The sequence below is a fragment of the Caretta caretta genome, chromosome 9 (genome assembly GCF_965140235.1).
Source record: "Caretta caretta isolate rCarCar2 chromosome 9, rCarCar1.hap1, whole genome shotgun sequence".
Classification (NCBI taxonomy): domain Eukaryota; kingdom Metazoa; phylum Chordata; order Testudines; family Cheloniidae; genus Caretta; species Caretta caretta.
In genome coordinates, this window is record NC_134214.1 from 63,877,165 (window position 1) to 64,021,343 (window position 144,179).

At 47.6% G+C, this 144,179-nt stretch overlaps 1 protein-coding gene across 4 annotated transcripts; it reads left to right on the top strand.

Annotated features, from left to right (window-relative positions):
• The first annotated feature begins 11,741 nt into the window (after window positions 1-11,741).
• LOC125642642 (gamma-aminobutyric acid receptor subunit gamma-4) lies at window positions 11,742-84,194 on the top strand. 4 transcript variants are annotated; one of them, XM_048864300.2, is made up of 10 exons: window positions 11,745-12,237; window positions 12,312-12,563; window positions 22,068-22,216; window positions 22,736-22,803; window positions 59,419-59,639; window positions 60,314-60,396; window positions 65,082-65,219; window positions 70,233-70,385; window positions 82,213-82,415; window positions 83,535-84,194. In XM_048864300.2, the coding sequence occupies exons 2-10, from the start codon at window positions 12,508-12,510 to the stop codon at window positions 83,823-83,825; spliced, it is 1,362 nt and encodes a 453-aa protein (XP_048720257.1). In that variant the 5' UTR covers window positions 11,745-12,237; window positions 12,312-12,507; the 3' UTR covers window positions 83,826-84,194. The 4 variants fall into 4 exon arrangements, with proteins under 4 accessions (XP_048720260.1, XP_048720257.1, XP_048720258.1 ...); XM_048864301.2 differs by having other exon boundaries at window positions 11,745-12,048; XM_048864299.2 differs by having other exon boundaries at window positions 11,745-12,563.
• Window positions 84,195-144,179: the final 59,985 nt, after the last annotated feature.

Genomic DNA, 144,179 nt, shown 5'->3' on the forward strand with positions numbered 1-144,179 from the left:
CAGGTCTCTATGCTCCCTGCCATCTCATCCAACACCACTAGTGAACCATACTTGTTTACTTTCTTATCTGTTGATTGATTGAGGTTCCCCCCCACCCCGATTATTATGGTTTTCACCCTCTCAGTGGGATTTGTCTGATGCAAGGCCTCTGCCCTCTGTAGGGCTGCTCACAAAGGAACGAAGATCCCTGTTCTGGCGATGCTATCTTGCTAGTTGCATGTGATGATTCAGGACATTTGCATCTCTTTGTCCCTAATGAAAAGGCACCTCACCGTTGCCTCCGAAAGGCAGAGTTCTCTTGATCTGCACTTTTTTTGTTTTCGGCTCTATCTGCATAGGTGTTTGAGAGCATGGGATGGCGAGCCTTGCGGACTGTGGAGAGTTGCATGGGATTTAATTATGGCTTGCTTAGTTGCTTGGTTTGGAGTTTTTAAGTGACTTTCACTGCTGTTGGATGGCATCGGCCTGACAGCCCTGGAGAGTGAAGTCCTCTGTCCCCAGAACTGTTACAAGGTCAGCAATGGCAGGACAAGAGTTCCCACAATTCTCTGCTGCTGTGCCTCAACCCTACCTCTGGAGGCCCCACCTCTAGGGATTCCAGAGGGATTCAGACTTCCTGACTAGAACTGGGCAGGAGATGTTCCTGAACCACAATAGCCTTCCCATTCTGCACTGGGACAAACATTTTTCATGAAAAACAAGAGCGAGTCACCAGCATGGCCAATAGCCCAGTGTCCAGGCTGTGTACCTGGGATGTCAGGTCTCTGCTCTGCCTGATTCAGAGAAGGCTTTGAATCTTAGTGGAGTGCCCCACCCCCCCAGGCTATTGTGGGATGGGGCTTCCTGGTTTTGATCAGAAATTCCATCCTGGATTTGAGGAAGCTCTCGGTGGTAACCATACAGCAGTCCCTTGGAAAGTGTTGCGGTCATCAACAGTTCCCAAGCAGCTTCATTCCTGCCTTCTCTCCTGGGACAGCCGGTAAGAAGGCCAAAGAGCATCAATGGACATGCAGACCCTAGACCACTAGGAACTGGGCTCAGACTGTCCGCTCATTTCTCAGAGGCTACTAGCAGCCATCAGAGGACAACCACTGGGGTTTGCTGTTAGCCTGGGCCAGGTTTGAACCAGAAGCCTCTGTATTCTGCTACTGATCTCTCCTGAGCCCTCTGGGGTTGGGGTGTTCCCTTGGGCTAGCGGGGTGCCTGGGCATGAGCATGCGGGTATTGTGTAAGTGCCACGTGACATCTTAGGAGATGTGGTGTGGTGGAGAAACTGGTCCGTGCCTGGCGTGGGGGTGGGTGGACCCTGTTGGCAGAATGGAAGGTGCCGAGAGCGGCTGTGGAGTGCAAGCGAGGAGCCTGCAGTGCGTACCCAGGCCAGGTTGCTTGATTGACAGCCCACAGGTTAATCTCGAGGCAGGTCAGCCCAGAAACCCGGAGAGGAGGGAAGCACAAACCTGCTGATGTCAGCTGCCTCCCCCACTTTGCACTCGCCCGCGGGGGCAGACAGCCTCTGTCAGAATCGATGCATCCAGCGGGCGGATGGGGGTACCCAGCAGCCTCGGCTTCCTCCAAGTGGCAGCTGTCACCACAGAACGGCATGACCAATCAGAGCAAATGTGTAATACTGGCAGGCAGGTCCGCTCAGCTGCGCTCCAAAACCTACTCAGAGCCCGTTAACCGTATGGGTGTCGCTGTCCTAGTGCTGCCATCCGCAAAAGGGAACTAGGTGCCAGGGGAGAGCTGGGACCCAACTTTACCTTGAAGTTTCTGCATGTCTCTGCTAATCTGACTCTAAATCCAAAGCAGGGTCCAGCATAAACCTGAGCCAGATGCTTGCATCCACCCATCCGTCTGTCTGTTTATACCGACAGCTCTGCATTGGTGCTTTCATTGGGCCAGGGGGCTCCATTGCAGGGCATGGGGGGGGGAGGGGAGACGGAATGGGGGTAGGGGAAGGCCGAGGGGAAAGGTAGCTAAGAGGGCAGCCACCTCTTTCCTTTGTGCACAAATGCAGCTCCAGCACCGTGCTCTGGCCAGCCAGGGGCAGGCATCATTGAACAGCCATTCTACATGACATAGTCTATCAGGGCAGAGTACCCAGCAATGTGATATTTGCATACTCCTGAGAAGGAACAAGTCCCCTTCCACAGCCTTTCTTCACCAAGGACATGAGAGTGCAGCAGCCAGGGTCCAGCTGAGTGGTCCATGCTGCCAGGACTGGGGAGGGGCAGTTGGGGCATGGAGCCATGAGGGCAGGTGATCTGACATTCTCCGGGGCTGCAAACTCCACGGATCTTCGGCCCGTGTGCTCTCTCTGCGCCAGCGCCCTAGCTTGGCTAGCAGCTCTTCAGCACTCCCTTCTGGGGATGACATAGCAGCTGGGAGGGGGACGAGACCCCCCTCTGATCTGCAATGTGTCCTTTCCTGTTCAAGGTAGGTGAACGCTCCTGTTCTCCCTCACACACGCACACAGCCTTTTTCTGTTTCAGGCTTCTGATCTCTCATTTGTTCTCTATCTCTCCCGGCCCCTTGTGTCTCTCTGTGTCACTCTTGCCCTGCAGGGCCTGCTCTCCTGCCTGGGGATACTCCTGCTGAAGTCATGGGGGATTTACTCCTATATTGTGGGCAGGATGAGGCCCTTATTGGGCGTAGGACAAGCACGTGGGTGTGGGAACTGCATAGAATCCGGCGGCATTCAAGGATGGGGCAGGGTCTCTGAGCTGGGGGGATTCACCACCACCAAAGAGAGGACAACATGCCATGTTGTATCCCCTGCACCACGGTCCCCTAGATTCTCTTCTGTCTTCTCCCCCAAAGGAATGGAGGGAGCCCCCTACCCATGGCTTGTCAGACAGTGTGCTGGGGTCCGAAGCCCCCACACCAAAACCAGGGTCTAATCCCACCCTGCTGGAAGCTTACACCACAATGCCCTGGGAATTCCTTTCTTTCTCAAAGGGGCTCCGCCCCCACACCCCATGTACCTACACCCCCTCATTCAGTCCAAACATCCTTCTCGCCAGTAAGAGCTGGGCACAAGTCACCTGGGCAGTGACACCAGAGTGTAATATGAGGGGCTCCTTCTCCTTTCCAGGAACCAAGCACTGTGTCCACAGGTCTCCCAGCCTCTGCTGGACCAGGAACAAGGGACCACTCTTGGGATCTGCACTGGGCTCACCCATGTGGCAGCTTTCCTGAGAACAACGTGCTAATCTCTGGGATTTTCAGAAGAGCCCAACAGTTAGGTGCCCCGGGTGCCTAACTCCCTTAGGTGCCTTTGAAAATCTTTCCCTCTTCTTCCCGCTCCCTGCCAGTGATTGAAAGAGGCAAATAATGGGAGGATCTAACCACCACGCTCCTTGTTACTCATTCAGTTCTGCCAGGCTCAGGCAGGCTGGTTTGTGGAGCCTTTGAAGATTATTCCCCTTCAGTTTCCTGAAGAGACTTCAGCCTCCTCTTGAATCGTTTTCATTTCACCTCCTTTAAACGTATCAGCCTGATTTTCCCTCAGACTTAATAGCGACGAACAAGATTAAGATTGGAGCTTAGTGAGCATTAGGGGAAGATCTCACTTTGCTGGTGAGGGCAATTACCAGATCCCAGCAACGCGATCTCTGTTTCATTAGGGGAGGGTGCCGGAGGGAGGGGCACTTTGGCACCTCTTATTTTCTGAGTGTGAAAGCCAGAGGGCACGGAGTGTGGAAGAAATGCAGCTCACACCATCAGCTCCTTCAAACGCAGGCTGGCAGCTTTGAGCAACTGCTGGTGGAGGTGGGCGGGGGGAAAGAAAAGTGAGAGTGAAGGGCCAGCTGTGTAGGAAGGAGGCCACTGTGTACACTCCTGCCACCCATGAAATGGGCTGGTTGGGAGCAATGATCTCAACCTGTCGAGCTCTGGAGACCCACCTGGGGACAAACACAGGGACATCAGACCATGGCAGCTTACAGTGGCATGCAGCTAGACTAGCTTGGCCTGGGAGCTCATGCTCTAAGCAGGGTCAGTCTAGGTCAGTATTTCATGGGAGACCTCTAAGCTGTAGCAGGAAACAGGTTTGGCATTTCCTCCCCTAAATCTATGGTGCGGCGTGGTATTGGGAGACTACCTGGGATCTTTAAAGCATCCTGCCAAATCCCAGGCTGGGCTATGGGTAAAGCAGAGCTCTCATCACACCGGCCAAGGAGGGCTGTGTGGGAGCCCTGCTCCCCCGGGTCTGTGAGTGGAGGAGGGCGCTGTGATTCCCTCCCCCTTATTTAAACCCTGAGCGTGGCTCATTTCATTCACTCCCCTTGCAGGTTCAGCTGAGTGGGATGCTCTGTACTCCCTGCCCAAAAGCATTGTGCTGAGCACCCTAACAGCCGGGTTGCAGTGGGTGGGGATAGAATGCATCTCTCCACCTAAGGCTGGGCAAAGCTGGGTCACTTGCTTTTGCAAAACCCCACCGCAAAGCAGGAGCGGTGGGGGTGGGGCTTCAGAGCCCGTTCTCACAGGCCCCCACTTTGGCAGTGGGAGTTCAGATTCATGGCACAGTTCTGGCATACCCTAAGAGAGTCTGCTCCCAAGGTAAGCCCTGGGGGGGTGGGGACTGTCTTTTTGTTCTGTGTTTGTCCAGCACCTAGCACAATGGGTCCTGCTCCATGACTGCTCCTAGAGCCACCACAAGTCCTACCAATCATGTTGAAGTATTAAGGCCCTCCCCCCAACTTCTGTCACTTCTTTGAAGAGAAGAAAAATCCCCTTCTCTGAACCAAAGCAAGCCTGGGTCTCTTCAGAGGGAGCAAACTAAAATGAAGAGGTGCTGAAAAGACACAGCAAATATTCAAATAAATAATACCCCAGGGGAAAAGGCTTCATGGAATACTGGGAAGAATTTGGCCCAAAAGGTTAAATGAAAATCAGAGCCAATCCCTCACCACGTGCAGAGGGGCATCTCTTGGTTTTGAACAGTGGCACGATGTGGGGTGGCTCACTTTGGGGGGCTGTGCAGCGCGGCTCTACTGAGAGAGGCTCGAGCTAGGAAAAACCAGATCCCTGGTCACAGCTGTATTTTCAACCCCTGCTTTTGTGTCATAGTAGTACACTGGCAACCCAAACAAAAGGCTTTCTGGAAGCTAGGAAAGCAGGGAGTTTCTATCGTCACTGGAATGATACTGATTGACACCACCTGAAGGTCTAAGCCCAACTAATTAACCCACACCACACCACACCCCTGTGAAGCAGACGGGTACGTCATATTATCCCCATTTTACAGATGGGAAGTTGAGATGGAAAGGCAAAGCGATTTGGCCTCACCGTGCTATAAGCCAGGATTAGAATTTGGGACTATTGGATTTCCCAGGTTCCTCCAGACCTCTGTAGCTGGAACAGGAAGCGTGTCCCGCCTGCACTAAGGTGAGCAGAACTACCTTATGGTTTCTCCTTACACAGAGCTCCTTGAGTTAAACCTTTGGTTGCTACATTAAAACCCCATAGCTCTTGAGGCTTGCGAATATGCTGTGGCCAAAGACCCAGTCCAGGACCGAGAGCAGTGCTCAGTACCCAGATATGAACGCCAGAGCAGGTAGCTGGTAATCACACTGTGAAAGCAAGAGCTAACCTAGGGTGACCAGCTGTCCCAATATTAGGGGCTTTGTCTTATATAGGCAACTAGTATACCCCCCCCCCGTCCTGATTTTTCACGCTTGCTTTCTGGTCACCCTAAGCTGAAGTCAGACACACATGAGCAGTAAGGTTGCTTACTACTGAATAAACATTACAGAGCACGTACATAAAGAAGTCATTGAAATCCTCAAGTCTCAGGACAGAAATGCCTCTGGGGATTAATAATGAGAGAGAAGCAATGCCTCACTAGCTCGCGATGTCAAATCCTGCCCAGGTCAGTAGCAATAGAGTGCCTGGAGCCCAGAGCCTGTTACATCTCACAAGCTAAACAGGCTCTGGCTGGGTTAGCGCTTAGATAGGAGACACGCAAGGAAGTTGTGCTGGTGAATCGGGTCTCTGCTCTCTGAGTCAGTGCCGAACTACTGCACCAACATGGGGACAGGGAGCTTATTCTGCTGCTGGCAGGGACAATGGAAGCTCCCTAAAAGTGCGGGGGCCAACAGCCCCAGAACTGTGGCCCCGCACCACCTCTTCCCCGAGGCCCCACTCCCATGCTGCCTCTTCCCCCGCCCCATGACCCCACCCCCGTTCACTCCTCTCTCTCCTCTTTACCCCCCCATCCCCGTCGCTCATCCTTACAGCCAGTAAAAAGTGGGATGCCGTAGCCCTCCCGCTTTTAAAAGTGTTGGGGCTATGGCCTCCTGGTTGCAGGTGCCTGTTCCAGTGCTCCTGGTTGCAGGTGCCTTCGTCTGAAAGATCTAGATCCTGAACTTTCATAGTCATTAAAGAACCCTCATAAGAGGTGCCGTGGTGACCCCAAATCCTAGCCGAATGCCAGGTTTTTCAACTGAGACAAGGCAGGTGAGGTAATATCTTTTATTGGACCAACTTCTGTTGGTGAGAGAGACAAGCTTTTGACCTCATTTCCCCCTGAAGGTTCAGTTTGACTTAGGCTGTATGCAGCTACAAAGTGGAAGTGTTTCACCCCAGAGAGAGCTGCATTTCAGTGACAGCTGAAGGGCTCGCTCTCTCCACTGCAGCTTGTATATCCAAAGCGGTGCTTTGGAATTCTTCAGGGGCTAAAGCTACTACATGAATGTTCTGTAGCATTATTAATATAGTTTCAGCATCTAATGGCTGTTCAACGGCCTGTATGATATAATAAGAGAGAGACCGAGAAACGAGCTAGTATTCTTCGACCCGCTAGTACGCAAATGTCCACAGCATAAAATCACTAGCACAACTGGCCGCAGCTGGCAGCAGTCTTGTTAGCAGCCTCAGCAGAAGAGCCAGACTGAATGGGCCATGGAAACGGCACTTCCTTCTCAGCCTAAGAAAGGACCCCTCTGGAGCAAGGCAGAGGCACGCTGGCAGGGCCCTCAGAAGGATGCTTACTCTGCCTTTGGCTGCACTGGGTGGGTTAATGAGGTGAGTAGAGAGGGGATGGAGGAGAACAAATCAAAAGGATAGGACAAAAGGAGCAAAGAGGAAGGAGAGGTGCTCCCATGATGAGTTAAATGCCCTGCCGTGTACAGGCCCTCGCTTCATGTCCGTCCAGATTTTGGTGGGTTGTTCTATCCTTAATATAGATCACAGGTTTCCCTTTAGTTAGAAAAACACATTGCGTGTGTGGGTGTGGATGCATGTGTTTTTCTATAGTGTGTATATTTACAATATTTTCCAGATAAGCTATTATATCTGCCATCACGGGTCCCTTCCTTTAACACATTGACCCCATCAGAGGTTTAACCCCTTAAAATCTGAGCAGGGGAGGAGTCAGAAAAGCAAATCTGCAAACAACGGTGCCTTGCTGTCCTGTCCCTCTCCATTCTCCTGCAAGTGACTTTTTCCTGTCACATTTGTTCAGCTTACAAATCAAAACAAAATCTTTGTACCTGTCAGCACAGCAAGCTCAACCTGGCACCTGAATATCAAACTGTGTCCTCTTTGCTTCCTTCATCATTGCCACAATAGTGACTGTGGAGCCGGAGCCCAGCTGGAGGGGTTATTGATGATGCGTAAGCCAGGATGCAGCATCTGCCACCATGCAGGGGCTTTCTAGTGAGTGTGAGAGGTACAAACACCCTGCGATGGTGAACAAATGTCCTGATGGGGTGAACAGAACAGGCCACTTTGCACTGTAGAGAAGAGGTTGGTGCTTGAGGAGAGTACCCTGCTCAGTGTCTCCCAGAGGGCTTTACAAGGAGACACTGGAAGCCTGATTCACCTCTGGTTTACACCATCTTTACCCCAGTCAGTTGAATGGGCTTGGCCCCAATTTGCACTGGTGTGAGAGGAGGCTTGGGGGCTGAAAGTGCAGCGGTTACCCTAGGAACCACTGCAGCTTTGCAGCATACGGACCTAGGCCGTTAGAACCTGGTTTGCTCCAACAGGGAGCACAGGCCAGGATGCCAGAACTGTCCCCAGTTCTTTGACAAATGTGCCAGAGGCCACTTAGCTTCCTAGGCTGCCAACCAAAGCCAGAGACCCTAAGCGCCCCTAGTCGTGCTGCTAGATTGATAACACAGAGCAGCACCAGAGAGAGGTGGGCAGGCCCGGTGCCAGCCTTCCCCAAGCAGCACTGCAAATTCACCTCAATCCAGAACATCGGCACCCTCTGCCATTCCACTTCTGGGACACAACCCTGCTCTGCCGCTGCCCCGCCATCCTGACCTACAGACATCCCCAGTCATTCTAGTCCCAGAATCCCCACTCTGCTCTGTGATGCATCCGAGTCCCACCCTGCTCTTCAGGGCCTGGCAGCCTCTATACAGCTCTCCCAGTGCACTTCAACCCTGACTTGCAACATCCACTGATATTCCACCTGTGGGCTTCCACACCTCACAAATCTGCCAATGCCAGGGGCCTGCTCTCTCCTGGAGAGTAGGCACCTAAGGTCTAGGCCCTCTCTCACACCAGGTTTCCCCCCCTTGAATTAGCAGAGTTACTTCTGATTAATATTAGCATAAGCTCAGACTCCATTCAGACCCTTTGCAGGCAAGAGAACAATCAGCTGAGTTTTACTGACGAGCTAGAGAAGGAAGCCACTGCATGAGTGACCAGGGCGCCAGCTCTCCACCACCCCTTAGTGCGAGCGATAGGCAGATAAGAGTCGAAGGTGTATTAACCTCAGCCTTCACCTTCTGCACTAGCCTGCTATTATAAATGTGGAAGAGGGGGCATCATTCACCATCACCTCAGCCAAGTGTAAGAACCAGCACCATGCATTTAAAATGGTTGTGCACATGGATGGGAGGCTGTAAGCCTATCACTGGATAACCTTGTTCTGTCTGGAGGGCCCTAGTACCCATGCCCAATGACATTGCCTGTTACTGGCCTGGATGAGAACTGAGCAGCATGGAAGGTGAAGCAAGAGGTACCTTCTGGTTTAATGTAAAGAATACAGGACACAAGAGGCTGGCTAGGAAACTTCTCCCAGGAGACCTGGTGGAGCAATACACTAATAATGCTTTGTCCTTCCCTAGTCCCTTCCAGCCAGGGATGTCAAAACACTTTGCAGACATTCATGAATGCGGCTGTGAACAGCCCTGTGAAGGGGAAATGTGGAGCAGAGACTTGCCCATGCCGTCAGACCCTGGGCTGGGCTGGGAGTCAGGCTATGGGGTTCCTGGGGCCTAGCCAGGAATAGTAGCCAAGGGCCAGATCCTGCACTCTTACTCCAGCAAAATTCCCCTGGCAGGCAATGGGGGTCTGTGTCTGAGCAAGCTCTGTGAGATTAAAGCCCAGATCTCTGATAGTCAGCTGGACGCCAGGGTACAGTGCTTCTTACATACACTGAAAACAAGCCTTCCTGTTCGCCTGCTTGCTGGGATTATTCCCGGGCTGTTTTGGCCAAGCAGGAGGCTCAGTACCACTCGTAATGGAGGCCAGACTGAATGAAGGAGCCAATGTTCCCAGCATGTTTCAGCCCCAAGACCTTCTCTGGAGTGTGAAGAGCCCTTTTTACCCCCCACTCCCTGAAGCTTTGATCTGCATTATTTACTCTTTCTGACATTACCTTCCTGGAGGCCTCACTAGCTCATCGCAGGCTGCTGTGAATATAACAACCATGTACACAGCCACTTAATATAAGGACATTCCATCTTGGAGCTTCTGTGAGACAGGCTGCGCTTCTGTGGTATATGATGGGTAGCCAAATATCACGCTTCACAGCATAAGGTGATCGTGGAAAGAGTCAGCGATAGTTGCCTTGCTACTGACCAGCCTTGCAAAATTGGCCAGGTGTGTTACTATTATTTATTGTTTGTGTTATGGTAGCACACTGAAGTCCCATCTGAGATTAAGGCCCCATTGGGCCAGGGGCTGCACTGAGATGTAAGACTCTCCTCCTTGCAAGCTAAACAAAGGAAGCGTTATCGGCACTTAACAGAGGGGGGAGTGATTCACTGAGAAATGAAGTGATGTGGCGAGGGTCACCCAGTGAATCGGTGGCAGAGCCAGGAATTAAGCCCAGAACTCCTGAGGCCTACACCAGTGTCCTAGCCACACGACCAACTTCCCTTTCCCCATACAAGCTGTGTTATGGCCTTTTCACCTTTGGCTCGGCAGAACGAACCACTCCCAGAGACAGGATGTGATGACTGCTCTTGAATAATCCTCTCAGTGTCTCTCAGTGAAAGATCTCAAAGCGCTTTGAAAGGTGAACAGGTATTATCCCCTTTTAAGAGATGGGGCCACCGAGCACAGAGTGAAATGGCTTGCCCAAGGTCTCACGGTGAATCAGTGGCAAAGCTGGGATCAGCCCACAGGTCTCCTGATGCCTGCACGAAGCAGCACTATCTCCCTGTATGGCAACAGAACAGCATTGGCAATAGTGTACAAGTCAGTTATTATTTATTATTAATTATTAATTATTATTATTATTATTATCCTAGCGCCTAGGACCCCCTGCCATGGACAGGACCCCACTGTGCTAGGCACTGGACAAACAGAGAACAAAAGATGATCCCTGCCCCAGAGAGTTTACAATCTAAGGGTACATCTCTGCTAGCTCTGATTGAGCTCGTGTGTTAAAAATAGAAGCGCAGCCATGGTGGCATGAGCAGTGGGAGAGGCTAACCACCCCGAGTACATACCTTGGGTCTTGGACGGGATCGTACTCAGAGCAGCTAGCCCCGGCTGCTTGCAGAGCAGCGGCTACATCTGTAGTTTTAACACACTGGGAAACAGCTCTAAGTGGAGACAGACCTTAATTATAAGAAAAGAGACCACAGACACATGCAGAAAAACAGCCGGGGGAGAGAGGTGTATAGGGAAACAATGAGACAGCATTGGTCAGCATGCAAGGCAGTGGTCTCAGCACACCAGCCGTCTAATCGTGGTCAAGTTTTTGTTAGCATCCTGGCAAAGGAGAGTTTTGAGGAGGGATGTGATATGATGCCCAGTTGCCTGGTCTGCTCTGGGATGCACAGGGCAAAAAGCTGCGTTTCAGAATGTCCTTTAGAGTGAAGGATCCCAATTCTGCAAGAGAAGCCCACTGCGCACAGTGTGAATCCCATGAATGAGCACTTGTGAGTTGAGGCCCTGGCTATTTTGTGATGGGCCGACACTAGACCTGGACATAACCCAGGAGCAAGGCTGTGCACAGAGAGCTTCGCCTCATGGGCGGGGGGGTGGGGAGGGCAGCGAGTGATTATGCTTTCTCGTGCATTAGCACCCACAATGCACTGGGTGCGCAGCGTTGCTGGCATTTGCTTCTGGCACATTTTTGCTAGCAACAGCCTCGCTCCCCAGCTTTTAACAAAACGTTGCACGTGGGTTTACACTACACTGTGACTAACGAGCGACGACCTTGTCATGTCTCGTTAGGTGAAAGAGGAGAGCGAGAGCTTTACACAAGTTAATGAATTCCGGTTTTCTCCTTCCCAAAAGCTTCCGTTTGGGAACTCGGTGACGCACAAATAGGCATTTCCCTTTGATTTCTGGATACAGCCTTTGTCAGCCTGGCAACTGAACTTTTTTTGCTTTTGCTTTTGCTTTTCCCGTTAAGAAAGGCTCAAGAAGCAGCTGTTAACCCTTGCCCTGCCGGGAAGGAGGAGGCCCTCCTCCACCCCTTGCACTAAATCGGGGGGAGCTAGGACCCTGAGTGAGTCCTCTGAGCATCTCTCTTCCTCTTCCCTGCCAGTCTCCCTCTCACTCGCTCTGCTCCTCTCCTGCCAAGGAGCAGGATAAGAAATGCCCAACTTTGACCCTTCTTTCCAAAAGGATCGGAAAGGAAGGATTAAAAGCCGGAGGGAGGGTGGGCGAGTTTGGGAGGGCTGGGGAGAGAAGCACAGAAGGAAGAAATAGAGAGAGAAGGGCAGAGAAAAGGAGGGGGACAGAGAGAAGAGGATTTCAGTATTCTAGGCTGCAATAGCAACCGGTGGGGCTTGTGCTGTGCGCACACACACAGCTCTCACTGCACCTGTCTGCTGGGCACAGGCACAGCTGGTGAGCTGGGAGAAGAGGGGAAACCCTTCTATAAAGAGATTGGGCATTGGGAATTCAACAATAAAGCCACAGAGACAGTGCCCACACAGGCAGGAATGGAAGAAAAGCCCCTAAACTTGCTGGAGGGCAAGGAGACACAAAGGCACCAGGCTTGGTTTTCCTCCTCTTTCTGAACTTGGATTTTCCTGGGTGGGTTTCCCCTGCCACCGCCACCTTTAGTTTTTTGTTTGGTTGCTACAAGTGTTTTCTTTCCTGGTCCCCAGAGACTCCAGCTGCAGCACACCTGGACTGAGCTGGCCATCCCTTGGGGCAGACTGGCGAAGGAGAGAGGGGAGCCCCTGGGCCCCCCTGTAAACTGGATAGGAAGGAATCTGTCAAACTGTAGCCACGCCAGCCCGAGCTGCCTCTCTTTATGTGGACACTGCGCTTCCCTGGGATCGCCTGGCTCGTGCGTTTAAGATGTCTGGGAAAGTTTTCCTGATGTACCTGACAATCTATCCCGCCCTACAGATAAGGTGAGAACTCTGCTTTCTGCTAATGTACCTACCCCAACCCCAAAGAGATTCTGGGATTGACAGCAGCCCCCTCACCCTGTCCCTAGCATCCACTCGCCTGCCTGCTCCTAATGAGCCCGGCTGTATTTTGTAGGCTGTGTTGCTTGTCTGGTCCAAGCTGGACCCTTCTGCCTTCATTTCGCATGCCAGGTGGGGTTGGAGTCATGGAAAGGAAAGAAGCCTTATGGGACCTTTGGGGCTGAGCCACCAGTTCTGCTCCCTGCAGGGAAGGGACTAAAAGCATGTTAAGCATAGTACAAAGAGGAAGATAGGTGCTTGGAGTGATGAGCAATTAACTAGGGATGCTCCCTTCCCCTATACATCTGGCACGGGAGTCAGGAACCCTGCGTTCTCTTTGTGCCCTGTCACCTGCTGGGTGACCTTGGATAAGTCCCTTCTTTTCTCAGCACCTCACCACTCTCCCCTGTAGAATGGGGCATGACAGCTCGCAGAGACGCTGCCTGTCTTTATTAACAGCTGTTCTCCACTTTGGGAGGCTCAGGTGAAAGGCGCCAAGTATTGTTTTTGCGTGAGGTATAGTGTGTCTCCCTTGCTCGGTTCAAGAGTCAGATGAGAGGGCCTGGAAGTGCAGTGGGGAGAGAGGAGATGGTCCCGGAGGTGGCTCTGTCAGACAATGGTTAGCACGAATCTCCACATGGTGGGCTTTCTCATCTGTTTTCTGGCATTGGCTTCCAGCCGGGGTGGAAATTGCTTCTCTGGCCAGACGTGGCATTTCAGGCTCCCCCGTTCCCCGCAACCCCACGTGCTGTGCCCGCTCTGCCCATCTGCCATTACCATTCACTCAGCACCATGCCATGTGTGCCTCCGTGAACTTGCCACTGCTCTGAATGCCAGGCAAGCAGAGAACTCCCACCCTCCCATCAGCATCCCCTCAATCCCCTGCAGCTAGTACGCTGCCGAAAGGGATGATTTCTGAAGAAAAGACCATTGCCTTGGTCCCATATTCAATGCAGAGGATTGGGAGTCAGGAGATCTGGGCTAGGGCATCAAAATGGCAGATGAAATTCAATGCTGATGAATGCAAAGTAATGCACATTGGAAAACATAATCCCAACTACACTTACAAAATGATAGGGTCTCAATTAGCAGTTATCACTTAAGAAAGAGATCTTGGAGTCAGGGTGGATAGTTCTCTGAAAACATCTGCTCAGTGCAGTACCAGTTGAAAAAGCTAACAGAATATTAGGAATCGTGAGGAAAGGGATAGAAAATAAGACAGAAAATATCATGATGCTTTTATATAAATCCGTGGAATGCCCACACTTTGAATACTACATACAGTTCTAGTCAACCCATCTCCAGAACCATATATTAGAATTGGAAAAGTTACAGAGAAGGGCAAGAAAAATTCTTAGGGGTCTGGAACAGCTTCCGTACAAAGAGAGATTTAAAAGACTGGGACTGTTCAGCTTAGAAAACTGACAACAGAGGGGGATCTGATCGAGGTCTATAAAACCATGACTGGTGCAGAGAAGGGAATAAGAAACTGTTGTTTACCCCTTCACACAATACAAGAACCAGGGGTCACCCAATGAAATTTAATGGGTAGCAGATTTAAAACACACAAAGGGAAGTACTTCTTCACCCAACGCACAGTCAACCTGTGGAACTCATTGCCAGAGGATGTTGTGAAGGCCAGAAGTATAACTGGGTTCAAAAATGAATTAGGTAAGTTCATGGAGGATAGGCCTATCAATGGCTATTAGTCAAGGTGGTCAGGGACACATCCCCATAATCTGGGTGTCCCTAAACCTCTGACTGCCAGAAGGTGGGCGACAGGGGATGGATCACTCTGTAAATTGCCCTGATCTGTTCCTTCCCTCTGAAGCATCTGGCACTGGCCTCTGTTCTGTCAGAAGACAGGGTGCTGAGCTACATAGACCAGGGGTCTGACCCAGTGTGACCATTCTTATGCTCCGTTCCCAGGACAACTGACTCACTACGTGACCTTGGACAAGTCACTTCTCTTTGTGCATCAGTTTCCACACCTGTGAAATGGGGATAATAATGATACTTTCACCCCACGCTACAGCGCCTTGAGAGCCTTAGGCAAAAGATACTGCAGTGCACAAGCACAGAGCAGACACACATTTCCTAACGGTGTCAGTATTGTTACATTTTCCTTTTTGTCTTAATTTCCTCTTTCTCTCTCTTCTGGTTTGTTTTGGAACCCAGCTGATGCTTCTAGCTACTGGCCAGGCTCCTCAGTTGGTGTAAATCCCTTTGACTTCAAAGGACTCTTTCCATGCAGAGAGAGAAAAACGTTAGCCTTAGGTTCTTTTTGCACCTTTGTAACTCAAATCTCCTGCAGATGTGTCTCATCTCTGGCTGTGAGTGCCAGCCGTTCCCACTGACTGCAATGGGAAGGAGGGGACGCTCAGTGTCTTGTAGGACCCAGCCACTAATGCACATGGGTCAAGGAGGCTGTGCATTTCTGCCTGCCCCTTTTCAGCAGATCAGGGTCTACTCCCAGGAGAGCACGGTTTGCCAGTGTGGCTGGAGGGAGCGCATGTATCCAGCATGCAAGATGGCCAGCCATGATCAGAAAGGACCCAGGGCATCCCAGGATGAGCACCCCATTGTTGCAGAACAGAGCCAGGAAGGAGGGTGGGAGCGTTCATCTCTGACAAACTCTACAGGTTGGCAGGTCCCTGTTGTTTCCTGGGCCCTTGATGCCCATTTCAATGGGACGCTCCAGTGGTATTGTGTGGGGCAATTAGGACTCTGTCCCACAGCCAACAGCTTGTAAAGCTTTTCTGTAGACAGCGCTGAAAGCCCCAAGCAAGGGTGTTCACGTTTTTACTATTCCTAACCCTGCTGGTGAGCTTAACGGCCGGATCGGGAAAAGAACATGTTGTCAGCGGATCATTACCCCCTCGGGCTCAGGGGAAGAGGGATTTTACTGGCTGACGCTAATTTGCAGAATAAGCCAACGTAAAGCTGATCAAATCCCATTACAAATACAGTCTGGGGTGGGGAGCATGAATCTTGATACCAGTATGCTGGTGTGCCAATCCTCCGGACCGCCAAGGCTGGGAACATGAACCCCAGTGTATTTGCACTAGTGTGTGGATCTTCATGAACCCCAGTGCAATTGTACTAATGTGCAGATCCTAGTGAACTCTGAGGCTGGGAGCATGAAAGCTCTAAGCTAAGCATGGAGCTTGTGGGGTGGGAGAGGATGGCTGCTGGGGGGGAGTGCGGGAGGGGAATGAGTGTCACCAGATTCCCAGCCCATATTCCGCTGGATTTTCACAGCTACGGCTTGTGATATGTGACTCTGTCACACTTAGCGCCCGTGGCTCAATCCAAGTGGGGTTCAGCCTGGATGTGACCAGTTGCTGGAGCTCAAACTGATTCATGCCATCTCTCCGCCCAGCATGAGCTGCAATGACAAGTCTCCTGGCACCAGCTGGATCCTGTGTTCAGCTAACTCTGCACGCCCCAGACTACCCACCCAGCAAAGGGGTGGAGGTGTCTTACGTGTCATCATTTCCTAGGGCAGATCCCCAGCAGTGTGAATGGGCACAGCTCCTGCCACTGAAGGCAACGCAGCTACGCCACATGGCACCAGCTGAGGACCTGTTTAGTTTAGTGCGGCAGAGAATTGACCTCTGGGACAATGGGGCCCTGCAGCTGGGCCTTAGGCACTGAAGGCAATAAATGTGCAGTGGGCTGAGTCACAGATTCTGCTTTGGGATGCTGCAGGTTGGAGCCCATCCCAAGCCAGATCAGAACCTGAACTTACCCAAAGTGCTAAGCTGTGTGAATCCAGGGGTCTGTGTTGGGCCCATCTTTAGGAGAGATCCATGTCGATAGCAGTTAAGGAGCTTCTGCTTCTCCTGAAGGGCTGGTTAGGTTGTGTGGTATCTGAGATGCCCACCCATGATGCCACCTCAGAGAATGTGCCCCTGGGTGAGGTCCCCTTCTCTGAGGGATTCCCCACTGCCTGCACGTCAGAGCCCACGCAGATACATTCAAGACCCTGCTCTGCCTGCCCCTTTAATTTGGGGGCGAGGCATGTAGTTGTGGCAGGGGTTTCTAGATCCCCACCAAAGGGCAACCCACACCTGGGTAACATCATGCAGAGGGTTCTTTATCAGGTCCTGATTCGAGGTGTCCCCTCTGGGTTGGGCTCACCCTGGCCAGACTGCTTATTTCCTCCTCTCTGCCCATATCTGAATGTACAGAGACTTTTATCCTACCTAGCACAGATACTCAGTGGCACTGTTACATGTGGCAGGAAGGAGAGCTCGGTGCATGATATTTTCATTACATGGGAAGCCCCCCACAAGCAGATCCCTCAAGAAGTAAATATGCAACAGTATGGGATAATAATCACCCATGGACACCTAGGGTATGTCCACATTGCAGAGTAAGCCCAGGGTATGAACTCAGTCTCAAGCCTCACCCCCTTTAGTCTACACCCAAATCACACTAACCTGGGACTCTGACCTAGGATCCTACAGGGGTGGCGGATCCAAGCCTAAGTCAAGCCGGGAACCATGGTGCAAGCCCTATTGCTAGACACAGCCCCACTGGACTTGTGCTCTGGGAGCCTGCCAAAAGTATCCCACAATCCCATGGGCTGACTTCCTTTCTCCTCTGGACAGTTCAGTTTTCCCACACTGCACCATGAACAAAGGACCAGAGTGGCTACATTTGGGGAGGGGGCGAGGAAGTCTGGGGTATGGGTGATTGGATTCAGGCCCACATGATGCAGTGTAGACCCAGGGTTCAACAATTCCTAATCTAGGGTTACGAATAAGTGTAGACTCTCAAGCCCCAGGATAACAAACCTAGGGCCTGCTACTTGACTTCTACTAACCTTGGGCTTACACTTAGAGAGAGCTGAGTGAATCACAGCCTTTTCTGTTTATTTCATTGGATTTTGGAGCAAACAAAACACTGCATGCAACCCGAAAAAGAATATTTTGTTTTTGTGTTTTCATTTTGTTTCATTTGTGGGTGGTTTATTTTAACCCATTCATTTGCTTGCTTGCTCATTTAAATGACTCTAACTAAATTTCTAAATGAAAAGTAGAAATGAAACATTTTGACTTTTGGGTGGGAAAAATCTTTGGTTTTTTGGCCGAAACTATTTGCTGAATTTGACCCAAATTCACAACCCAGAACTGCATTTTGCGGCGAATAAACAGTTTGCCTAAAAAAAGTTTGCCCAAAAAAAGTTTGCCCAGCTGTGCACCTGTAGTTTAGGTTTGAAAGTAAAAACTACTGGCCATAAAAGCATGTGAAAGGGACTGGCCAGCTCAGGGGGTTGAGTCTTACACCTTCCCGTTGACAGCTTAAATCCAGTGACAGTTGTTCGGTACGATGTATCTACAGCACCAGGCTGCTTCCCGGAGGACAGCTGTCCACATCGCAAAAATATCCTCATTTGTATCTGATGCTAAATTCTAATTGCAGCAGCACTGATTGGCCAATGAGTACAGAATTATCCCAGGGTTGGGGCACACTGGCTGTCAGGGTGCAGAGAAGCTTGCTCTGTCACTTCCCATGATAAAAACAATACAGAGCGCATATCTAGTGCTATGAATTCATAGATCTCAAGACACTTCATAAAGATGTGGAAGTAACATCGTCCATCTTTTGCGAGTGGGGAAACTGAGGCACGGGGGAGTGGTTAAATGACTGTGGCAGTGATAGGAACAGAATGGAGATCTCCTGACTCCCAGTCACCTCTTTGCTGGACTGCACCACATGGCATAACTGCTAGGGCTAGAATTTTTGGAGAGGCGCAGCTCCTCTAATTGAGGCCAGATTTGAAGAAGAGAGCAGTTCGTTGGGAGCTAAGCCCTTGAAAATCTGGCCCTGAGCTCTTTGGGTTAGCTGGCCCCACAGACTGAAATAGAGGCTCTGATTGTTCGGCAGCTATCAGTCCCCTTTGTGCCTGTTGTCTTCCACACAGCAAGTGGCTGCTTGAGAAAAGCAACACTCGAGATCACAGACACAAAGTAAAAACACTGTGTTCTTGTGCAATAATGTCACACGTTGCCCAAGAAGGGGATGTCTGACTTCATCCGTAAACAAGAGTGCATCTGATCGCTATCACACATGCCGCATGGGCCCGGGTCGCAGGGCAGGGAGCGATTGTGTCACTCACAGCGTTTGCCATACCGGGGGGTTTCCTCGCCTGGTGTCTGACAGCCCCACTGCCCGCCCAGCTCCTCACTGAGCTCTGACTGCTTCACTCTGCTCACCCGCTTCTCAGCTGCGTTGCTATGCTGAAAGGTGAGTGGTTTGACATTTCGATGAGCTGATGTGAGGAGCAGGGATCCAGCTTCCCCCTGCATCTGCAGGAGACATATGGGGGCTGGATTGTACCTGTCAGAAGTTGCCAGTCAGAATTGCTTGGGCACAAGGAGACACATACTCCAATCTTGGGAACAGCCACGGCATGTGCTTGACTGCTAACTATTTGCTATGTGACATTTCCATTGGCAGCTGTGCGTGTGGCTTGGTGCACAGACGTGGCCTTCTATCTCCCTGTTTGCTCTGTCTTTGCAGTAGCTGCTGGGCATCAGTTAGTACATCTTCCCAGCCTGACATGGTAGGATTTGGGATGGCGGAGCTTGGAAACAGGGAGCTGGGAAAGGGTGTCATTAGAGCCACACCCTTTCCTAACCCAAACACGCACACAAACGCCCTCCTTCCAGATATTTTTGTCACAACCTGGCAATGGTGCGTAGCAACAGAAAAGGACCATTTCACCTGGAACTGAACTATATCCTTCCCATGGATCTAATAACAAGATGCTTTACCTCTTAACAGGGGATAAGGCCAGGTCTGTACTAGAAAAGGGTTGCTGGAATAGCTATGCTGGAAAACCTTAGTGCAGATGCAGTTTATACCAACAAAAATGTGCTTTCTCTGGTGTAGCTTATAGCAAACCAGGGAGCAAAATAAGTACTGGCAAAAGCTCTTTTACACTGGTATAAATGGGCCTGCTCTAGGGCTTTTGCCAATATGGAAATGCCACACACAAAATCGTCCAAATCACACAAGAAACCCCACTCTCCTATTGATGTTACTGTGCCAGCCTGAGAGTAGAGTAACCCACCCTGACATAGCATATAGGAGCTCTGGTGGCAGCATCTGGTATAGAGTTTGGTGGGTCTGCTACTGCCTTGCCATTGTGGGACTTGGGTCTTTAGATCAGGTGTAGCAGTGTGTCATCTTTCAAGTCAGAGGTCCTGGGGTCAATCCCTGCATGTGACCTGTTCAGGGATCCCTTACAAGAGGGTCTAAAGAACATTAAGTTGAGGTCTAGATGTAACCCAGGGTTACTCTGTTTTTTGCTGGTCTAATTCCTCTATTACAGGGCTTGTTGTGAACCACCACCACACAAAGGATAGGTGGCAGTAGCTGGAGAGGCATGATGCCAAGGTTGCCTACTCTCTATTGAGTTATTCTACCCTGAGCTGGGCCAGGCTAGTGGAAGGAAGTGTGTAATTTACTCCAGCCTGTGCCTGTGGGGCTGCCTCTAGCCCAAGACCTTTAGTCCCAACTAAATAGGTAGGTGGCTCATTGCCAGCAGGTGATCCCTTCTTTCTCATTGCAACAATCTCCACTCTTTGCTTCTTCCTACCAGGCATGTTAAAAAGGCAAACAGCAGCATAATATACAACCTAGTCCAATCACTGCCTCCGCTTGGATAGGGAAGTGAATCCCAGCAAACTTGCAGACAACTCCTTTCGCATAATCAAAAGGGATAATGAGCAGTTAGACAGGAAGCGATGACACAATGTGTAAATATCTAAAACACAGAGGCAGGCAGACAGCTAAATGGGTCTGATCCTCTGATAACAGAAACACCTCCACCTCTGAGTACACGGGAAAGGCAGAAAGTTTCAGACAGGTCATGGAACAAGTTTTATATGGGTTTTAACACTAGGAACCCCTGATTAATTAACTGCAACTTTGGAAAGGAATAGTGTTTCCATTCAAGCTTTCGGCCAGCCTTTGCCTCCTTGCGTATTAAAAGGAGGTCTGCACTCCCAGGGCCTGCTTCCATGTCAGCGTTGCAGGACCATCGCTGGGATATATCAGCACAATGGCAGCTCCTGTGGAGAAGCCCTCTCCAGCACTGGAGAGAATGACAACTGACATGTACAGCTAGGAGACATTCTTAAAAGTCATAGCAAATGTAGATGTGGAATTGCTCTGTAGTAATCGATCGGTACTGCGAGGTACTGATGGAATGAATAGTGTGGCCAGTTATTTGTTTATTGTTGTAGTTCTTCAGCAGGGAGTTGAGGATTTGGGGGTTATTGGAACTTCCTGGATGACTGTATTGATCTGACTTAGTAGGGATCTGTGGGAAAAGCAAACAGCAAAGCAACCCAGGAGCTCTAGATAAAGGCAGCCTAGCACTCACTTGAAAAGAGAGTGGGGCAAACTGTTAGCTTCAAGGAAGAGGCAAGCTTGTCTTGCCAGGCCTGGAAGTGAACACTTTTCAAGGGGACTCTCTCTGAAGCAGGGAGAAATGGTTGGTGAGTTAAGGGACCAGACTATGACAGCCAGTCTTGGAGATTATGGGGGGATCTCTGGGAATCTGAGACCTGCCAGGATCCCCGTGTGAAAGATGATTAGACACCTGGTACGCTAGACATGCATACAGGCTGCTTTATTCCCTTAAGACCTGTTGTCTCTTAAATGATTTTGTTCTGAGTAAATAAGGCTTGGCTTTGAGAAGGCTGTCTGGTCAGTGTAATAACCACTGTCAGGGCTCTTGTGGGGAACAGAGCCTGTATCAGTCCTGCTAAGGTAATCTCAGCTAGTACTAGGGGATGCCATCCAGGGCCTGCCCTGACAGCGTGTGAATCGTGTGGTTCCATTTGGGGCCAGGGGCTTAAAGCCTGAGCTCTGGTTATGGAGGGACTTGATGAGACAGGAGGGGTCTGAGGTGCAGTTCTCCTTGTGGCTAGGACACCATGTTCTCACTGAGGGCAGGACTGTGCTTTGCTAGGCACAGGCCGGTTGTAGGGATACAAATGTGCAACATGGCTCCAGAGGGAGCTCCAGGAGAGTGCAGGGAGCTTCCCCTCCATGGATAGCCAGCTCCCCTGAGTGGTTCAAAGGAAGGAATGGAGCCCTCCTGACCCTAGTAGCAAGGAAAGCTCCAGTCTCTCTCTCCTTGAGCACCTTATAAATGCCTCAAGCTGACCTTGGAGTGGGGAAAAGAAAAAGGGCAATGGTAGGAAATCCAGCTCCCCTTCCCACTCCAGTTTGATCTACCCATTGCCCCAGGACATAGTGACAATGCTGGGCAAGTGTCTGAGGTAGACCTGGAGAACCTTAGACACAGAGAAACTCCCAAGGGCGGTGTATTCCTCTGAGGCGTAGTACTACTCTATCCCTGTGATGGTGGGTAGCCTTGGTGCCATGGGGGCAGCTCACTCATTCTTTGCCTATTTACTCCAGGACAGAAAGCATGGAGGAGTATGACTACGATTACCTCAGCATCAATAAAACCTGGGTCCTGACCCCCAAGGCGCAGGAGACGGATGCCACACAAATCCTCAACTCACTGCTGAAGAACTACGACAACAAACTGAGGCCCGACATCGGCAGTAAGTGCCCCCCTCCGAGCCTTAGCCTTTGCTGGGTCTCCAGGCCCATTGGTGTGTGGGGCGGGAGGACATTTTTAATGGTCGCTTCCAGGAAATTCTTGGTTTGTTCCAGACCTTTTGAGTTTCTTCGCAGCAGTGCCTGTCAGCACCAGCTAGGGGGGAATCCAGTGCTGTGATCTTCCTCCCAGTGGTGCCCTGTCAGCACCAGCTAGGGGGGAATCCAGTGCTGTGAGCTTCTTCCCAGCAGTGTCCACTAGTACCTGCAAAGGGGACTCCAGCCATGTGAGTTCTTCCCTGCAGTCCCCATTCCATAACAGAAATAGCCTCAAGCTATTGTTCTAGAACACCCTGATCTATGCGCCCACATTCCAGGTCTAGAGCTGATAGTTCTCTTGGTGTCTCCCAGCCCTCAATTCAGGGGCTTTCAGCTTGTGCCTGCCTGTTCCCCCCTTACTCCCATGTTCCTCCCTGTACACCCCTGCCCCTGGCTCACCCACATCCTTTTCACTCTCTTTCCAGTCAAGCCCACATTCATCGATGTGGATATCTATGTGAACAGCATCGGGCCGGTCTCTGTCATCCAGATGGTGAGTGTTAAAGGCTACTAGGGCGAAGGGAGATTGTAGGGAGTGAGAATTTGGGCTCTTGACTGAGCCTCCCACCCCTGGAAATGCCTCCAAGTCATTCCCATCCCTGTGTCATCTGTCATGGCTAAGGTGGCACGTCTACAGAGGGATCCAGATTTCCTTCTCCTTCCCTGGGGGAGAGATGCCAGGAGCCCTGGGAGAGCACAGCTAATTGCTGCTGGAGACAGGCAAGGCTGGGGCTTTGAAATCTTTGCCTGTCGGGTTCTGGTTTTGCAGGCCAAAGAGAAGGCTAGTTTGGATCCAGGTGTGATGGGGTGTGATGGGGTGTTCACCCTCCCCTCACACATACACACACCAGCCCTGAAGGGGTTAAGGTGGCTCAGATGAGGATCAATTAACCTTATAAACTGTACCTGGGGGAGAAGCAGGGCTGCTAAGGTCTAAGGGATGATGAAGCCCAGCTGGGCAGGAGCAGGCTGGGCTTGTATAATGCCAGAAAGTTGAGAGCAGAGTGGGGTTGCAGGGAAAGTGCTGGCAGTCTCTCTCTGGGCACAGAGTGGTGGGTAGAAGGAGATCCAGCAGGGACCACAAGCCCTGGAATCCTGACCCTGATGGAAGGGGTTTACCCAGAGGAGTTGTGGGGAAGAAAGCCTATGCAAGGAAGAAGCCCAAAGAATGAGCAGTGAGGGTTGAGATTGTACAGACTTTGGCTGCCACTGAGTCCCTGGGCTGGAACCTGGAGTAGCAGGTGGGCCCAGATTCCCGTACCAGCCACTGGGGAAGTGGGACAGACGGGGAATTGGCATGGAGGACTGCCTGAGATGGTACATGGGCAGATTCTCTGGTGGGATTGTCTGGCAACCCTGCAAGGAGAAAATGATACAGTGACCTGGCCGGAGGGCTGAGTCAAGAAGAGAGAGCACCCCAAGTCCTGGAGAGTGAGAGGGACCATGGGGCGAGTGAGTGATGGAAGGGGGGGGGTCTAGACTGAACAAGAGCTGTTCCCCAGACCCAGTGGTGAGTGAACCCCATTACTCCAGGACCCCCTTCTCCAAATGCCCCAGGTGCCTGCGCTTTGGATAAATGATCCTGCACCACCAAGTGACAGAGGATGTTCTGACAGTGATGGATGCTGTTGTCTTGCTGGTCTTTGATGCATGAACAGGCATCTTTGGGTGACCGCTTCCCCCAGCCTGGTGGGAAGGAAGGAGATTGCTCTCATTCTCAGGCAACCTTCATACTAGTGAACTGCACTGATGCTCCTGGGTTGACAGTGTGTCACGATGAGATGTTAGGCTGTGTGAGAGAGCAGTGTAATTCACTGAGAGATAGGAATATACCCACTGGAGATAGTTGCTATGGTAATGGAATCATAGTGTGAAACATGGGTGCATGAGCTTGTAGGTTGCCATGTATGAGTTCTGGATGGAACCAGCCATAATTAATGTTCATATTTTAATTGCAGTAGTATGTACAGGCCCCACACAAGAACCAGGACCCATTGCGCTAGGCCCTGTAAAAACACACAACAGAAAGAGCGTCTCTGCCCCAACGGGTTAACTCTAGGTGATTGGAAAATGCCAATTTATTTTTTTGGAGAAATTTTTAAAAAGTTCCTTTTCCCCAAAAAACTTTTCATGAAATCCATTCATGTGTTCAGTAAAGAAACAAACTGAAAGGTTTTGAAGATAGTTATCAGTAAAATTTTGGCTGGGGAAGGGAGGGAGTTTCCTGGAAACCAAAAATAGATTTTATTTTATTTTTTATTTTTTTGGCCAAAAAACAAATTGAAGCTGAAAGTTTGTAGTGGAAATGTTTCAGTTTCCTTTTTTTTTTCCATTGGAAAACTGGACAATTTCAGCCAAAACAAAGATGTTCTGCAAATGGGTTCATTTTGGTTGAGCCACCATTTTGTGGCTGTGAGGTGAAGGTTGTGGGGTTTTTTTGTTTTTTTTAAGTTTTGATGAAAACTTTTGAACTGTCTCTAAATCTAAGCCATAAGGTGTAGCAGTGTTTGCCCCTGGGAAGTATATACTGCAGATGGCAGCATGCAAGCTAGCCAGATGGGGACCTGGCTGTGCACTGCTTGAATAATGAAGATATTATCAGGAGGCTTAGGGAATGACTCCCTCGTCTTATATTCAGAGGGCCTCTTCCATTGCTTCCCCTTGCCCAGTGCTTTTCAGGGAGGTGGCTCAAGGCTGGTGAAAGTTACACACCTAAGTGATGAGAACACCCCTCTCCCCAAGAAGGAGAAGGGGCGGGGTGCAGCAGGGTGGCTGCCATGTTGAATTTCTTAGCTGCATTCCAGGTAGCCCCGTGGGTAAGGCAGACAACCAAGCCAGCACTGTCCAGTGCTGCTAGCTGCACTATACGTGCTGGAACGTAGGCATCAGCTGAGAGGGACTTAGAGGGATGCAAGAGATATGAGGTGGGATGAGCCCATATGATTGCTCCATACTGCTGCCACTATCTCAGGCGTGAGACAGAGTCCGCTGCTCACCGCATGCAGCCATCAGATCTTAATGTGCTGTTCAGAGCCAGTGAGAGGACATGGTAAGGTCTGAGAAAATCAGCAAATAAAAATCCCTGATTTTAAAAATTATCAGGACCGGTCACTCTGATTCTCTGTATTCTGCCCATTCCTGCTCCATGTCCATTCCTCCTGTCTGTTCCCTGTCTGGTTCTGGTTATCCCACCTGTTACAGGAGAGCTCTCTGCTTGTATATACATGTAATAGTTAGTTAATAGATAAGTGCCAGTAGATGACACTCAAGAACAGGTAGAGTTTGTAGGACTAATAACATCCTTTGTGCACTGCAGCTGCCTTTGTCAGCGCAGCACTTTACATCAGTTCTTAACATGCTGTGAGCAGTGGGATTTGTGAGCTCTTAATGCTGCCCATGTTTCCATGAGTTCCATTATATTTCCCTTAACAAAGCAGACTACATGCTGTCTGTCTAAATGGCTTTCATTTTACCAAGGAGAAAACAACAATAAGACAGACCCAAAGTAAAGTCTCCATAGGAGAGCATAGTGTGTGCATCTCCTATGTAGGCAGCAGCGACTCATGGAACAAAATGAGTCCTCAGAAATGTAAAGGTGCGGGACACCTAAAACAAAAGGCCTCAGAGTGAAGCTACAGACAGCTGCTACAGCTCCATTACCATGTGTCACCTCCGCCTCCTCCATCTCACTGTGTCCCAGCAACTCTCCCTCTGTTTCATCTGCTAACTCTTTTAAGGCAGAAAGTTCCTTGGAGCTCCTGGGCAGCCCCTTCATGCCAGAACATGGTTTGTTGTGAAGGTGTTCTCTAGCTGATGTGGCTTCCTTCCACCCTCAGTGCCTTGTTTGGAGTGAGGGAGAGGCAGATACAGAGGCACAGACCTTGTGTCTTTATTCACAAAAGCTGCACATTAATTTGCTCTCTGCACACCACTTTCTGCCACAATCACAATGTTCCAGATCATGGATTTTGTGTATTGTGTGCAGTTCTGGTCTCCCATGTGGAAGAAAGATGAATGCAAACTGGAACAGGTGCAGAGAAGGGCTACTAGGATGATCAAAGGAATGGAGAATCCACCTTATGAGAGGAGTCACAAGCAGCTTGGCTTGTTTAGCCTAGCCAAGCGAAGGCTGAGGGGAGATATGATTGCTCTCAATAAATACAGCAGAGGGATAAATACCAGGGAGGAAAGAGGAGTTATTTATATCAACTGCCAATGCTGGCACATGAACAAATGGATATAAACTGGCCAGCAACAAGTTTAGGCTTGAAATTAGATGATGTCTAACCCTCAGAGGAGTGAAGATTTGGAACAAGCTTCCAAGGGGAGCAGTGGGGGCAAAAAAACCTAACTGGCTTCAAGACTGAGCTTGATAAATGTATGGATGGTATGGTATGAGGAGACTGTCTACAATGGTGTGTGGCCCATTGGTGACTGCTAGTACAAATATCCCCAATGCCCACAGATGGCACACTAGAAGGGGAGGGCTCTGAGTTACTACAGAGAATTCTTTCCCAGGTATCTGCCTGGTGTGTCTTGCACATGTGCTCAGGATCTAACTGATCACCATATCTGGGGTTGGGAAGGAATTTTCCCCCAGGTCCGATCAGCAGAGACCCTGGGGGTTTTCGCCTTCCTCTGCAGCCTGGGGCACAGGTCACTTGCAGGTTTAAACTAGTGTAAATCATGGATTCTCTGTAATTTAGTCTTTAAATTGTGATTTGAGGACTTCAGTAACTCAGCTAGAGATTAGGGGTCTATGATAGGAGTGGGTGGGTGAGGTTCTGTGGCCTGCAATGTGCAGGGGGTCAGACTAGATGATCAGGATGGTCTCTTCTAGCCTTACAGTCTATGAGTAACGCTCAGGGAATATCCTTCCAGATTCCTGGACAGGCTTTGGTAAGAATCAAAGGAGATTGTTCCCATCCCATATCTTACACTCAGCCCAGCAAATGCTGAGGGAACTTGGGGAGTTCATGCCATGTAGACATGGGGCCAGATACTCAGGTAGTGTAAACGAGCATGCCTCCATTGAGGTCATTGTTGATTTACACCATTTGAGGACCTGGCCTGTGATCCACAGAGCTGATCACTATATGTACCAATAGCATTGACATGTGAGAGTGATCCATTTCTGTCTGACCTCCACTTACAAAAATCCCCTTCTCCTGCAAAGCTCTACCCTTTCCCCAAGCAAAGAAACATAAGTCAGAAGATGGGAGATGCAACCAGGAGTTTAGAGCATGAGCTCGGGGGCAGGGGGGAGGTGTTTTTAAGTATTAGTGCAAGTTTTTAATCCTTTTCTAAATTGGGATCCAGGAATGTGCAGAGTCTCTGGTGCAGGCACTGTGCACTCACTGTGCATAAGGAGCATTAAGGCATGGCTGGCTCTGGGAAATGACCCACATCTGCAGGGCTCCAGCAGAGAAGTTGCTTTTGCTGGGCCGATTCACACAGCTGCAGCCTCTGACAAGCAGAACTTTCTGTGCACTAAATAATCACTGCAGCTAGGACTTCCATTCCGATGAACCATTCAGGGCGAAGCAGCAGGGCCTGGGAAGCGTGATGCCGCCGGCTCCGCAAGACAGCTGTGTGTCAGAGTCACAGCTGGCCCCGTTGGATTTTTTTATAGTACATGCACATGCTGCTAACATGGCTTCTGGTCAGAGGGAAGGAGGAGGAGCTGGGAATCCAACTTAGATCTGCCAAGAGTTTCAAAAGTGAGCCTAATATTGTTGGCTGAGAATGCTCCCACTTCCTGACATCTCAGGCTGGAACCCCCACAACTGTGGCCCCCAAGAACTCGAATCACTTTTGAAAAGCTCCGAGACTGCAGGGTAGGTTTGCAAAGGCACATGTGGCAGGTAGGTGCCTAACTCTCACTGACCTCCAATAGGAGTCAGGTGCCAAAGTGCCACTTGTGTCATTGCAACTCTACCCGTGTGTCAGATGAGCAGTAGCTCCTTCTTAGGAGTGATGAAAGGAAGTGAGACCGAACTTGTCCTGGCCTAAGGAGACTGCTTTGACTCTGTATGGTTCTTAGCTCTCCAGACTCCAGCAAATGCAGACTGCTTTTCACTAGGACTTTCTGTTGGTACTGCCTTCAGTGGCATTGACAGAAATACACCACCCAAGCCTCTGAACATATGATCCAAATTCTTCTGCCGTCTGGTTTTAATAGAAACCGTTCACATCTGATCTTTTACCTTTTCTGTGCTGCTGCTTTTTAACCAAGGAACCTCTTCACTTCTCCCCCAAACTCTGAGCTCTTCCTGGTTGCCTGATCGCTCTCTGATGTTTTCCCATATGCAAAGAACAAACCATGTACTTTCAGTCAAGATGACCTGCATTTCAAAGTAAGGAAATCAACAACTAGACTAAGAACAAGAGTATGCCTGCGAGAGCATAGTGTGTGAGACTCACTTTGTGACCTTCTGCATTTGAGCTGGAAAACAGCTCTGCTAGCAGCAGACACTCCTCTAAATGTAAAGGTGCAGTACACAGGGACCACAATGCTAACATCTTTCAGTTACATCACTATTTATAGCACCTTGGCTAAGCGTGTCAGTACCCCTTCTAAGTGGCTGGGCCACCTGGAATATAAGAGCCTACTACTGCTACTGGCTGATGAATCTATTCCTTTAGCTCAAGTAGTAGTGGTCTGTGCTTTTGGTGCTCTAGCTTACAGGTTCAGTCTCTCACCATACTGTAATAGTTAACTACCTAGCCCAATGGGATCCTGATCCATGAGTAGGGTGCTATGGAAATGCAAATTAATTATAATATCCCCTTCATCCATCAATGTGGCACTATTTTATCAGTGGTGGGAGCTGTCATCTTATTCATCTCTGGTTCAACCTTCAAATGATAAATTACATCAGGGCAGAAAACTTATTTTGTTCCTTAAAAATGAAAAGGGGATTTGAAAGGCCCTGCTTTAGGTGTGAATTTAGGATCCTTCTCATCAATCATCCAGTGTGAACAGTGTTATTAATCAGGAGCTAGCTGAAGGCAGACAGGCTGAAAAAATGCAAACAAGCTTTACAGTATCCTGTACAGACTGAAACGACCATCTATCTCATCTCTGTGTGTTGATTATTGGCTCATACTTAGAGTTATTTATTAACAATGGACAAACCTCTCAATCCCTGTACAAAAGAAAGAAGGATCTCTCTGAAATTTCACACTCTACACATCAACCCAGGGGAGAGCTTTTCTGCTGAGCTGGTAAAAATCAGAAAAGGTATGGTAAAGATTTGGGGGCTGATTTTTTCCCCTCCTGCCTTTCAGCGGGTAGAGTCACTTTCCCCTGTGTAAAGCAGATGTAAAACACTCTCAAGTCAGCATGGGACAGCCTGGTGTACCTCACGGCGTGCTGGAGTGAGAGTCAGGATGCCTGGGATCTAACTCTGCCACTGACCTGCTGGGTGACCGTGGCAAATCACTTCCCCACCTTCTGTATGCAGATAGTAAGCTCCCCGCGGCCAGCAGCATCTCTGACAGTGTCTGTGCAGGACTAGCACAATGGGTCTTGACCTCAACTGGGGCTTCTAGCCACTGCTGAAGCATCAATAAGCACTGGTAGCATGTTGCATCACTTTGAACAGGCATGGCCCCAGGGGGAAGGCAGTGGAGAATCTTGCCTATGGGTGTGTTCTGAAAACGGCCCTTGCCCTTTTCTTGCCTCATCTTGTTTCCAAAACCTAAACACCCCATTCTGGAGTCTGACTGAGCTGGGTTTGGCTCAGGAGCTGAGTGGGGAAGGTTTCTGTGGGAGCTAAGGGGCACAGTCAGGGTTGGGTGGGCAGTGTAAATCAGGAGGGGGTGACGATGAATGAGGAAGTAGTGTATGGTAGTTGGGAACCAGTAGATCCCTTCCCTGTTCATTTCCAGATGGTCATCTTGTGGCTTGGATGTTAACTGGACTCCACTGAAAACACTTTCATCCTTAACTCTTCTTTAGCAAAGGGCTTTGTTAGGTGTCTTTAGGAGTCATTATTACAGCACATTTCTTTGCAAGGGGTGGCTTCAGGGCCTGGGACACAGTGGGGTTGCTGATTTGATTGGTTTAATTCTGGGTCTTCCCACGATCCACCAGGTGTGTGAGATTAAACACCCTTCCTAGGACAGGCACAGATTACATAGGGAAGGAATGAGGGGTCTCGCACCCGCTCAGGAGCATGGGGGAAGAGTCTGTAATGTACTTGCCCAGCAGAAATGAGCTATTGTTTTAAGCTGTGTTGTTTGGTATGTCCCTTCTCTGGGGCATGCTGTTGATTTGATCTGACCTACACTCAAAGCCCCTGGGTGCACTGACTAACCAGTGTGATGAAATACAGCCTTACAGCAGGGCAAGATACCCCATGGGGTCATTTTCACCCCATAGGGTCATTTCAAACATTTCATTTGTTTGAACATCACCAGGGAGTCATCAGTGCAGGTGAGATCACAGGCAGGCTGAAGATAGAGTGGAAATGGCTGATAGTGAGCTCCCTGAGGGAATGGCCAGGATGGGCATGGCAGTCTGAATAAGAATATGCGCTAAATCCTAATCAGATTGACTCCCATTGACTTCTATGGACCCAGTGTGTGGGCCCTAGGGAGGAAAGGGCAGAGGGAAAGGGGTAAGGGGCACTTCAGCAAAGACAATGAAGCCCCCAGTGATGATGAGGATGGAGGAGAGGCCAATCAAGGAGAGGCAGTCAGAGAACTTGGAGATGAAGGAGGGGTCTGACCTGGGAGCTGGAGGTAAGCTGGTAAGGAGAAGTTCGAGGAGAGAGGCTTGAAGGAAGAGAAGGGCCTTGTCACAATGTGACTGGTCCCTTTAAGAGGAAGGAGGCAAGTGCAGCTGTGCCTGGTCAGCTGTCTCCCAGCTGGCCCTAGAAGACGGGAGGGTGCCAGGGAAAGGTGCCTGGAAACAGGTGAAAGGCAGAAGGAGCCCCGGGGGTTGCCAAGGAAAGGAGCTGTCAGAAGATTGAAGGTGAGCTGTCACGGTGAGCTGCTGGGGGGTGAGTTTGGGGGAAAGCTGTTGGGCGGACTGGTTAGAGCTGGGGAGCCCTGCTGAGTGGCAGGGAGGCTTGTGCAGAGGCCCCTAGGAAGGCAAAGAAGAACCAGTGTGGTCAGCGTAAGCTGGGCCCAGAAGCAAGGTGTTGACTTGGAAGAGAGGTCCCCAGGAGCAGGGGTGAGACTCAGATGAGGAGGCCTGGGCAGTGAAACACTGAGGGGAGCCTCTTGCAGGAGACCTGATGTGGGGCTATAGGAGAAGGTTCCTGGGAGAGAAGCAGGCCTGGGAGCTCGCAGGCAGATGGCCAGGGGAGTGGGGCTAAAGGAACTGGGATCACATGCTTAATGACTTTTGAGTGGGTGACCTGGGAATGGGATTGAAGAGCTGCTGCCTTGTCACCTTGTTCTCCTTTGGGGGTATGGGAGAACTTCTTTTTACCATGAGGGATCTGTGGACTGTGGCTTTTTATATGAATAAAAGAGTTGAATTTGCTGTTGACAATAGGTCTTTGCAATAGGTCTTTGGAGGAGGAAACTGAGGCAGGTCATGCCTGTGCTGCCAAGCTCAGCTCCTGGAGGGCACCCATGTCAGGGTCACCCTGTAACATTTGGCCCCAGAAGTGGGAGTCCAAGACCCCTCCCATCCAGGAGGGAGGACTGGCAGAGGATGAGGCCACCCTCACCACCAGGGGTACGTTTAGAGGCCACCCGAGGACAGGCCTGGACGAGAGAGTGGAGAGGCTGATGCTACTGTTAGGAGTTCAGGTAACATTGACAAAGCTGAGTCTCCGAGCTAACCACACAGCTAGGCCAGGGTTTCTAAAGGGCCCAAAGGAAGCTGAACACCTAGCTCCCATCATCTCTCAGTGGGATTTGGCCACCTGACTCACCTCAGAAATCCCAGCCTCCAACTGCATCTGATGGGGCAAGTGTAAAAACGTCCTGATTCATTATTCAAGGGCACAGCTCTGACACAGACACTTACAGAGGCTGTGCGCTGAGATGCTTGGACGGGGGCCAGGAACATGGCTGGCCAAATGAGCTGTCACAAACAATGCTGCTATTTTCAAAGCCGGCTAGGGGATTTGGATGCCCAGTTAGAGTCCCATTAATCTTGATGGCATTTGGGTGCCCGATTCCCCTTGGCAGCAGCTTTGCAAATCTCAGTATTATCTCTTTGGTCTCATTGTGAATCATTTGCAAAACTATAGTTGTTCTCTTTGATGGTGTTTGTGAGAACAGGCATTTGGGGATGGCAGGGGGAGGAGGCTGTGGCCATGCGGGGAGGGGTGATGCTTTCTGTTGGAGACCTGAGGGACCAGGAAGTTCTGCTTTTTAATTAATTTTTGCTGATGGTGGCTGTTTGCTGGAGGGATTTACAGCTCTTTTGTTGTGTGATGGGTTTATCACTATAGATTACAGTGTTAACTGGTGTCAAAGGCACTTAGAGTCTTCCTTCCGGGGTGTTTAAAGCTAAAGAAATAACTCGGTAAAAATAAGAGTTCACTAAATAATGTGAGTGAACAAATTTCAACCCCTGGGGAGTCTGCAAACTGTCTATGAGAGTTGGCGTGGATGGGAGGGGAGCAGTACGTTTCCTACTGGCTTAGGAGGAGAGCATGAGATAGAGAACTTCCTGGGCCATGGAATGCTGTGTCCTCACAGAAGGCTCTGGCTCAGACCTCTCCCCTCTCTGGATCCTTGAGATACAACACTTCATTCCCCTGCAAAGCAAAGCACAAAACTCAACCACACAAGCACAGAGACAATCACACAATTATTGAATAAACACGGCAATAATAAACTTAAGCACGGCACCTCCCTGAGTGCGCAAAAGTGATGGTGCTCCTCGTTGTAAGCCCCAGGACATGAGTCAACACCGCAGTGACTCATTGGAGGCTGGTGGCTCTTCACCATGGTATTTGCAAGGACAATGGAAAAAGGGAATGGAACAAGCCAAAAACCCAAACAGGTGGCATTAGACCATACGCCCTGGAGAGCTGTTCTGGGCGTGGTGGGATAGGCGCAGTGCTCCACACCAGAGCTGATTGAAACGCTGGAAACATTGCCATTCTGAGTAGGTAGGTAGCTTCTTGTACCCACTTTGCATTGGCACAAATGATCACACAAGATGCACAAGGGAGAAGCAGGCCTGTGAAATTCATCTAGGGCCAAATCCGGCTCACTTAAGTGCCTGCGACTTCAATGGAAGTTGGACTGCTTCCTCATACATTATTCATAGCAGATTATTCGTGCAGCTCTCTGCATAAATGGTTGGATAGACCCCCACAGCAGTTAAATCTCCAAATGTGTGCTTTTTATAATCCTTCCATATTTCTTTAGCAAATAGTAGTGCCTCTATTACATCTATAATGCTGCACCTACTTGCAGTAGTTACTATGCAGCATGCAAACTAAATTGACTATGAAGAACATATTTTCCAAGATTTGAACTGCTGCAGAATAGATCTGCATCTATGGCGCACTTGTTAAAACACCGAGAGGGGGGGAAAGGCCCATGTTTGTTCATGATCAGCTGATGCGTAATTAACTTACAAACGTTGTCTTGTAAAATATAAATTAAATCCTCATTGGACACACTTTATCATGTAAAGTATAAGCGCAGCTTGAGTGAAGAAAACTCCCCACCAACTGCTTTCATATATATCTCAAGTAGTCAGGGAAGGAGAGTTTCAGAGTTAAAACTGACAAAAGGGACTGCTACGAAGGAAGGTCTGGTTCCACAAAGCTGACTTGAGAGGGATCCCTTGTTACGACCTCCAGGTGAAAAGAGAGATGGAAACAAACTCTTGGGTTATTTAGTCTGTCATTTCTGTATCGGAGCAATAGCTTGCTTTGAAGACAGTGAGTGTAGTGGTTAGAGCAGGGGTGGGCAAACTTTTTAGCCCGAGGGCCAGATCTGGGAATAGAAATGGTACGGCGGGCCATGAATGCTCATGAAATTGGGGTTGGGGCGCAGGAGGGGGTGAGGGCGCTGGCTGGGGGTGCTGGGGCTGAGGTGGGGCTCGAGATGAGAGGTTTCGGGTACAGAAGGGTGCTCCAGGCTGGGATCAAGGGGTTTGGAGGGCAGGAGGGTAATCAGGGCTGGGGCAGGGGGTTGGGGCGTGGGGAGAAGCTCAGGGGTGCAGGGTCCCAGCGGCGCTTACCTCAAGCAGCTCCTGGAAGCAGCGGCATGTCCCTTCTCCGGTTCCTACGCGGAAGCGCAGCCAGGCAGCTCTGCATGCTGCCCCGTCTGCAGGCACAGCCCCTGAAGCTCCCATTGGAGCGCTGGAGGGGGCCATTGGAGCATGTAGGAGCCAGAGCGGGGCCATGCCGCAGCTTCTGGGAGCCGCGTGGTGCAGTCCTCGACCCTGCTCCCTGGCTGGAGCGCCGGAGCAGGGCAAACCCCGGACCACAGCAGGAGCTCGCGGGCCAGCTTAAAATGGCCCGTGGCCGTAGTTTGCCCACCCCTGGGTTAGAGCATGAAATGGGACTCAGACTTCCTCCTGGGTTCTAGCCAGGGTGTTGCCACTAAATCAATGTGTGCAAATCACAGGTCAGTTGCTTTATGACTCTTTTTCCTCTCCTGTTTAAAAAAAACTGCCAGGCTAAAAGGAATATTTACATCATGACTGTATTAGCTTGACTGCCCTGGAGTAAGTAGGGAGGAAACTAGACTGCAGTCCTGAAATGGGTGTAATACACCTTTTGGGGAGGTGGGTTTTAAGGTGCTCAGATACTGTGGTGCTCAGCACAATATAATTCTATAGATAGTGATGGGTTTTCCCCAATAATATTAAAATCCTACATTTACATTATGCTTCTCTTCCTGAAAGATCTCAGAGTGCTTCACAAACAAACAATCTAGACAGGAATCACTTAGCTCAGCACTCATCTGTTCAAATATTCCACCTCTGGGGTGGAAAATGATGTCTGTGTAACAGCACACAGCAACATTACAGAACTGCATAATTCCGAAAGGTCCAGATTCTCATCCCGGACACACCAACATAATGCCATTGATTTCAGAGCCATTGCTCTGGATTCATGCCAGTGTAACTGGGTCAGTATCTGACTGAAAATGAAGAAGAATACGGTCTGCATTTGAAGTAGATGTACTGAGTACTATCCTATCCAGTCTGAAAATGTGTACTGCTTATTTGGAGCTCCATTCACTTCAGAGAGCTTTGGATTAAGCCCTTGGCTTCTAAGCATGGCTCATCATTCTGTCCTGGTTCGTTGTTAGAGCTGTTTGAATCTTCAAAAATGTTTGCAGCTATTCGTTCAGGTTTTCAAACAGCCCTTTGCTTCAACCCCTTATTAATGGATATTCAGGAATGTTCACGTGAACCCGTTCTTGTTCACACAAATGTTTGGGGAATGGCTGTTCTTCATACCAGTCCTGGTATCTCCGTACACAGAGAAGCGTGCCCAGGATACAGTTGTTCTCGAAAAAACAAAACAACAAAACCACCACAATGCTTGATCAATCCGGGACCAGGAACAATATCATGTGCCTGAGATGACCAATCACATACCATGACAAACAAATGTCCAGTTGAACAGTTACTGACCATGGCACATAAAACACATTCACAGAAATCAGGATCAGCCCCCCAAGAGGAAAAGGGCTGATTTATTCACAATGGATAATGCAGCCCGCTCCATTTATTAGCAGAACATACACTAATCCCCCTCCAGCTATCTCCTTTCAGTGACATCCATGTCAGTAACTTATTTATAAGCAGTTTATTGTGTAGAAAACATACAGAGTCAGTTAGCAATGGAAGAAAAGTTGGGTTTTTGTCACTTTAAGAAGAGAGCTCAATAAAAAATGAAAATCTGATCTGTTGCCTCCTGGGGAAAGTGTTTGCTTTGGGATGTATTTCTGGAGAACAAAGCCCCGAGGTTAATGAACATCTGTGCTCCCCAATCAAATGCTGAAACAGGAAAGTTGGTTGTACTCAATCAAGAGTCTTAAATCCACCACTGGAATTTCAATGCAGGGAGGCAGGTGACTTTACTTGTGTAACAAGTAACTTAGACAAGGGCCTCAGGACTTTGAGCAACATAGAAGACAACATTCATAATTAAGTGACCATCTCTGGTAAATTCCAGATGTTCCTCCTGGCAAGAACATCTCTACTCTGAATTCATTTCATGGCAGCACTGGGAGAAAGCATATATCCTTTAGCTGATCTTGCTGTTGATTTTTTTCTGTCTGGCCAAGCTATTTTTAACACTTGCCCTGAAATCAATAGGGACCCTCCATGAAGGACATTGACTGAAGGTTTTTCCTGTCATTTCACACTCACTCCTGGCCTGGTCTGCAAGTGACTGCATAATTCTCGATTCTCCATCCTTCACTCAACCAGCAAGGATACCCACCCATTTCTTAACACCTTCCCTGCTGCTGCCAATTAAGCAAAATCACACCGTCATGCATCTTCAACTTTCCATTTCTTTCATTAGAACATTGACTAGTGACACAGTCTTAAAAGTTCACCCATTGGTTAATGCTCTGCCTGCAACTACATAGCAGCTACACCTGTCTCTCTCATTCCAGAGGCCTAGGATGGCATGTGATTGTCTATCTGTAATTAAGTCATAACACTGTTTTGCTGTGGCAGCAGGGCCTTCTATAACACGCCTATGCCAACAGGTTGGTCAGTCCTCCTTCCTCCCGGCACTATGTAAGGGAGGATATTGCTCCACAGTCTGCTGGTGCTACTGTTTCTGAATGTCCTCCAGGAGCACTATCCTCTGCTGAGACACAGAGAGAGAGCTGCCCAAATTTACCCCTAGCGCACGGACACAGACATGTTTGGGAGCATGGTAAGTGTGGACTCACACATGTAGGTGACACAAAGCTGTATTGTGAACAAAGTCACAGCATGGACACAACCATGTTCATTGTAAATGGAACAGATAAGGGAGTCTCAACCTGGTTACCAAAATACCATGGTATGTAGAGTGTATATGGGCCATTAATGGCTGCTTCAAGTAATCCAGGTCTGATTCCTGATTCTGGTCCATTCATCCCCAAGAAACCGTGACTTGATTCGTCCAAATACCGGGAAAAGAACCACAGTGGCAATTTTGAAAGAAATGGCCTTTGAGAAGCACTAATAGTTGCCACATGAAGAATGGAGATATTTTCAGAGTGGGGTTAATTTATCTGAGTTGATAGCTTCTGATCTTTTCTGGGGAGAGTTATGTGTATTAAGAGCTCAGCTCTTTGGAGCTAAGATCAAGCATAGTATCGGTTCTTATCAGTTTAATCTCTTTTGATGAACACTTACAACACCTGCTCTGAAGATGGATTCTCCTGCTGCTGTTTCTGAAAAAAATCGATGCTGCTCTGAAGATCTGCTGCTGCGACTTTGGAAGAAGATCCTCCCTCTGCTCCTGAGACATCCCCAGCTGCAACGTGTACTCCACGGAAGGTCTCTCGAACAATGACTACAAAGAAGATCCTAGGTGCCTCCAGGACATTACAGATCAGCAGCACAAAGGGGAAGAACGGTGCCTCCTCGAAGGACCCTCTCCGAGATGCTGCTCCAGAAAGATCCTGCATCCAGAGGCTGGCCTGTCGGGACATCACAACCAGAAGGAACATCCCCCCCCCGCTCCCCAACAGCATCAGCCACCGAGGGATAGTCCTCCCGCTTTCCAGCAGCCGCCAACGGAGAGCCCCCCGCCCCCCCCCCCCCCCCGCTCTCCAGCTACAAATTGCCTGAGGCGACCTCAGGTCCTGACGCTGGTGGTACTCTCACTGCTCTACACACCATCAAGGGAGGAATCTCCACAGCATCTCTCCAGAGACCACCCAGAGGGTCACCAGCACCTCTCTGGATGCCTGCCCAGCCTCAGAAACCACCCAGAGGGATCTTGCTGGATGCCCGCCCAGCTGGATCTCTCGACCCCACCCGCCCACACCAGGAAGAACCAGCCAGCGATACCACCGATGCTGCTGGAACCCCCCCTGCTGCAAGGTAATGAGGACATCATGTACCTACAGTACCCCCTCGCTGCAGACATGTTCATCTGCCCCATCTGCTCTCCACCCCGAAGCTTCCACCTCCTTGGTGGCGTCACCAGGCACCTGAAGAGATGCCACAACAAGCAGGTCGCCTTCAGTTGTGCCCTCTGCAGCCTGCCCTTCGAGACGCAGAAGCAATGCAAGATGCACCAAGTTGCCCGCAGGAAATGCCTCAAGGGAACAACACAGTCTCCTGCCCCGGCTCCCAGCCCTCCTGCTGCGCGCCGGCCCGCTGCTCCTGAGCCTCAACAAAGAAAACTGACCTTGCAAGCTGCCGTCAAGAAGCCTGCCCCCATCGCCAGGCCAGCGGAACGGGATGCTGCAATCGAGAAGGTACCTGCTTCCTCGGGGAACATCACCCAGGTCCTCGCCAGCAGGAGGCCCGTCTCACCCTTGCATGTCGCCAAACAGATCTCTATGCTGAGATGACTCAGTGCTACCTCACCACCTGTCCAGTACGTCCCCGTCCCCAGAAGGATCAGCGCCCCAACGCGCATAGCTGCTCAAGATCCTGTAGCCGGAAGAGCCAGCGCCACCCCTCAGACCTCCCTGTGAACTCCAACCACCGGAGGAGCCAGAGCTACGCCTCAGACCACCCTATGAGCTCCAGAAGCCAGAGGAGCCAGTGCCAAGCCCCAGACTACCCTACCAGCTCCAACCGTCAGAGGAGCCAGTGCAACGCCCCAGATCGCCCTACAAACTCCAGATGTCACTGGAGGAACCAGCCCCAGCCACACCAAAGCACCAGGCCTTCATCGCCAGATGGACCATTCTGCGGGACACTGCCTACGGGAGATCTCACGCTCCAGCAGCAACCGCCCAGGCAGCAGCCACTCATAGAAGAATCGGCAATGTCCCAGCAACCCCCGAGTTGGACCGTGTCTCTCCGACCACTAGCAATGCCAGCATCCTGCCAGAGATCCCAACTGAAGGGAATCCTGACTCACAAGATACGGCAGGCTGACCAAGCAGCAGGCTCAAAGCCTGCACCAGACGAGGTCGAGGGCCCTGAGGGCCAGTGGCCGATGGTGAGGGCTGCCACTCCATGGCAGACCGCCTGGACCGAGGAGCTACAAGCAGCAGCTACCTTTGATGATTTTGACCTCCTCGTTGTCTGTGGAAATCGCTCCCAGGAGGAGTTCGAACCAGGAGAATGCCCCTTCTGCCCACAGAACGCCTGCTCTGAACCACACCACCACCACCAGGGGAGCCAGAAGTAGAGACGCCAGCCGCCGCAATGATCCAGCAGCGGCTTCAAGGATCCAAAACTGTACCGGGCGAACCGCTCCAAGGTCATGAAGGAGATCCTAGACGGGCCCTCACCCTACTGCATGATCCCATCTGAGCATCTCTATAGCTACTTCAAGGTTGTATTCGACCTCACAGCCTGGAATAACACGCAGCACCCAGAGTGCCTCCGCTCCCTGCCCCGTGTCGACGAAGCAGGTGTCCTGGAGACTGACTATACGCCCAAGGAAGCGATGGCCAGACTCTCAAAAACAAAAAACACAGCGCGTGGGAAAGACAGCATCCCCTACATCCTCCTGAAAAAGCGAGATCCCGGCCGCTTGGTCCTTGCCACGCTCTTCAACCAATGCAAGCGATTCTGCCGGACTCCCAGCTCCTGGAAGCAGGCCATGATGACATGATGATGCTGGTGTACAAGAAGGGATGGGGGATGACCCCAGTAACTGGAGGCCCATCTCCCTCTGCTCCCCAATGTACAAGCTCTATGCCAGCTGCCTGGCGTAGAGGGTCACAGAGTGGTCGGTGAGCGGGGGAGCCATCAGCTCCATCCAGAAAGGTTTCATGTCCTGTGAGGGCTGCTACAAACACAACTTTGTCCTCCAAACCACCATCGAAATGGCCAGAAGGGGGCGGAGGCAGTGCGCGGTAGCGTGGCTTGACCTGGCTAACGCCTTTGGGTCCATGCCCCACCACCACATCTTTGCCACGCTCCAGGAGTTTGGGATGCCAGAGAACTTCCTTCGTGTGATCCGAGAGGTGTACGAGGGAGGCAGCACCATCATTCGCTCAGTCGAAGGGAGACCGCCGAGATCCCGATCCAGAGCGGAGATAAGCAGGGCTGTCCCCTCAGCCCCATCACCTTTAACCTCGCCATGGAGTCGTTGCGGCGAGCGATCTCCAATGGCACAGATGGCTTCAACCTCCACGGTGAGAGGTGAGTGCCCTGGCTCATGCGGACGACCTGGTCCTGACCGCGGACGACCCGGAGAGCCTCCAGCGTACGCTAGACGCCACCAGTCGAGCTGCCGACCGGACGGGGCTCCACTTCAGTGCAAAGAAGTGCGCAACTCTCCACATCGACAGCAGCAAAAGGGACTCGGTGCAGACGACGGGGTTCCAGACCCAGGGCGAGCCCGTCATGCCCCTGGCAGAGGGGCAGGCGTACCAGCACCTCGGCACGCCGACGGGTTTCTGTGTCCGGCAGACACCCGAGGACACCATCCAGGAGATCTTGCAGTACGCCGCCAAGATCGACCCCTCCCTGCTAGCACCGTGGCAGAAGATAAACGTCCTGAACACCTTCCTGATCCCCCGCATCTCATTCATCCGAAGGGGATCTGCCGTGGCGAAGGTGCCCCTCAACAAGGCAGACAAGATCGTCCGGCAGCTGGTGAAGAAGTGGCCGTTCCTTCCCCAGAGAGCCAAGCTGGTCCACATCGCCCACAGGCAGTGCCAATGTCCCCTGCATGGGCGACCTGTGTGACATCGCGGTGATCACCCACACCTTCCGCCTGCTGACACGTCCCGACGCCATGGTAAGGAACATCGCGGCAAACGCCCTCCATGACGCGACAAAGAAGCAGATCGGCAGAGCCCTCTCCAACCAAGACATCGCCACCTTCCTGAGCGGTTCCCTGGATGGCGAATTCGGACGGGACGGGCGCGACATCGCTTCACTGTGGTCCTGCACTCGCAACGCCACGCATCACCTGGGGAAGCGCATTGGCTGCCGCTGGGAGTGGTGCGAGGAGCACCAGGAGCTGGGAGTCCTTGTGCCACAGATCAGGTCTGATGACAACACCATCGTCACCTCAAGCGCCAGCGGCATGCTGGAGAGGACCCTGAAGGCAGCCATCTACTCACTGTACATGGAAACCCTGAAGCGTAAACCGGATCAGGGTAAAGCCTTCGAACTGACCAGCAAGTGGGACACCAACAACCACTTCCTCGCCGGGGGCAGCTTCATCCGTTTTGCTGACTGGCGGTTCATCCACCGTGCCTGGCTCAACTGCGTCCCGCTCAACGGGGCCGTCCGCCACGGGAACCGAGATAAGCATTGCAGGAAGTGCGGCTACTCCAACGAGACCCTGCCCCACATCCTGTGCAGCTGCAAGCCCCGCTCCAGAGCCTGGCAGCTGCACCACAATGCCATCCAGAACCGCCTGGTGAAAGCCATCGCACCGCGCCTGGGGGAGGTCACTGTGAACTGCGCCATCCCCAGTACGGACAGCCAGTTGCGACCTGACGTGGTAGTCACCGATGACGCCCAGAAAAAGATCATCTGCGTCGACATCACGGTCTCCTTTGAGAACAGGACTCCGGGCTTCTGTGAAGCCTGAGCTCATAAGCTGGAAAAATACGCCCCCCTGGCAGACACCCTGAGAGCGAAGGGCTACGAGGTGCAGATGGATGCCCTGATCGTCGGAGCCCTGGGCGCTTGGGACCCCTGCAACGAGCGTGTGCTGCGGACCTGTGGGATCGGTCGACACTACGCATGGCTCATGCGGCGCCTCATGGTCTCGGCCACCATCCGATGGTCCAGGGACATCTACATCGAACACATCACCAGCCACCGACAGTACCAGGAGGTGTGAGCCGGAACGACATCGTGCATCAACTATGGGAAAGGGACTGAGAGACTTTTTCCATTGAACCTTATGAACTGGAACCATAAACTCACTGAACAATCCATCCTCATCATCGTATCCACTCATTATACTCCACACCTGAACATAGCCATTACATGAACAACATACCCCCATATCTCAGTGTCTGTACTTTGACCCGTTAACCTTTTACCCCCAATTGGGGATATTACGGATTATGTATTCCTTACACCACCCGTTCCTAAACTGAACTTCGCACCCTTTGATAATCCGTACCTTATTCCCTGATAACCAGAAATTTCTATGCTTAAACTCTGTACCGTTTTCTTTTTATTTTAACATCATCTTAATAAAATTATTAAATCTCCTAAGGCTGGTCAGAACCCAGAATTTCCATTCCCTGGAAAATTACAGTTTGAATTTCTTTTCATGCTGAATCAGAAAAAAAACTTGACATATGAAAATTCCCCAAAATTTCAATTTGAGACAATCAAAACATTTTGTTTCCATAATGTGGAGTAGTTTGGTTTCAATGTCATAATTTCATTTAGACTTTACGTTATATTTAGTATTTTATATAAATGTCAAAATGAAATTAATCAAAATGAGAGTCAAATCAAAACATTTTTGTCTTATGGAAATGAAATGGGAAAGCTGAAATGATTCTTTTCAACTTTTTCCCACAGGAAGTGTTGTCTAAATCACTTTCCCACAAAACATTTTGATTTCAACAAAACTTAATTTTTTGGCAGACTGTTCCATTTAATATTTTTGGACCAGCTCTAATATCTCCATTAAAGTTTATTGGTTAAAAGTGCATGATCTATCAGCCAAAATGTGTACGTTTATAACTATTAATTGAAGAACATTACCTGGAATTCAATGGCTATGGGTGGTCACTGGCAGGCCTGGCTTGGGGTCCCACTGGTGGGGTAGTGTGCAGGATGTTCAGGTTGCACATGCATGGAGAGTGAATTCCCCTGAGTGTAAAAGAATGACAGCCCCCTTCCTGAAAGGAATGAATGGAAGCAGAGAAACATCTGTGAGAGAATCCTCTTCTTGCCTCACTTAGCACTCATGAGCAGTTCAATAACTGGACAGAGCAATGTAGATCTGAAATGGAATTTGCATCCTGTCAAAACTGTGTCAGTCCCACCTGCTGAACGATGCATTAATCAGACTCTAGAATGCCTTCTGTGTGAGCCTACAAGGGTCTGGCTTTTAATCACCAAAGGCATAAATTACACATGAACAGCAGTGGCTTGGTGACACAGCCAGTCTGAGAGCCAGCAAGGAATCTCTCTACCTCTTTTTATCTGCCACTCTTAACTCTCCCCTGCGTGCACACCTTCCCCGCATCTCCCAGCCATTGTTAATTGCTTTTTCTCCCCTCCTGATTTGTATACATTTGGATTAGTGCTCACCGGAGAGGTTTATTGCATTTGCTAGTTCCAGACCTGACTACGGCACAGGCTGTGCAAACTTCCCTTGCACTTTCTGCCAAAGCACCTCCGTTCCGATCTGCAGCAGCCCCAGCTATCTGGGCCACCACGCAGACGAGGAAACCCATGCTCCGTCTGCAGAACATCTTGTGACTCCCTCCCAGCAGCTCAGCTGATGCTCTAACGCCACCCCGGCAAAACGCTTTGCAACCTCTGCACAAGTGTCATCCAAATCCCAACCAGGCCTGACCAGAATAATCTGAATCCAGCTCTACAGATGGTCGGCCACTCTAACTTCTAGATAAACATTGTCTACACTCTCCCTTGCTTGGCACCATGCTGGATGCGGAAGCTACAGAGTGAAACAAACTGCTGATGCATTTAATCTGCAGGGAAGATTGTGCCATGGGGCGTGCAGGCATTTCATAGTTGGTTGGGCCCTGTATCCTCAATACAGACTGCCTGAAGGAAAATGGTTGGACAGGAGATTTCTGCTGGCAGATGCACCATTGGTGTTGCAATGTGGGCAGAGAGATGGCACCGATGGGAGGCTGGCATGTTCAACATGCACCACAGCGTGGCCAACCTGGGTTTTGTTCACGACTCTGGAGATTGCTGGCATCAAGGCGGCAGGTGTCTTCTCTCAAGTAAGCATTGCTCCTACGTACCACAGAAATGCTGTGTGATAAGAAAGGCTTTGCTAAGTAAGTAGGGGGCTGTGGAGTGAGTGAATGTCTCCTTGATTGTTCTTTGACCTGTGTCAAGGTTGATTCCGCACTCCGGCACTTCGAGTGCAGAAGGTGGGGGCCCACAAGGATTCTAAAAATTAATACTGGCTACTGCAGGCTTGTATTAAACTCCCAAGGTTACAGCTTCTCTCTGACCTTGGGTTGGTAGATGCTGCCGCCACCCAATTGCAAACCCCTTGAAACCCATGAAGGCGCACTTGGGTATTCCTCTCTGTGGGGTACCCTCAAGCCTTTTTACCCTCCGTCCGGAGAAGATCTGAGAAAGAAAACAAAGGAAATCAGCTGTTGCCCCCAGCTAATTAAACAACATGCACAAACCTCTTAGGGACACAGAAATCTAATCCTGTTCTTAAAAAAAGAATACATTTGGAACTTAGGCTTTTTGCTAGATCTAAAAAGAAACAATTACAAAAATGAAGCATCAAGATAGCTCTCTTGAGGTTCAGCTTAAAGGTTACAAGCAAAACAAAAGCACCTGGGGTTAGCACAGAGGAGTCCACAAGCCTTACAAAATAAAAGAAATAAAACTAATCACATCTTTCTAGACATTTCTGATCTACTTACATAGCTGGGTTTCAGATCAGGAGATTTGAGGTATGAACTGATGCTTTTCCCTACCTGGTTTAAAGCTGCTTACAGCATTGCTGCTCTGTGTCTCCTCTCTCCAAAGAACAACAACAAAAGACAAAGTTTTCTTTTTTCCCCATTTTAAAAAGTTCTAGCCCTCCCATTGGCTCTTTTGGTCAGGTGCCCACTCCTTTCCTTTTACCTGTGGGCTTGTTAACCCTTTACAGGTAAAGCAAGTAGAGAACAGCACCAAGAGGGATTTTGTAGCTAACGGGCTGGCTGGGTGTCCACAAAAGGGAGCTCCCCCCGCCCCGCATTTATCACAACCTGCAATTGGCTGGATGTGCTTTAATTGTTTGCCTGACCAGTTCCCTCGAATAAGGGAATTGCTGCCAGAGCAAGGATGGGGATTTACCTGCAAAGGCGCCTGCTGGATTTGTGAATGAACTTGATGCTTGTGAATGTGGGGCTGTGTTTGTGCTGCCTGATAACAGCAGAGAATGGGCCAGAGCTGTGCGCTTCAGTCCAACACTTCCACGCTCTTGCACTGCTACCCTCCACCAGCTCTGGCAATGCATCTGGACTCCCCCTGGTATTCCAGACCTGGGCCCCCCTCAGATCTCCCAGTGCTCCTCCATCCTGACCTGAAACAACCGCAGCTATTTCATGATCCAGTCCTGCAAAGTGCGTGCCTATCTGTCACTGCGGCCTGAATTCAGCCCCTCCCTTCTACCTGCTTTCAAGGTGGTATAGAGACAAAAATGTGTGTGTTGGAGGAGGAAACAAGAACTAGGAGCCTAAACCTGAGTGATTTAGCTGTAGAAATGCAATAAGTGGCCCAGGTAGCACCAAATACCAGCATGAAATCAGGTGGCCCCAAGCTACCTAGGCAGCCCTGATATGTCCCCAGAAAATCCAGAAACCTGATCCACTAGGTACATGGGGAAACTAGCAGGTCAGGTATTACACACTCAAAGTAATTCCCTGGTAGTGTTGTCTGGGCTTGCACCTATTGTTGTGGCCTCGGTAGCCATCCCAACTGCCAAACATAATGGGGAGGACCTGCAAGGACAGTCAGGAGTAGACAGGCTTCTCTGTTTTTCTCCGCTACAGAGAGCCAGGACTCTGTGCTGCAAGTTCTTCAGCACTCCTTGTCCTCTGCCTAGGGGTTCTTGGGCTTATCACCATTGCCTCCCTAGAGAGGAGAGGATTTGGAGGAATGTTGTCACTGGTTTCCTTGGACTGGCAGCCAAGGGTGGACTGGTGAGCCTGCCAAGAGCCTCCAGCCCTGCTCCGTGTGGTGGATCTGTGGTTTTGCACTCAGTGCACCTTGTGCAAAGCCGCAGATCCTTCACACAAAGTAGAGACTCAAACTGTTGGCAGGGCTACAATCAGCCTAGCTTATTAACGCACCACCGGCCGCCAATCTGAGCAGCCCCATGATAACACAGGAACTTTATTGGCAATAATCAGCTGACAGCCCTGCGGCTGCTCCTGGGGCTTATTTCTCACAGTCCAGAGTTCTAGCACCATTGCTCTGTGTGACGGGGGCACGTAGAGACCCTTCCAGAGATTGGCCAGGGAAAGAGGTAGAGGTAGGACAACATAGTTAACTGCCCTGAGTGCACTGATTTGCAGCACGGCAGCGCTTGACCCACTGTTGCATATGTCTCAGCTCCTGACTGCCATGGAGATGGTCTGCAGGGAGCAGGGGGGCTGAGTCTGGCAGGGACAGTCTTGGAGAGGAAGGAGCTTGAGGCAGAGGCCTGGAGCCGAGAGGAGAACTGGGGAAGCCTCCTCTTCCTCTTTGGAACTTGGCTCTGTTTGGATTCTGGCTGTTGGCTCAGGCCCATTTCTTACTGTGTGGGCAAACCAGGGAATTAAAATTTCAGTGGAATTTGAGCCCCTAAAGCAATGAGGCTCCTTTGAAACTCCCAGCCTACACTCTTGGCACAGCTCCATGTATACTATGCAGCCCTTACAACGAAGCAGTTAGGAAAGGAAGACTTGGGCAAACAGCTGAGATTCTGGGGAATAAATGGTCCGGGGAGAGAGGGATGTCACTTCCTAGGTAGATCTCTTCCATTGCTTTTGTCTATGAAAGGAGCATAAATGTGACTTGTACTTCCGTTTTGTCACCACATTACAGGTTGCTTTGAGCTCAGCAAAGAAACTGACTGGTCAGGGCTAAGCCTGAGCCTGTCCCTAGAGGGAGGCTGCAGTGAAAGGGTAGGGATCCCCACAGTTCCTTTTCTGTACTCTGGTATCTTTCTCCCAGTTGCCTGTTTCGGGTTTATCCTGCTCCCTGAAGCCCCATTAAGAGGACAGATCTGAATTAACAGAGGCAGAAAAAGAGGGAAAGCGAGGGATTGGGGATGAGAAGAGAGAAGCGGAGGGAGAAAAGAAGAGATGAGCAAGCGGAGCTGGTGGGGGAGGAAGTGAGAGAATGAAACCGCTTTCATGTGGAGCACCACCGGAGCAGATTGCTCCCCACTCCTCTCTGGGCTAGGAGATAGCTGTGTCAGGAGTGTGTATTTCTGCAGCATCCTCCCTTTTGTGAGATGAACTTTCTCTGCATTGATTTTTCCCAGAGAGCCAGAACGGGGTGGGATAAACCACAAACACTGAAGTTCCTCTGGGCCTGGGAATCTCAGCACTATGGACAGCAGCTTGTAAACATGATCATGAGCAGCAGAGCATCCCTGAAGCTCAATGGGCCTGAATCTTGTGGGCGACGGAGCAGAGAGGGATGTTTGTATGGGCATAGGTCCCAGTGCCTTCTGCACTGCTCCTTCCGGTCTCTAGTGTGGCTTTTTAGACGTGGATTGAACCAAAACTCATGGACCTGGTTTCCTGCCAATCTTTGCTTTTGCATGCCCCTCCCCACCTGTGGGGTCTCCCTGTCCCTCTGTGCTTGGCTTGAGTCTCATGCCTCCAGTCTTCCCCCTGCTGTGAGAACATTGTATTTCAATAGCCCCACTTTGTGGCCCATCAACGCCACCCTTTGCTTGACTACTGTTCCTGTTGAATTGTTACTGCCCTCTCTTCTCTTCCCTGGGAGCTCAGCATGCCACCTCCCCAACGTGGGAACATGCTCCTGGATCTACCTTGGGGCCCTCTGTTTCCATTTCACTCTTTCACTGCGGCCACCACCATGGTGGAGTCACTCTATCCCCCTCCCCATCCCCTCAGAAGAAGGGGCCTGCTATAGCAGCAGTCACATCTGAGTGCCACCTCGAGGCGAGACCTGGCATCGCTGCAGCCAAGCAGGACTGGGAGTGTAACGTTTTGACCCAGTGACTCCAGCATCTGATTAGAATCTCGATGAGACAGCCAGGCTGGAGTTTTCAGGAGGGCTCAGCACCCATAGCTTGGATCTGTTTCCTCTTTGTACAGTGGCTCGAACCAGCACCTCCACTCTCAACACCCCCAAAACTTTGGTGATGTTCAGCTCCAGGTCTTGACTTTGCATCACAGGCCCATCACTCCTGGTTATTATTTATTGATCAAAGGGAAGGGAAGCACTAAAGCTGAGTTGTTTGTTGGGGGAGGAAAGATACCCAGAGGGTTTGTACTGCAGCGATCATCTCTGTAGTTGGCTCCTCAGCACAGCACAGAGACGCTCCCCACAGACTCAAACTCCAGAATTTTTAAAAAGCCAAGCTGTAGTGAAAAACCCGATGGGTAAACACAGGCAAATTGCCCTAGAAGTCACAACACTGGATTGTTTTTTCATCAGCTGAATAGTGATGGCCTTTGATTTCAGTGTCATTTTGAGCTGCATTCTTTTCTCAACAGTCTTATGCCTCCACCTGAGGGATTGGACATTGGGCCCTTCCCCTGTGAATTCAGGATAATCATGATAGGGAACACCTAACCTTCCTGCCCCCGCACGGGAGAGGGAACAAGCCGTAGGAGCTGGAGTGCTCAGACGTGCTGCTTTTAATAATAGAGCCAAGAACACTGATGCTTGGAGAGGTTTTCAGACCAGAACCAGAAGCCAGGTGGATGCTTAGAAATAGGATGGACAAAGGGAAATGAAGGACATGGAGAAACTGAGGTGGAGGCATGATAGGTTCAGAGAAGCACGGCAAGAAACTGGCCAGGTGCATGGAAACCCACATGCCCTTATGTCCGCTGTAGTGGACAAGCGGTCTAACCCAGTCTCCTGTTTCCAACAGTGCGTAGAGCTGGATGCTTCTGAAATAGTCCTGTGACCTCCAGTGTTACAGTAAGTACTAGATAGGGGATATTTCTGCCTGACCTCACCTGCTGAGCAGCATATACTCTGAAACTTGCTAATTGGTAGCCCTTGAATTTTTTTATCCTGGTGAGTGTCACTGCAGATGCTAGTCTTATTTATAGAAGCTGCAGCTTCTTGCTTGAGTCTCATCGGGCTGTCCTGTAGGAGCAGTCCTGACAGGTTGATTGCACGCTGTGTGGAAAGGTATTTCCTTTCATCCCTTCTGATTTCATTGAGTGCCCCCTTTTTGGTGTTAATAATAAAATAAAATAAACAAGAGCACCTGCCTGGTCTGCTCTATGCTACTCGTGATTCTCTCCTCATTATTGCCCATGATATTCCCCTCTCACCGCTCCCCCTCCCCCAGACCTTGTGAGCTATCATTCTAACCCTGACATCCAAAGTAGCCCGCCCAGGAGCTCACACAATGCAACACTTTTGGTATCTTTGGTTTGGCTTTGCTAAGGGTTTGAGTGCTTTCTGGAGGTCAGCCTCGCTGGAGGATGTCCTTGTTTGCTTACACATGGCTTTACAGCCTGCACTGGGGGAAGAAAACAGCTAATGAGACTGAAAGGAGGCTGTTTCTCTCCTGCAGTGCCTTGCATAAGATTTCACTGAGATCGTCTGACTCCACCACGTTAATTATGCCGTCTCATCTGCTTTTAACATCCCGTGTCCACGCCTGTGCCTTTTTAATAATAATCTCGTCAGTGAGCATGCGGACAGGCTGTGCTTTTACTAGCCAGAGTCTGGCTGATGTCATGTCTCAACTCAAGAATTTTCCTGATTCCCCTTGGGAGATGGCTGCTAATCGGAAGCTAAAATATACACTTCTGGGTCATGTGCTCTGGAGCCAAGGGTGAGTGAATTGGCACACCAGGCTTCACTGCTGTGCAGAGACAACAACCTGCCAAGGTAATAACATCCTGCCTTAGCGTTCCAAGAGGAAATGACATCACTAGAGGCCAGGAAATTGCATCATGAGGAATGGCTCAGTGTAAAGATATATGGGGAAGCCTCAGAGCAGTGGAAATGTCTGATTACTCTGACTGGACAATGACCGCGATGAGCAGATCTTGGCGTTTGCCAAAAGGGAAACATCACAAAGCCAAGGGGAGAGGATGAGAAGGCAGCAGGAGATCAAAGCACTGTAGTCATTAGCCAGTTAATCCCCCAAACATCCACGTGAGACTCTGTCTCTGATTGGGGAAATGGGAGGTTAAATGATTTGCTCTAGGTCAGTGGTTTTCAAACTTATTTCATCACGCTCCTGTCAGGCAGTAACTGCAGACTATTGAACACTCTCCATTCTCCCAGGGAATGACTGCAGACTACTTCCCCTGCAGCCCCTTTCTGCTGCCAATTTCCTGGCTTTATACCAGCCCCACCTATTCCTTCATAGCTGGGCTCTAAACTTCAATCGGCCTTTCAGTCCCAGGCTCTCCCTCAGGGGCAGACTATCAAGTTAACTGACCTCACTTCACCTGGTCTGCCTTGAGTGGGGGTGGACACCGCATCACAGGGCCCCCTTGTACCAGGTGCTGTACAAACACATAGTGAGAGATCACCCCCTCCCCAAAGAGCTTACAGTCTTAATACACACAATGGATGAAGAAGGGGAGGGGAAATAGTGGCAGAGAGCAGTAAAGTGGCTTGCCCAAGGTCACAGAGTAGGTCAGTGGCTGAGCTAGGATTAGAACCCAGCTCACCTCGCTCCCAGTCCACTGCCGCAGTGTGAAGTGGGAAATGCGTGTTGTCTGGACTTCACAGCCTTTCCATTCAACTTCGTCTGATTATTCATAGCAGCATTAACATTTTCAGTATGTTTCATTTGCAGAAAATACTGGCAAATAATACTGGCCGCAATAATAATTCCAAATCTCCAAGGATGTTAACCAAAGACTATTCAATAAAGTAGATCAAGGGTCTGCTTTATATTGACTCTGAGCTCAAGTCCCATTAAGGGTGCACTTTTATTTAAACTATTTACTTTTCCCCAACAATACAATTTATAGGTTGAATTAATTCTTACCACCATTCTAGAGCAAGCAAAGGGGCAATAAAAAGAAAGCCAATCCTAAGTATTTAACTGGTAAACAAGAAATTAGAAAAAGAATAGTTCAGTCATACTCCAAAGCCCCCTGAGGTCAGTGGAAAGATTCCCACTGATGTCCAGGGATTCTGGTTGAGGTCCGTGAAGACGTGGGGACACATCCTCAGCCATTGTGAATTGTCATAGCCCCACTGAAGTCAACAGAGCTATGACAGTTGACACCGGTGGAGGATGTGCCCCATAGAGTGTGATTTTTCCACAACTCCCAGCGTTGATGTCAATGAGTGTGTCTACACAGGGATAAAAGGCCTGCAGCATGGACACAGCTGGCCCAGGTTCCTAGGGCTCAAGCTAAGGGACTAATAATTGCTGTGTAGCCATTCTTACAGGGTCCCAGAGCTCAGGCTCCAGCCTAAGCCCAGACATCTCCACAGCAATTTTCCAGCCTCTGAGCCCAAGTCTGCTGACCCAGGCCAGCAGTGGGGTTTTTTTACTCCCTGTGTAGACGTACCTAATTTGTCTTCAACAGGATCAGAATCAGGCCAATGCTGAGTGGTTTGGAAAAAAAACCCATAAAGGGGTCAGATGCACAGCTGGTGTAAATCAGCAGAGCTCCACTGAATTAAAAGCCAGCCACAGCAGAAAAGGGATGATCGCTGAAGACTCGTCACAATAGGAGAACAAGGGTTAGATTGGTTTCCTGACCCAGTGCCAGTTCAGAGCCCCGTGGGCAATGCTAGCTCTTGTTTAACTGGACCATGTGCACAGGTAACTACCCCTTTTCTACAGGCAGTTTGAGTTGCTCCCTAAGGATACGTGCTGTTTTTTATGTGTGAGTGAATTTATGGGCTGCTGAAAGTCAGAGATGAATCCCACTGACTTGACCCAGACATAGTGCAGACTGGAGCTGCATAAACTTCCCCCATGGACAGCTGTGCCAATGCAAGATCTGTACTGACCGGCAGCACATCTGGCTACCCCAGTCCTGGAATCTCTGCCAGTTCACCTCCATCTTGGCCTGCTACTTCCCCCTTTTATTCCAGCTCTGCACAGGAAAACCCTAGCATGGCTAATGTGGTTGTGAAGAAGAAACAAGTGGAGCAACGGCTTATGCATTTAATAGGCCTCAAGTGTGCTGCTGATTTTAAAGAGTTTGCTGAAGTGTCATGCCAGCTCCCATGGTTGGAGGTATGGCATGCATCAGGTTTGAAGATTTCAAACAATGTCATTCATTTTATTTTAGTCCAAAAAGCATCTTTAGTGCTTATTGCTACTTAATAAGTAGGTTATGATTGTCTCATACTCCCCTATCAGGATCAGGGCCCCCTTGTACTGGGTCTGGACAGCATCCTTCCCTGGAAAACTTACAGTGTAGAGAATTGTACAATGCAACTTTATGTTCTAATAAAAGTACTTAACTACATAGTGCTTTAAAGCACTCTTGGAAGATTAACTAACTAATCCTCAGCACAGCCCTGGGGAGTGGGGAAGCATTTCTGCGGAAAGGACTTGACACAAAGGGAGGATTCCTGACTTTCCAAGGGCTACACAGCAATGCAGGACTGAATTCAGAGAGGCATCCAAGGCCCTAGCTACATGGTAAAGTTGCAGCAGTTTAACTTAAATTGGTTTTAAACCCATTTAGTTAAAACAGTGTAAATCCCTGTGTGGATGCTCTTATTCCAGTTTATTTTGACTCAGCTTAAATATGTTCCCAATCAATTTAAAATAATCTGAAATAACCCATTTCAAATCAAATTAAGAATGTCTACACAGGTTTGCACTGGTTTAACTAAATGCGTTAAAACACTGATTTAACATCTCTGCTTTGGAAGTGAATTAAGCTAAATCAAATTAAGGTCACTTTAATTCTGAAGGAGAGTGTCTACACAATGGTTTAATATAGTTTAACTAATCCACTTTCAATTTCAATAGTTAATTTGGATGAATTTTCTTGAGTGTCCCCATGTAGATAAGCCCGAAATTAAGATGGTGCAACTTTCCCATGTCGACAAGGCCTAAGTGAGTTGAGGAGAATCAAAACTGCTGTAATCCATCATTTCTTCTGGCCAGGTCATCACACCTACTTGGCTGCTCTTAGACTCCTATAGGCTCATACCTGCTAATTGATGTGTAATTCATGCCCCACCTATGTATTGCCCTGAACCCAGCCCAGAGTCTAACGCAGTCTGAACCTGTGTAACGGACATAATCAGGGCCAGCAGAGAGGCATAGCATGAAAAGCGACTACGGGAAAGTCCACACTAGAGTGCTACATCAGCGCAGCTGCACGGATGCAGCTGTGCCGGTGTAGCACGTCTGGTGAAGATACGTGATGCTGACAAGAGAGCGCTCTCCTGTCAGCATAATTACAGAAGCAGAAGCTATGTTGGCAGGAGAGCATCTCCTGGCAACACAGCACAGGTGTGGACAGCGCTTAGGTCGCTGTAACTTGCATCACGCATGGGGGATGGTCTTTTTTACACCGCTGAGTGACGTAAGTTACATCGACTTAAGCAGTAGTGTAGATCTTCCCTAAGAGAAGGTGTCAGTAGATTACATTACAGTAGAATAACTTCTACCCTACTTTACTTACAGCTTCTTCTAGCTCCTTAACGTAGAGTCCTGCACGCACCTGGGCAGTGCGTATAAGTAGGTCTAAGGTAAGAGCACTTAACAGTGTGAGTTTAAGCTAGTAGAAGGAGGGTGGGGGTGGTCTGAACTTGGCCTGCAGTCTGTAAATTACAACATTTTAGACTCCTCTGCATTCGCAAGGTCAGATTCCAAGTGATCTGCAAGAAAAGATGTAAGGTAGAGACTGTAGGGTATGAGTCTTAGCAGAGTAATTTACAAAAGAACCAGGAGAAGGTGTAAATTACACCAGTTTAGAATTCTTTAGAGTCTCCTCTGAATTTGGCCCCCATTGTCACAGCTGGGATTAAAATTCCTGGCTCCCAGTCCCACACTCAACCCCCCTGCTGCCTGCCTTGCATATAGTACCTTCAGAAATACATTCCCTAATGCTCTGCAGACATTAGCAGCGGGAGAGCTGATGGTGGCAGCGGATGAGAGGGAAAAGAGGTTGGCAGTCAGTGAGGAGCAAAGATGGAGGGAGGTTTCTGCAGAGGAGAAGGCTCTCTCTCCTACAGCGGGGGTGGGGAGTTGTGAACGGGGACAGGAAATAGGCAAAGTAATGGAAGATGTATTATTTTCACCTTCAGATAACTAGCTGAATGAATTGCTTTTGGAATTATCTATCTACATATACACATTCACTTCTGGGCTGAGACTGTGCGTATGAAATTTTGGCTGGCAGGGTAATTTGGGGGAAAAGAAGTCATTTTAGAAGGAAAATGCCACCTCCACTAGAAGTAAAACACTGCCAGCCTGAGTCTCTAATGTACGGCAAGGCTGCTTGAGGACAACCTTTTCTCTCCCCCTCTGCGTTTCCTGCTTGTTATGTGTTTCAGAGAGATGCTCCGTAGCGTTGGGTAATGTGTATAGTTTTGCTTGAGCAGTGAATACAGACCACACCATATGGATCTCAGATGACATGATAATAATTCCGAATGCAGCTTAGCAGCCTGAAATAAAATTGGTCACTGAGCTCAATTACCATTTCATGCATATGCAATGAGGAGACATGTTCTGTGCAGCACAAAGGAAACTGTAGATTGAATGCCGTCCGCCCACATGTTAATTGCATCACTTAACACTGTGTAGGCAGCCCTGATCCCCTCCATTCTCTACTTCTGCTCTTCCCAAATATCCTGCCTCAGCTACACGAGTAAAACCGGCATGGGCAGCCTTCTCGGAGCAGGCCTCCGCTAGTGTCGACACAAGAAAAGAATAATGAATGGCAGATGAAATGGAGCAGAGTGGCATAAAATCAGCTCCCGGTGATGGGATTGATTGAGTGTAGATGGCAGAGCGATGGGGAAGCGCTGAATGGCCAAATCAGATCTGAGTCCACAGGACTCCCAAATAAAGAATGTCACATCGCCCCATCTGGGCTTTGGATAACTACACGTTGTTACAGCTGGAGTTTTGGTGGCCTTCAGGCAGCCAGTCTTTGCAGTGACTGGTGGTTCTCGTTAATAGTCTCTGGCTGTTCCTTTTGCACCTGGTGTCATACTGAAGCATGTGTATGTATGTTGCACCAAATATTGCCCAAATGGCTGGAGTGATACTTAGCTCTTAGAAGATGTTCCACTTCTTTAGCATCTTTCATCAAGTGATCCAAAAACATATTTCACACCATCAGTTAATCCTCACAATGGCCTCTGCAATATTGTCAAAGGAATGTTTTGCAATAATCATTTTCCAGGTGGGGAAACTGAGGCACAGAGAAGTCTTGCTCAAAGTCACAGAGTGACCCAGTGGCAGACAAGGAATCTGGAAATCCTGGCTCCTGGATCATGGCAGGAGAGACCCCTTAAGTTAATTGTATACGACCAGAATTCAGAGCGCAGATTTGTGCTGTGTCAGGCAGCACCTGAATTTAAGATGGCTACAATACCACATTGTACTGCAAGAGGGGTACAACTAGGGCTTGAAATCTAGGCGATCTAGATGATTTCACGAGCTTTCCATCATGTAAGATGGCAAAAATCCCACAGGCAGATTCTGCAAAAAATATATTTGCAAGCAATTTTTCCAGTAAAATCCACACCTTTGCTTTGCTAGTATTTGTGAAGCTTTCCAGGAACAGTTGTGCATGGGGAAAGGGAAATTTTTATGAATAATTGCGTGACTAGATTGTTATATGAGTATTCACATCATTCACGAGCACCTTGAAAGTTTCTTGGGGGACTGGGAGTCAGTCGCTGTGGAAGCACAAGATCATGTGACTTAGATGACCAAACACGCAGCGCAAATAGGACGTTATGAATAGCAATAGTCACAGAGTGCAGTGGGTCAGGTGTCACCTGCAGGCTAAAATGTGTTTGCATAAATCATGCTTTGGCTAATTTTAAATAACAAACACATTCATAAATATCAACATCTACCCGTAGAGCATTCACCAAGGGACAAAGGGGACAAACTCAGCCAGTAATTTCTTCCCTGCAAATTGTTCACCCAGCTTTGCTCACAATATCAGCTGCAATTAGATGCAAAGCTGCAGTTCCCAGGAAGGCTCTACACTCACAGTCTGAATTCTTCCCATGCCATCAGAGTGCATTTAGGGCATAAATGAGGCTGTCGTCCCTGTCTGTCATGATGTTTGCTGGAATGGCAAATGGAATGGTTATGTTTCCATAACTGTTTTACAAAGATCCATTGTTGGCTGTAGTTCAACCCCCAACTTGGAGGGTCAGTGGACTGCTTTTCATCTGGCTCCTACCCTTTGATGCGTCTGTCTCAGGTGACCCTCCCAAGTTAAAACTCCACCCGCACTGGCATAGCATTGCACCGCGTCCAGGTACAGACCCCAGGGAAGGGTTCACAAAAGAAGGCCAGATTTTCAGAAAAGCTCAACATCTTTCACACTGCGCTCTTTTAAAAATCTGCCAGTGTCACAAGGGGATCTGCGGGGCACTGGCCACTTCTAAAAATCTGGCTCTGATTTTGGGTACTTAGAAAATCTGGCCCTGAACGCTTCAGAAAACCTTGCCACCAATGCAGCTTGAGCCCAGACGTGAATGCTGAACCCTAGCCTAAACCTGATCCAGATCAGCAGCCTCCTCCGCCCATCTCTCATTGAGACCAGGTTCCCAGGAGCCAGCACACACGATGAATCTACCATCCCTCGGCATTGCTGTTCTGCCATGATCTCATTCTCACACGCGGGGCACATTCAACACCAAGGACATTCATCGCTGGTCAGTTGACAGCAGAAGGACAACATTTCAAAGTGGGGAAGATGAAGCAGGGTGTCTAGCGCTCTGCTCCCCTCCCCACGTGGGGAGGACACATTTTTCAAGGCCATGTTTCTATTTTAATAGCCAATTTTCAGAAGTTGGTTCTAAACCAGTGGCAAGGGCAGCAGGGGGAGGACACGATGCAGTCATGAAAACTTGCACTGAGATAAATCAAGAGAGGGAGGGAGAGAGGTGGCAGAGTCAGACGTTGTTCATCGCCGTTCAGGAAGGAGGAGAGCCAGACACTGCCTGAGTGCAACAAGGATTTTACTGGAGTGGAGGAAATCAGGAAGGAACGGGATAGTAGTGGCTAGAGGCTATTGCAATCTCATGGCTAGTGTGAAATGAGTTTGGTGGTCTCAGCCCAGTTCCTAGTGGACATAAGTCCCCATCTCAGACAGGCATATTCCTGGCTGTCACTAAGCTTGACTGGGCCCTGGGCTCCAGAGGTCTACAGGCATACTGATGGGTGAAGTATGTCCCACCCTTGTTCCAGGAAGAGCCAGCATTTAGTCTCCAGAGCTAGCAAACCCTTTCACGTGCATTGAGTTTGCTTCAGTGGAATGGGAATGTAGACTAGACCCAAAGCACCTCAAAGGTGTGAACGGTCAGCTTGGCTCCTGCCAGCTGGGCCTGAGGGGCATTCTCTTTTGGCTCATCTGCTAGAATAGCTGCCTGTGAGCCATGAGGTTTCTGGTTCCTATCCCACTGGAGGGAGCATGCGGCTAGGATAACACACACCAGTGAACTGAAGCACTATGCTGGTCAAGATGAAGTAACTCCCGCATTTCACTACTGTGAGGCAACAATCCAGGTCATGCACTGACCCCGAATAAACTGCCTTTCTAGCAGGTTTCCAGTTTCCAAGCACTCAAGAGGTCCCTCCATGGGAAGCTGCTCAGTCACCCTGGCTGATAAAATTCAGGAGCACAGATAGTCTTGTCACTAAGGCACTGGCCTGGCACTCAGAGCAGAGCTGGGCGCAGAACAGAAATTCCCTTTCTAAACGTTTCATCCAGAGAACGTCAACCGGGGATGTGTCACCAATGTCGGAACTTTTTCCCCTTTTGTTCTCAAAATCAGAATTTGGCAGAATCAACCTGATTGTGTGATGCCTTTTGATTTTGACAGAACTGCATTTTCTGATGGAAAACTGTTCCATCAAAGCTTTTTCCACAGACTATTCATGTGACCCTCGGCCAGTCAGTTAATCGCTCCGTGCTTCAGTGTCCCAGCTGTAAAATGGGGATAATAATGTATCCCTGCTCCCACTCATTGTCCGTCTTGTCCATTTAGAATGTAAACACTTCATGGTAGGGGCTGTCTCTTACTAAGCGTATATTTTAGAGGGCTTTCCCTTTACCCTCTCCCCGGTTCTTGTCACACAGACAGAAAGCAGACGACCAGAAGTCCGAAGTGCAGGCAATGCGATGTTTATTGGGGTTAGTTCCAAGCAAGCATATCCATAGCTCTACAAGCCAGCAGAGTCCGTTTCCCAGTGTTCTGTTCCAAGCTCTGACGCTGCATAGCATTTACCCCGATGTCCCCCTTCCCAGCTCTGACGCCGCAGAGCCTTGACTGTGTCCCCATTCCCTATTTCCCCCCTTCTCCTCCTTAGCAGGCCCAAATATACCTGCAATGCACGCCTACAGTCCCACCCCCTTTGTACCCCATGGGAGGGGTAAGGAGTGAGGTTATGCTACAGTCAGAGTCAGGCATTTCTTTGGTCTTTTAGGGTTTTATACCTTCTCCCCAGTCCTCCCTTGTCCCTCCCAACTGGTTGCTTCACCTTGCCTTGAGATAGGGGTTGAGGCAATCGTACCGAGTAACACTTTAACCGCTTTTATCTGTTCCATTTGTACTAACAAATCCATCTGACTAGGCAGAAGCAACTTACACGGTCTTTGTCCTTTGTTTACACATATTATAAATATAAGAGTATCAAAAAGTCAAACCCAAAATTCTATCTCAGGCTGACAAACAAACCAATATACTAATAGTATGCACAATGCCTATACTACTGTACCCACATACTCTGCCTCCCTGGCACCTCAACTGGTGCTGGTAGGTGCTAGGTGTAATAAATAACAGTAGCATGGGCAACCTGCCCATCTTCCCCTGCTCAGTCCACCCAGATGCCTTTTTCACCTTCTGTTTCCCAGGAGTTCTGGGTGTGAATCTGACTCAGCGGCCCCAAGACCCTGCACTCTGGGCTTTGGCAGCAGAGCGCTGTGTGTCTGTTCCAGGCTAGATAATTCCTCATAATAGGACATGCTGTCTTGTCTCTTTTGGCAGGAATATACCATTGATATCTTCTTTGCTCAGACCTGGTATGACCGGCGCCTTCGCTTTAACAGTACCCTCAAAGCCCTCACTCTGAACACTAACATGGTGAGCCGCATCTGGATCCCAGATACCTTTTTCAGGAACTCCAAGCGGGCCGACTCGCACTGGATAACCACGCCCAACCAGCTGCTCAGGATCTGGAATGATGGCAAGGTGCTCTACACGCTCCGGTACGTCTCGGGCATCAGCCACAAACGCAAAGTAACTAAATAACCCCTGCAGCTTTGTGCTGCTGTGCTGGAGCACAGAGATGATGATGCAGTCAAGTCACAGTGCAAGAGGTTCCCAGGTGCTGTGCTACCATACAGAAAAGATGATGCAATGGTATCTCAGAGCTGGGGGTCACTGGGGGCTGTGCTGTGATCTAGCAGAGGGGATGCAGTGGTATCTCAGTGCTGGGGGTTCCTGGTGCTAGTGGAGGTTACACAGATAGACAGAGAGATCAAAGAATGTTACCATCCCAAATCAGGATGAAAAGTCAAAATCATGGACATTTTTGTGAACCAAAAATCCGTTGAAATGTTTTATTTCAATTTTGACCCTGTTTTTTTTACCTTAATTAGCTTAAATTTCTGCATGAGCAGTCATTTTGAACTGGAATTTTTTGTTTCAAAAATGTCAAAATGAACCATTTCAACAATTTCTTAAAAAAAAAAATCCAAAACCTTTTTGAGTAAAAAAGTGTGGTGAACCTGACCCTTTCTTATGGGACCCTTTCTGTTTTGACAACTCAGCATTTTTTGACAACTGCTCTGTCAGAAAATCCCCACGTGGGTTTATTACACAGCTGTGTCTGAGGTCAGACTAAGCTGCATTGAGGCTGAGTCTTTTGTCTCACTTCCAGGCTGACCATAGAGGCGGAATGTCTACTCCAGCTGCAGAATTTCCCAATGGACACGCACTCCTGCCCACTGGTTTTCTCCAGTTGTGAGTATCAGTGCCTTAAATACGGTTTAAGGAAGAAATTCAACAGGGCCAAACCCTTGTACCAGGGAGAACAGACTCTGTTAGGTGGGTGTTAATTCAGAACCCATGTTCCTGTACCGCTGGGCTTCTCCCAAACAGCACCAGCAACATACCTCAACCATGTCCTGGGGCCTCCTCCTGTTTCTGGGACAAGATTCCTTGCTGCATTAAATTTCTGCTCAGTGCAATAGAGGGGGACTGGGGAAATGGGGATATTGGTTATGCTCCCTGATTATCTGTCCAGCCTTGGGGCAGGTTAGAATAGCCTGGAGGTCATTTTAACTTACACCAGTTGGCAGTGGTCCCCATGGGATCATCTACCAGTTGAAGGTAGCTGGAGCACAGTGCACGCCAGCCAGGAGCTGTGGGGAGGATGGTGTAGGGGCCAGCTATGATGACCCAATGGGGATTACCCCAAGCCAAGGGCAATAAAATATATCCCATGCCCTTTGGCCACCAGAGTGGTACAAAGGCACATAGCAGGGCAGAGATTCTGGAGCTCATGCTCCAGGAGTCTCAGAACCCGGGTCTACAGACATGGGGTTGCTGGGCTCATGCGACAGCATTAAAAATAGCCACGTAGCTATTCTGGCTCGGGCTGGAGCTCGGGCTGTGACTCCCTGGGCTTCAGCTGGAGCAAGAATGTCTGCATGGCTATTTGCAGCACTGTAGAGCAAGCCAAGTCTGTTGTCCCAAGCTCTGAGGCTAGCCGCCACGGGGTGTTTTTTTTTCCTGTGTAGATGTACCCTATGGGGATGTCTACATTTACTCTAACCCTGGTTCTGTGGGACCCTGGTTAGTGGACCCAGTGTTTCCAAACCTGTGCCTTAGCATCCTCACTGCATTATAAAACTGGGTTTATAATCGCTGGACCAGGCCTCACAGCCATGCCAATGGCTCCGTACTGCACTATGCCGAGCTTCTGACTCATGTCTGTGGCTTGAGCTGCGTCCACACTTGGCTTGGACCCAGGTCACAGCGGGACTTGGGCTCTGACCCATCCCCCTATCAGGGCCCAAGGACTGGGTCCTGTGTGCTTGCTGGCCTGACCCTGCGTCAGACTGATTTGTGTGTGGACAGAAGCAGGGCTTGCACTCAAACCTGAGTCAGAGCCCAGGCTCAGCATGTAATGTAGACATACTCCGTGCTTGGAGCAGGCAGCGCTGATGGTGCCTGCTATCTACTGGGCTCCACCAGTAACTTAGCTTGGAGCCTGTCATCCCATTTCATGTCTTCGCAAGAGCATCAGGAGATGGCAAAGCAGATGTGAGCTTCATAACCTCCAGCAGCTCCCTCCCCACCTCCCTGCCCCATCACCCTGCCACTGACGAGATTCAGACCGCACGGCTGTGAGCTGCTTATGAGGAAAACAAAATGCGGAGGAGATACGGTCCCCTCATCCCCTCCCACCTCTTGCCCCTCCCTCATTCTTTGCTAATTAACAGTACATTCCATGCATGCTCGACAATTAATTAGAAACACAGTTTAGTTATGCTGTCAGGCTCTCCCTGTCTCCCCTCCCCCAAGGAACTATCATAGAGGTGTCAAGATCCCTGCTTCAAAACAAAGTTTGACATTTCATTTTACAAATGAAGCCAGGAAGCAGCCACTGCTGCAAGGTGCAGCTGCTGGGGAACCGGAGAGATGCTCAGGCTGGGAGGTGGGTGGAGAGGCAAGGAGAAGCACCAGAGTAGAGCTTTGGCCTGGGTGCAGCCATTGCTGTAGCTGCACCGGTACTAGCCCTAGTGTAGCCAGGCAAAGCCGCTACGTGCACTGGGGCAAGCAACATCGGTGCTAATAGCAGCTTCGGCTGCCGACGCTGGGATTGCAGCAGTACCGGTCACTGGCCACTGATGGCTGAAATTGGGGCTTGCCCAGTGTAGACACGGCCTTAGGGCGTTTTGTTCACTAGCAAAATATCTCCATGTGGTGCCAGTGAAGTTCTACCATCACCCGTTTCCCAGCGGGCTGCAGACACCCCAGGAGCGGCTCTGCATGGGCAGCTAAGCTCCCCTTTAAAAGCAACCTGATTTGAGGAGGTGGGGTTTGAGCTTCCCCAGTCCCACCTGGGAAATCCCATGCAATAGCACAGCATTACTTCTGGGGCACGTCCCAAGCTCCTTGAGGGTGGGGGGAGGGGGCTGCAAGTGGCACCGATGAGGAATGAGGGGAATGGAATGAGGTCACCCCGCTGCTCCCACTGTCAGTATTTTGAGTCACCTATAACAAAGGGTCTGGCTGTAGGGCCGGGTTATCCCCTTTGGGTACAGGCTGGAACCCAGGAGGCAGCCCTCCGGATAGATTGTTATCAGATGTAAGCAGAGGAACCCATCTCACGCTTTGGGGTCACATCAGCCTTTGGTTCCCGTTCAGCTCGGACTGAACCAACAGCCTATAGGTCTTACAGTAAATACAACGCTTCTCCTGCACCGCTGCTCTGGCCTCTGAGGGGTATCGTCTGTCAGGGGCTCTCCAGGGACTGTTTGCTGAAACGCAATGGAAGAGAGAGCGCATACGAGCCCCAGGGACATGTGTAGGGCGAGCACTGAGCTCCAGTGTGGCATGGAGCCAAGAGACAGAAGAGCTTTGACAGCAGTCCCTTAAGCCAGCCGCTGGTCATTAATTACAGCCCAGCCTCTCTCTCTGATCCAGCTAACTGACTGCTGAGGTGCTGCTCATTAGGGGAGTCTGTCTGATGCTGTTGCCTACCATCTGCGATGCTGAAGCCATGCCTGGCCCAAAGCAGCCGCAGCCCCCCTCAGATCACACAGGAATGGCTGATCTGGGGGCAGCAAGCAGTGAACCTGAAGACTGAGCCCATGCCCTAGGCTGCCCAGGAAAGAAGGGCAAAGGGGAACCCCATGCCCTCCAGCCCAGTATGCAGCTTCTCAGCACATCTCCCAAGGGTTTGAGTGGCAGTTACTTTCTTAACTGAATTTAAGTATGAATGAAAGTGATTGATAATTCCTCTGGCCTAGAGCCCTGAGCGAGTGTCTCCCAGGCAAGGCTGCCATTGCGCCCCACTGCTGACATGTCCTATCCCCTTCCTTCCCATCTTAGACCAGCTTAGCTCTGCTCCACCTCTGTGCCCCCTGTTAGTCCCTGCCTGTTCCTTCACACCAGTTCTTCAAATACCTCACTCCAGACCCAACACACCCGCTGTTCCACCCAGTCCTTCCTGTGCATCTCGACCCTGATCTGCAGCACCCCATTATTCCAATCCAGGGGCCACCCCCACCGCTGACCTATAGCATCTAATCCACTTCTAGTACTTATCTGTTTTCAGCCACAGAGCTCAGCATGCTTTATGGAAGAGGTCAGTAATATTATCCCCATTCTACAGATGGGGAAACGAAGGCACAGAGAGAGGAACTGACTCACCTACGGTTAACCAGTAAAGCGGTGGCAGCGCTAGGAATTGAATGCAGGTCTCCTGAGTTGTAGTCCAGTGCCCTATCCCCTAGGCCACACTGCCTCCCCGCACTAAATTTTTCATTCCAATCCTGCAGCCCCCCTCTGCTATGCCATAGCCATGATCTCCCATGCAGCAGCACCAGTGCACCACAATCCCGACCAGCAAACCCACTGTTCTCCCAATTGGGGGCTTCCACACCAGGTAACTGAACTGGAGTCAGGGCTTGGATCCCACTCCTTAGTGCTGGATTTGACCCCTTACTCCTTTTGGCCTATTGGGACACAGACCAAGGAGAGCCAATTTACAACACAGAGAGGGAACCCCCTGCTCTAGTGAGCTACCTGCTCTATGGTCTCCTCTCACAGAGAATGGTAGTCGCTTACCACGTCAGCCTGCAGGGATCAGACATGGGGGGAGAGGGGGGAGGGCGGGTGAGGGACAAAGCTGTCAGAATAGCTCAGTAGAAGTTTGCAATGTACAAATGGGAGTTGATGGGGGGCTGAAATAATCACAGCAGAGAAGAGTGAGCCAACGCACAAGCGTTAAACTAGAAACAACAGTCGTAGTCATGGGAAGGGCTAAAACCAGGTGGTCTGTAGCATGGCCAGGGTGGATGAAGGATTGTTGGCTCAGACACCTGGATCGAGGGATGGGGAGGCGGCAGTGTTAAAGGACTGGAACTACAGAAGACAGGGATCTTTGGACATGTTAATGGGCTCTTAGATCCTCAGTAGCAGTAGAGCAACCTAGTTCTCTTGACTTCTGAGGAGCCATACTGATGTACACTGGCTCAGGACCCAAGCCCATGCTTCTCTGTCATCTGTGTACTACTGCTTGCCTGTCTTGCTTCTTTAGGCTGTAAGTTCTTTGGGGACCATAGTTTGGTTTTGGAAGGTGCCTATGAGTTAGGTGCCCAACTCCCTTTGGAAGCTAGGCCCTGCCTTATGCCTGAGGTCAGACTCATTACTCATAATGGCCTTTGAATCAATGAGAATCCTAGCCCACCTCTTCTTGTGTGTTTGCAAAGTGTCTAGAACAACAGGGTCCCAATCATGAGCAGGGCCTTTAGGTACGACCACACTAGAAATACGAAATAGCAACAATAATATATCACAGTGGTCCAAATTGTCTCCAGAGCAAATGGCATCAAAGAGACATGCAAGGTTCTTATTTCTGCACAAGGTGTCATGGCAATTCACCCATTGTCCTTGTGTCCTTGTCCCGTCCCCAGATGGCTACCCGCGAGAGGAGATTATCTACCGCTGGAGGCGTTACTCCATTGAAGTCTCAGACCAGCGCACCTGGAGACTTTATCAGTTTGACTTCACAGGCCTGAGGAACACATCAGAAGTTCTCAGGACAGGGGCTGGTAAGGCATCCTGGCCTGATAGAAACACTGCTGTGTTACAAGGGGGCTCTCCCCAGTTTCAGAGAGCATGTGCACATAGTAGAAGAGGGCAGAGTGCTTAGGGCAGAGGGGATTGGTGGGAAGCACCAGGAAGCCATAAAGCCAAAGATAGAGTCATTAAAAGAAGGGTCCAGCTACAGGCAACCTGTAGGGTGATGTGCTCGCTGTAGCCCATGGAGAAGGGCAGCAAACACAGCATGTAGCTAGGCACAGTATGGGGTAGGACAGAGGCACAGGATATCCCCCCACAGCCTGAGGATGGGACAGAGCAGAGAAAGGACCTAGATAGTGACAGCAAGGGTCAGGAAGGAAGGGGAATGGGGATAAAGAGTGTTGTTGGGGACATCATGAGGGCCAGGCAGAATGGGAGTCAATGGCTGAGACGTGGAGGAGTAAATGAGACGTAGGGCCTTGTCTCAGGACAGCGCCCATGTCTGCGCCATTGCAGAATGTAAATGTCCTGGCTGAAGCCATAGCTGTAGTATGCTGCTAGCCCATCTTCAGGAGTCTCCAGGACAGGCCAGCTGATGGAACGTTATGCAGACATTGCTGTTAGTTGTGGCTGCAGTTGGGGGACATACTCAGTCTGAACTCAGGGTCCATTGAACGGCCAGCCTGCCACGTGCTAACTGTCCTGGATGTGTTGTAATGGAGCTAAGCAAACCCTCGGAGGTGAAGACAACAGTGGTGTCTAACGGCAGGAGTAAGTGGAGGGATGTCAGGACTCCTTGGTTTTACTCCTTGCCCTGCTATGAATTTGCTGTGTGACTTTGGGCAAGTCATCGAAGCCTTCTGGCCCACTGCGTACCTCTCTGTAAACTGAGGGTGAGAATAGGTGTGAGGGTGACTGAACTAACATTTGCATTGTGCTATGAGAGCCTCTCTTGAAAGATGCTGCTGAAGTGCAAAGATCTGTAAATTAATGTCTCAGGAAGGACAACAGGACAGGGGAGAATGACAGGAGGGGAGTGAAAACTTATAACCCACACGGGCAAGCTCAGTCGCAACACATCCCTTTGGCTAGCAGAGCTGGGCCTGATGCACGACAGCCCATGTTCCCATGTGCAGCCTCTCACTGCAGAAACCTGCACGAATGTAAACCAGCCTTGCAATGCCAATATCACCAGGGAATGGAGAATCTTCAATCCCCAGCCCTTCCCCGTCAGCAGTGGTTTTACTGATATCATCAGGGAACCCTGCCCCAATCCCAATCATCAGCTTCACTGAGCTCACCAGGGAACCTGAAATCCTCTGTCACCTCCAGTCTCTAGCTCTACCAAGCTGGGCTGCCCCCATTCGGCTTCAGGAGTGTGATCTCGTTTATCATCAACGCTTGTCTCCATTGCCCTAGGAGCACCACCGCTGGCTCCTCTCCGGGACTGGAGAAGGCTTGTACCTGGAGGGATGAGGCCAGTGGCTGAGATGCCGGCCTGGCCAGAGAACACAACTACACATAGAAAAGGTTGAGCGGAGAGGGGTGCATCCGTGACAGGCAAATATTAGCTGTGCGAAGAAAATGCTGCCACCCTGGGACTTGCGGAATAGGCAGCAGAGTGGGAGCAGGGTGAACTTGTAAATTAGGGGGGCTTTCTGTGAAGGAGGTGTGAATTCCACAGCTGTGCAGCAGAAGGTCACGGCAGAGGCCTCGCATTCAGGAGAGCCCAGCTGAGCACCACCACTGAGGAGCTCCTACCCCCCCGGAGAAGAGGGGGGATGTGATGTGATAGGGAGGGGCTCAGCTGACTCCCCCAGTATGCGCTGTGTTGGCAGCACACAGTTGCTGTAGGATCGCTGGCATGATGTGACGGGGAGGGGAGGCCTGGGAGAGGGACAGCATGGAGATCAAATCCCCCCCGCCCTTGTGCCAGAAGGGGGCAGGGCCTTGCTGATGAAAGGAATACAGCCCTGCAAAGGGGAGCAGTGGGCGTGGGGTTGAGCCACACAAGACAGCAAGCCCTCAGCCTTGGACCCTAAGAACTGAGGCTCAGCCATATAGAGGAAACCCAGGTCTGTATAAGCATGGGGAGCGAACACACTTGTTTACTCTAGGAGGGAGCAGTGGAAATGGAGCATTTCAAACTCCAGGATGGTAACGGCACCCATGAGAGCCAGGATTAAACAGTGCATTGAGAGAAAATTGCCTTCTCCCCAGAGGAGCAAAGGGTTTCTCCAGGATCAACCCTTTGGGGAAGCAGGAGTAAAGAATCCGTCGCAGGGAAATATGGACAGGGCACTGCCAAATCTCTCATCCTTACAGATGTGAAACCTGCCTCCTGGGTGAGCTGACTCTGCACCGTGGTAAGGGGAACGGACCCATCAAAACAAACCGCTTTTCCCGTCTCCTTTCCTGGCAAAAGCAGCTGGCCAGGGAACCATGCACATATGTTAAACCATCAAAAAGTGCAGATTTATGCCAACACCTCTTGGTTTAAAAAGTTCAGATGCCAAGTTAGCAGCTTGGCAGCGAGGGCAAAGGGATTAAAGCAGGAGGAGAGAGGCTGAGAGGTAGAGACAGACAGACAAAGGCCGCAGCAGCTCAATGAGAACAGAGTCCGGGGCCCCCAGGCAGGTGTTGCATGCACAGGTCAGTCGGACCAGCTCCATTCCAGCAATGGGCCATGTGTGTCCCACAGTGGCACTGATAGACATATGTGGGGTGGATCTGAGAATCACAGCGAACAGGCTGCTGGCTACAGAAATAGCAAGGATACTGGCCAGCTGGTAAATCACATCGGACAAAGGAAACCAAGCCCTAAATTACATGGGTTGCACTCTCTTGCCAGAAGATGTTGTGAAGGCTGAAGGTATAACTGGGTTCAGAAAACAACTAGACAAGTCCATGGAGGATAAGGCCATCAGTGGCTATTAGCCAGGATGGGCAGGGATGCAACCCCATACTCGGGGCAATGCTCTCATTGCCTGAAGCTGGGAGGGGACGATGGGGTGAATCTCTCTCTGTGCACGCCCCCTGAAGCTCTGGTACTGGACGCTGTTGGAAACAGGCTACTGGGCTAGATGGGCCATTGGCTGACCGAGCATGGCAGCTCTTATTTTCTTAGCTACCTTCCTCCTCAGCTCAAAAGTCTTGAATCCTAGCTTATTCCACTCACCCCAGGACCCCTCTTCGCCCTATGCTGGGAGGGGCTGGCTCTGTCCCTTGCATCCCCAGAGCCCCTCTCTGCCCTACACTGGGAGGGACTCACTCTGCCCCTCTTGCTCCTTCTGCCCCTTACTGGAAGGGGCTGGCTTTGCCCCCCCGTGTCCCCACAGCCTCCTCTGTCCATCATTGGGAGGGACTGGCTCTTCTCCTCACCCTCCAAAACCCCCTCTTCCCCACACAGAGAGAGGCTGGCTCTGCCCCCTCATCCCCAGAGCCATTATCTGCTCTATACAGGGAGGGGCTGGCTCTGCCCCTCTCACACTGCAGCCCCCTCTGCCCCACATGAGGAGTGGCTGGCTTTGCCCCTCTCATCCCCCACAACCCCCTCTGCCCCACACTAGAAGGGGCATCTTCTCATTCCCCAGAGACCCCCTTTACCCCCCCCACAGGGAAGGGGGGGGCTCTGATTTGCTGCACCAAGCCATCACAGTGCTTTCTGCTCAGCGTACTTGCAGGTGACCCCCCCGCCCCCAGAATGGCTCTGCACATCCACCTTGAATGCATTGTTAACAGGCTAAAGCCGTGCCCCATTATAATCCATTGCAGTCAAAGGCAGCTTTGCCTGGTTAAAGAGTGCGTAAAGGGGCAAGGAAGATGTGGCTCCATAGCACTGTGAATGTGCATGAGTCTTTCGGAGTAAAACACTTTCCTGCCCAGAACTGTTTCTGGTTTAAGGGACAGGAGACCAGCCATCCCAGGCCAAGACATGGGGCCAAAGTTCAGGAAAGGGAAGACATGAACCTGGCTGCTGGGCAGGCTCCCTGGGAGAAGCAGATTTTCAGGAGAGATTTGAAGGACAAGAAACTCTTCAGCAGCAGAGCTAGGAATCAGTGATCAGTGTGCTGGTGGGTGGACCAGTATGTAATGATGTCTGCGAAGTAGTTGCTGCTTTATGTGTGTGACAAAAGGGGCTAGTATCTGTCAGTAAGCAATATTGACTAAGGAGTAAAATGACGGGCTGACAGTTATAAGCCGTACTTCTAATGGCAAAGAGATGTTGAATGGATCCCACCTCTCCCATTGTCAATGCATCCCTGGCTAGGTGTAGCTTCTCCTTGCTTCCTAGACTTCACTATGGTGAGTTGCCTAGGGCTGTGTTTGGATGCACACACACACACACACACACACACACAGGGGTGTAGTGTCAAAGCAAAGGAGGAGAGGCAAGTCGATGGCAGTGCTGGGATCCTCTCAGCCTCTTTTGATAAGGTAGAAATTTTGCATGTAGATGTTCATAGCTGGCCGTGGTGGTGAGAGAGTGAGTTGTGCTTTAAATGACACCAATCAGCCTCAGACTTTGAGGGCCTGGCTCTTTCGCAAAGCAGTCAATGGCAAATTCAGGCCCTCTATTTGTTCATGTTTAAATGGTCAACTATGGAGGCAAGCCACAAACTTGCCATGTGAATTCAAAGGTCTCGTGGGCCTCCAAGCTCAATGTCATGTAGCAAGAAAAAGGCAATGATGTTCTTCATGAAGGGGAGTTTGTTCCCCAAAGGGTAGTGAGGAAGCATGGCCTGGTGATTAAGGCTCTAGCCTGTGAGCCAGGGAAAACTGGGTTCTACTCCCTGGTCTGCTGCAGACTTTATGCATGTCCTTGGGCAAGTCACTTTGTGTCTCCAGTTGCCCAATGAGGGTAGTGTTTTTCTACCTTACCAGGGTGTTGTGTAGCTCAATACATTAAAGCTTGTGAGGGGCTCAGACAGTAGGGTCCTGGGGGCTGTGTAAGTATGATAGATAACAGGAATAAAAGGGTGATTAACCATCTCCACCTCCTACTATGCTGATTTGTCTGCCTCTTTATGGCCTTTTTCTAGGGGACTATATGGTCATGACGGTTTCCTTTGATCTGAGCAGGCGGATGGGCTATTTTGCCATTCAGACCTATATCCCCTGTATCCTGACTGTAGTTTTGTCCTGGGTTTCCTTCTGGATCAAGAGAGACTCCACACCGGCCAGGACTTCTCTGGGTAAGGCAGACTGTACTGTACCTCCGGCGCCTGTTGTCTCAGCAGAGGTGTGTGCAGCTAGCCGGCAAGGGCCATTTTCCAAAATGTCTAAGTGACTCAGCAGGGCTAGTGAAAATTCATGGGACTTAGACTGTTGGGGCATGTGGGTGCAGATCCTCAATGGTATTTAGGCACCTAACTTCCACAGATTTCAACGGGTGCTTAAGTACCTTTCAGGCTCTGGGACTTAGGTACTTTTGAAAATGTTACCCAGCATCCTAGATGCTAGGTCACCTCGTCTGTAATGTTCCATCCTTGACACAGGCCTGAGAGCAAGCGAGAGCTGAGACTGCAGTTCTGGCTAGTGGAGAATCTGCAGTGCATCATGGGTCTCTGCACGTTAGCCTGAGAGAAACCCTGGCACTTGTTCTCCTCCAAGCCAGTGACAATGACAGACCGACAGACACACATAGACACAGAGAAGTGTTAGATCACGTTAGCAGGCTGTGCCTGTCGCACCACTCCGCTAGGCCGTGGCTCGCCTGCCACATGGGTGAGTTATGTATCTAACAGCGACTTCCTGAGAGAAGAGTGCTATCAGGGGGAAGATCTCTTTGGTGCACTTGGTAGAGCTACTACGTTTTATCCAGTGGGGTGCCAGTCTGACAGCGGGCTCCGGTAAGGGTTTGAGGCTCAGATGCATGCAGGTGTGTGCGCACACGAGTGCAAGGCAAGCGGAGAGGTGAGGACCCTGCTCATTGTCTAGGTTTGCTAACCATCTCTGGCAGAGATCGGGTACAAAACATATTTTGACTGTTTGGTTAGGATCAAGAGTAATCTCCATTTATTGTCCCGTGATGCCTCCACTATATAGGGATGGTGTCCCTAGCCTCTGTTTGCCAGAAGCTGGAATGTGTGACAGGGACTGGATCACTTGATGATTACCTGTTCTGTTCGTTCCCTCTGGGGCATCTGGCATTGGCCACTGTTGGCAGACAGGATACTGGGCTAGATGGACCTTTGGTCTGACCCAGTATGGTCATTCTTATGTTCGTATATATGGGAAGGCAGGGGGTCCCACTAGCAGGAGATACCGTTTAGAGATCTAACAGGTCTTCACCACCTCTAGTTCTTCTGATCCCATTTCCAGGCTCTTAACTCTATTTGTGTTCTGCAGTATGAGGTGCATCTTGTATTCTTTTCCCCTCCCCACTCTCACTTTCTTTCACCTGGCTTGTTGATAACAGCATCAGGCCCGTGAGATCTCCTCTGACACTGGAGAGACCATCATCATTGCACAGGGCTAGTTGGATGCTCTCACAATCTCTGTAATGCCACCCCCACCCCATAAAAAAAAGCAGGGAGCGGAGTGGAGAATTTAATCTTGGTTTCAATAGAGGTAGAGATCAATTGCATTCTAAGCATCTGAAGGAATAAATGTCAACAAACAGGGCATTCTGCAGGGCTGGAAAAAGCACTGTTGCAGAAAAATATGTTCCAAAGGCAGATTTCCACAACTGGATTTACCCAGGAGGGGGCTCTCCCTATGGGATGCTGAGCCTCAGGATGTCAAGAGTAACGTATTCTCTCTATAGCCCTGTTGTATTTCATAAAAATAATCCCAAATCTATTTAAAGACAGAGTCAGCCTACATTAGAGACCCTTCTGTTACTTTCAGTAGTATTTGAAAAATCTGCTAAGTCATATCCCAGATGCTAATGCAAACACAATAGGAAAATATATTAGGTTGAAATCTACCCCCACTTATATCCTGTGCAACCTCAGCAGGTTGGAAGGGATAGAAGGAAGGATAACTTTGGCTTAGCAATGGAGAAGCAGGAGTATGGAGAGTGCCCACTCCAGAACCCTCTGTACCATGCAGCACTCTGGCTGAGTTCACATTATTGACCACGGGAGCTATTTTCAGAGACTGCAACCTCCACATTTGCTTCCTGTGAATGGGCTACAGGATCCCACGTATGAGATATTTGAGCATTTGATCCAACCCCCATTAAAGATAAAGGAAAGACCTCCATTCACTCACTCGGCTTTGGATTGGGCTCTAACTGCACAGGCCAAATTCATTGTGGGTGTCACTTCATTGATGTTAATGGAGTTACAGGAGTTTGGCCCTTGGTGGACCATAGCTTAACTCGCTCCTACTAGAAATGCACCATTGTTTTCTCCAGGAATTTTACACTCATCACAGGTTTATCCAAGAATCTCACACTTGGTCCTCCACAGTTCAGAGCCTGTAGTCTACCAGCCCAGACCCATTTTGGGCACTAAGGTGTAACCCATCAGCTAGAAAAATTTCATTGCTACATGTTAGGCACATATCATGAATGTAGATGCTGGAAGTGGTGCAGCTTTTCTGTGTCACAAAATGTTTAAATGTTATCAGGCATCTAATCCAAAGAAATCAAACTCACAAAAAGGGCCATAACTCGTAGAAACAGTCTAATTTCAGCCAAAATTGGCAGAAACTTTCTAATACAATTCATAATGTAATTATATACTCAAAGTAATACTGTTTTGGGAAATATTTAGCCCACATGATATATTTTATGCATTTTTCTGTACTACTTTGCCTTCAGTTAAAGCAAAAATCTGGAATCACATGATAGTCTGAGCTTGTTTGTACCATGTAATACATCAAAACGTTTGTCATCATCTGTAGAATGGACTGAGTTGAGAAAAGTTTTTCTGTCTGCTATTTTTATGAAGTTATGCAAATAATAAGGCCCCCTACCCCCTAATTACATAACATATATTTTTGATGTTATCTGCTTGGCTGGAGACGTAAGTCTAAAGCAAACTTAGTACAACTGTAATTATCTTCTTACCATCACTGAATACAATGACAATCTATGTAAACTACTTACATAACAGTAATGATTCTTAGTAGAATGGCTGGAGACTGTCTTGTATGAATATATCATGTGAATAACGAAGTATAATCATGCACTCTTATGTAACTTCTCCATATAACTATAAACTACTGAATGTCTCATCGACACCCCTTTAAGCTATATTAACTCATAAAATAGCCACAGTAATTTGGAGATAGTTGAAACATTTCTATTCTCCCCTCAGAACCTTTCTGATGTGTTTGATACTCTGTTGCTACACTCGTCACTTTCACAGCTGCATGCATCACATAACACCATATCTTCCCTGTGGTATTTGCATCTCCTTGTTGCACAGATACTCTCACAGCCACAATACACAAAGGTGAGGATGGCTTCCGGAGCAGGTGGCAGCACCGCCATTTTAGGAACAAGATGTCCCATGCTATCACCCATCTGTTGTTGACAGGGGACCTTTGAAGATACAGAACTGTTGCATGATTCCATATGTAGGGCTGACCGTTTGCGCATTTCAGATGCTGCCTGAAGGAGGCCGTTGTTGGAGGCAGTTTCTCCCTTGTTTTGTTCTTCTTAGCGAACAACATGTCGCACATATTATCCAGAGATGTACTGTGGTAAAAAAACAATCGAGGTGCCAGTGAGACACAGGCTGCTAACTCTGGGAAAGCTGCAGCTGGGTTGGACTGCAGTTACCTACCTTCAGCTCTTGCTCGTGATACTGAGCAAGGACTACTTAATTCAGCGACTGCTGCGTTCTTCATTAACTGTCTGGATAGGTCAGGGCTGCCCATGCCGTGAATTCAAAGGCATGGCCCTACTTTGTAAAGCCATCAGCAGGCGGAGACCATAGCTACCTTCTACATTGTTGTATCATCTTTCCCGTGTGACCATGTCTGAGTGTTTCTTCTCTTTGCTCTCAAAAGTGCTCACACTGCCAGTAATGGGAGCAGGCTTATAAATGGCAGCATGCAGTTAGGTTACTGACACACCACTGCTGACATTTCAGGCTTGTTCTTGGGATGGGAAAGGAAGATTTTTGCACAAAGCTGGAGGGGAAATGAGCAGTATTCACATAGAACACATCTCACTAGCCTTCCCCTAAGCTGACCAACACACAGCTCCAAAACCCAATCATCCAAACTCTATTACATTTTTACTTTGGTTTTACAAAGTGATGCTGCTGTGAGCAAAACCTGGAATGCCAACAGGCACAAGAGACACCCAAAGGCTGTAGCGGTAGCATTTCTGTTCAAAAGTACATTTTCAAAGTGCTCTAAAGTTCATAGACCAGTCAGATTGGTGTGGAAATTTGCAAGCTAGGAGAAGGCGTTGGGTACCATTTGGGGTCACGGTCATGGGGTTCCTGAGATTCAGCTCCCTTCCTTTTCCAGCAAATGAGCTCTGTTTAATTTTAAAATGTTCTAAAATGCAAATGCAGAGCCAAACTGGCTTGAGAGCTGGCATGCCTGATGAAGACCCCGAATAAAATCTGGGATACAAGTCTGGGGATCTTGGATGACTAGAGCCTCCCCTTACCTCTGACCTGTTTTTACAATGGGGCAAACTACCCTGGGCATGCCAGCAGAGTTTTTGGTAGCAGTACAGACCTTGCTGAAGCAGCAGGCCTGCAGTGCTGAGCTGGGGAGTGAACTGAGAAGGAGCGTGCTCAGTACATGCCACAGGCCCACACCAAAGTCAGAGGAATCTAAGAAAGTTCAGTCCACACAATAGGCACACAAAGCCAGATCCACAAAGGGACTTGGGCACCTAAGTCCATTTTAGGCACCTCCGTGAGCCACAAAAATCCCCCCTCAGCTGCCACCCAACCCCATAGGTTCCTAACTCACTTGGCACCTAAGTTTTTGCTCTAAAAGTTCCCTTGGTGCCTCTGAGCACATGTACCACTACCTCAGTCTCAGCACCAGAGGCCTAATCTCACGCCGAAGCACCAGAACAACTCTCCAATCGGGGCAAATAGGCGTTGCCCCGCCTCACTTCCTTGTGGGTCTTGATCTGGTTGGTAGGCATGCTGCAAGCTGCCTAGCTCCACACATGGTAGCTGGGGAAGCAGACAACCTCCCCGAACCCAAAGCTCTAGGTAACTTTACTCTCCGTGAGGTGGTATCAGGACAGACCAAGGGAGATGCAGTGCTTCTGCCTGCTATATGGCTGACACAAACAAATCAAAACCACGTGCTTTCACTTAAAGCCAGCACTCTCCCTAGGATGCCTTTACTTGAAGTCACTGCTTTGTTTAGTCTTAAGCACATACAAACACAATAGGTTACAAAGCACCCCGAACTGATGATTACCTGCTAGGAGTTTGGAGTGGTATTCAGGTGGCTGGAGATCTCAATGTGTCCACGAAGCGATCCACTTGGCCCAGACCCACAATTCCCCTCTTACACTCAAAAAGTTACAGAGACATATCAATAAAAAAAGGGGGTTATATTGCTGACCAAACAAAATCAGTCACTGGGCCAAAAGCAGGTGTTACAAAAACATATCACTAAAAAAATAATTGTTAATCAAGCAATTTCCAAGCAGTTAATCTGGCAGCCATATTTCCCAATAATAACAGTCCTGAAATATAGCCAGACTTCCTGTTTTTCACAGATGCATACCCCAGCATATCAGAGAGGTGTAGAGTCAAGCCACTTCATGTGATAGCTGTTGTTCACCCCACTCCCGGCTTGCCTTAGTTATGCTAAGTTCCTGCAAAGGCCTAATAAATGGCTAAATGCAGTAAGCAGAATCATTGATAGTCCATCCCAATAACTGGCAATGTCTGGACACCTGGCTGGATGCTAAAATGTCCCGGTACACCTCCAGACCAAACATAAGTGACAAACCCAGTTAAGGCTACTGAAGAATCACTGGTGGGAGCAGAAGGCTGCAGAACTGCAGGAAGCAGCCAACAAGCATGATTCTACGTAAGTCTCCATGTGGTGTAGGGCCCACTCTCCAGTGGCACAGCCCCATCCTTATAGCAGATGGTAACCAGCTGCTCACAAAGACAAGATTCTCTCTCGCTGGGCGGAGTACTTTGATAGTGTCCTGAGCCGTCACTCATTGAAGTCATTGACTTACTCCCACAGCATCCTGTCCTGGAGGAGTTGTCTATGGATCCTTCTTTAGATGAAGTTACTAAGGCCATCAAGCAGCTGACCACCGGCAAATCTCCAACTCGGTATTCCACCTGAAGCATACAAATGTGGAGGTGCCCACCTGATCAGGAAACTCACCACCCCTTCCAAAATTGTATGGGAGCAAGGCACTGTGCCCCAGGAATATCAGGATGCTTTCATAATCCATTTATAGAAAAGGAAGAGAAGCATCTCTAGCTGTGACAACGATCGTGGAATCTTATTGCTGTCTATAGCAGGGAAGATCTTGCACCGGTTGTCCTCAACAGATTCGTCTCCCACCTAGTGAACTCAGTGTATCCAGAGTCACAGTGTGGCTTTTGTGCTAGCTGTGGAACCATGGACATGATTTTTGCATCCCAACAAGTACACAAGAAGGCTGGTGAACAGAACAAGGACTAGTACATGGTGTTTGTTGACCTAACCGAAGCCTTCGACATAGTGAATTGCAAGGGCTTATGTAAACTCCTTCATAAATTTGGTTGCCCAGAGAAGATGATTGATGTCATCCGCTCATTTCATGATGGCGTGATGGGGAGTGTGATGACTCGTCAGAAGCCTTCCCTATCAATGGCACCAAACAAGGATGCGTAATGGCTCCAGTCCTCTTTGCCATTGTCTTCTCAGCCAAGCTCTTGTTCGCATTACAGGACTTCAATAGAGGCGCACATATCCAGTTTAGCTGAGATGGGGGCATCTAGTCAATCAACAGTGACTTAGGGCTCACACCAAGGTAATTGAACAGCTATTCAGAGAACTCCTATTTGCTGACGATTGTGCCCTTATTGCATATGCACTCAAGGACATTCAGCTTATTGTGGACCTCTTTGCCTATGGCTCAAAATGCTTCAGTTTCACAATCAGCCTGAAAAAGATGAAGGGCATGTACCAGCCAGTACCAGACCACCAGCATCATGAGCACCATGATCCCAACAACACAATTGACAACACATCCTTCAGCTCGGTCACAAAATTCTGCTACCTGGGTAGCACACTTTCCAGCAAGGTCACGCTTGGCATCTGGCAGACTCATCCACAGGCTCTGGAGGGAGCGTGGAGTCTGCCTCAGAACCAAGATAAAAATTCACCACACTGTTGTACTCACCTTACACCTGTATGGCTGTGAGACATGGATGGTCTACAGTGCCACATCAAACAGCTGGAGAGTTTCCACCTTCGCTTCCTAAGCTCCAGATGCTATATCAAGTGGCAGGACAGGATCCCCAACACTGAAGTCCTTGAGAGGTCCTAGATCCCTGGAATCAAGAACATGCTCATCAGGGTTCAACTTTGCTGGGTGGGACACGTGATCTGCATGGAGGTTTTTCTTACACTGAATAGCTGACTGAGCTCGGGAACATGCTCTAAGGGTCAACCCATCCTCAAATAGAAAGACACCTTGAAGGCCAACCTCAAAGCATGCAAGGCAGATATTAGAACCTGGGAACTCTTGCACTGGACAGACCCAGATGGAGAGGTCTGTGCCATGAGGAGTGGCATGTGAGGTCTCTGTAGGAGAAGATAGCACATCATAAGGCCAACAGCTCAAACCCTCCCCCCAACAATGACTGCGTTTGCAAGAAATGCAACCGCATTTGCAAATTCATGATTGAACTCACTTCCCATGTGAGAAGCCCTAAAAACAAATAAACCCAGAACTCAAGTCAACACTAGCTGAACCCTCATCCATTGAAGCAATGGGAGATTCCAGGAGGACCTAATGATTTTAAATTATGACTTTTTATGAGATCAGAGAGGTCTACCTCACCGCTTCATAGTCTACTAGTCACAAACTGCTTTTCTTGTGTGCCATTCTCTCTTGCCATACGCAAACTTTCTGCAGTTTCAGATGGGGTCACAGGAAATGTTGCAATGTTCACAAGTAACTGTCTGGTGTATGGGCTTGTTCCAGGTTCAATGCTAAAAGGATTTGTCATTCTTTCAGTCACAACTTTTAATAACATCTTGGACAGCAATTTCATCAGCAGTCGTGCTTTTTGATAGCTTCTTTGTGGAGATCTGTTGCTGAAGGCTGAATTCCACACATTTGTCATAGCTGTTACAGCTGCCTTAAAATGTGCAGTCAGCTAATATTTGGTCAGAGCCTTACCTTTTGTGCAAAGAGGCTGATTATTCCCACAGTGCTTCTTGAGAGGTTGCCTGATGGCCAAGTCATGCCATACACCCCTGAAGGGTCTGGCAGTCCAGTATACTGCTCCCTATGAAATAGAGCATAATATATTTCTGGCTTCTGCTACATTTACATAATCCCATCTACCATGACCACACTAGAAGTCAACTGGAATCATTTCTGCAAATGTCTCAAGCTCCATGGACTTGTTATCATTTCTCTTGCTACAATGTAATCCATCAGTAGTTGGGAGAAATCTGTTACATAGTTTTCCCAGGACAGAAATGTATCTGAACAGATTTTTCCTTGGGTAACACAAGTGTCCATGAGCTGGTGGAGTGATTGGGCGCTGCTTTTGAAGACTGCCAGGGCATTCTGTGTTTCCACTCTCTTTTCTCTGTGTTCCATCTCCCCATCTTCACATGCTTCAGTGCATGTTTGAGCTTTCTCCAAGATGCATCTCTTCTCGTCATCTGGGAGAACATCATTGCTCATGGAATCGCCAAGTGCCATCCATTTCAAGCGATTCATTGCCTCATTCATAAGTTTGTGGATTCTAACACCACAGTTATATCCTTTCCCTCGTAGAGCATGGCTGATGATGGAAGCACCATAGATTTTGGCTTCCACAAGGATGTCTTCAAACCCACTTTCCTGCATCACACTGCCCGTATATCACCCATGAAATTCATTGCATGATGTATGACTCCCATCTCAAGGTGAAGAGTGTCAAATTTGTTTTGATTCCTCCATTTAATCAACTGTGCTTTGCAGTAGATTGCATCATCGTACATTACATAGGTCCAGTGTTGGCCCAGAGAGTGGAACATGACCTGAAAATATTTCATATTGCAATACGCTCTATTAACATCAGTTGCCAGTGCAGTAATCATTGGAAATTAACTAATACTCATAAAACATAAAGTAGCAGACAGAAAAACTTTTTCTCAGATCACTCCATTCTACAGATAATGACAAATATTTTAATGTATTACATGGTACAAATGAGCTCTGACTATCATGTGACTACAGACTTTTGCTTTGACCGAAGGCAAAAAAATGTGGGAAAATGCATAAAATATATCGTCGGGGTTAAATATTTCCCAAACTTTCCAAAACAGTACTATTTTGAGTACATAGTCACATTAGGAATTATATTTAGAAGGTTGCTGACAATTTTGGTTAAAATTATACTGTGTTACTTCGAGTTATGGCCCTTTTTGTGATTTTATGATTTTTTCAGATTGGATGCCCAATAGTGTTTAAACATTACATGGTATAGAAAAACTGCACTACTTCCAGCATCTATATCCACCCTGCTGATAACTAACAGATATGTGCCTACCATGTGATAGCAATTCAATTTTTCCAGCTGATGTGTCATCTTAACTCATTAAAAAGACCCCTTTGGAAATCTGATCGGTAGACTACTGGTTACCTATTGTTCCCCCCTCATTAGCACAGCTCCCCCTTGGGTTCTGGTCTTGGGAGCTTTGCAGCCATGTCTACGTCATGGAATTAAACAGAGCCAAATTCTCCACTCAGTTACAGACTGACTTTGGTGGAGTTGTGCTGGTGACTTGGTATCACACGCACAGACCAGTTCTACCTTCATTGAGTATTGCCACTGACCTCAACAGGAGCAGGGCTGGGCTCAGACACGACACAGACCATACAGGGGACACTCGGAGGCATTTTCTGTGGCCAATGCTTTAGAATTGTTGAAAACATTACGAAGTCCCTGGCATTGGGAAGTACATTGGACTATACCATACAAATCAGGTGGCAGTGAGACAGCCTCACGAGGGTTCACTTGTGTGACCCACCCGCTAGTGTAGGATATCCACTTGGGGCTGGACGTTGTGATTCCCCTCGCGAGGAGACATACTCACACTAGCTTGATGACACCTAGCACCCTAAAATAGTAGTGGAGTCGCGGTAGCAAAGACAGTGGCTCGGGCTAGCCACTTGAGTATGTACACAGAGGGTCTGGATAGGTTTGTACCAGGGTAGTTAGCCCTTCCCGCCACTCCCTGTGCTACCGCAGTTACTCTGCTATTTTTAGCATGCTAGCTTGATGAGAGCTAGTGCAGGTATGTCTCCTCTAGCTAGGAACCACCCCCCCACACACACACCCCGCCAGCTCCAAGTGTAGATGTACCCTTCAAGTCACAGATACGCAGTGTAGGAAGCCAAGGCTATGATTCCATAGGGAGGCTCTGCTAACATCCCAGACAATGAAAAGCCAAGACACCAGAACCCCAAAGATGGATTCTCCGTGGGTTACTTTGTCACCTGTGTGTTACCAGTTTTCACGCACAATCTAAAAGCAGACTCTTTGACTTGTGTCTCTTTGAAACATTTGCTGTTTACAGTCCACCTTCTTATACAAACCCTGCCACACTGCCTGTGGTGATATTATTTGTAATGATTTAGATGGTCCTGTAGGTGGGTATGGCACTTTACAGACAAAAAATTAGACAAGGTCTTTGCCCAGAGAAATTTATAATCTAATTTGCACAGATAACCTACTGAGTAAAGGCCTGGCGAGCATGTGGGGGACTGAAGAGGGTTGCGGGGGGGATGTCACAGTGAGGGGAGAGAGTAGGACAAGAATTACCATATGGCTTTTGTATGCTGTCCCCTGTTCCCTGGGACTTTCCAGAACACTCCCAGACAGGACAGTGTGTGTAAATGCATGCCTATAGTTCACACAGCTGGAAACTGCTACCGCTCTTCCTAGCACAGACCAAGAGCATGTAGGAAAGGAGCACAACCTGCCATAGAACTCTTTCCCCCCCAGTTAGAGCACTCGCCAAATGGTGGGTTCTAGATTTAGAATAGAACTGGATATTTTTGCGCCTTGAGCTCCATTTGTCTCTGGTAAAACGAGTTCTGGGCAGCCGCACAATTTGCAAAGATGTTATTCTTTGTACGGCATTACAGGCAAATCAACAAGACAGAACCCTGGGCTTGGGAGTTTTTGCACATAACTCTGCAAGGGATAGAGGTAGGGCATTGTGGAAAGGATAACAAGAGCTGCTTTTGTCGCTTGTGTGTCTTGTTCATGCTTGTGTGTGCGCTTTGAAAAGGAGCCACTGGTGTGGGGTGGTCTTGGGTGAGCCACTTAGAGTGTGAGCCTGAGAGTTGTGGAGCACTGCAGCTCCTATTTAAGGCTCAGCACTTTGGAAAATATGGCCCTAGGTGTCTCAAGCCAGAGGCACCCCAAATCAGTCAACCCTCTTAGAAATCTTGGCCCTAGCTTTTAATGACAGAAATTTGGAATGTTGTTAAGTCCCTGGATGAGGTTGGCCCCATCTCTTACACCTTCCTTCTACGTATAAACTGAGCATGTTTGTCATGGAAATCCCAATAGGCACAGAACCCTACAGAGCGTTTTTGCAGCATCCCTTTTCAGAATAGAATTACACTTCAGGTGAACACACTCCCCTGCCCAGCTCTTCCACTATCCCCACAACAGAACTGTTATACAGTAATAGAACAGCTCACTCACCTCCTTGCTGGCCAGTCAGGACGTCCTGGCTCCCTTTGGAGAGTCAGGGAAAGAGGAGAGCTGGAGCCAATGGGCAATCCTGTGCTGATGGCATAGGGAGGAAGGGGATGACCGGTAATGTTATATGTAAGCAACTGGCTCCTCTCCTTGGCTTTGCTACTTCTGACAGTGCTCTGTGCCCTTGTAGGCATCACCACAGTGCTCACCATGACCACCTTGAGTACCATCTCCCGCAAGCACCTCCCGAGGGTCTCCTACATCACTGCCATGGATCTCTTTGTCTCGGTGTGCTTCATCTTCGTCTTTGCCGCTCTCATGGAATACGCCACACTCAACTATCTGGTGGGAAACAAGAAACCACCGGAGAACAACAGCAAGAAACCCAGACTGGTAGGCAGGGGCAAGGTAGAGGGAGGGGATGGGGAGCTAGCTCTGCTATATCCCAAAGCCACCGCAGCGTGGTAGTGCTTAGGAATGTTACCATCCCGTCTGCACGGGGAACCGCTGTGCTCTTTGGTTCCTGGCCAGTAACATATTGTATTCACAAGGCAGAATGGTGCAAAGCCTGTTCTCATGCTATGTTGTTATGGGGTGCCACTCCAGAGAGTGCCGAAGGGAGAGACACACAGCAATAGACTGGGAGGGAGTGGGGCTCCGGAGACCAGGCAAGGCAGAGGGACAGGCAGTAACACCCCAAAGGGGTGTGATGTTGCAAGAAGCCAACCTTAGAGACTGTAGGCATCAGAGGGGCTGGCGGACCCCTGGAGGGGGGGATGCTTGAAGAGGCAGAACTCTAGGAACAAGGGGTGTCTGGGGGCATGGCAGTGCCCTTCAGAGTACATAAGGAGAATTGTTGAGTATGGACATATTACATCTAGCCATTGTACTCATGCCTTTCAGTGGGCTTTGCTTAAGTTCACAGTGGGTGCCATCAACACACCAACCAGTCCTGCATATCTGACCTTAAACAGGGCTTAACACGCAAGTTCCTAGGTAGCATGAGGCTGAAAACCTGAATTCTGGATCTCTTCTGCAAGCCCCCGCCTTGCTCTGATGGAGAGGAGCTATGCTGCTGAGTTGAAGATATACTTCCTCTCCAAGAGTGAGCTGTTATAATCACTGCACTGCCCACGCTTTCCTCCCATGGTGAATGTGAAAACACAATGGCAATCAGAGAACATGTCTGGGCAGCATCCTGCACTCCTAGACCGCATCTGGGCTCAGTGGGAATGTGACAGGCTGAGAAAACCATCTGTTGTGTGGGGCATGAAATGTCAGAGACAGCACTGGGGGATTAGCACTCTCAGGTCTTCTCTGCTCAGACCTGTGCCCAGGATATGCCAGGGAACTGAATTATAGTCAGACAGGAAGATGGAAAAGTAGAGCTCTCTAGTATCCCTGTGCACTGAGTACATCCAGGAGATGAAAGGAGACTGACTGGGTCTGTTGTCTGGGCGAATGAGGGTTCATCTTTACTTTAACTCTAACCCATTCTCCTCCTTGTTCTAGCCACCTGCCAATGCCCACATGATGCCCTCCTTCACCACCATCAACATCAACAACCTCATGCACTGGCCTCCTGAGGTCGAGGAGGAGGAGGAGGAGTCAGGCGCCCCTTGCCTAGAAGGGAAGGAATGTGAGAGGTTTTTTTGCTGCATCGAGGACTGTCAGACAGGGATGTGGCGGGAGGGCCGCATCCGCATTCACATCTCCCGCCTGGACTCCTACTCCCGGGTTTTCTTCCCCACAGCCTTCCTGCTCTTCAACATCGTGTACTGGATTGCCTATCTCTATCTCTAGCTGTTCCCCAACCTGTGCTGAAATAAACCAGAGGCCAACAAGATTTGCAAAAAAGGAAAAAGGGAAACAGTGTGGCTTCTCATTTTAGTCAGTCATTGTTTTGACATTTGCCCAACCTTAACCCCTTCCTGCCCTTCTGAGTAGAACCAGTTGGGGAAAAAATTCATGGCCAAACTCTTTGATAAAAAACAGGTTGCCAACACATGGGAAATTTTCTTGTGAAAATTTCTGGTTTTCTGCAAAAATACAAATCTGAATGCTTTCTCCATTTCCAATGAAACCCCCATAATTCCACAGAAAGTGCTTACAAAGGTGATTTTTTTTTTCATTTTGGCAGGAAATCAAATAAATTTCTCGACCAACTCTTAACTTCTGAGTCAGCTTCTGTTGATATAGACCCTGGTGTAGGGCCATGGAAAAGTCCACAAAGACTGGAGGTGGAGGAGGAGAAACTGGCTACATCCTCCCCTCCATCAGGAACCAGTGTTGTCCAAAATGTGGATGGTACTTGCCAGAAAGGGTGCATGGCCATAGACCGGGGATGGACCAGTGCATTCCCCAGCAGCCTCTACCAGCAGGGCTGCTATGGGACTCTCACTGTAGCCCACAGCTGTCCCCTGCTGTAGGAGGTGGCACCAAGACACAGCAGCAGGGACTTTCCCTGACACTGGTCAGTCTATGGAGCTATGCATTTGTAAAGTTTTAAATAAGTCTGTGAGGATCCATCTACTCTACAACTACAACCCTATAAAGGACCCAGTTACATCATAGAATCATAGAATCATAGAATATAAGGGTTGGAAGGGACCCCAGAAGGTCATCTAGTCCAACCCCCTGCTCAAAGCAGGACCAATTCCCAGTTAAATCATGGTTGTATTCTGCAGTGTAGATGTATATTGCTTTCAGTTACAACACTGAATACAGTGTTGTAACTGAAATCAATATATTTGAAAAGGTAGAAAAACATCCAAAATATTTATATTAAATTTAAATTGGTATTCTGTTATTGTTTAGCAGTGAGATTAAAACTGTGATTAATTGCAACTGCTTATCTAATATAATTAATTTGTTTTGTGTTAATCACTTGCGTTAATTGTGATTAGGTGAGAGCCCTACCCCTAACACTGTTTTACTTGTAGTGTAGACAGGGTCTGATTTTTTTTAGTTCTGCTTCAGGGGAACAAAGTGTGATCCCAGTTCTACTGCCCTCCATCAGTGGGTACTATCTGACTCCACAAATCATCCTATTGGAACCAGCGGGGCTTCTCATGGATTGAGGTATTACTCAACCTGAGTAAGGGTGGCAGAATCAGGCCCTGCTGAATTTAAAATAGCAAATATGCAAGGTCCTTTTGGGGGCCCTTGCAGCTCAAACAGATCTATTTTTAAATCTTTAGGATTCAGAAAGAAAATTTAAACTGGAAGATTTAGGAGAAAGCCATGGCTCCACCTACTCTCTGACACTCCCCACCCCTTTTCTGATGAGTGGCTCCCAGAAAGGGGTGGAGCAACTCAATAACATCTGCAAGTGCTAGGTCTGCTATGTTGAGTAGCCCTTAGCCAGGTCAGGCATGGGGAGGTAGGTGTTTCCTTGCTGACATACTATCACAGAACTTGTGTGGCCATATAACTTGGGGAGGGAAGCAATTTTTCCTTGGTGAGGGTTGGGGAAATATGCCATTCAGTGCTAAGCAGGAAGAGTCTGCATCTGTAGCAGAAAAACATGGAGCCGGATCCTCCACTGGAGTCAATTGTTGCTGCCCCATTTATACCAGCTGAGCACCCGTCCCACAATGCTGTTTCCTGAAAGTGATTTCCCATTCATATTTACTTACTGTGTAAATTAAAAAGAAATCTTTTACAAAGAGCATGTTTTAGAAATAACTGTCACTTTAAAGGCTTGTCCCAAGAAGAGAGACAACACCTGCAGGGAGTGTAGCTGGGAATGGCTGATTTACTGGACAGCTAATAGGGCCACGAGGGATATGTATTCTTAGAGAGCAAATTTGATCTGGTTTAAAGATGGATTTTGACACTGTTGAATGTGATCTGAATAATGATGTGTCATGTTTAATTAATTCATAAATATACCCTTACCTTGCTTCCAGGGGGACTCAAAGAGAGCCTAATTAAGGCTACAATAGTACAACACTTGGCTAAGTATAACCTAATAGGGTCAAACCTGCTCAGCTTCTGGAAGGGAAAATTATGCCTGTCTAACCTGTTAGAGTTCTTTGAAATGCTGAATAAATCAGGAGATAAAGGTTTCCCAGCAGACATAATTTACTCTGATTTTTCCAATGGCTTTTGAGAAGATGGAGCAGAATTATTGGGGATGGTACAAGGGGGGTTCTAATTAGAAGAAATTAATGTAGGAAAAGGAAGTCTAAGAAAAGGATAAAAATAGCTTCCTGACAATGAAGTCTATTGCGCTGTGTCTCCTGAGCGAATGGGGGTGAAGTCTCACTTGACATAGTAAAATCAGCAGTGTAGTTGAGGATAAACTTGGGTAACCCACATTTGCCTGATCTCATTTGGGGAATATGGAGTTTAAGTTAGGTTAGTTCACCCACTTCTTTTTTTACCACTACACCACTGAATAAAACGCGATTGGACGTGGCAACATAATATACTGTATGAATCAACCAGTAGAAACTATGGGCAGGTTTAAACATGATGGAAGACAAAGGTAATGTACAACAGCAAAGACAGTGAAAACTTCTCAGATACAGCCCTGCCTTCGGAACATACGCACTCTTCTAAGGAAACCGAGTTAGGAGGTTGTCAGGAAAAACATGATTATCCAGTAAGCAGCAGCACTTAGCAAGATAGATGGTTGGGTATATTATAAAAGAGAATAGAATTCCCCCACCCATGACCACCACCACCACCACCACACACACACACACACACACACACCTCTCCCCCTCTGCTAATATAACAATGGGCAAAGTCAGTGCTGAGTGAGTAGGTACAGGTGTCATGGGAATTTTATCCCTTTACATTTGGGTTCATGATGGTATATACTGATCTGGGGGCTGAGGATGTTAGGGAGATTCCCAAACCTGAGCCATCTTTTGTAGGTGACAAATCTGAGGAATTGTCACGGATTGAAGTGTCACTAGAGGAGGTTTTGGAATTATTTGAGAAACTTAACAGTAACAAGTCACCGGGACCAGATGGCATTCACCCAAGAGTTCCGAAAGAACTGAAATGTGAAATTGCGGAACTATTAACTATGGTTTATAACCTGACCTTTAACACAGCTACTGTACCCAGTGACTGGAAGATAGCTAATGTAACGCCAATATTTAAGAAGGGCTCTAGAGGTGATCCTGGCAATTACAGACCGGTAAGTCTAATGTCAGTACCGGGCAAATTAGTTGAAACAATAGTAAAGAATAAAATTGTCAGACACATAGAAGAACATAAATTGTTGCCCAAAAGTCAGCATGGTTTCTGTAAAGGGAGATCATGTCTTACTAATCTATTAGAGTTCTTTGAGGGGGTCAACAAACATGTGTACAAGGGGGATCCAGTGGACATAGTGTACTTAGATTTCCAGAAAGCCTTTGACAAGGTCCCTCACCAAAGGCTCTTACATAAATTAAGTTGTCATGGGATAAGAGGGAAGATCCTTTCATGGATTGAGAACGGGTTAAAAGACAGGGAACAAAGAGTAGGAATAAATGGTAAATTTCCAGAAGGGAGAGGGGTAACTACAGTAGTGTTGTTCCCCAAGGGTCAGTCCTAGGACCAATCCTCTTCAACTTATTCATAAATGATCTGGAGAAAGGGGTAAACAGTGAGGTGGCAAAGTTTCCAGATGATACTAAACTGCTCAAGATAGTTAAGACCAAAGCAGACTGTGAAGAACTTCAAAAAGATCTCACAAAACTAAGTGATTGGGCAACAAAATGGCAAATGAAATTTAATGTGGATAAATATAAAGTAATGCACATTGGAAAAAATAACCCCAATTACACATACAATATGATGGGGGCTAATTTAGCTACAACTAATCAGGAGAAAGATCTTGGAGTCATCGTGGATAGTCTTCTGAAGACATCTACACAGTGTGCAGCAGCAGTCAAAAAAGCAAACGGGATGTTAGGAATCATTAAAAAAGGGATAGAGAATAAGACGGAGAATATCTTATTGCCCTTATATAAATCCATGGTACACCTACATCTTGAATACTGCGTACAGATGTGGTCCCCTCATCTCAAAAAAGATATACTGGCATTAGAAAAGGTTCAGAAAAGGGCAACTAAAATGATTAGGGGTTTGGAACGAATCCCATATGAGGAGAGATTAAAGGGGCTAGGACTTTTCAGCTTGGAAAAGACGAGACTATGGGGGGGATATGATAGAGGTATATAAAATCATGAGTGGTGTGGAGAAAGTGAATAAGGAAAAGTTATTTACTTGTTCCCATAATATAAGAACTAGGGGCCACCAAATGAAATTAATGGGCTGCAGGTTTAAAACAAATAATAGGAAGTTCTTCTTCACTCAGCGCACAGTCAACCTGTGGAACTCCTTGCCTGAGGAGGTTGTGAAGGCTAGGACTATAAAAGGGTTTAAAAGAGAACTGGATAAATTCATGGAGGTTAAGTCCATTAATGGCTATTAGCCAGGATGGGTAAGGAATGGTGCCCCTAGCCTCTGTTTGTCAGAGGGTGGAGATGGATGGCCGGAGAGAGATCATTTGATCGTCACCTGTTAGGTTCACTCCCTCTGGGGCACCTGGCATTGGCCACTGTCAATAGACAAGATGCTGGGCTGGATGGACCTTTGGTCTGACCCAGTATGGCCTTTCTGATGTTCTTATGATCCTACAATGTGCCCAGAACCCTAAATTCCCATTCAGATCAATGAGAGTGGGAGTTACGCTGCATCTCAAAAAAGCTGCTCACTCAGCACTCGGTAGGATCCAGCCCTTGGAGAACTACATTCAATTTGGGGCCAACTCAACCTGAGGATTATTATATTACACAGGAGGAGAGAGGTCTAGGGAAGGGAAAGGATGGTTAGCACTTGGGCTGGGTAGGATTTGGATTTTATGAGATACTGCAAAAAAAAAAGAGTAATCTGGCCTGGAAAGATGGAGCGTTAAGAGGGGGAAATGGAATTACAAGGACTGGAGCACAAGAAATCAAAATCAAGCAGATTTCTAAGGGTAGGAGAAGGAGTTTCCTCTAGCTTTCATACAATGTGTTCCGCCCAATTATTACAATAAATAAACAAATGTATTCATTAATTAGCATTTTACATTTCTCCAGCACTTTTTATCCATAAATTTCAAAATACTTTGCAAGGATGGGTAAGGATCATTCTACCATTTTAAGATCAGGAAAACTGAGGCACAGGTATTTTTTTAAAAAAAAATCTGACTTCCCTTGAGCCACAAAGCAAGTCTGTGGCAGACCTAGGGGTAGAACACTCCTCTCCCTAGAATTCCCTGTCTTTCCCAGAGTAAAGTAAAAATGGCAGCCTTACTTATGAATTCCTTAGTTTATATCACAACCAACAAGCTACGGTGGTCTGAAAATGGGATGGCTGCTGACTTTTTATGTCCTTGTATGTTGTCCATACAAGGTGAACTGAGATGCTGACCAAACACACACCAGACTAATGACTGTACTGAAGCCATGACACCAGCATTCGTGTTCTATACATTTTGTTTGAAAAAGTTTCATTTGTCACTTCACTGCCTCCCATTTCTGTCAACTCCCCCCACAAATATGCTCTATAATGGAACAGTTTGAGACTGTAAGCTCTTCAGGGAAGGGACTGATCATATATGTGTTTGTACAGCCCCTAGCACACTGAGGCTGTGATCTCAGTTGGGGCACTTGGGTGTTAACTGTAAATGTAAATAATAAACAGTATTAATAGCAGTCTGCATCCATGAAAGCTGTTCCCAGTCCTGCTACTGTGGATGAAAGGGAATGTTCAGCCAATAGGGGGATCTGAATACAGCACAAATGAAACCCCTTCCTCTGCAGTGTGGGGCACTGGTCACTTGCTGGAGGATTCTCTGCACCTTGAAGTCTTTAAACCTCAATTTGAGGACTTCAGTAGCTCAGACATAGGTTAAGGGTTTATTCCAGGAGTGAGTGGGTGAGATTTTGTGGCCTGCATTGTGCAGGAGGTCAGACTAGACTATCATAATGGTCCCTTCTGACCTTAAAGTCTATGATTCTATGAGTGCTATCTTGTCCTATTTTTACCACATGGATAAGCCAAATTTTATCACTAGAGTAGGACAAAGTTTTGCATATGAATTTTTTCTATTGGAAAAGGTGGTGTCTTCAGAATTGAAATTTTCCCATGGGAACATTTAAGTTTTGACTAAATTGTTTGATTTTCCAAGCAAAGCGAAAAATGTTTCAAATCAACATCTTTTGTTTCAAAATGTTGCTTTGAAATAAAAGAAAAAAATACAGTTTCAACATGTTGCATTTGTTTCATTTTGAACCCAAAATAATGAAAATCTTCCATGTGGACATTTCCGAGTCACAACTTCTCAGAATCTTTTCATTTCGTGAACATTTGATGTTTTGTTCCGATCTAGAATGCAAAGGAACTTTGACGTGTCAATTTTCCCCACAAGGAAAATTCCATTTCTCAAACAGCTGTATGAAAAGTGTCATATCAGGGGCTGTGCTTGGTAACTTCTAGAACTGGAGCCTATAGAAACATTCCCAAAAAATACTGTTCACTACATTTAGATTGACCGCTGCTGAGCATACAGCACAGAACACTAATTGTTCTTATAATTCATCACTTCATAAGAGAGGAATTCTCCAATCTCCCACATGGTCTCCCAACTGCTCACCATCTGTCCCAGCCTCCCAGTCCCACACCTCGTATGACACCCTTCCCCCTCCACTATCAGCCCCTCATTCTTATATACACTTTTCTTTCTGTATCAACTTTCCACCTCCGTAAACAACGCCCCAGTCTCCTATCTTCACTACAGCATCGCTAGAAATGGCCACGTTGTCCAGTTAGTCTGCATCATTGTCATGCAGGAGAATCATTTGTGTTCCTTACCTAGGGGATCTTCAATTCACAGACAAAAAAAGGCAAGGTTAAAATAAAGTTTAAAAAAAACACCCAAATTTTAAGTAGACCCCAAACCTCAGGGATAAAACACTGATGTAAGGCTAGTGGGTATGTTTTACCCCACAGCCTTGGGAGCGTCAGCTGACCAGCCATAGAGTGGCACCATTACCCAGCTTTGTGTTGACCGTTCTCAGTCCATCACAATGTGTAAAATGACCTGCTGGATCTCCAATAAAATGTGGACATGCAGCTTTTGCTGTGTGATCCTTGGCCTCAAGAACGTAGCGGCCTGTGTTCCAAAACAGAGCAGACTCCTATGAACGTGGAAAGAAAACCTCTCCCTCCATGTCTCTTTCATCGTATTCACTCATGGGTTTTCTCACAGGCCTTGCTCAGCCTGGATGAAGCCTAGAGAAAAGCTGGCAAAGTTCCCAGTGAGAAGACTGGCAGGCAGTGACCCAAGGGGCACCAAAGTCAGTTGCTCACACAGGCCTGCAGGGGAGAAAGGAGTAGAGAAAGGGGAAATATGCTGCTGTAATTAGTGACGCTGCTTGAGGTTTGCCATTCCAGGTGTTGTTTGTTCAATATCGCAAAGGCATGTCAAGGGGATGACCAAGGAAAGAGAAAGTGGGGGTTGCTCTGATCACGTGTTGCAATCAACTAGGCCTTGACCGGTCTTTCATTTTTTTCCCTCTTTAGTCATTTTTTCCCCCTGGGTTTCTCCCTCCCCCTTGTTCAGGCCGCTGGGGGTTTTCTGAAATGTCACCACGGATTTCAGTTTCCTCTGGGACAACCATAGGAAAAGCCTGCTTCCAAATGGTCAAGATCTGGAACAGCACGGCACTGGGGCCCTCATGGTCACCATGGAAACCAGTAGGCCTTCAAAGTAGCAGGGTTTGAGCTATAAAGGCTTTGGGATTTTAAAGGGATTTTTTTTTTGGCCTTTCAAGAGCTGTGGGCGGAGTTATTATTTTTCATCTGAAGTGCAGTTCCACTGAAGCAAGTGACTCTGTAATAATAATGACATTGTGGAATTCCAGACTGACGCCCAATGATTCCCAATCAAATTTGCTCAGTGAAAATACAACTTTCCTAGGGTACAGATGTGGGGACCTGCATGAAAACCTCCTAAGCTTACTTTCACCAGCTTAGGTTAAAACTTCCCCAAGGTAAAAATTAATTTTATCCTTTGTCCCTGGATCTCCACTGCCACCACCAAACTCTAACTGGGTTTACTGGGAAACGTAGTTTGGACACGTCTTTCCCCCCAAAATCCTCCCAACCCTTGCACCCCACTTCCTGGGGAAGGTTTGGTAAAAATCCTCACTAATTTTCATAGGTGACCACAGACCCAAACCCTTGGATCTGAGAACAATGAAAAAGCATTCAGTTTTCTTACCAGAAGACTTTTAATAAAAGTAAAGGAATCACCTCTGTAAAATCAGGATGGTAGATACCTTACAGGGTAATTAGATTCAAAACATAGAGAATCCCTCTAGGCAAAACCTTAAGTTACAAAAAAGACACACAGACAGGAATAGTCATTCTATTCAGCACAATTCTTTTCTCAGCCATTTAAAGAAATCATAATCTAACACATACCTAGCTAGATTACTTACTAAAAGTTCTAAGACTCCATTCCTGGTCTATCCCCAGCAAAAGCAGCATACAGACAGACACAGACCCTTTGTTTCTCTCCCTCCTCCCAGCTTTTGAAAATATCTTGTCTCCTCATTGGTCATTTTGGTCAGGTGCCAGCGAGGTTACCTTTAGCTTCTTAACCCTTTACAGGTGAGAGGAGCTTTCCCCTGGCCAGGAGGGATTTCAAAGGGGTTTACCCTTCCCTTTATATTTATGACACCCTCCATGCAAAATCAGGCCTGGACCTTAGAGTCAAGCTGGGTTCTTTCTGCATCACCAGCAAGGAAATTTCCAGAATTTATTTAACAGGTCTGTTGATGATGCAGAAGCTGAAAGAGACTCTGGCTCATTCTGCCTTCGCTGTGCTGGCTCTGCCAGGCTAACAGGATGGAACATACTCCTAATCAATAAATGCCAGCACACATAACTCTGGAAACATACAGGGGGCAGGCCTACTGAGTAAGAAGGGGATGTTTTTACAGTCACTTTTCACAGTAGAACCACACTTCAAGGATATTTGTTACCCAAGCATCAGAGGAACTACTGCAGGTGACCTTGAAGCGACTGGGCTGGGATCCTGAAGTGATATAAAATCCGATGCTCATGGTCTTTGTTCCATGAGGTTTGCTCCTCAGTTTTGCATTTGTTTGGTGGGCACCTTTCACCATGGAGAATGCCACTGCGTTTCACAAATCATAGCAAAACACCGAGATCCTCACTACCATGTTATTTCTGCTCTATTCAGGTTTTTATACCATGCCTATGTCACCTGTGGCCCTCTTGAAGGCAACTCACTCAGGTCTGAGGCATCCAGCTATCCCTTTTCTCAGGGTGGGATCCCGCAATCCACTCCCTGCAGTCCGGGAACTTCGGCTGCAGATTCCTGCAATCCACTGTGATTATCTCAGGTGGCCTGACATCAGTTCAGCACCTCCAGCCCTGTTCTCTCAGGAGCAATGAGAGGGCTAACCAGTGACCAGTCAGCCTGCACAAAGCAAAGTACTGTATATTCAGAACAAAAGGATTACAGAGAACACATATCATAAAACAATGAATAGCCTATACACCCGGCTGGCTTACCAGGTGCTACCCATCTTCCACATGGAAACCCTCGTAGGATTTTAAGTACTTCAGGCCCTCCTCAGAACCTGCCTCTCTTGGTCCTAGTCTCATGCCCATGCTTGGATTGAGGGTGAATAACCCTTCTCCCAGATCAGGGCTGACTCTTCATGCCATTTTCTGTTTTTGTTTGTCAGGCCTCTGAAACCAGGTCGAATCACTGTATCCTAGTTCCCTGGGGGAGGAGAGGTGAAATTTCCACAGACCACTTACCTGCATTAGGAATTTGCATTAATTGCCCTCCAGCAACTTTGGTTCCTACAGGAAACATTTTTTAGCTCACCCTTTGAGTCGAGAATACAGACTAATGCCCATAAAGATATGTTGATGCAATAGTATTTGAATATTCCATGTGTCCACAGCATCTGTCACATCTCACTATAATAGTCTTTGAATATTCCCTGCTTCCAAAGCATGGCATTTATCTCAGCCTGTTACCACCTCAGCCCACTAATCCATCTCTAAAGGACTTATTCAAACATTTCAGACCCTCAATAACTTCAGAGAGATGCTCTTTATACAATCAATCCAACGAAATGTTTTCTTCTTGCTGCCTAAATAATCAATTTCTCCCTCTATACTTCAATGGCTTGAAATCTAGAGTTGACAACACTCAATCATCAGTCTGTGACAGGTATAAAGTTCAACATCTAACAACCCCAGATATCTAAAACCAGGAGGTGTAAAACCAGGAGGAGAAATTTTCTACTAGCTTTAATTTATACCAGCAGAGAGTTTTGCACAGGGACTTTATACTGTTGGAAAGAGAAGAGCTCCCAATGGCACACAGTTCTTGCTTCTAGTCCTGAGAGATCCCAAGATATCAGATGTTAAAATCATGACACTATGAATGGAAAAAGCTATGTGGAGTCATTTTTACAAGTTTCCAAAATGTATTCATTATGATCTCTTTCTCTCCCTCTGAGCCTTACACAGCTAGATTTACCACCCTAAGGGAATCTGGCTCTGCAAAGAAAGGGATAAAAAAATTTATTGGTACTATTTTTTTGTAACACTCTCTAAAACATTCTGTAAAACATGTAGTATACAGACTTACCCACTCATAACAGGGGGCAGGGATAGCTCTAGTGGTTTGAGCATTTGGCCTGCTAAACCCAGGGTTGTGAGTTCAATCCTTAAGAGGGCAATTTAGGGATCAGGGACAAAAAATGGGGATTGGTCCTGCTTTGAGCAGGGGGTTGGACTAGATGACCTCCTGAGGTCCCTTCCAACCCTGATATTCTATGATAAGTCAGGCAGCCATTCCAGACTTGTGCCAGTAAAACCTTTCTATGATACCAGGCCATCAGCTATCTTTCTTGGTCTCTCCATCAACAGAGAGATGACTGATAAATTAATTGGATGTAAAGAGGATATAATCAATTGGCCCCAGAAATGGAGTACCTCTGGGATGAACTGCATCAATTGTTACACTATGCACAGCACCACCTCCTGGCACTTGAGGTCAGGATGTAGAAAATGTCATATGCCTCTGGAATGGTCAGAGAAGTAAACATGGATAGGACAGAGTGGTCCAAATTGAAACTTGGTGAGGAAACCAGGAATAACATCTCTCTTGCCATGGGAAGTTTCATGACCATGGGTGGTCAGGACCTCAGTTTCAGGTGTTATTCAAACGACAATGGGCCCAATTCTCACTTACTAGGGGTATGTCTACACTACGAAATTAGGTCGAATTTATAGAAGTCGGTTTTGTAGAAAGCATTTTTATACAGTTGATTGTGTGCGTGTCCCCACACAAATGCTCTAAGTGCATGTAGTCGGTGGAGTGTGTCCACAGTACCGAGGAAACCGTCGACTTCCGGAGCGTTGCATTGTGGGTAGCTATCCTACAGTTCCTGCAGTCTCTGCCACCCATTTGAATTCTGGGTAGAAATCCCAGTGCCTGATGGGGCTAAAACATTGTCATGTGTGGTTATGGGTGCATATCGTCAGGCCCGCCTTCCCTCCCTCCCGCCATGAAAGCAAGGGCAGACAATCGTTTTGCACCTTTTTTCTTTAGTTACCTGTGCAGACACCATACCACGGCAAGCATGGAGCCTGCTCAGCTAATCGTCACCGTACGTCTCCTGGGTGCTGGCAGACGTGGTACTGCATGGCTACACAGCAGCAGTTTATTGCCTTTTGGCAGCAGACAGTGCAGTATGACTGGTAGCCGTCGTCAAAGTAGTCCTGGGTGCTCTTTTAACCGGGCACCTGGGCAAACATGGGAGTGACTCAGCCAGGTCATTTCCCTTGTTTCGTCTCATGGTGATTCAGTCCTACCGGCAGTGCACTGCCTTTTAATCTGCAGCTAGCAGAAGACAATGGCCAGTAGTCATACTGCACCGTCTTCTGCCAAGCACCCAGGAGATGATGATGGGTAGTGGTCGTACTGCACAGTCTGCTGCCAGCAAGATCTATAAAGATAGATGAAGTGGCTCAAAACAAGAAATAGACCAGATTTGTTTTGTATTCATTTTCTCCTCCCTCTGTGAAATCAACGGCCTGCTAAACCCAGTTTTGAGCTCTATCCTTGAGGTTTTGAGTTCTATCCTTGAGGGAGCCATTCAGTTTCTCACAAAGCCACCCCCTTTGTTGATTTTAATTCCCTGTAAGCCATATCATCAGTCGCCCCACCCTCCATCAGGGCAACAGCAGACAAGCATTCTGCACCTTTTTTCTGTGCAGATGCCATACCACGGCAGGCATGGAGCCCACTCAGATCACTTTGGCAATTAGGAGCACATTAAACACCACGCGCATTATCCAGCAGTATATGCAGCACCGGAACCTGGCAAAGTGAAACCGGGGGAGTAGGCAACGTCAGCACGGTGATGAGAGTGATGAGGACATGGACACAGACTTCTCTCAAAGCACGGGCCCTGGCAATGTGGGCATCATGGTGCTAATGGGGCAGTCTCATGCGATTCTGGGCCCGGAAAACAAGCACAGACTGGTGGGACCGCATAGTGTTGCAGATCTGGGACGATTCCCAGTGGCTGTGAAACTTTCGCATGCATAAGGGCACTTTCATGGAACTTTGTGACTTGCTTTCCCCTGCCCTGAGGCACAAGAGTACCAAGATGAGAGCAGCCCTCACAGTTGAGAAGTGAGTGGCAATAGCCCTGTGGAAGCTTGCAACACCAGACAGCTACCAGTCAGTTGAGAATCAATTTGGAGTGGGCAAATCTACTGTGGGGGCTGCTGTGATGCAAGTAGCCAACGCAATCAAAGATCTGCTGATATCAAGGGTAGTGACCCTGGGAAATGCACAGGTCCTAGTGGATGGCTTTGCTGCAATGGGATTCCCTAACTGTGGTGGGGCCATAGACGGAACCCATATCCCTATCTTGGCACCGGAGCACCAAGCCAGCGAGTACATGAAAGGTACATGATGCTCGCATCTTCAGGAACTCTGGTCTGCTTCAAAAGCTGCAGGAAGGGACTTTATTCCCAGACCAGAAAATAACCGTTGGGGATGTTGAAATGCCTATAGTTATCCTTGGGACCCAGCCAACCCCTTAATGCCATGGCTCATGAAGCCATACACAGGCAGCCTCGACAGTAGTCAGAAGCTGTTCAACTACAGGCTGAGCAAGTGCAGAATGGTGGTAGAATGTGCATTTGGACATTTAAAAGTGCGCTGGTGCACTTTACTGACTTGGTTAGACCTCAGTAAAACCAATATTTCCACTAAAAGAAAAGGAGTACTTGTGGCACCTTAGAGACTAACCAATTTATTTGAGCATGAGCTTTCGTGAGCCACAGCTCACTTCATCAGATGTATACCGTGGAAACTGCAGCAGACTTTATATACACACAGAGAATATGAAACAATACCTCCTCCCACCCCACTGTCCTGCTGGTAATAGCTTATCTAAAGTGATCAACAGGTGGGCCATTTCCAGCACAAATCCAGGTTTTCTCACCCTCCACCCCCCCACACAAATTCACTCTCCTGCTGGTGCTAGCCCATCCAAAGTGACAACTCTTTACATAATCAAGTCGGGCTATTTCCTGCATAGATCCAGGTTTTCTCACATCCCCCCCCACCCCCATACACACACAAACTCACTCTCCTGCTGGTAATAGCTCATCTAAACTGACCACTCTCCAAGTTTAAATCCAAGTTAAACCAGAACATCTGGAGGGGGGGGTAGGAAAAAACAAGAGGAAACAGGCTACCTTGCATAATGACGTAGCCACTCCCAGTCTCTATTTAAGCCTAAATTAATAGTATCCAATTTGCAAATGAATTCCAATTCAGCAGTTTCTCACTGGAGTCTGGATTTGAAGTGTTTTTGTTTTAAGATAGCGACCTTCATGTCTGTGATTGCGTGACCAGAGAGATTGAAGTGTTCTCCGACTGGTTTATGAATGTTATAATTCTTGACATCTGATTTGTGTCCATTTATTCTTTTACGTAGAGACTGTCCAGTTTGACCAATGTACATGGCAGAGGGGCATTGCTGGCACATGATGGCATATATCACATTGGTGGATGTGCAGGTGAACGAGCCTCTGATAGTGTGGCTGGTGTTATTAGGCCCTGTGATGGTGTCCCCTGAATAGATATGTGGGCACAATTGGCAACAGGCTTTGTTGCAAGGATAAGTTCCTGGGTTAGTGGTTCTGTTGTGTGGTATGTGGTTGTTGGTGAGTATTTGCTTCAGGTTGCGGGGCTGTCTGTAGGCAAGGACTGGCCTGTCTCCCAAGACTTGTGAGAGTGTTGGGTCATCCTTTAGGATAGGTTGTAGATCCTTAATAATGCGTTGGAGGGGTTTTAGTTGGGGGCTGAAGGTGACCGCTAGTGGCGTTCTGTTATTTTCTTTGTTAGGCCTGTCCTGTAGTAGGTAACTTCTGGGAACTCTTCTGGCTCTATCAATCTGTTTCTTTACTTCTGCAGGTGGGTATTGTAGTTGTAAGAAAGCTTGACAGAGATCTTGTAGGTGTTTGTCTCTGTCTGAGGGGTTGGAGCAAATGCGGTTGTATCGCAGAGCTTGGCTGTAGACGATGGATTGTGTGGTGTGGTCAGGGTGAAAGCTGGAGGCATGCAGGTAGGAATAGCGGTCAGTAGGTTTCCGGTATAGGGTGGTGTTTATGTGGCCATTGTTTATTAGCACGGTAGTGTCCAGGAAGTGGATCTCTTGTGTGGACTGGACCAGGCTGAGGTTGGTGGTGGGATGGAAATTGTTGAAATCATGGTGGAATTCCTCAAGGGCTTCTTTTCCATGCGTCCAGATGAAGAAGATGTCATCAATATAGCGCAAGTAGAGTAGGGGCTTTAGGGCACGAGAGCTGAGGAAGCGTTGTTCTAAATCAGCCATAAAAATGTTGGCATACTGTGGAGCCATGCGGGTACCCATAGCAGTGCCGCTGATCTGAAGGTATACATTGTCCCCAAATGTGAAATAGTTATGGGTAAGGACAAAGTCACAAAGTTCAGCCACCAGGTTAGCCGTGACATTATCGGGGATAGTGTTCTTGACGGCTTGTAGTCCATCTTTGTGTGGAATGTTGGTGTAGAGGGCTTCTACATCCATAGTAGCCAGGATGGTGTTATCAGGAAGATCACCGATGGATTGAAGTTTCCTCAGGAAGTCAGTGGTGTCTCGAAGGTAGCTGGGAGTGCTGGTAGCGTAGGGCCTGAGGAGGGAGTCTACATAGCCAGACAATCCTGCTGTCAGGGTGCCAATGCCTGAGATGATGGGGCGCCCAGGATTTCCAGGTTTATGGATCTTGGGTAGTAGATAGAATATCCCAGGTCGGGGTTCCAGGGGTGTGTCTGTGCGGATTTGATCTTGTGCTTTTTCAGGAAGTTTCTTGAGCAAATGCTGTAGTTGCTTTTGGTAACTCTCAGTGGGATCATAGGGTAATGGCTTGTAGAAACTCGTGTTGGAGAGTTGCCGAGCAGCCTCTTGTTCATATTCCGACCTATTCATGATGACAACAGCACCTCCTTTGTCAGCCTTTTTGATTATGATGTCAGAGTTGTTTCTGAGGCTGTGGATGGCATTGCGTTCCGCATGGCTGAGGTTATGGGGCAAGTGATGCTGCTTTTCCACAATTTCAGCCCGTGCACGTCGGCGGAAGCACTCTATGTAGAAGTCCAGTCTGCTGTTTCGACCTTCAGGAGGAGTCCATCTAGAATCCCTCTTTCTGTAGTGTTGGCAGGGAGACCTCTGTGGATTAGTATGTTGTTCAGAGGTATTTTGGAAATATTCCTTGAGACGGAGACGTCGAAAATAGGATTCTAGGTCACCACAGAACTGTATCATGTTCGTGGGGGTGGAGGGGCAGAAGGAGAGGCCCCGAGATAGAACAGCTGCTTCTGCTGGGATGAGAGTATAGTTGGATAGGTTAACAATATTGCTAGGTGGGGTGAGGGAACCATTGCTGTGGCCCCTTGTAGCATGTAGTAGTTTAGAAAGTTTAGTGTCCTTTTTCTTTTGTAGAGAAGCAAAGTGTGCGTTAGAAAACCTGGATCTATGCAGGAAATAGTCCGACTTGATTATGTAAAGAGTTGTCACTTTGGATGGGCTAGCACCAGCAGGAGAGTGAATTTGTGTGGGGGGGTGGAGGGTGAGAAAACCTGGATTTGTGCTGGAAATGGCCCACCTGTTGATCACTTTAGATAAGCTATTACCAGCAGGACAGTGGGGTGGGAGGAGGTATTGTTTCATATTCTCTGTGTGTATATAAAGTCTGCTGCAGTTTCCACGGTATACATCTGATGAAGTGAGCTGTGGCTCACGAAAGCTCATGCTCAAATAAATTGGTTAGTCTCTAAGGTGCCACAAGTACTCCTTTTCTTTTTGCGAATACAGACTAACACGGCTGTTCCTCTGAAACCTGTCAATATTTCCACTTATTATTATACTATTATAATATTATTACTGCTTGCTGTGCGCTCCACAATATCTGTGAGAGTAAGGGGGAGACATTTATGGCGGGGTGGGAGGTTGAGGCAAATCGCCTGGCCGCTGGTTATGCGCAGCCCGACACCAGGGCAATTAGAAGAGCACAGGAGGGCGCGGCGCGCATCAGAGAAGCTTTGAAGGCCAGTTTCATGACTGGCCAGGCTACGGTGTGAAAGTTCTGTTTGTTTCTCCTTGATGAAGCCCCCCGCCCCTTGGTACACTCTACTTTTCTGTAACCTAACCACCCTCCCCTTCTCCCTTAGATCACCACTTGCAGAGGCAATAAAGTCATTGTTGCTTCACATTCATGCATTCTTTATTAATTCATCACACAAATAGGGGGATAACTGCCAAGGTAGCCTGGGAGGTGTGGTGGAAGAGAGAAGCACCTGGAGGGGTGGTGGAGGAGGGAAGGACAAGGACACACAGCACTTTAAAAGTTTAAAACTTTAAAACTTATTGAATGCCAGCCTTCTGTTGCTTGGGCAATCCTCTGGGTTGGAGTGGCTGGTTGGCCGGAGGCCCCCCCACCGCTTTCTTGGGCGTCTGGGTGAGGAAGCTATGGAACTTGGAGGAGGGTGGTTGGTTACACAGGGGCTGTAGTGGCAGTCTGTGCTCCTGCTGCCTTTCCTGCAGCTCAACCATACGCTGGAGCATACGAGTTTGATCCTCCAGCAGCCTCAGCATTGAATCCTGCCTCCTCTCATCACGCTGCTGCCACCTTTCAGCTTCAGCCCTCTCTTCAGCCCGCCACTTACTCTCTTCAGCCCGCCACGTCTCCTCCCGGTCATTTTGTGCTTTCCTGCACTCTGACATTGTCTGCCTCCATGAATTCGTCTGTGCTATGTCAGTGTGGGAGGACAGCATGAGCTCAGAGAACATTTCATCGCGAGTGCATTTTTTTTGCCTTCTAATCTTCGCTAGCCTCTGGGAAGGAGAAGATCCTGTGATCCTTGAAACACATGCAGCTGGTGGAGAAAAAAAAGGGACAGTGGTATTTAAAAAGACACATTTTATAGAACAATGGGTACACTCTTTCATGGTAAACCTTGCTGTTAACATTACATACACAGCAAATGTGCTTTCGTTCCAAGGTCGCATTTTGCCTCCAAGCCCCTCTACCCTCCATCCTCCCCATGGCTAACAGCGGGGAACATTTCTGTTCAGCCACAGGCAAACAGCCCAGCAGGAACGGGCACCTCTGAATGTCCCCTTAAGAAAAGCACCCTATTTCAACCAGGTGACCATGAATGAGATCACTCTCCTGAGGATAACACAGCGAGATAAAGAACAGATGTTGTTTGAACGCCAGCAAACATACACTGCATGCTTTGTTCTACAATTATTCCCGAGTATGTGCTACTGGCCTGGAGTGGTAAAGTGTCCTACCATGGTGGATGGAATAAGGCTTCCCTCCCCAGAAACCTTTTGCAAAGGCTTTGGGAGTGCATCCAGGAGAGCCGCAAACACAAGGGCAAATTAATCATTAAACATGCTTGCTTTTAAACCATGTACAGTATTTTAAAAGGTACACTCTCCAGAGGTCCCTTCTCCACCTGGCGGGTCCAGGAGGAAGCCTTGGGTGGGTTCGGGAGGTACTGGCTCCAGGTCCAGGGTGAGAAACAGTTCCTGGCTGTCGGGAAAACCAGTTTCTCTACTTGCTTGCTGTGAGCTATCTACAACTTCATCATCATCATCTTCCTCGTCCCCAAAACCTGCTTCCGTGTCGCCTCCATCTCCATTGAAAGAGTCAAACAACACGGCTGGGGTAGTGGTGGCTGAACCCCCTAAAATGGCATGCAGCTCATCATAGAAGCGGCATGTTTGGGGCTCTGACCCGGAGCCACCATTCACCTCTCTGGTTTTCTGGTAGGCTTGCCTCAGCTCCTTAAGTTTCACGCGGCACTGCTTCGGATCCCTGTTATGGCCTCTGTCCTTCATGCCCTGGGAGATTTTGACAAATGTTTTGGCATTTCGAAAATTGGAACGTAGTTCTGATAGCACAGATTCCTCTCCCCATACAGCGATCAGATCCCGTACCTCCCGCTCGGTCCATGCTGGAGCTCTTTTGCAATTCTGGGACTCCATCATGGTCACCTAAGTTGATGAGCTCTGCATGGTCACCTCTACTGATGAGCTCTGCATGGTCACCTGCAGCTTGCCACGCTGGCCAAACAGGAAATTGAAATTCAAAAGTTCGTGGGCCTTTTCCTGTCTAACTGGCCAGTGCATCTGAGTTGAGAGTGCTGTCCAGAGAGGTCACAATGGAGCACTCTGGGATAGCTCCCAGAGGCCAATACTGTCTAATTGTGTCCACAGTACCCCAAATTCGACCCGTCAAGGCCGATTTCAGTGCTAATCGCCTTGTCGGGGGTGGAGTAAGGAAATCGATTTTAAGAGCCCTTTAAGTAGAAAAAAAGGGCTTCATCGTGTGGATGGGTGCAGGGTTAAATCGATTTAACGCTGCTAAATTCGACTTCAACTCCTAGTGTAGACCAGGGCTAGGCAGAGAAGCCCCAGGGCTGCTCTAATTGATGCTTATGGCCTCCTGTGACCTCCAAGAAGCAGAGAACCATCTCAGCACAGTGCACTCCAGCCATGCCTCAATATACAGGTGATATACCTGTGATTCAATCACTACACCAGGGGCTGGGAGCAGGATGGGCATTGAGCCCTGGCAACAACTCTACACCTCTGTGTATTCTCTGTGTTTCTACTCACTTTAAGGCTCTTTGTGGTGCCAAAGCAGCATAATAAGGTCTTGGAAAAACTGAAAATCAGGCCCAGTAACTCCAGCAGCATCGTACGCCGCAGCACCAGGCTGAGCCATTTTTTCTTTTCTGACTCAGAAAAGGGTACCCTGCCTGAAACACCAGCACCTAGGCTCCATTGCCCAGTACTGAGCAAGTTCCTCGGGTGTCAGCACATCTCCCAAAGTCACAGTCCTAGCCAAGGCAGTGCTGATGAGTAGGGGATCACAGATAGATGCAAACTTCCAGAGTGTGGGACTTTTCCAAGTTGCCATTCAAATACCCAGCCAAGAGGTCTAAAGAAATTTTCAAACCCCATCTGGTTCAGAAATCATCCTGCTCACATATCACAGAGCTCTAACCCCCATGTTTCTCTAACCTCCATGTCTTTCTATCTTAGTGACCCTGGGAAGGAAGTGGGGTCTCCCTTTCTTTTTTTCCACACATGAAGTCACCACACCAAGTGTGGACATCATCCTAATTTCTACAGCAAATGTCAGAGATACGCAAACAGGCTCTCAGCACAGCAGTAAGCATGGAACAGAGATCCTGGGCCAAATTCTGGCCACTCGTTTTACGGCTTAAAAGGGAACTGAGTTCTTTAGAAAATCTGGCCACTAATACCATCCATGCAGCTGAAGGGCAAAAGTCCTCACCTTGAGAGGAGAAGAGACTTGGTCAGGTGAGCAATCAGAAGAAGAGCTACTAAAACAAACAAAAACCCACAAAACTAAGTGTAAGCCCACATACATTTTTTGCAGCTTTTTATTCTCCCCTTCACCTCCCTTTTTTTCCCAATAGAAAATCTCATTTTTTCCACTTTTTTCCCTTCTAGGAATGAACGGGGCAGGCGTAAAACCAGGAGAAAAAGTGGGATTTCCCCACTGAAATAAAATGAAACAGTTCAACATTTGGGGGAAATTTTCAACATTTTTTTGTTTCCAAATGCTCATCTAAAACTAAATATATTGATGAAAAATGATAGAACCACAAAGCATTGGACGGATCCAGCCAGGAGATAGGAGACCTGGAACTGAGCAGATGGAGCTGGGATTCCAATCTGGATTGGAGAATTGATGTTAGTGTGCTTGGCTGGTTGACAGCAGATTCTGAACACTGTGAAATACAAGGCACAGAGCAGTTGGAATAATAACCCTTTTCCTATTGCCATGATCTCACTGCTACTAGTCTTGTTCCCACTTATCAGAATCCTGAGGTGGAATATAGTGTCCCATGCTGTATCAGTAACAGAGCAATCCAGGTTTAGCTACACCCTCTGGCTGTGCAGGTAGGCCTGGGAGGGATGACAGCATGTGCAGAGATAGTGGGCCATCTCCAATCCATCAACCAGCTGATTTCTGGCTCATCTGTTACGGGTCCCAGCAATGTTTTCTGCCACCACCTCTTCCAAATGACTGAGATGAAACTCAGTGATTCCCCTCCGTTTATTGTGCTTTTCTCGGTGTTTTTGTCACCATGGGGTAAACAGCTGACTCTAAGTCAGAGCCAACTCAGCACACAGAGGGAGGGTTGCAGTGTATCCACTCTGACTGGGTGCAATGTACTGGCTCCTTTATGTATGTGCTGCTCTCCTCTGCTGGGAGGAATATGTCAGACCCGATCCACAGCCACACAGCTAGGATCCAGATCCCAATCCAGATTTCAAACCCATGAAGTTCATGGCTTACCAGCCTAGGATTTGGGTTCTGCCCAACATAAAGAATGGAGGCCTTTACACTATCCAAAACTAGATCCAGGTTCCGATTTCAAATAGGGTCTGATCTAGGGCTGGTTCAGGCCCATTCCCAGTTTCATCCACTTAAAATTGCCTCATCACCTAGTGGCCAATGGCCTGAAACAGGATACAGACTCTGTGATGTTATTATTAATTTGTGTTAATTACATTAATAATAATAATAATAATAATAACCCCTTCCAGGAAAAACATCCCTGTTCAAGAAAGCACTTAAGCATTTGCTTAACTTGAAGCCCTAATAAAGCTGGGGACTTGGTTAACTGTTTTTAGATCAGACTAATCAACAAACTGTACACAGACCTTTCCCTCACAGAAATGCATCCACTTCTGGGATGGAAAGCAGCAGCCAAACACTGCTCAGCAGTCTAAGACAGAAAGAGAAGGAAACAGTCTCTACAAGAAGCTGCAGGAAGAATTTCCAGAGCCAGAAAGTAACTGTCCCGATTGGAACAGGTTCAGGTGCTAGGTCTAACAGTCCTACTCCTGCAAAAGAAAAAAAAACTCTAAGCATTTTCTAAAATAAAATTTAAATGTTTTCTTATTTTAACAAGGGAGGAGAGCAGCAGTTGCATCACCAGTGTATTATAACTGTAGCATCTATCAGCACCAAGATCGGTGTCCCGTTGTGCTAGGAACACCTAATGAAACAAAAATTCTTGCCCCAAAATATTTACAGTCTAAGAATGTCTGAGAGAAAACAGGTGGATACAGCAAAAAGACCGGGGAGGGCAAGGAAACAGTCAGACTGTTATGATTAGCATAATATTGGCACAGCTAAGTACACATACATTCAGCTGAAAGGAAAACAGCACTAGGTGTGCACAGCAGAGAACACAATATCCATTACTTTGCCAAAGCCTCATACTCCCAAATAACAAGGCCGTATATTATTGATTTCTTTCTACTCTACCACGTAGGTGAAATCTTGGACTTGATCCTCTTTGCACTTCCGGCAGCCTGAGAGGAGAATCAAGCCTTTTATCTTTACTAGCTGGACATGGTCACTAAGGGTATGTATACACTGCAATTAAAAACCCATGGCTGGCCCATGCCAGCTGACTCAGGCTCGGGTTATGAGGCTATTTAACTGCAGTGTAGCTATCCAGACTCTGTCTGGAGCCCAGACTCTAGGACCCTGCAAGGTGGGAGGGTCCCAGAGCTCGGGCTGCAGCCCCAGCCAGAAGATCTACACCACAATTAAACAGGCCCTAGAGCTCAACAGGGGCCAGACACGGGCATTTAATTGCACTGTAGACAATAGCCCTAAGGATATGTCAGCGCTGCAGGCTGGGGAGGGAAGTGATTGCAGCACATATAGACACTTACAACTCATAGTTTTGATCTACGGAGCTCAGACACCACAGCAGTATGGGCTTCATCACAGCTATACAAGGCTGCTTGGGATGCTGGGTATTTACCCAAGAGGGTAGTACGTGCTGTCATGGCATCATTGCTATGGGTACCTGAGCTAGCTAGATTAAAGCCATCTTGGGGGTGTCTCCATCTGCTGCAGTCACATCTCTGACTGCAGCATAGATGTATCCGAAAGGCCTGCATCACAAAGAACCGCGCTGATTTCTTTGGCTAATGGCCGAGTTTGAAGAATTAATTTCTTTGCCCTTAAAATAAGTTTTCCTTGATCCTTGTTAATATTCACAACAGGATCCAAACATACTGGGATGCTGGAGGTAAACTAAGTTCAGTATCCTATGTGGCCTTTGGAAAGCCAGGCATTTCTAAAGCGTTTAGGAACTGAATTTATACTCCGCATCCCTGGGGTTTGCACACTGAGAAGAATGTAGCTAGTGACAAGAGTCCCATGTTTAGCCTCAGCTCATCCGGTTCCTAACGTGCTTTGATCAGTGAGTATAGAGGATGCCTTCTGTCTCCAAGGGGACCTTAGAAATTGCCTTAGACACAATGGTGTTTAAACGCAGTCTCTAAACACAGCCCCCAGAGCTGTGCAGATGAGGGTCCGTGCTCCTGTCTACGCTGGCAGAGAACATTCGCAGGTCACAACAGATATGGCTATAATCTCGCTCTCAGCTCTGCTTATTGATTCCTCCAGCTAGCATGTGTGCTTAGACAATCCTCAGCACATGAATCAAAGCCCAGCAGGATGGATGGAATAATTTTAACCTCAGGTCCATAGCTGGTTTATTTATGTCCTTATAAATTTTATTCCACAATGTTTTGTCAAACATTGTAATTAAAGTCCCTGCTCTGTGAATTCTTTTGTTCATTCAGCTGATGCCAAGAGACCATGGTCCCATTATGCTTCCCCCCCGCCCACCCCCTGGCACCACCAAAAAGTACCACTGTGTTTTCAATGTCCACAACCTCTGTTTCACAGCTCTCTCCTTCCACCCCTCCATCATAGGGCATTGGTCTGCATGGACTCCAAGAAAGAGCTTACCCCCACACACATACCCCAGTACTGAGCTTGTGAGGCCTGATAGGATCACACTTCATATATGATCGTGATGGCCCCCCACTCTGTTAGCTAAAGCAGTAGACACATCTGATTTGGGAGCACATGGGTGTGAATTCTGTGCAAGGTCTGTAGAGAAAATTGAGGCCCTGGCACATCTGTAGCCTTGGCTTGTTACAATGGGTAAAAGAGACCCATCATTTTATTTAGTCTTGCTGTGGGGCGTGAGGAGATCCCCTGCTGACATGACCAAGGACTTCTATTTGCATTTGTAACAATAAAATGGTTTCCCAGAAGAGCAAAGAAACTAGACATTTCCAGTAAGATGCAAACCCCTAAAGCTGTTTAAAAGTTTCCCTGTGCATCTTCCCGATGTCCCCAGCCTGCAAAGGCAGATAAAGCGCTTAGAGCTCCAGTCACAGCACTCTGGAAAAGGAATTCCGAGCCCTCGGCATGTCGTTAGAGTCAGCCTCCCTCTATTCTGAGGCTCATTAAATCCAGCCTGCCATCAGCTTGTAAACTGGAAAGCTCTATTAAGAGATGTGCAGTAACCCAGGCAAGATTGAGAATATCTAACTCCCCCCCACCCCCCAACAACTCCCCACCAAGCCCTTTTTCACCCACTGGCAAGCTCTTGCACAAATAGCATTCTCCTGCTGATCTGATGGGCTCTTCTCCAGTGGAGGATACCGAGACGTGTCTGAAACACTGAGCTAATAGCAACGCAGGGTGTTGTACATGATGTTTTCCAAAGGCCAGAGCAGCGGGGTGAGACAATGGTGGTGAATAGGGCACGATGAGTTTCACTCTCAGAGCTCAAGGAGACCAACAAGCACTCCAGCAATCTTCCCAAGGGAAATGAGCCAGGTTCTGCGAGACCCATAGAGAGCAGATGTTTATACAGCTGAGGTTAAGGGAAGGCAGAGGAAGAACGTACCAAGTGTAGATGGTAAAAGTGGCTGCTGAACTAAAATTAAGTACAGAGAAAAATCTGTCTGGCCAATCCAGCTCTGGGTCTGTTAAAGTGGTGGGGAAGGGCAGAGCTGGGAAAAGCCAAAGCTGCAGTTGAGATCCTACCATCTCAAAATGTATCAGCACTGAAGCAATCCCTCCGGGGGACAGATTCTGGAGCAAATTCAAACCTGTGCTTAAAAAGCCACAGTTGTTGCAGGTTGCTTAAAGTAGACTCTGTTAGGATAAACCACAGAGGCCCATTTTCAGGGATCTAGAGCATCTATTGAGCATGCCCCACCTTATGTGTCCTAATCTCCAGTCTTTTCAGCAGATGCTGAGAGCTGAGGTCTCAGTGGGGTGCATCTCCTCTTACAGAGAGATGGTGGTAAGCCTAGAGCAAATTGTTCCACAGGCTATCAGACTGAGAGCCTGTAGACCCCAATGGAGAGGTCTGGCAAGTACACGGGAATGTGAGAGGTTCACAAGATATTTGCAGGGTCTTGATCATTTCACCCTTCTGACAGATCACCAGCCATTCTGTAATGACAGTAAAGTCCCAGGGAAAGAGACCTTTACAGGCTGGAGATTGCTCATTCCTTTGATTAAATTAAATCCTATTATGAAATAGGCAGCAGGGAAGTCTCTACCAGTGACTGACCTCTTAGCAAGGAGCCCTGCACTGCAGGTTTTGGTGACATAGAAAGTCACCTATGTCAGCTAAGGGGCACTTTCTTATAAACCTTAATCTCCCTACAGCTCTATTCCCCCACCTTTTGGCTCTTTATCCTGTGAACTCTTTGGGGTGGTTACTGTCTCTTGCTAGTACCTGGTCTACACCTAAAATTTAGGCCAACCTAGCTACATCACTCAGGGGTGTGAAAATGTTCACGCTATGAGCACCATGGTTAATTAGATCTAATCCCCAGTGTGGAGGCAGCTAAATTGACCGAAGGATTTTTCCATCAGCCTAACTACCACCTTTCAGAGAGGTATGAAGCGTCTACACTACTGCAGCTGTGCCACTCTTGCAGTGGTAGTTAGACATATCCTAAGTGTTTGTACAGCACCTAGGCCAATGAGACCCTGACCTTGGTTGGGACCACTAGATACTACTGGAATACAGACAGAATTCCCCTGGCATGTCTTAGCACCAGAGGGGTTACACACCAATGGCTGCTCAGCCCCTCCTTCTCTCACCCCATTGACTCTGCTGCATGGTGGAGAGGGACTGTAATATTTTACAAATTATTTTAGTCATTGCTCTAGATTGTAATCTAAGCGCATGCAACAGCTCAGGGAGAATCAGAAGAGGATTAGACATTTGTATGAATAAGAATAGCTTCTGAGGTTAGTCTAGCTGGGATGAAATATAATAAGGATCTCAATCCTCATGCTTCAGGGCATAAACTGATCCCTAAAGAGGTGCCAGGAAGAAATTACTCTTCCTGGCATTGTATTCTACAGCCAGGTGCATGGTGGAGGGTTAAAGATAAAGCACTCCTTATCTGCTAATATTGGAGACAGGAACCTGAACTGGATGGGCCATTGGCCTGCTCTGGTGCTGTGTGGGGCTGTAGGCTAGGAATTTTTAAAAGAGGTCAAGGGAGTTAAGTACACACACTTAACTCCCTTGGGTTCCTTTGCAAATCCCAGCTGTAATTGCTATGGGCCTGATCCAAAATCCATTAAGGTCAGTGAGTGTCTTTCCATTTAGTTCAATGGGCTCTGGACCATACCCTATAATGTTTTGCTTTTTAAACTGTCAGCCCCGTTTATGCAGACCCTGAGCTTCTACCCCCACCCCATGCAACTGGAGTTCTGTCGCCACATTAATGACTCTAGCCCCAGCTGATTACTAAACTGGCCTTGGGCTGCTGATCTCTTTGGACCATTAAACCCAACCCCAGCCAGCAGGCTATTAATCCCCAGGGCAGCGATCCCAGGCAAGGTCATTGTTATCACCATCAATCCTTTTAGATTCTCCATCAGCAGCAAAAAGGGGAGGAAACCATTTGCATTTGTCACACAGCACCATCTGTTCCCTGATGTTAAAAAACGGCTACCGAATTCTATAGCAACTGCCCTCAATGCTCGAGCTTAGCATTTCTGTCAAGTCCAGGCTATCACCGTGCTGCATGGATGATCCACGAAGATCATGCTACTATTGCCTGAGATAGATCTAGATTATTCACAACGCCGATAGCTGTTGCTGGGATATACATCCTTTGGCTAGGAATGGAATTTATTGTAACATGATTAAGGTGATGATACCTGGGTTGGCAGTTTCAAACACAGATGCAGCAAAGGAACAGAATTACCCTAACACCTCTAAAAGTGTCTCCTCTGAGAATCTTGAGCTAGCCACCTAATTTCCTCCTTTTCTTGTCCTCATCCGAATACTCTTTATTTATCCATTGGTAATCAAAAACCTGGGATCAGCCTGAATGAAGCCAGTGGAAATTGACGTTTCTCATAGTCTGGCCTTCGCCTAACATTAACTCAACCCTCACCCTACATTATTAGACATTTCAATTCTTTTTCGAGCTATTTTTAAACTCGTGTCATCTCCAACTCTTTAGTGTCAGACACTGAATATGAACATCAGGGGCAGAGCTCAGGGCTATGTCAAACCCCAAGCCCGGTAATATTCAAAGCTTATTCCGAGTTTGAACAGAGGCCCCAAGCCAGCGGAATCCTGAGGAAATCCGCTTCCAGCCCAATTGACTTCTCATTAAAAATGCAAAGGGAAACATTTTTGCTGCCTCTGACTAGTCACAAACTTTGCTTTCCAGAGTTTCATGGTCTAATTTGGTTTGGTAGCAAAACTTAAAGTGCTATTTAGGCATATTAGAAAGGAAAATCAATTGAATCTTCTCCTTTGTAACCTGGGTTCATATGACACCAACACACTGGGTACATCTACACTGCAAAAAAACAAAAAGCCAGATCCATGGCAGCGAGTGACAGATCCTTGGTCAACTGACTCAGGCTTGGTGGGGGCTAAAAACAGCAATGGAAACATTTCCCTCAGGCTGGAGCCCAGACTCTGAGACCCACACACCTCTCCCCTGCCAGGTTGCAAAGCCCTGAGCAAGAACATTTACTCTGCTGCCCCAAAGCACAAGCCCCACACGCCCAAGTCAGCTGACCCAGGATCTGCGACTCGTTGCTACCGTGTATGGTGGGGTTTTGTTTTTTCAGCATAGACATATGCTTAGTGCCCCTTCCTGGGCGTTCTAGAGCAGCTAATGACTCCGGTGGGAGTGGAGAGTGCTTGTTGCCTCTAATGATCAGGCTATTCAAGCGAAACCCCAGGCGTACAAAACCATGCCAACTGAAAGGGAAAAAACTGAGTTGAAATCCATCATGTGACCCCAGCTTCACACAACTCTAATCAGCACCCTTGCACATTGCTGTGAAGCTAGCAGCCTGCCAGAGAAGTGGACTCCTTTTAGCAAGAGAAGAGAGGATGGATTCCCTACTCTCCCACAGTCAGTGTGTGATCTTGAGACAGTCATTTAATCTGTGTGCCTCGGTTTCCCCAACTGGTGATGGCAATAATACATTATAGGCTCTTTGGGGCTAGAAGTGTCTCCGATTACGTGTCCATACAGTAACTAGTGTATCGGGGCCCTGAGCTAAGGTGAGGCCCCCAGGGGTTATTGGACTATGCCTACAGCTGCAATGCTCAGAGCTGAAAAAGTTAACAGGAACCGGGTTTTGCGTGGATTTCTGGTTTCAATAAAGCCTCGGCTCCAGCTGGACACACAGCTCTCAGGCAGCACTGGTGTGCTCCAAGGCTACAACAGCCACTCGCAAAAAATAACCCCTCTAGCCCCAACACTCCCATCTTGCTTTCAAGTTATTTATGTCGAGCGCAGAGATGGGCTCTTCTGCTCAAGTCTTCCCAGGATTGCATAAACCTTTACTGACCCCAGCTGCCGGGGAGCCTTGTTTGTTGGTGGGCATTTTTAATAGCTGCTGTAGTGTTATAATGAGCCTGTGGACTGAGCAGTCTCCAAGGGAAGTGGTGGAAGCCCCATGCTGCTCGAGTCATTTAATATACAGCCAAAGCAAGCACTGCAGGGTATTCTGTAGGGAGCTTTCCTTGGGGGAGGGAGTGGTTATAGCTGCCCAAGAGGCTGTTTCTGCCCTTCTCCAGTCTATAACATTAATTATAGTTATTAATTATTTAGGAGGCTATAACAATAATGATTCCTAAATAGTAATTGAATGCCTATATATAGCCCCAACAGATCCCACAGTGCTGCACAAATTCTCCCTGGTGGCCTCATCCCCTCTCAGTCTCAGCACATTGTTGTGCCTTTTGCAAACCCAGCCCCAGATGTGGGGGTGGTACCATGGCAGTGTCCCGCACCTGCAGCAATGGGCAGGGGTATGTCCCGTGCAGAGCTCAGAGAGTCTGGCACGCCTCCAGCAGCACTTGCAGGGAGTCCAGGTAGCTGAGACTCTTATGGCATTTTGGAGGTGCACCATTCACTCCCCAAAGCAGCCTACATGGAACTAGGAGGGATGAGCACAGGTTGCAGGAGGAAAGAGTTTGGAGGAGGCACCAGGAAGTCAGTCTGTGTGCACATGGCTGGAATTCTGGCTGCAGTGGCAGCACCTCTGTAAATAGTTCTCTTAATAAAGAGCCAGTTTAGTTGTAGAGACACTCCCCACAGTGCCAGCCAGAGCTTGAGGCGAGGAGGGCTGCCATGCACCTGCCCCAGCCAGCTGCAGCCTCACTGGGGCTCGTGGAGCTGTGCTGAGTGTTGTGCTTCCCATGGACCTTGCACCAAAAAGTTCACACAAAGAGATTGCAGGGCCAATCAGGGTCTGATCTTTAACATTCATAAATGGCTATCCTGATTATGCACATACCATGTAGTGGAGAGGCCCAAATGTATCCACTCTATTCCTCAACTCTCAGTCACTGCAACACACCCATTCCCCCACTCCACCAAGTCTCAAACAACCAACCACAATCAGCGATTGCAGAGGAAACCATCAATTCACCAGCTGAAATTTTCCAAATCAACTCTAAAAATCCCATGCTCACTAGCTCGACTTATAGCTGCCCATCGAGGGAGGAGCTGAAATACAGGTCAGGCAAAGTCACCCAGCTCTGTGCCACTTCACAGGGGCGTGTGTAATGGGGGACGTGTCAGAGATTAGACAGCACAGAAGAGAGACAAAGGCAAGAGAACAGGGAGTGGATGTAAGAGGAATATAAAAGCCAGCTGAATAATTAAAGAGAGGAGACGTTCCTAGATGAGAACAAAATGAAAGAATTGTGCGATTTGAACAGAAGTGGCCTTTTTGCTTCATTACAAGGAGCTGGTGTCCTTATTTGGTTATTAATATTTCCAGCTGAATTAGCCTGAGGTTAGAAATGATTCAAAGGAATAAAGAGAGCCAAAAATGTGTTGTAAAGTCTTTATATATATTTATTCCTTGGGAATTAAAACTGAAAGGGTCAAGTGCCGTGGGATACCCCCTCAGGAATAGTCCTGCGCCAGCCGGGGGAGATGCACAAGGTGACCTAAATTAGGGCTTTTCCACCAGCAACAGCTGCGCTTTTGTGTGAAGTGAGTTTGACATATTCATGGCTGCTTTACAGTGTCACCTTCCAGAAAGGGAACGTGTCATCATTAACACGAGCTGTAAACGCACTCTGGCAGGCTCGGGCACCAGCGGCTGGGAGCTCTTGAACACAGAAGCCAAATCTTGCCCTGCCTCAGCCCCACTGGGCATAGTGGAGTCATTTGGGGTGTACATCATGGCAGGAATTAGCCTTTGTCATGCAGGCTTGCTTTAAGAGGTGGAACACTTGGAACAATTTATTCTCCTCCTTTGTTCCCTCGTGAGACCCGTGTCAGTGTCCTGCAGTGGGGGAAATGGACTCCAGGTCTCTGATCAGTGGTTGTCACTGGGCTGCACTCTAGGGCCACTCAGAACATCCGGCAGGAAGTCCTTGTGAGCACTAATTTATCAGTACAGAGCCTATGACACATGTTTATGACATAAGAGCAGTTCTGCTTCTACCCTGTAGATGGCAGTGGCAGGCACACACACCCCTCCAATGAGCTTCTGGTAGAGACAGGCCCAAGACATCTTATTAAGTCCTGAATTACAAACATCCCAAACATGCCTCTGGACTCAAATGAGGTTGATGACTCCGATAATAGATGTAAGGACTAGTCACCAATTTGGAGCTAGGTTTAGATTTAAAACTGCTCAAAGCCTGAAGTATGTTGGTTGGAGGGGCTGGTTGGTTGGGGCCCCTTTCTAGTTTCTGGCTGAGCTAGGAAGTGCTGAAACCTCATGAGAAAGCCAGTTCTTGGTTTATTCCCAGCCCAGTTTTGCAGACTCAAAGGAGCTAAGCATCCAACTTACTGAGCATTCCTCTGTATCCCTGATCTAAATTCTTTTCCTTATAGCTTCTCTTTTTGCTCCAGCAACCAAGAGTACAAAAACCCTCCCAAGCAAAAGAGAAAAGAAAGATGAAAGCCGACGCACATCAATAAAGGATGAAGGTGCTGGATGGGGCCTGTGATCAGGTATACATGACCGTATTGTTACAGTATTGATTGTCCAACACATGCCTTAGCGGTACCAAAGTGCCACCCATACACGTAGGGACTTCTGAAATTTTAATATGAAAAATCCTATCAAAAGGATATTTTAAGCCTTTGAAGTCATCATGAAATGGACGAGCAGCTGGTGCGCCAGTCATTGCTGAATCACAGCCCCATCCTCTCTCTAGAGTGCTTGGCATCATAGTATCGGAGCACATCACAAAAACATTAGTGGATTTATACTCACCACCAGAGCTGGGCAGAAGGATTTCTTCAAAAACATGGTGGCTGCAGCTAGTCTTCCCACAGGAAAGAATTATTTCAAAACGACCCTTTGATCTAGAAAAGAAGATAAAAATGTTTCAATTAGTACTAAGTAGCAGCTGCCCTTAATGATAAGATAAAACAAGAGAGTATTTCAACTATGTCGTATGACATAGTAGTAATGCACATGTTGTGTAAAAAGACAAAGACAAAAGTCGAAATAAGTTTTTGGAATTCCAAAATGGAAGTCTCCCAAAACTGAAGTTTTCCAGGCTGCAGGAACTTTTGAAGATATTTGTTATTCTAATTTGGACTGTAACCAAATTTCAAATTCTCCAGCAAAGTGGAAATCCTGAGTTTTAACCAGCAGTAGTCTCTCAAACCACCCTGGGTGCTGGATTAGCATTATAATTCCTATTCTGCATGTAGGGAAATGGAGACACAGATTAAAAGTACAGGCTTTACGTCACACAGGAATGGAGTTGAGATCTCCTAAGTGATAGATCAGTGCTTTAACCACAAGACCATCCTCCCACGCTCCCTTAGCAGCCTCTCCTCACAAACATACATGGGATTCCTCTCTGTGATGCCATTTGACCTCCATTACCACAGTATCTGAGTGCCTCACACTCTGACATTTATCCTCACAACACCTCTACAAGGCAGGAATTACAGATGGGGAGCAGGGAAACTGAGGCTCAGAGATACTACGTGACTTAACCAAGACCATACAGGACATCTGTGGCAGAGCAGGGTCAGTTCCTAGAGCTAGCGGCTGGATTTCTGGTGCCTTAGACAGAATCAACAGCTTTTACTTTGTACTAAGAACAGCCCCAGTTTTCCTTTTTGTGGTGGGAGTTGTGGAGAAAGGGTGGTGTGTTAAGGGTTAAAAGTTGGTAAACTGAGTCTTAAGTCTATCCAGTTCTGGCTTAATCAGTTTTCACCTTTATTTATACTGTTTCAGACATAGTTGTCGGACATAAATGTAGCCGACAAGACAGACTTGGTAAATGGGCCCAAGTTACTGCATTCTGGGGCATCAGGAAGTTCTTCCTCCTTCCATGAGAGCTGCCGCCATCTCTTGATCTCCTTGTCTGGTTCCCGTTCTTCAGTTTCTGGTCTGGTGTTTCCTCAGTTGGGGCCCACGTCCACTGAGATCTTTTATACAGCTCTACATTACAGATTAAGCAATCTTTATCCAATCACTTTTTAGAGCATCAACCCTTTGGATTTCAGATAACCCAAATATTAAGCCTGAGCAAGCTTCAGTTACCCAATTTCTGTATTTTTCCTGATGGGTTTTCAATTTCTGGGGCATATTGATTTTGTTTCACCCAGTCCTAGACCTTCCCAAGAAAAGGAGGGTTTTATCTTCCATTACACATTTATGTATCTTCTACTTACACCTTCCAACACGTGTTGCTGACAGAATAAAGGTAACAACATTTAAAGCAGATTAGCATTTCTGTGTAAAAGAATGGGCAAATCCACACTTATGCCAGCACGTGTTACCTCATTTGTATTCATTCACTCTACATAATTACAAATCATTAAAGATACAGTGATCCCAGCTCTGAATCTTACCTTTATCAAGTCTTCATTTTATAATGCAATGTTATGAGTCAGTATATCTAATTCTGTGCTACCCTTAGTCTATTAGAAATGGGAGAGGGAGTTACAGAAAAACTTGATGATTCTTTAAATGTCTACACTTCTTATCTTAATTAAAGATGGATTTTTTCTTCAAAGTCCACTTTTCTTTGTGAATCATTACATGAACTTCATCAGAAATTCTCCTGTTTAATGCATCTTGAGGGGTGTCTCAGTTTTAGAGCCCTGATATTTAGTTTCTTTCAATGGTACCTCAAGTTACACACACACCCCAACACTCTTAGAAATATAATGTCTTTCAAGGGTATCACTTATTTTACATGATGGAGAAAAATTGTATACTCCCATGCTTGTTTCTTTTTTTTTTTCTTTCTTTAGCCAGTCCTTTAACACAAGTGGCTCTCAACCTTTCCAGGCTGCTGTACCCCTTTTTGGAGTCTGATTTGTCTTGTGTACCCCCAGGTTTCACCTCACTTTTTTTACTTCACTACTTGTAACAAAATCAGACATCAAAATACAAAAGTGTCACTGCACACTTTTACTGAAAAATTGCTCGCTTTCTCGTTTTTACCATAGACTTGTTAAATAAAACAATTGGAATATAAATATTGTACTTACATTTCAGTGCATAGTATATAGAGCAGTATAAACAAGTCATTGTCTGTGTGAAATTTTAGTGTGTACTGGCTTCGCTAGTGCTTTTTATGTAACCTGTTGTAAAACTAGACAAATCTCTTCATGACTTGATGTACCCCCTGGAAATCTTCTGCATCCCCCCACAGGTACGTGTACCCCTGGTTGAGAACCACTGCTTTAACATACAATGTGTTATAGAATAAAGCATAAGCATTACTAAAATCAACACTTGTATCCATAACAATATCTTAGAACTAAGTGATAGCTGGATATTTCCCAGTTGTATTGATTTGATTTGATTATGTCATAGAATCATAGGGTTAGAAGGGACCACAAAGGTCGTCTGGTCTAACTGCATTTAATTTTCTTGCATGTGAATTAAATTATTTGGATTTCATTTGAGCAAAGACTAAGTGTAGTTTCAATTTAGCAATAGGTATTGTCAAGTTAATGAGTAATTGTATAGTCTTAGAATCAAAGCTTGGTTAACCTTTTATCACTACTTGTTTAACACATTTGTGCTTAGGTATAATTTTGACTGCTCCAATGAGCTTCAGATTTAGGAATAAAAACACAGATTGAACTAATTAATTGGGCACACTTTCCCTTCATAATTGTATTTAACTATTGTGACTGCTCCATCTCCCAGGTACGTGTTTGATGTCCATTCCTAGTAGTGGGCAGCTGAGATGAGCTCTTTCTTGGGTTTCCATCTCGTTACTGTGACTTATACCACAGCTGGGTGGCATAGCCCCTAGCGAATCACATCAGCAGATCCCTTTGGCTTGCACCTTTGTGCAGCAGTCTAGCGGGTGGGATTGTCACCATCCCTGAGAGCGTTTCACTAGTATCTGAGATAGCTACACATATTCCTTACAAATGGAGTTTGATGGCACTTATTTACATGCTATTGTCTCATTTGCATCCTTCTGCGCAATGGTTGGCAGAGAAAGTGAGAAATAAACTTACAAGTCTTCTGCACAGTAATGAAGAGGTGACAATATTATCACAGCTAGACTTCAGAGATCAGACTCTGAGACTAGTGTTCAATTCCTATCCCAATCCAGTAAATATTTATTGGTAATGAGGTTAGGCATTTTCTCTATTTGGATATTGAAGGCTTTTTGAATGTGTATATTACCCACTGCTTGTGTGACCGTGGTCGCTGCAGGGCCTACACTGAGAATGCTCAATCAGGGCAAACTGCAAAGAATAGGGCAGACAATTCCCAAGAGTGGTGGTTTATTCTATAATTAGATTTCACCAAGCCAGTAACCAAACTGCTTCTGTAATACCTTACTGGTTACCAAGAAGCTAAAATACAGCTCCCTTTAAGCAATCCAGCCTTTGGCTCCCATCCAGATAGCCAAGACTGATGTAGTGAGGGTTACTGAAAACCTTGCAAAAAGAAAAGGAGTACTTGTGGCACCTTAGAGACTAACCAATTTATTTGAGCATGAGCTTTCGTGAGCCACAGCTCACTTCATCAGATGTGTACCGTGGAAACTGCAGCAGACTTTATATACACACAGAGAATATGAAACAATACCTCCTCCCACCCCACTGTCCTGCTGGTAATAGCTTATCTAAAGTGATCAACAGGTGGGCCATTTCCAGTGCTGGAAATGGCCCACCTGTTGATCACTTTAGATAAGCTATTACCAGCAGGACAGTGGGGTGGGAGGAGGTATTGTTTCATATTCTCTGTGTGTATATAAAGTCTGCTGCAGTTTCCACGGTACACATCTGATGAAGTGAGCTGTGGCTCACGAAAGCTCATGCTCAAATAAATTGGTTAGTCTCTAAGGTGCCACAAGTACTCCTTTTCTTTTTGCGAATACAGACTAACACGGCTGTTCCTCTGAAAACTGAAAACCTTATTCACCATATATAAAGTTCTACTAATCCCAAGAGTTAGGACATATTACCCATCAGTTCAATTAATATTTCAGATCTCAAATACACGCTTGCAGCCAATTCTTGTTAACTAATCTAAGATTTATTAATAAAAAAGAAAAGAATGGTTGAAAGATCATTATACATACAGATATGAATAAAGTCCTTAGGTCAGTTTCATAGCAGAGATGGTAAGGCTGCTGATTTGCAGAAATCCTTCTGGAATTAATTAAAAAAATTATAGTCCAGTAGGCAGTCCACGTGTAGAGTTTGTTCAAATTCTTCCATAAGAATTGCAGGGCTAATCCAGAATAGACCTGGAGACCTCAGTCTTGCAACTTGAAGTTTAAGCAGATCTGAGATAGTAAGGATCAGGCCCGAAAGATCCTTTACAGCTGAAGTTCAGTTGATAAGCCATTTGGCAGCAAATGATCACAGCAGGAATTCCTTGGAAGAAGAATAGGTGATGTACACTGTTGCTTTGAAGTAAATCTATTTCCTAGACATATGCTAATGAAGGCAACTAGTTATCAGTGTAAGGCAATTAACCATTCAAAACAGTTCATAGGTACATTACTACAAACTTCAAAGAGAAATAAAGACAATAATATTATTATACCACAAGTTCCATCTAAATGTTAATATCCCTTTTTGATCTCTGAATTAAAAGAATACGGTAATGAAATGTTAGAGACAGGAACAGAAGTTTAGCATCTACAAGCTAATTATATCACGTTGTTAAACTTCTAACAAGATATAGGTAAACACAGACAAATACAAATAGTATCTACTTTGGATTCTCTAATAATACAGGCCTGAATCTCAAGAACTCTAGTCTATTTAACACAATACTCTTCGAATATGTCCTTAAAATTTGTTTTTAATTCAACCAGCCTGCTCGTTGCTTAACCCTCGCTGGCTCAGCATCACAGCGTGATTTCCAACTTCATCCTTATTTTTAACTAATTAACCCTGTCCTGTGTTTCCTTTTTCATTGCAATTACTTGATCTCCTATTTGCCACTTTTGCACCATTGTTGTGGCATCAAAGCATCAAACAATCTGTCTCACACCCATGTTTTTGTCTGGTCCTCAGATTAATATAAGTATTTTTAGCTGTAGCAACCACTGATCAATTACAACAGTGTGTTGTACCAAGCCTGGCACAGCACAAAAACAGGTGTTCAAGCAACACCATGTTACAGCCTGTCATGATTTCAAAGGGAGCCGTCCCTGTTTTATTTGGAGTCCCTTGAAGAACCATCACTACTCAGGGCAATTTAATGCTCCAATCTTTTTATTTTCTCTAAGGCATTTTAGTAATCATAACCTTTAAGATTTTATTACTTCTTTCTGCCAGATCTGATGACTATGGATAAGCGATACGATATTTCTGCCGCAGTCCAGCATTATCTTACCAGTAAAATGTGTTCACTGATCTAAAGCAGTTATCCGTGGAAGACCCCATCTGGTAAAGATCTGCTCAAATAGAACCTTAGCAGTAACAACTGCCTTGTTTTTTCTTACAAGGATTGCTTCTACTCATTTGGAGAAAGCATCCACAATGAGCAAGGCCTATAGATTTCCTCAGGCTGTTTTTGGCAATGGTCCAATACAATCAATTTGGAGTCAAATCCATGTACCTTCAATTTGTTGGTGTTTCAGTTTTGCTTTTCTCTGGACAGTTTCAGAATGTATTCATGCATATGCTAGACAACTTTCTACATATTGCCTAACATCCTGATTTATCCTTACCAATCTGCTGTATTCTTGACAGTGTATTTTTAACAACTTGCTGCCCCTTTAATGGGTAAATCATAGACACATGTAAATAAAGTTAGATTTACATTGTTGTGGTATAATCCAAACCAACTGATCACTGGCTTTGGCTACTGTGGTGGGGCGGTGCCCCATCCCCATGTCAGATTGGACTATAACAGGCCAGAGTGGCTTGGCAAGGTGGCAGCCAATCAGGGAGGGCCTGTTAGAGAGCCAATCAGGGCCAGTATTACAGCCAGCCAATCAGGGCTAGGCTAGGCCTTATTTAAAGTCTGCCAAGAAGGGTACAGGCAGTCTCCCCTAGGCCTTCAGAGGGTGAAGGTCTGTCTCCAAGGTGAGGTGCTTGGTACCTGCTGGCCCTGAGAAAAAGGGCCTAGCCAGTGCAAAGGGGCTGAATGGGAAATGGCCCAGGGAGAGAGATGGACAAAGGGAGAGAATGAGGGCAGGCAGGAAGGCTGCCACCAAAGGGTCCCTGGGTCGGGACCCAGAGTAGAGGGTGGGCCTGGGTCCCCCCCTTGCACTTCCACCTGGCTGTTAGGAGTGGCCATCATGGACTGCACCAGACCCCTGCCAAAAGGGTTAGACTTTAGGAGTGTGGTTGGCCATTGTGGCTGGGGTGAAGAGAAGGACTGCTGAAAAGACCAAACACCTGGAAGAGGGGTAGGCTGGAGCAGTGGGTACCGCTGGAGGGCAGTGTCCTGAAGAGGATACTGCAAGCTGGGAGCAATGTGGGTTGAGATGCCAATCTAGGGTGAGATGGATGGGATACCACCACCAGAGGGTGCTTCACAGGAACTGAGCTAATTCCCAGAGTGAACTGCAGGAGGCATTGTGGTGGTGAGTCCCAACCCCATCACAGCTACCCAGATTGATTCTCCACCAGGGGGTTATATAATCTTGAAGTAGGGTGACCAGCTGTCCTGATTTTATAGGGACAGTCCTGATTTGGGGGCCTTTTTCTTATATAGGCTCCTATTCCCCCCCCCACCCCCTGTTCTGATTTTTCACATTTGCTGTCTGGTCACCCTATCTGGAAGGGAACTCTATTCTAGTCTATTGACTCTCCATCTGGGCTCAATTTAGCTATAGCAGGATCTTGATTTTGCAAGCTGACCCAATCCATATTCTCCCACTGAGATGTAAGAACCGCAATGGGAATCTCAGACTAGCAGTTTCCACAGCAGAGCACCCACAGGTACTGTTTTGGCTGCCACATCAGCCTTGGTTCTAGCCTGCTCAGTGAATGATATGCACACCCATTGTGACTCCCAAATGACTCCTAGGCAATCAGGAAAAATCTCCAGCACTTGCACTATGGCTGCCCGTTCAGCAAACTGGGCTGAGTTGGTTTCCACCCTGTGTCGTTCCAAGTTGGCACTCAGTAGCAAACCCCACTTTGGGACTGAACTCCTGAGATGCTGAACCATCTATGAAAACATTAGTGCCTGGCTGTGTTTATGTGCTGCCAGGCCATAGCTCTAAATGGAGATGTGCAAAGGATAAAGGACGTTCACGTGAGTCTCCCTTAATAGGTCATGTGCCAATAGCAAGGCTCCAGATGTTTGGTTTGCTATAACATCTCTATCTTGTAACAACAGCGCCCAATGGGTTAATCTTGCATTTGATACTTTTCCTTCCTTTACTTGACTTGATAACAGGAATTGTATTGCAAAGTGCAGAATGTTGATTATCAAAATATCACCACATAAGTTGGTGTTTAGCAGCTCCAAACATAGCCAGCATAAGTTTCTCATGCCAAAAATGCCACCCGCTGCCCCCCAGGAGTTAATACCTGAGATGCTTAAACAACTGGCCTGAGTTTTGAATTTCTGGGCTGATCTGAGGTAGCTGCTAGTACTTTGTGTCACAGCTAATTCCAAATAGTTAAGCTGTGAATAAACACAGGAATTGAGGCTAATGTCTGTGGGTTTTAGCCCACGAAAGCTTATGCCCTGTTAGTCTCTAAGGTGCCACAAGTACACCTTGTTTTTTTTGCTGATACAGACTAACACGGCTCCCACTCTGAAACCTGTTTGAATTTAGTGACTGCTTTAGTCAATTGTGAGTTCCATTTTCAACTGCTACCTTTTTGAGTAAAGTATATAAAGGAGCAGCTTTTTCTGCATAAACTCCTGAGGAAAAATTGCTGTTCCTAGAAAGTGGACTGTCTGTTTTAGTACTGGTTAAGTTTATAATTTAACATGCATTTTAGAAAACTCTAATATACTCTCCAGTAACAAAACCATTTTGCAAAATATTAATGTCATGCTTTCCCCTTAAATATTTTTAAATTATTATTGTGGCTTTTCAGATTTTTGCTACCCCTTAGTTGGCAAGTTATGCCAAAAGTATATAAAATCCAACTCTATTTGGTCTGAGAGATTACTCGTCCATGTTTTCTCCTGGAGAAGGATTCCTACAGTTTAAAGCACTTAAAAATGAAAGGTACTTACAATACATAAAATAAAATGACCTTGTCTTATAACAACCTAAATAAGAAAACTTCAGGCCTTGTTAGCTTTAACTAAAAGTGTGAGATCACAAAAAGATTAGTTATGAGCAAAATTAATTTGTTGCAACAAGAAACCCAAAATAAAGTTTTTAAAAATAAAGGTCACATGGCAGAACATAAAACATGTAAACAATTTAACACACCAAACCGAGTGAGAAATATAGAAAAGGTTATTGGGGTTAGTTGTGGGGGCAGGACATAAAAACCAACTGTAACAAACAGTTGATTCCAAGAAAGAAAGAAACAGTTAATAAAAGCACTTTGGCTGAAATTCATCCAGTATCCTTGGACTAAAAAAAACTATTAAACAAATGGTTAAGAACAGCTTATACACTTTACCTAAAAATATAAAGAATTTTGTTTCACTTTTTTCTTTTCTATGTGCAACAATAGGATGGCTGCTTGCCATACGGCTTTCACTGTTCCCTGTTGGCTTTTAACCTAGAACCAAAGATAATCAGATCAGCTTACTTTACTTTCACGATTACATATTGTGGTTTTTTTAAGTCAAAGAATTTAACTTTGACTATTAAGACAAGCTGATTTTTAGTGAATTTCTTTTAAATGCCAAATCATTTTACACATACCTTCCCCTCTTTGACACTGCTGGAGTTTTTCCTTTATATTTTGCAGATTGAATGAAACTGCAGTGTGAATATGAGTAATTTAAGTGTGTTTAACAGTGCCACTGCCCTATTTCAAGTGTAGACAAGCTCTTAGCCACTGGCCACATCCTTTCTTTTCGGCACTTCTAACTGTTTGCAGGATTCTTTAACTCCTTTCAATGTGACCACAGACATAACACCACTAAATATACTTCTTCCATACATGCTCCTTTTTCTTGGGAGTTTTTATATTTCTTATTCATAGAATCATAGAACTGGAAGGGACCTTGAGAGGTCATCTAGTCCAGTCCCCTGCACTCATGGCAAGACTAAGTATTATCTAGACCATTCCTGAAAGGTGTTTGTCCAACCTGCTCTGAGAAACCTCCAATGATGGCAATTTCACAACCTTCCTAGGCAATTTATCCCAGTGCTTAACCACGTTGCCAGTTAGGAAGTTTTTCCTAATGTCCAACCTAAACCTCCCTTGCTGCAATTTAAGCCCATTGCTTTTGTCCTATCTTCAGAGGTTAAGAACAATCATTTTTTCTCCCTCCTCCTTGTAACAACCTTTTATGTACTTGAAAACTGTTATGTCCCAGTATTCTCTTTTCCAGGCTAAACAAACCCAATTTTTTCAATCTTCCCTCACAGGTCATGTGTTCTAGACCTTTCATCATTTTGTTGCTCTTCTCTGGACTTTCTCCAATTTGTCCACATCTTTCCTGAAATGTGGTGCCCAGAACTGGACACAATACTCTAGCTGAGGCCTAATCAGTGCAGAGTAGAGTGGATGTATTCATAGAATCATAGAATATCAGGGTTGGAAGGGACCTCAGGAAGTCATCTAGTCCAACCCACTGCTCAAAGCAAGACCAATCCCCAATTAAATCATCCCAGCCAGGGCTTTGTCAAGCCTGACCTTAAAAATATCTAAGGAAGGAGATTCCACCACTTCCCTAGGTAACGCATTCCAGTGTTTCACCACCCTCCTAGTGAAAGTTTTTCCTAATATCCAACCTAAATCTCCCCCACTGCAACTTGAGACCATTACTCCTTGTTCTGTCATCTGCTACCACTGAGAACAGTCTAGAGCCATCCCCTTTGGAACCCCCTTTCAGGTAGTTGAAAGCAGCTATCAAATCCCCCCTCATTCTTCTCTTCCGTAGACTAAACATCCCAGGTTCCCTCAGCCTCTCCTCATAACTCATGTGTTCCAGTCCCCTAATCATTTTTGTTGCCCTCCGCTGGACTCTTTTCAATTTTTCCACATCCTTCTTGTAGTGTGGGGCCCAAACCTGGACACAGTACTCCAGATGAGGCCTCACCAGTGTCAAATAGAGGGGAACGATCACGTCCCTCGATCTGCTGGCAATGCCCCTACTTATACATCCTAAAATGCCATTGGCCTTCTTGGCAACAAGGGCACACTGTTGACTCATATCTAGCTTCTCGTCCACTGTAACCCCTACGTCCTTTTCTGCAGAACTGCTGCCTAGCCATTCAGTCCCTAGTCTGTAGCAGTGCATGGGATTCTTCCGTCCTAACTGCAGGACTCTGCACTTGTCCTTGTTGAACCTCATCAGATTTATTTTGGTCCAATCCTCCAATTTGTCTACGTCCCTCTGTATCCTATCCCTACCCTCCAGCGTATCTACCTCTCCTCCCAGTTAAGTGTCATCTGCAAACTTGCTGAGTGTGCAATCCACACCATCCTCCAGATCATTTATGAAGATATTGAACAACACCGGGTCGAGGACCGACCCTTGGGGCACTCCACTTGATACCAGCTGCCGACTAGACATGGAGCCACTGATCACTACCTGTTGAGCCCGAAAATCTAGCCAACTTTCTACCTACCTTATAGTGCATTCATCCAGCCCATACTTCTTTAACTTGCTGGCAAGAATACTGTGGGAGACGGTGTCAAAAGCTTTGCTAAAGTCAAGGAATAACACGTCCACTGCTTTCCCTTCATCCACATGTTATCAAGGATTGAACTCACAACCTTGGGTTTAGCAGGCCAATGCTCAAACCACTGAACTATTCCTCCCCCCCACCCCCTTTGCATTTGTTCTTATTGAATTTCATTCTATTTACTTCAGACCATTTCTCCAGTTTGTCCAGATCATTTTGAATTTTAATCCTATTCTCCAAAGCACTTGTAGCCTCTCCCATCTTGGTATCGTCCACAAACTTTATAAGTGTACTCTATGCCATTATCTAAATAATTGATGAAGATATTGAACAGAACCAGACCCAGAACTGATCCCTGCGGGACCCCACTCGTTATGTCTTTCCAGCGTGACTGTGAACCACTGATAACTACTCTCTGGGAATGGTTTTCCAACCAGTTTTGCACTGACCTTGTAGTAGCTCCATCTAGGTTGCATTTTCCTAGTTTGTTTATGAGGTCATGTGAGACAGTATCAAAAGCTTTGCTAAAGTCAAGATATACCACTTCCCCCCCACCCCCCATCCATAAAGCCTTTGACAGGGTAACAAGCCATCAGATTGGTTTGACATGATTTGTTCTTGACAAATCCATGCTGACTGTTACTTATCTTATTATCTTTAGATGTTTGCAAATTGATTGCTTAATCATTTGCTCCATTATCTTTCCGGATACAGAAATTAAGCTGACTAGTCTGTAATTCCCTGGGTTGTCCTTATTTCCGTTTTTACAGATGGGCACTATATTTGCCCTTTTCCAGTCATCTGGAATCTCTCCAGTCTTCCATGACTTTTCAAAAATAATTGCTAATGACTCAGATATCTCCTCAGTCAGCTCCTTGAGTAGTCTAGGATGCATTTCATCAGGCCCTGGTGACTTGAAGACATCCAATTTTCTAAGTAATTTTTAACTTGTTTCCCTATTTTAGCCTCTTCTGATCCTATCTCATTTTCACTGGTATTCACTATGTTGGACATCCAATCCAATTAACTTCTTGGTGAAAACTTAAACAAAAGTCATTAAGCATCTCTGCCATTTTCACATTTTCTGTTATTGTTTTTTGCCCTTCATTGAGCAATGGTCCTACCCTGTCATAGAATCATAGAATATCAGGGTTGGAAGGGACCTCAGGAGGTCCTCTAGTCCAACCCCCTGCTCAAAGCAGGACCAATCCCTAGGTAAATCATCCTTGGTCTTCCCTTTTGCTTCTAATGCATTTGTAGAATGTTTTCTTGTTACCCTTTATGTCTCTAGCTAGTTTGATCTCGTTTTGTGCCTTGGCCTTTCTAATTTTGTCCCTACATGCTTGCTTGTTTCGATTCATCCTTTGTAATTGACCTAGTTTCCACTTTTTGTAGGACTTCTTTTTTATTATTATTAAGATCATTGAAGATCTCCTGGTTAAACCAGGGTGGTCTCATCATACTTCCTATCTTTCCTACGCAGTGGGATAGTTCATTCTTGTGCCCTTAATAATGTCTCTTTGAAAACTGCCAACTATCTTCAATTGTTTTTCCCCTTAGACTTGCTTCCCATGGGATCTTCCCTACCAACTCCCTGGGTTTGCTAAAGTCTGCCTTCTTGAAATCCATTGTCTTTATTGTGCTGTTCTCCTTCCTACCATTCCTTAGAATCGTGAACTATCATTTCATGATCACTTTCACCCAAGCTGCCTTCCGCTTTCAAATAATTCTCAAGTTCTTCCCTATTTGTCAAAATCAAATCTAGAACAGCCTCTCCCCTAGTGGCTTTCTCCACCTTCTGAAATAAAATTGTCTTCAATACATTCCAAGAACTTGTTGGATAATCTGTGCCCTGCTGCGTTGTTTTCCCAACAGATGTCTGAGTAGTTGAAGTCCCCCATCACCACTAAGTCCTGGGCTTTGAATGATTTTGTTAGTAGTTTAAAAAAAGCCTCATCCACCTCTTCTTCTTCCTGGTTTGATGGTCTATAGTAGACCCCTACCATGACATCACCCTTGTTTTTTACCCCTTTTATCCTTACCCAGAGACTTTCAACAAGTCTGTCTCCTATTTCCATCTCAACCTCAGTCGAAGTGTGTATATATATTTTTATTATATAAGGCAACACCTCTTCCCTTTTTTCCCCTGCCTGTCTTTCCTGAGCAAGCTGTGCCCTTCTGTACCAATATTCCACTCAAGCATACTATCCCTCCAGGTCTCTAGGATGCCAACTATGTCATAGTTGTGTTAATTTACTAGCATTTTGAGTTCTTCCTGCTTATTCCCCATACTTCTCGCATTAGTATACAGACATGTAAGATACTGATTTGAATCCCCCCCCCCACAGTTCTGTCTTGTCTCTCCTTTATCCCTGCTATAACAGCCCATGCTCCTCCCAAATTCCAACATTATTCACAACATTACTCTTTTTCACTGTGTTGCTAGGTTCTTTCTTGGCTAAAAACTTTTTGTTAAATTAAATGCCCCTCCATGGGAGATTATATTAACATACTCCTCTGTTATTATTGAGAACTTACTTTTGGTCTGGGTGTTTGACAAGAGCACGACTGGAGGTCAGAGGTACTGCTCCCTGCAATCTCCCAAGCCTTGTTAAATACCCAGTATCTCTAGGTCACAATCCCTAAGACCCAGAAGTGACAATAAGACGTCTTGGACTCAGGCCGATCCAGGGTCACCAATGTTAAGGGTTAAAGTTGGGAAACAAAGTCAACCCAATTTAGGCTGAACCAATAGGGTGTTGGTGTATAAGGCAGAGAATCACACAGCAGGATTTTAGAGGTCAGAATTTTCCTAAAGAGAGGGCCCAGGTTACCTGCCATGTCATCACTGAGCCACCATCTTTCCTTGAAGAGCAGGCCTTGAAATAGAGGAGGTGGAAGAGGCAGCATGAGGAGATGATGGCTTTGATTCTGGGAAATGGGGAGCCAGGTTGTGGGGGGCAGAGCCTCAAGGAGAAGCTGCTGCTCCCATCCCAGGGGTTCTCCCCCACAACTTGCATTGGAGAGACCAGGACCCCACTCCTCCTAGAGAAACCAGGAGAGACGGTGAATTTTCAGTGGCATCTATGGCCAAGAGATAGGCCTAGGCTCCCTGGCTCCCCCTCGCACCCCTCCACTAGTGCACCCCTGTTAGAAGTAGAATTAGAACAAATCTCAGTCCTGTTCCTAGCCTGCCCCTCCAGCTAGGAGAAGGATGAGGGGAAGAGATGGATCACAGAAGGTGAATGGAGGAGTGAATCACACAGATCTGAACTCTCCTGGACTGTAATGTCCTTGAAGGCAAAAAGGAATATTCTCCTTACCGATCGGGTGTAGCTCCACCTTGCTGCTAGAACATCCTTTTTATAGGGTCATCACTGTCACATTGGATGATACTCATCCAGATTGTTGTTCAGTGCAATTAGTAGGGGGTTGCTCCAGGGACATCACATGGCAGTCAAGTGAGGGAGGTCACAGGGGTAGGAAGGGAAAATTGCCAACTATCATGTGGCACATACATGATATGGCATTCAGTGACAGAGCTAATGGGGAAACCAGTAACAACCATGTTGATATAGGCACAGCAAAGCAAGCCAACCCTCTTTCCGGACTACATTTTTCAACTGTAGACACAGCCATTTTCTGCTACAACCTCCTGAATGGCACCAGCTGAATATTTCTTGCAAAATAACGTATAGTGAATCTAGCTAAGTTCTTCACAGGTTACCCCAATAGCTCATGACCTTTACAAATTTGTTACTTGCAATTGCTTCATGAATAATTTCTCTGCATATTTGCTATTTGTAATTCACGCATATGACTGGCCCACCAGGACTCTATGATAGGATTTCTGCTCCCCAGCTGAATAACCAGAGTTCCAAAACCAGGAAAATTTCCTTTTGTCTGGATGCTTCATATTTGTCTACCAAATATATTGTGCAAATAATGAAGAGCTTCCAGTTGAAATGAACACATGGATATTTGTTCACATCCATGCTTTCGCTTTCATAAACCATTCTGTGACTAGAAACTTACTCATGTCATTGTTAGTAAATAGGGAGGAATGAAGTTGCATGTTGTATACGAAAGATTATTTGCAAAGTGAGCTCCCTTCAAGTGACATTTCATGAGGCTGTGTTCAGTCTTGCTATTTCACTAAATTTTCCTTCGAAGCATCATCTCAGAGGCTGGTTCCACCAAAAAAAAATGACTCTCTAAAAATGGCATCTTATTCAAGATGTGCATATTCAGAGTCAGATCTGCTGACTTGAGTAACAAGTGGGTTTTTTTTTCTATTTCTTCTGTTAGACAACATCACAGCTGTGACAAAGGGAAGTGAAGCCTATCCAGACTCAAGCATCATCCCCAGTGCTATTAACAACTGAGCTACAAAGCTAAGTTTGGCTCTTAGTCTATCAGAAAACAACAGTGATGCAGAGGTGTAACAAAGGCAAAATGCACCAGAAAAGAATCTTCTTTTCTGGTAGTGATTCACAAGCCACAAAGATCACTTTGACTTTCAGATCCCAGGGTGAACATGCAGGGCTGGCAGTTAAAGGAAAGGTGGGCAAATTTGATCTGCGATCACTGAGACCAATATAGGAGCTCCCTGTGTACTTTGTAGAAAGTAGTTTTTCAGAGCAAAACTGCTCCTCAAACAACATGTACTGCATGTAGAGAACAAATACCCTGTGCAGTGACCACATACCCCAGCTCTCTAGGAATGCCTGAGTTTTGCATGAGGGTTGGGCACGTAGATTAGAGACACTTCTGTTTAACTTTCTGTATACTCTGTGTAAGCATAGGAGCTGGCTGAATTATTTTAAAATCAAAAAGCTTTGAGGAAAGTGGCTTTTCAAAAGAATACTAAAAGTTTGTGAACATATTCAGCTTGTTTGAACATTGGATTTTTCATAGACATGTAAGCAGGGTCTGAATGAGCTCTCCGCTGACATCTAGTGATAAACTGGGGAGAAGGTTTCAGAGAAGCAGCCGTGTTAGTCTGTATTCGCAAAAAGAAAAGGAGTACGTGTGGCACCTTAGAGACTAACCAATTTATTTGAGCATAAGCTTTCCACTGTATTTTCCACTGAATGCATCCGATGAAGTGAGCTGTAGCTCACAAACGCTTATGCTCAAATAAATTGGTTAGTCTCTGAGGTGCCACACGTCCTCCTTTTCTTTTTGCAAACTGGGGAGAAGACATACATAGACATACCCAGTCTGCTGAGGTGCACAGCATGATGGAGCTGCTTTGCCCAAATGATCACTTTTGGCAGGTGCTGGGGTGCAAGTCACTTTGTTATTGGGTGCAGGGGTAATAAACTGCTGTTTACCTTGTGTGAATCAAGAGGAGCAGAATTGTGCTTAGCATGCTCTAATTCAGGGATTTACCCTTAACTGACTGTACTCGCTAAGCAGGGGGTAGGGGTGCCAAAGCCCAGTGGAGATGAGAGGGGGTGTGGACAGGTGTTTGTTTACTGGGTTGGGCACCACCTAAGGGTCCCAGACACCATTTGACCCTTCCTCTCTCCACTGCGTAATGACAGCTCTGATTAAGACTAAGATGAGCATCTTTTGTGTGGTGGATCAATAGAGCTGAAATCACTGATAAGCAGGTCTAAGACCTGCTATGGGACAGTGTCTCTGGAAAAAAAAGACTGCACTAGCAGTGAGGCTCCCCTGTTAAGAGCTGAAATTACTGAGTGCTGAAATCACTGAGAGTTGTGTTAAGTGGTAGGACTTCAAGACATCCCAGAGGTTGCAGTGGAGTGAGTGGCTGGCCGACAGGGTCAGTAGCCCACTAACAGGGTGAGCAAGGTGCCTTCCCCTACACCTGGGGTGGGAGATGAACTCACACAAATACACCTCTGAACTCTGGGTCTTCACTGTCCAAGAATACCTGAGTGGGGTGCAGTGGAGGAAGAGGGGAGGGGTATGTTAAAGGAACTTTTGTTTGTTGGACTTTCTCACTGGAAGGTGAGAACCTGAGGCAAAGGACACTGCTCAAAGTACTCTGACTTTAGGTGTTTTGCTCCTGGTCTTATGCTTATGAATCTTGCTTGCGGCATTTTCCCAAGTTAATGCTGGGTTACTGGGTGGGGGCTCAAGCTGGTTCTGTGTTGTATTGTTAAAAAGGAAGCCCCATATATTGAACCCATCCCTTATTGCTACTCATTGCACCTGGCAGAAGGGGTACAGAAGTGAAACAAAATATGTTTCAATTTAAAGTGAAAAATTGGGTACTTAGTTTTTGGGAGCTCCTTTTCCCAGGGCGGGAAAAGAGGGAAAGGAGATTAAAGAGTTAAAAGCCCACTTTCTCCAAGCACCACGTCTCTCTTAGAATAAGTGCCACTCTCTCAGACTGGAGTCTTCTCCCTTAGGGTCTCTAATGACAGATCATCCAGGCACCCAACTTTCAAGACCCTTAAGGTCCACTTAAGGCCCACATGGTCACTCTCACTGGGGCAGGGTCACCTTATAACAGGCCTCACTGGCTCTATTACACACCCTGTGAGTGACACTTGTGCTGGGAGTTGTCCTTCATATTTAAATTTACAGCTCATTTCAGAGCTCCTCCCAGGAGCAAATTTGGCCAGGGGGATGAAGTGACACAGAAGAAGTCAGGGCTATGTTGCTGTTTGTAGCAATTCTTACAGCTCTTGTTACTCACACATCAGGAGCCTACACTTGCACAACACAGCCACCATCTTCTTCACCGTATGATAGAATCAGTAACATTATCGCTTCTGACAATTATATTGGACATACATACATAGATAGTGTGCTGGAGGGGGGACAAAAAGGCAACAGAGAAGCCCAATTTGCAACTATGGCCCACTAAATACTAAGTCTAGACCCTCTAGCTGGGCTCAGAACAGCACGCAGGCCTGGAAGGAAGGGCCCTAACATTGCTTTGAACATGCACCTGGAGGACTTAGGCAGTGTTCAGAGCTTCACTTTTGAAATCAGGGCTTGATAATGCTAAAGCTGGGGATAGGGTCTAACAGGTGCTAAAAGCCCCTGAACCCTGTAGGAGCGCCAGGCAATTTTGCACATGCTCTTCCTCCTGATTCAGCCACTGCTACACCTTTGTCCCCCGTCATTCTCAGAAGGATCAGTGACTTAGGGTGCCAGTGTAGCTAATCTTGAGCAGAGAATTAGGCTCGTTACCCTGTCAGAAAGCATCATTTATGCCTCTATTTTATACCAGACAATAATGATCTCATGAACCATGCTGCAATATCTAAGTGACTTCAGTTACTGCACATCTCCTTAATAACATCCTGGTGTTTAATTTTGGGCCACCAAGCAGCCACAGGGAACGTGAGAGACCTGGCTGGGTTGGGGATGTGCCCACAGAAGGTCTCTAGTTTATGGGATTGTCCACACTATCAAATGGTTTCAGAATCCCTGCTGCCAGTCATTGGTCAGCGATGTCCTTCCCTGTTCAGAGGAGACACCAATGCCCCCTGCTGGGGACTGTGGCTGTGCGTGTCCAATCCTCAAATGTTTCCAAATGTCGCAGCTAGGAGGCAACAGCAAGGCTGTGCGTTTCCAAGCTGATAAGGGGATTTCAACACATGACTCTAGGGCTTAATTTGATGCGCCAGGGCTCAGGCAATTTTTAAAATTTCATAACTGACGCAGGAGGCCCAGAGGTGCCAGGGCTATGAACTGCCAGCTTAGAGGTGCTGGGGATCAGCCCTGGCACAAATTAAGCTCTGTTTGCCTCCCATTAATGTCAATGACAATTGAGTGGCAACATCCCCTTGTTGTCTTTGAAAGCCTCAGCCCAAGGCATTTCCAGCAAAGCTGAAGCTCTGGATCACAGTCATTGTTACTAAAAACTATAAAACCAAAATGAATTCATTGGTCGCTGGAGACAGACAAGGAACAAACTAACCAGGCTTTGAACAAACGCTGAGTGATACTCCCTTTAATACAGCAACAGAGCAGTCATTAGGGGACCATGTCACTGCTAATAGCATTCTGTTTCCATGGCAGCCAGATGAACCATGTGGCCATGAGAAGCTGTGATCCTGAGCACTCCTGAAGAAAGGAGCTTGATGATATAGGGAGCGGGGGGAGGACTTTTGAACAACTTTAATTCAAACTCAGGATTGTCCTTGCCACATTCTCTTTAATCCGTTTACAGCTACCTCCACATTGGTGCCATCAAACTGGGCAGAAACAAACCCCAGGGATCACTTCCCTTGCAGGAGCCTCCAGCACTAAGACTATAGGGCAGAGGCAGCCACTTTCAGCCAAGCCCCTCAGACCTCTGATAGCATGGGATCAAGAGCCAAACCTGCCCTGGCTCAGACTTTGTAAGATGTCTCAGTCCCTTAAAGATAACCTGCAGAAGCTGTCGGCATCTTACAAACTCTGCCAGCTTTGCGCATTGCTTATTACTAATGAAAAGGTCATGATCGGTCGTTCCCAAGGTATATTCCTTGGACTCGCAGAGCCTGTGACCACCTGGACTGCCGGACATAACAGCATTGGGTACAGACAGTTACTACCTAACCTCCTATGGTAGTTATTGGTATAGTGCCTAGGAGCCATAGTCATGAACCAGGGCCCCATTACGCTAGGCACTGCACAGTCCCTGCCCTGCTCTGTAACTTTGTGAGGTGAAACCCTGTGATGTATGGCATTCGTGTTCTGAATCCTGTTCCACAGAAGCTATTTAAACCCCCGGTACAAAATCCTGGCTAAACACAAGCATTAGTCATCCATCTTTTCCATGGAGAATGAATAGCCATTTTCTAGGATTGGTTCCAGAAGGGAATTCACAAGCACAGCAGTCTGCTTTCAAGTGAAAAGACTAGACCAAAACAACTACCCCCTCCCACAAAAATCAGATCAAGGATTTCCTACTAAAAGCAAAGGGCCTGGTTCCTCATTGCCCGGCACCTTGCACAGTCAGTTACCCCAATGCAAAATGTGAAACATATCAAATCAAACTGGCAGTGTAACCTACTGCTCAGTGTGTTGCAGATTTCCCTCTCTGCCTGATCCAAAAGATCTGAGTTTGTTACAGCCACAGGTAGATTAACTTGGCTTCTGAAGATTCCAAGTTCAATCCCTGGAGTTTTGGCCACAATGGTGGTGTTTGATATCACACTGCACTGGTGTAAATAACTCTACAAGGGGCAGGGTAACAGAGAATCAGGTTCTCACTATGAGGCTGAAGGGGATGGATTTTCAAGGCACACAAGAGAATTGAGTGCCTAACCACCCTTTGTATCTTTGAAAGAAATCTTCCCATAAGAGCCAGAGGTCAGCAAAGGAAGTGTGTGTTGGATAAGATTCATAGAATGTCAGGGTTGGAAGGGACCTCAGGAGGTCATCTAGTCCAAATCCCTGCTCAAAGCAGGACCAATCCCCAATTTTTGCCCCAGATCCCTACATGGCCCCCTCAAGGATTGAACTCACAACCCTGGGTTTAGCAGGTCAACGCTCAAACCACTGAGCTATCCCTCCCCCCCTCAAATGTACACCTGTTCCACTAACAGTCAACAGGGTTTGGGCTCCTGAGTCACCTATGTGTTTTTTTGAAAAATGTTGCTCTTCATTTTATCAAACTCTTGGGGCCAAGACTTTATCTAACCCTAGAACAGCAATATCCTAAAGCCAGAGCAGGGAAGTGGTTCTGTTGCACTCCAAGCTCTGTCTCCGAGCACTGCTCTGAGCAATCAGACTGCAGCACCTGTAAAGAAATGCAGAAATGCCTTGGGGTATTTGTCCTTCCCTTTTTGTAGTTTCAGGTCCCCTCTTGAAAAACATTTCCAGCTGGGCACCAGGAGACTAAGTCTATGTGGTAGGATGTTTCCTGCTGCTTTTTTTCTCACCTGTTTGAGCTTCCTTTGTTTCCCTTTCTGCTTGACTCAGTTTACTGATTAAATGCAAATTAAGCAGTGCACACATTATTTTGTTAAGGACAGACCTGTTCTGCCAATCTTAGTTTGAGCAGGGCTGTGGAGTTTGGAACATGTTAGCATCATACGGGGAGATCTTGTAACTTCATATACAATGTTGTCACACATTTTATCAGCCCAATACTGACCAGCAAATCATGAATTTTCAAATGATACCTTACAAGGCATACTTTGTACAAAGTGCAATAGTGTGTTAAGGTGTGAATACAGAGGTATATCCTATCACAGTTGATATCCTGTAAGAACCCATATGCTAAATCATGGGGGATTTTTGCTTTCAAAACTTGGTACCTGTTTTTCAGAGCGTCAGCCAAGGCTTCCTGTTTGGATGGCTTAAGTGAACTTTCACTGGTGCATAGACTCTCTGCACAGGTCTAAATCTTGCCAGTGCATCGTTGGCTGAGCAGCTGTTTTGAGTTCCAGGGGGTCAGTCACGAAAGGCTGGGATCTGCTCCCCAGTCCATCTCAACCCATGCTCCACCCAACAGGCCAGGGCTCTATTTGTGCAATGGCCTAGATCTTGTTTGTTAACTATATCCTGCCATAAAGGTGCCTGACAGAGGGGCCCTGTAAGTGGCACGGTAGCAGATGCTAACTGTGCCATTGGGGCAGGTCACCAGTGGAGCTCAGTGGCTGGAGCTGTTGGCTGGTGCTGAGTTGACTTTACACTATCAGTTGGCGCCTTTTCACTGCGGGCTCGGCAAGAACTCGGCTCTTCTGAATTAGCTTCATTTTTTCCTCCCTGATTAATCCTTCAGCATTTTCTAGGCCAACTGTCCTCCTTTGTTATCCTCATCCCTCCTATTTATCCTCTCCGCCCCCACCTCCCTTCCCACTCTTTCTTTCCACTGCTCTCCTCCCTCGGGTCGCCTGCCTGCTGCCCAGCTCTCTTGCCCCCAGCGAAAACCAGCCATGGGATGTGACAGGCCCTGCCACAGACGCAGCAGCCTTGACAGCCCAGGCTGACTCAGCCAAGCAGTTCGTTCCAATTCCTGCCCCCATGTGTGAGGAAATTCAAGGGGCCCTGGCACCAAACGGGTAACATTAGCTCAAACGGCGGCTTCCCCTGTGCTCTGTGAGGGGCCAGAAGCTCTGCCCTACCTTGCCTTCTGCTTCCCAAATCACTCAGTCTCTGTGAAGGTCACCTGTAAACTATGACCTCCCACAAAGCCCCTTCCCGCTTGTATTTTGGTGGCACCCGAGGTTCCCAGCTGAGATCAGCCCTAGCTGTACGAGGTATGAGCCATACATTCTCAGCCCCAACGAGCTTAGCCTAAATAGGCAAGACAAAAGTCCTTGACAGCAGAGGGCCTGAGGTGCAGGTAGACTTGGAGAGGTGCCGACTACCCTCTGCTCCAACTGAAGTGGCAGATGCTCAGCAGCTGTGAAAATCAGGCTGGTAAACGACTTGCCTAAGGTCACGCAGGAAGTCAGTGGCAGTTAGGAACAGAACCCAACCCCAGGCCTTAACCACAAAACTGTCCTTCTGCTTGCTGTGGGCTCTGGGCTGAAATTGTTGGGAGGGGGAAATACCTTCTGTAGGTCTCCAACAACCCCAAATGCAGCACCAATGCAGGACCGATTCCCAGGCTGTTAGGGTGTTCTATTATTTACTCGTGTCGCAGTAGCACTGAGGAACTGCAGTCATGGACCAGGACCCCACTGTGTTCGGGGCTGCACAAATACGCGCCGTCAGTGACCCATTCCTTTGGAGAAGGTTACCGTGCAAATTGTTTTCCTTAGGAGAATGAGAATGAAAGTGAGGCGAATGAACTCTTTCCTGTTTCCACTCTTTCTGGCCTTGTCAGAGTGCTCAAGACAAAGTGCTGGAGGAAGAGAAGAGCGGTAAAATACTCCCTTAACTTCTGGGAGCGAGAGGTAGACAATAAAGCCTTCGATGCGGTGTTCTGCGCAGTGATGCGTCCCGCTCCACCTACCTTTATGACCCAGCACAGCCAGAGCTATAGAGGCAGCAGGGCCTGTGGTGGGCTGTACATCGCTTTACTGAAACAGATTGGGCACAAAGGACCGTGCAAGCAACGGGTCTCTGCACCTGGAGTCTCAAAGCAGCAGATAAGGTTTAAGCAGCATGAGTCCCATTAAAGTCAATGGGCACTGAGTAGCTAAGGCCCGGCATGACACTTTGAAAATGTAGGGCATAGATTCCAGGCTCTTGTCTTAGAATGGGAGGGAGGGTAGTATGGAGCCTGTGGAGCAGTTGGCAGTATAAACTCTCATGTTCTGGAGGAAAGGGGCCATCAGAAAGCTGCTATCATGTGTTATATCCTAGGTACACAACCCTGCAGGGGATGGAGGCTGGCAAACCAAATAGAGGGGCAATACGTTGACCCTATACAAGGGTTTTCAGGACAACTAGAGGTATAAAACATGCAACACCATGACTACACCACACAGGAGGAAGCAGAGGAACGAGCTGTAGGAGCTGTTGTGTCCTCAGTCACAGGGAGCTCCTTAGACTGAATCACTGAGATTCCACAGCGAGGTAGAAACTCAATGGACCCCGTCTGCACTTCATGGGTATTCCTACCACACGGACTAAACTCTCAAGTCCTGACCCAGCATGCACTGTGCTCAGTGTGAAACCTGAGGGGCGGTGGGCGGCTGATCTCTTCTCTTATAAAGTAACTTTTATTCATGTTGATGCTATGGTAAATAGAACATCATTGAGGCAAAGGAGATTTCTCCTCTCTCTGTCTCTCTCTCTCTGCACAACCGCTTTGCTGCATCCGGAGCAACAAAGGAAGCTTTCGCTGGACTCTGGAAGAACAGGTCCTGACCTACACGCTTAGGTCAGTAAGAATGTTGGAAATATGTGGTGAGAAACTTTGCTTGAATCTGATATCTCTTTTTTAATCATTTTTGTATTCACTTTAAATCTGTTAGTACACTTGTTTTATCTACTCCATTGTGTTTAAATTGAAGTGTCACCCCAATTAGTTTGCTAGACAAGCTGTGTGCATATTTTAAAGAAATAACAGACTTCATATAACTTGTACAGTCTGGGGGTGTGTTGGTTTATAGCATTATAATCAAGGCTGGTGAGAGCCAGAGTGTAAACCAAGTGTGGCTGGCAGACTGCCATTACACACAGACACTCACAGTGTGGTTAGCATGTTGGAAGGCTGTTTGTGAGCAGTCCAGGTCAGCTGAGCCGTCCAGGTGAGCTCATTCAGCAAGGCATTGTAAGGCACCCTGGATTTCAAGGCAGGGGTGACCCAACTGCTCATTAGTCTGGACTGTACCCCCATCACTGTGTTATCTGAGCTCCTCCCAAGGTTATGGAGTGGACACATATGATACATTACTTTCTCTCCCCTGACTGCAGAGACAGGATTTTCTTGTGTAAACACAGTGTCAGTATTTAACCAAGCTTAGGTACATACCTGGCCCTCGCTACTGTCCTAGCCAAGCACCTCACACCCCATAGGGCATTTACCCTCATAACCCACTATGAGGTTGGGCATTCTATAGATGGGGAACTGAAGCACAGGGGCCCAGATCCCCAGCGGTGTTTAGGTTACTAACTTCCATTGAAGTCAGTGGGAGTTAGGTGCCTAAATACCTTTGAGGATCCAGGCCTAAGAGACTTGCTCACGGTCTGGGGCAGAGCAGGGAACTGAACCTGACTCTCTCAAGTCCCAGCCAAGTACCCTGAACACTGGACCATCCTTCATCATTGTGAGACCCCTGTGACTGAGGCATGTCTGTGTTATTAGCCAGGCAGGTTACATGACTTGCCTGCGGTCCCACAGTGAATCAGAACTAGGAATGGAACCCACTTTCCATGTTGTTTCTTAGGGTACTGACAGCAGGCTTGTGGTTTCTGGGGTAACAGACAAAAGAGGCTGGATAACTAAGAGGGAAAAATGCTTCACTGAAGCTACTCTTCCCCTGGGCCCCCACCTCCCACACCCCCACCTCTTTACTTCTTTCTAGCACACACGTGAACTTCCCTTCCAGCTCCTTCCCAAACACATGCATTCTCCCCTCCCCCAGCCCACACAGACACACTACAGGAGATTTGGACTCCAAGGAAGTGAAAGCAGCAGTTCAAAAGTCGATGCTAAGTGGCAGATGTGACACATCTGTCAATTCCTTGCCATGTCCTGTCCAGGGGAAAAAACTTAATTCAATAAGTCCAAGTATTATTGGAATCCACAATACTAAATGCAAAGGTTATATATTGTTAAGGGCCTGGACTCCACTAACTCCCCTAGGGGGAGATGGGATTGAGCCATAGGAAGTGCTATGAACTTCAAAAGGACTATATGAACAGTGGGCCAGACAAGAATGGATTTGTGGACAAACAGTGTCAAGTGGTTTGCCTGGAGAATCTCCATGGAGAGGTGAATGCAAATTCCAACTTCTGGTTATGCAAAAACCCAGCCTTTTGAGAAGGGAAGGGGCTCACTGCCACCCGATTACCTGTTCCCGGAATCTGAAGATTGAAGGCCCCGGCTGTATAAAGGAAAGAACTAGTACCCCCATGAGTAGGTTTGAGCTAAAATCACTATGAACTTGTAACCACAGAAAAACCCCTTGGTGGAGTTTGAAGGACTGACTCCTACCAGAACCCTTGTTAGAATGGGGGTGATTTCTGGTAAGCTTACTAGCATATGTAGAGGTTTGTTTATTGTTTTTAATGTTATCTCTAATGCTTTTGCCTTAAGAATAAACGTGCCTACGTATAAAGAGCTGTATGATAATTTGTAACTGCTGCAATTATACTATTCATAAGCCTTTGAAGAGAAAGCAAAGCACAGACGCTAGCCATTTTCACAGTCTGGCTTGCTGGGCATGTCAGTATAGGAAGGAAACTGCAACCTGGAAAAACGCTGCTCAGAAAGGAGAGAGACATGGTTCTCGGCCCCAGGGCTGTGATAGCTAGGAACAGGGTGGGTGCCCTTGGTGAACCATGAGGGGGAAAGACAGGTGCAGTTGCCTTGAACTCTGGCAGCAGATTCCCATTTAACCACGTAGCAAATGGTCAGTCTTTGAGAGCATGCAGTGATCTAGGTATCATCAAGCCCTGATAGGTGCCTACAGAGCAGCCATTGACAACCCAAAGCCTCAGCTGATAATTCTTACTGGTCTTGCAAATTCACAAAAGTTACTTTAAAAAACTCACCTTTGCCCAAAAGCAGGCACTGCACGATCTCTCAGGGGTTCAGCTGCAATGATTTCACTGGGATGAAAGGAGCCCAGCTGGCACAGATAGCTGGGGAGGCGGCTTGTAGTGGGAACAACCCCATTGCCTCCCACCACGTGGCATGAGAGGGAGGCGATTGTTAGAGTAGAGCTGCTGAACCAGTCCCTTCAGGAAAAGGCTTCAGTTAGGGGAAGTTGTAATTCACAGGTGAATTGAAATCACCCTGTGGAACCAATTCTGGCTCAAGTACAAAAAGCATCCAATTTCTTGCTCGTTAATGTCTCTAAGGAGTAATAAGTCAGCCCTGTCTCCAAGCCAGCTGCGATGCCACATCAGGAAAGCTAGAAGCTCTAAAGCTGGAGCAGCTATCTTACACTGCATTGAAAGCAAGAGCCTCTGGGCTTCACACAGTGGGCTGGGAAGAGCAGATCAACTGGATAAATCTCAAACAAAAGACACAAGCCTCAATCCGCAGAATGCCCTGACAAGCCCCCTTTGCTTAGCTGGCCTATTTTGCTCTGCCTTAGTAGTCCAGGCAGTGGAAAAGGGACACAATGGGACTGATTCTCAGCCAGTGTAAGTCAGAAGAACATAGTTGCATGAAGGTTATGAGTGCGGATATACACCAGCTGTGGATCAGAGCTGCTGTACGTAAGACATAGCTACCGGACTGCTACTTACAGGGTGGCTTCCTCTCCAGCCCCTTTGTGATGGTTCTTCAGCCACTGGGCTGGTTTCCCAAGGACTGACCATTATGCCAGAGATGTACAGGGCCCCCAATTCCCATTAATTGTAATTCATCAAATTCCTTAGGCAGTTTTGAACATCTCAGCCTACCTTGGGACCTCCTGCATAGCACAGGCCGCAGAATTTCACCCACTTACCCCTGGATTGAGCCCAGTAACTTGTGAGTGTTCAAAGCATCTTCCAGAAAAGCTGAAGACATCAAGACATAAGAGCAATGTGTCCAGTAGACCCTGGACTGAAAGAGCCACCAACTCATTTCACACAGGCCCCCAGGTGGCAATGACCATTCACTCTCTGCTAAACTAGGCCAGCTGATGACTTAGAGGTAACAGGTTCTGGAATTTACCAGGAACTCCTCCCCTCCCCCAGCTTGCCATCTCCTCCAAGCCATCCAGTGTCCTCCCCCCGAAACATTTTCACTTTCAAAAGATTATGTACTGGATATCGTTTCTGGATTCCTCTGCTTTAGTAAAATTAAGAACACTTATTGAAGCCCAAGTAATTTGCATGTGTGTTAAAAGATGGCTATAAAATTTGCTATTCTCTTTAACAAAAAAAAAAGTGATGTTTATAAAAGGAAAGAGCAAGTAGAAGTGGGCCGAGTGAGACATCTCCCAGTGTTCACCTGCACCACAACACACGTTAACAGTGATCCTCAGCAACCCCCATTCCATCCCAGAGCCATCCCCCCTCCCAACTCTGTGAATGTCTGTCATACCTGACCCGCAGTCCGCCTGTACCACTACTATCCCTGTCCTGGAGCCCCTAATCTACAGACCCTCAGTTTTGCTCCCACTCCTCTCCAAAGCAGCTCTGTCCATGCACTTGCATCATGACCACAACACACCCTGCTCCCACCCCACCCACAGCTCTGCCAATGCACCGTTAGCATTAGTACTGTTCGCATTGTCTTAGAAACTAGAGGCCCCAATGGTGATTAGGGCCCCCACTGTGCTGGGGGATCTTCCAGTACAGGAGACAGCCCCTGCCTTGAAGAGTTTGCCATCTAATGGACAAGACAAAGGGCGGGCGAAGAGTGCTACTATTATCACCACTTACAGCTAGGGAACTAAAGGCACCAAGACAGCTAATAGGTCTATACCAGCTAAGATGGTCAGGGACAATCCCTTGCTCTGGATGTCCCTAAGCCTCTGACTACCAGAAGCCAGGAGCAGACAACGGGGTGGATCCAGGGGCACCAGAAGGTGGGGGCAGGGGGCCTTGGCTCCATCACTTTTAGAAGTGGGGAGGGCCGTGCCCTCCCACTTTTTAAACAGCCAAAAGGGCGAGCGACGGGGGGAGGTGGAGAGAAGTAAGCAGACGGGGTCTTGAAGGGAAGGGGCAGCAAGGGAGCAGGGCCTCGGTTTGGGTGCCATTGGCCCCCCACACACACTTTTAGGGAGCTTCCACCGCTTCTGGGTGGATCACTCCATAATTGCCCTGTTCCATACACTCCCCCTGAAGCTCTGGTATGGGATGCTGCTGGAGACAGGAGAGTGGGACAGATGGATCGTGGTCTGACCCTTAAGGCCACTTGTCTAGTCCCAAGACCACTGAGTTTTGCAAGCAGAGAACTGAGCCAAGATAGTCACATGCCTGAAGACTGCCCTTTCTTTCCTCTTGAGTCATAGGACCCCTGGCTCTTCTAGTCTACCCTCCCCATCCAGGTCTACCTTTTAGTCTCTATCCTGAACATGGCACCCTCTGGTATTCCAGTCCTGGCCCTGTCCTCTGCAGACACCAACCAGCATGACGCCGTTCTGCCAGCTTGTGGGATGGTTTAATGTTGGGAACCCACCTATTTTACCTTGTGTTACCGAAATGAGATGGGAAGCACTCCATAGAGCCAGACAGCAACTACATCTACATGCCATTCCCAGCTCACAGACATACCTGTGCTAGCTCTCATCAGCCTAGCATGCTGAAAATAGTGTAGCCATGGTAGCAAGGGCAGGAGGGAGGGGTAGCTTGGGCTGGGATGCCTGAGTACATACTGATGGGGTTCAGATGGGTTTGTACTCGCAGCAGCTAGCCCACGCTGCCTC

Bases quoted from the DNA above. Each gene is read 5' to 3' on its own strand.
- LOC125642642 (XM_048864299.2), top strand. From the start codon at position 12,508: ATGTCTGGGAAAGTTTTCCTGATGTACCTGACAATCTATCCCGCCCTA. The intron at 22,217-22,735 runs GTAAGTGCCCCC...CTCTCTTTCCAG, and splicing joins ACTGAGGCCCGACATCGGCA to TCAAGCCCACATTCATCGAT. The intron at 22,804-59,418 runs GTGAGTGTTAAA...CTCTTTTGGCAG, and splicing joins CGGTCTCTGTCATCCAGATG to GAATATACCATTGATATCTT.